At 34.0% G+C, this 110,371-nt stretch overlaps 9 protein-coding genes and 1 pseudogene across 14 annotated transcripts; 4 read left to right on the forward strand and 6 right to left on the reverse strand.

The window, feature by feature from the left end:
• Positions 1 to 1,691: 1,691 nt before the first annotated feature.
• On the reverse strand, positions 1,692 to 14,773 carry CBSX3 (Cystathionine beta-synthase (CBS) family protein). The gene is made up of 6 exons (XM_022040036.2): positions 14,616 to 14,773; positions 4,051 to 4,314; positions 3,861 to 3,942; positions 2,315 to 2,388; positions 2,119 to 2,179; positions 1,692 to 2,033 (listed from the first exon to the last, which is right to left on the reverse strand). The coding sequence occupies exons 2-6, from the start codon at positions 4,306 to 4,308 to the stop codon at positions 1,891 to 1,893; spliced, it is 618 nt and encodes a 205-aa protein (XP_021895728.1). The 5' UTR covers positions 4,309 to 4,314; positions 14,616 to 14,773; the 3' UTR covers positions 1,692 to 1,890.
• A 1,777-nt stretch (positions 14,774 to 16,550) lies between these two features.
• On the reverse strand, positions 16,551 to 32,524 carry LOC110813013 (AT-rich interactive domain-containing protein 6-like). Of its 4 annotated transcripts, none has more exons than XM_088216439.1 (13): positions 32,145 to 32,524; positions 28,833 to 29,766; positions 28,661 to 28,700; positions 27,146 to 27,198; positions 26,917 to 26,962; positions 19,045 to 19,137; positions 18,783 to 18,869; positions 18,621 to 18,672; positions 18,462 to 18,537; positions 18,272 to 18,338; positions 18,139 to 18,189; positions 17,515 to 17,607; positions 16,551 to 16,916 (listed from the first exon to the last, which is right to left on the reverse strand). In XM_088216439.1, exons 2-13 carry the CDS (start codon positions 29,741 to 29,743, stop codon positions 16,815 to 16,817), a joined length of 1,671 nt encoding a protein of 556 aa, XP_088072565.1. In that variant the 5' UTR covers positions 29,744 to 29,766; positions 32,145 to 32,524; the 3' UTR covers positions 16,551 to 16,814. The 4 variants fall into 4 exon arrangements, with proteins under 4 accessions (XP_088072565.1, XP_088072563.1, XP_088072558.1 ...); XM_088216437.1 differs by having other exon boundaries at positions 18,762 to 18,869; positions 28,833 to 29,779; XM_088216432.1 differs by having other exon boundaries at positions 18,762 to 18,869; positions 32,145 to 32,523.
• Positions 32,525 to 42,721: 10,197 nt separating this feature from the next.
• LOC110813022 (S-adenosylmethionine decarboxylase proenzyme-like) lies at positions 42,722 to 44,186 on the forward strand. The gene has a single exon (XM_022040012.2). The coding sequence runs from the start codon at positions 42,877 to 42,879 to the stop codon at positions 43,975 to 43,977; it is 1,101 nt and encodes a 366-aa protein (XP_021895704.1). The 5' UTR covers positions 42,722 to 42,876; the 3' UTR covers positions 43,978 to 44,186.
• Positions 44,187 to 44,835: 649 nt separating this feature from the next.
• LOC110812990 (ribosomal RNA-processing 7 protein) lies at positions 44,836 to 49,164 on the reverse strand. The gene is made up of 8 exons (XM_088216460.1): positions 48,830 to 49,164; positions 47,640 to 47,756; positions 47,413 to 47,550; positions 47,066 to 47,143; positions 46,800 to 46,955; positions 46,142 to 46,239; positions 45,519 to 45,729; positions 44,836 to 45,132 (listed from the first exon to the last, which is right to left on the reverse strand). The coding sequence occupies exons 1-8, from the start codon at positions 48,921 to 48,923 to the stop codon at positions 45,047 to 45,049; spliced, it is 978 nt and encodes a 325-aa protein (XP_088072586.1). The 5' UTR covers positions 48,924 to 49,164; the 3' UTR covers positions 44,836 to 45,046.
• A 12,778-nt stretch (positions 49,165 to 61,942) lies between these two features.
• LOC110813014 (6-phosphogluconate dehydrogenase family protein) lies at positions 61,943 to 64,864 on the forward strand. The gene is made up of 2 exons (XM_022040000.2): positions 61,943 to 62,179; positions 63,092 to 64,864. Exon 2 carries the CDS (start codon positions 63,100 to 63,102, stop codon positions 64,552 to 64,554), a length of 1,455 nt encoding a protein of 484 aa, XP_021895692.2. The 5' UTR covers positions 61,943 to 62,179; positions 63,092 to 63,099; the 3' UTR covers positions 64,555 to 64,864.
• Positions 64,865 to 66,360: 1,496 nt separating this feature from the next.
• On the reverse strand, positions 66,361 to 66,988 carry LOC110812988 (uncharacterized). The gene has a single exon (XM_022039970.2). It carries the CDS (start codon positions 66,894 to 66,896, stop codon positions 66,507 to 66,509), a length of 390 nt encoding a protein of 129 aa, XP_021895662.1. The 5' UTR covers positions 66,897 to 66,988; the 3' UTR covers positions 66,361 to 66,506.
• Positions 66,989 to 71,503: 4,515 nt separating this feature from the next.
• Positions 71,504 to 73,834, reverse strand: LOC110813064 (uncharacterized). 2 transcript variants are annotated; one of them, XR_002539425.2, is made up of 4 exons: positions 73,682 to 73,834; positions 73,383 to 73,482; positions 72,040 to 72,344; positions 71,504 to 71,687 (listed from the first exon to the last, which is right to left on the reverse strand). XR_002539425.2 is itself a non-coding variant. In XM_022040059.2 (3 exons), exons 2-3 carry the CDS (start codon positions 73,430 to 73,432, stop codon positions 72,113 to 72,115), a joined length of 282 nt encoding a protein of 93 aa, XP_021895751.1. In that variant the 5' UTR covers positions 73,433 to 73,482; positions 73,682 to 73,833; the 3' UTR covers positions 71,504 to 72,112. The 2 variants fall into 2 exon arrangements, 1 of the variants encoding a protein (XP_021895751.1); XM_022040059.2 differs by having other exon boundaries at positions 71,504 to 72,344; positions 73,682 to 73,833.
• Positions 73,835 to 74,464: 630 nt separating this feature from the next.
• LOC110813031 (uncharacterized) lies at positions 74,465 to 76,704 on the forward strand. Of its 2 annotated transcripts, XM_022040021.2 has the most exons (4): positions 74,465 to 74,669; positions 75,548 to 75,616; positions 76,084 to 76,292; positions 76,576 to 76,704. In XM_022040021.2, exons 1-3 carry the CDS (start codon positions 74,505 to 74,507, stop codon positions 76,264 to 76,266), a joined length of 417 nt encoding a protein of 138 aa, XP_021895713.1. In that variant the 5' UTR covers positions 74,465 to 74,504; the 3' UTR covers positions 76,267 to 76,292; positions 76,576 to 76,704. The 2 variants fall into 2 exon arrangements, with proteins under 2 accessions (XP_021895713.1, XP_021895712.1); XM_022040020.2 differs by lacking the exon at positions 76,576 to 76,704 and having other exon boundaries at positions 74,466 to 74,669; positions 76,084 to 76,465.
• A 3,658-nt stretch (positions 76,705 to 80,362) lies between these two features.
• LOC110812987 (sugar carrier protein C-like) lies at positions 80,363 to 86,751 on the forward strand (annotated as a pseudogene).
• A 9,761-nt stretch (positions 86,752 to 96,512) lies between these two features.
• Positions 96,513 to 96,824, reverse strand: LOC110812985 (protein GLUTAMINE DUMPER 6-like). The gene has a single exon (XM_022039968.1). It carries the CDS (start codon positions 96,822 to 96,824, stop codon positions 96,513 to 96,515), a length of 312 nt encoding a protein of 103 aa, XP_021895660.1.
• Between the last annotated feature and the right edge of the window lie 13,547 nt (positions 96,825 to 110,371).

Genomic DNA, 110,371 nt, shown 5'->3' on the forward strand with positions numbered 1-110,371 from the left:
ACGAAATAATTACTTAGTTAACTAGTTACTGTAATCAATTAATTACAATTTGTTAGCTTTTTAGCTAAACTAGTGAAATGCACAATTCAAAAAGTGGTCGAATAACTGGATTTGCAATTCGAACATGTTGTAGAATTGTATTTTTTATAGTGTTACCATGCACAAAAACTGCTTGAATCACACTGGATTTGCAATTCGAACATGTTGTAGAATTGTATTTTTTATAGTGTTACCATGCACAAAAACTGCTTGAATCACACTTTACATTTTTAGCTGGTAAGAGTATAAATCTATAAATTATTAGAAAAAAAAACAGTTATAAATAAACAAATTGGTATTATTATTGTTCCAAATATCATTTACATGCCACATAATTTGCTCTTCTGAATACACAGTTTGACGAAATTACTTTTCATCATTTAAGGTACTTATGATCCAAAAAATTAAAAAACAAAGTGCTTGAGTGAAAATTTTAATAAATGGCAGCAAAGTAAAGATTTGGTAGGTTTTTTTTTTTTTTTTTTTGGGTACTAACTGAGTACCAAATCTCTTTTTAAATAATAATGTAGTATCAAATTTCACGTCAAGAATCAAATTTTTTTTTTTTTTGAAATATCAAGAACTAAGAATTAGAAAATAATCAATTGGTTATCTAGCTACTATAGTCATTTAGTTACAATTTGTTAGTTTTTCAGCTAAACTGGAGGGATGCAGGTTACAAAAATGCAGTATGTTGTTAATTTCATCCATGTTTATTTCGAGTTCATCCTTGTTGTTTGGATGGTTCCAGTTCGAAATTGGAGGCGAGAAGCTGATGATTGAGAAAGTGAGTATAGAAGTAACCTTATCCCGAGTAACATCTGTTTGCCGAAACCGAACCGACCATTGATATGCAGCCATACGGTTGCAAGATTCCTTGTCGTGATTGAGCACATAGACAGCCTGCTTGCAAGTCCATTCCTCTCTTTCTTCTACAAATATCAACACAAATAATTGAAAACGAATCACCACAAAAATGACGCATGTACTTCCTCTGATCCATTTCTTTTGTTCTCCCTATTTTCGACGCATTCCAACAAGTAGGGGATCTCCTATCTATAAATTTATTTCAACTTTTCTTGGATTTAATTTTAATTAAAATAATTAAATTCTTATTACTACCCACAGATTATAATTTTATTAAAATTTTAATAAATCACATAGTTTAATTATATATGTTTAATTTGACATAATTTTTATTTAATTTTAGTTGGTCTAATTTTTAATTATGATGAGAACTTTGACTAAATTTATCTTGATAAAATTTTAAAATTAAACAAATAATACCATTTATGATCTGAATAAATCTTTTTAAATATCAAAAACAGTAAACGTAAGAGAACTAAACTATTATTATGTTTCAGAGCTTATTGAGTGTCTGTCGTCCGAGAATCCACTCAATCAAACTTTATAATAGCATCATATTAAATTTTATCGAAACAATTTTTTTTTTTTAAAAAGGTCAAAAATAAAAGTAATTATAACTTTTAAAAAATTGATTCAGTGCCTACTGTTTAAGGGTCCACTTAATCAAAGTATCAAATTTTATCAAATGAAAATTTCGAAAACCGAAAATAAACTGCGTGAGACCGTGGAAAAATTAACAAATAGAATGAATGACAATATTACCTGCAATATCAATTAAAAGACAATTCTTTTAGCCAAAAAAGAAGTTCGGAGACTGCTTATCATTAAGCTGATTGTCTGATTGACACATAGTACACGACCTTATTTCATACAAAACGCAGGAAAACACAACACAAAAAGACAGACACAACAGAGCATATTTACAAGTTTATTCGAAGAGCATGAGACATAACCAGAGAAGGAAACAGCCATTTTCATCATCATCTAGTATCCTCCCTGTATATAAGCATTCAAGCGGTCCAACTCCTCCCTGTGCTCACTCACCACTGCTCGGACAACATCTCCTATGGAAACCATGCCAATCATTCCCTTGTCATCAATTACTGGAATGTGCCTGATGCGGTTATCTGCAGAGCAACCATAGGTTTGAAGATTAGAAAATACTCATATACCATTAGAATACAACTAAGCAAGTGCATTGCCACATCGTACCAGTCATCAATTGCATGGCCCGTAAAACTTTAGTGTCAGGCTTGACTGTGATAAGCTTGTTCTACATAAATACACCATTTATCATCATTAATAATATAGCTATAAACACATTGTCACTACATGTAGCAGGACATGGATTTGGATGAACATTAATAATACGAAAAGTTGTAAAATATGCAGCCACCTAAATAGATACCTCCTCAGTCATAATGTCCCCAACTTTGGTGGACTTGGATGATCTTCCCTGCACTATGATCTTCCTGAGATAATCTGATTTTTTTTTAATAGAAGAAGAAACATTTATAAGACGGAGAAAAAGAATTACAGCAAAAGGAGAATAAGATAACCTACAAAAATAAACATACAAAGAAAAGAACTGTAAGCCCAACATACTCCCCATGAAAAGCTAATCTAATAATATATCATCAAAAAAAAAAGTTGCCAGAAAAGTACACCCATGCTGCTCAAAACATATTTCCCTAATCTTTCCCTTTGCAGTTGCAATATGTGACAATAAACTGACAAGCAAATCTACTGGTGGATTGCAAATTCTGGACAAGATCTGGTAAGTACAGCATGGTTCAGGCTGAGATCAGTTAGGAAAGTTAGATATAGTATGCATTTCCTACATAGACATTTCCTTTTTTTTTTTTGGCAATAGAAAAAAAAATACTATCAAGACTAAGCTGGAGAAATTAAAACAGCACAGAATAGGGTATCCTCCTGGAGTCTTTTCATAAAGAAGCTCCAAAGTGAGAAGTAATTACAAAAAAGAAAACATTGAGAAACCCGAGCTGCCTATATACGTATTTCTGGTGTACCTCCAAACTGGAGTGAATATCATGCACCCCTTGATCTCTTCTCGAAATAAGTTGTTTTGTTAGCTTCTGCGGAATGTGTCTTCACTTGGTACAGGTTCTGATTGCTATATGGTGATTATTGATACCTGAATACACTATGTTCATATTTTGATTTTGAAATTTTGTTTGTTACAGTAGAATCTGAGTAGAATTCTGTGTTGAAGTTTTTTATTCTTTGGATATTAATGAATATGGCCTGAACTAGCAATATGGAGACTAAGTTGTTTTTTTTTTAGGTTTTGAGAAAAACTGTATGGACATAGGTGAGAATTCTAGTATGGCCAACATCTTCCTTCCTCCTCCTCACACCTGACAGTAAGCAGTGCGGTGGCCATGTGATGTTTCATATCAGAAAATTTCTGTTCAGGAAAAGCAAATCTTTTGACGTCATTTTTGCAGGGAATAAAGCTGATTGCATTCGAGTTAGTGAAAATGGGAGGGGGTTTAGGTCGTCTATCAGATTTTGGGAGAATGAAATCACATGGTTGTTAGGTGCCATATAGGAATTTTACTGGATGAAAGGAGGGGAATTCTAGGGTAGAGAGGCATCCAACCAGAAAATGTGAAAGGATTCTCTAAATTAGTTGGATTCTTAAAATTAATACAGGAGGTCTTGAGATACCTAATGTAACTAAAACATATTTACAACTATTTTCTACAGAAGAGAAGATAAGTTCACAATTGGTTGGCAATTTTTATGTCAGTTGAACACTCACTGGAGAGTGAAAGACTACACATTTTAAAAAATGTTACCCCACATTACACAAGATTTGTATGGCCTTATTAATCTGAAATCTGCATATATTTATACAGCCTTATCCTCCTTCCAACTTATTGAATACAACTGTAAAGGTGATCACATGAAAGTTATTTCCCAAATACCTCTTTCCGTAATGATTCCTGCAATCGATTTTTGCTCCCCAGGCTTCAAAACCACCAATGCTCCAACATTATTTTGAGTCATCTGCCGAAAGAGTGAAAAAAATGGTTTAACAATTTTTACAAGCTCATCCATCCAAACTCTCCCTACCATTCAAACAACTAACATTTACTTCAAAACAAAGATACATACCGACTTCACAGCATCATAAACACTATCATCTGTGGTGCACCAAAGCCAGGAACCATCAGCATTTTTACCTTTTCCTTTCAGGATATCAGCAATTGTGGTGCTCTCAAAACCATGCTCTTCCATACGGGCAGATGAAACTGACTCAAGGCGTGAAAATATAAGTGGCCGAATTACTGGATTCGCAATTCGAACATGTTGTAGAATTGCATTTTTTACAGTGCTACCACGTACAAAAATTGCTTGCATCACCCCTTGCATTTTTAGCTGCTAAGAGCATAAAATTTGTAGATTATTATAAGAACACTTACAAATAAACAAATTAGTATTATTATTGTTTCAAACATCAGTTACATGTCACATAATTTGCTCTTCCGGATACACAGTTGATGTAACTACTTTGCACCACAGACGGTATTTGAAATCCAAAAAACTTGAAAACAAAGTGCCTGAGAGAAAATGTTAATAAATGGCAGCAAAGTAAAATATTTGGTAGGTTTTTCTTGGTACTAATTGAATACCAAATCTTTTTATAAAAAAATAATTGAGTACCAAATCTGGTGTCAACCACCAAATTTTTTTTTTTTTGAAATATCAAGAACCAAAATTAGGGAATAATCAATTGGTTAACTAGTTACGGTAGTCAATTAGTTACAATTTGTTAGTTTTTCAGCCTAAGCTAGTGCGATGCACAGTAAAAAAAGACAGTAAGTTGTTATTGTGAGAATCATCAAACGTGGATGATTTTTTTTTTTTTTAAAATAAACATGGATGAAATTTAAAAATCATTTCTCTGCAAAATCTTCTGCAACTCCTCCTCCTTCAATTCCTTCTCTATTTCCTTATTTCTCATCAAATCTGGATCTAAATCATGAACGAAAAGTTGAATGATTTTCAGAAAGCTACACATGAATTTTGTAGTATGCAGCAAGAGGCTCCACTGGAAATCCAACAAAAACTGGAGCATAAATTCAAGAAAATGAGGCTTGCAGTTCATAGGCCCCGGTAATTTCTCTCCTGCTTTTCCAAACATGAGCAGGGAATGCTTTTTCAGCAATAGATTCTTTTCTTTCTCCATTTAGGACAGCTCCACTAGGCATGAGTCTCCACCCATCCACGTTGAGGAACAGTTCCTCTTCCACAGCTTTCACCAAGAGAAGTCATTCTTCATCTTCAGCTTCAGCAACGATTCTCCCTACTGTTCAAAACATCAAGGATTTTATGCTTTCTCCTAAAATTGATGCTGATGTAAGAGTTAAGGTTGCTATAAAGATCTGTAACGATTGACAAATTTTGATGGGGTTTGAGATAGACGATGGATCATTTAAGCTTGACAAGCTGGTTACAAAAGATGCTTACTTGAATGAGATATGGGGTGGTGCATGAAAGGAATTTCCTGACACTTCAGATGTTTCACACTCTAGGAGATCAGAGGCAGGTAGGATCAAGTGACATGCAAAGATGGCAGAAGGCAAGGAAAGTTGGAAAGGAATGAGTCTTCTTTTTCCTGTTTCCAGCTAAAAAGTAGAGTTCAAATAGTTGCTGACGTACTTGTTGGTGATTAAGAGAGAAGAAAGGAAGGAGGGACGATGAAGCTAAAAATGATAATGAAGCTGCTGTGATTGTAGTTAACATTACCTAGCTCAGCCGGATTTTGGACATCTTACAGAATTTTCTTCTATGCAAGCTCAGTCTATCCTAATATCCAAGGACAATGATAAACTTCATGGAAGGAGTACCCTTGGGAACCAAGGATTAGGGAATTTTGATTAGTCAATTCAAAATTTGTTAGCATAACTATATCTGGAATATGAAGCATGAAATAGCAATAGTTTAATTGTGAAATCATCTAAGCAATTTGAATGAATTTTTTTCTTTTTTGAGATAAAGAGTATAAAGTATTCATTAAATTTGAGAGGGTGCCAACTCATATACAAAAAGATTTACATATCAATCAAACAATCGATAAGGTTAATTACTTCCTCCATTAATTCAAAAAATTATCCTTACCCACCAAACCCAAAATTTGTTGTCATCCTGCTTTAACCTTATCAACGTCCCCTTCCACCCTTTAAACACCCTTCTTTTTTTTTTTTTGGGAAATAAAAGAAGATTCGAATTAAAAGGTACCAAGGAGGTACCGCCCAATATACAAAAGGATGTTACATGTCAATTAATACATCAACAACTGCTCCAATATCTTTTAAGAATAGTAACTTGTGACCTAAGAGTAAGGAGACAATTAGTGTAACCATCTATCTCTAATATTTACAAGAGTATTTTAAATATCCTCAAAAGCACGATCGTTCCTCTCCTTCCAAAAAATCTAAAAAATAGAGAAGGGGTTAAGACAAGTAGCTTTGTTGTAAGAAAGTAGACCTTCCCAAGCCAAAAGTTCTTTATGAATAGAGCCCGCCATTACCCAATTAATACCGATCAAGCTGTAGATCATATTCCATAAACCTATAGAGAATGGGCACCATAACAGAATATGGTTGCAGCTTTCAGCGTTGCATTTTTAGAGGAAATACCTGTTGACCAAAGTTCCACCTCTTTTCATCAAATTATCCAAAGTCAGAATTTTCTCCTTAGCCGCTTCCCATGAAAAGAAAGTAATCCTGGGAGCAGCCATCGTTTTCCATATAGCTTTAAATGGAAATGATAATTGTTGATCAGAGTTGTTTCGGTCCCAAAACCCAGCAATCTTATTATAAAAAAAGTTGATGGAAAACTTGTCATTTTTACTCAATTTCCAGATGAGGGTGTATGGAGTATCTCTCAAATGAATACAGACCATCATAGACAGGAAATTCTCAAATTCCTCCAACTTCCAATCATTTAAGTTCCTGCTAATCGCAACATAGCAGTGACCTAAACTGTCAAAAGCCTCATAAACCAGCAATTTTTGCCGTTGTGCTATAGCATTGATGGTGGGGAAAATAGATTTAAGGTTTCTTTCTTCACACCAAGCATCATGCCAAAAAATTAATCTAGGTGCCCCGACCCACCTACCAATGGGTGTTTGCAATCAGCTCATTATAATTGGCAAGTATGCGTTTCCATGCACTACTACCGTTAGGTCTTTTAGGATAGACAAATCTGCCATCATTGTCTTTTTTCATCCATTTAATCTCTACAACTTTCCTCCAAAGACTGTTATCTTCATTTAAATATCTCCAGATCTATTTTCTCTGGAAAGCTTTATTGATGTTAGCAATAGATCATATACTGAGACCACCTAACTTCGTCGACAATTGAACTTCTTCCCATTTAACAAGATGATACACTCTTTTGTTCTCTGTACCACCCCATAAAAAGTTGTTATGTATAGCTTCCAAACGCTTGGCAACTCTGCTAGGGATGGACAGCACCGAAAAGAAGTAGGTTGGAAAGTGTACTTTTTATAAGAGTTAACCTACCACCTTTGGACAGGAAACCCCTCTTCAAGTTTTGCCAATCTCTTATCCACAAGATCAATGACAGAATTCCTCCCTTTGTGATCTTTATACTTGAGGCCCAGGGGGAAACCTAAATATTTTATAGGGAACTTTTTCTCCTGACAGCCCAAAAAAGTGGCAAAATGGTCACCATCCACCTCAGAACCAATACACACCAGTTTAGTCTAGTTCATATTTATTTTGAGCCTGGAAACAGCTTGAAAGCAAAGAATGATGCATCTTAGACGAAGAAGATAATCGAGTTTGGGTTTGCAGAAAATCAATGAATCATCAGCAAAAAAGAGATGAGATATTTCAATTTTTCTGTCCCCACAACCCAAAGTGATGTCTTTTATCATCCTTAGTTCGGTAGCTCTCTTAAGCAGCTTACTAAAAGCTTCCATGACAATGATAAAGAGTAAAGGAGAGAATCACCTTGTCGAAGGCCTCTAGAGAAACAGAAAAAGGAGGAGGGACCACCGTTCACCATAACAACAAAGCTAGGAGTTGAGACACAAGTTCTTATCCATTTCCTCCATTTGACACCAAACCCAAATCATCACAACGGAATAAATCCTTTAAATACAAGTTCTTATTATTTAAACGCCCTTCTATTCCTTTCTCTCCACACCGTCTAAAAAATAGTCAGAGGAGTAAATCCTGATTCTTTTATCCTACCCTTCATACGCTTCCATGCTCAAATCTCTTCTCTGATAGTATTCGTCCAATTGAACCCAATAACCTAAACGTGGTGCACCAAAGATTATTCACGAAAGGACAATGTAGTATATCGGATCACAAGTTTCTTCTGTCATCTTACAAAGATAGTAACTGTTCACCAAAAGTTTTCCTCTTCTTAGCAACTTATCGATCATTAAAATCCACCTGTCCTGCCTCTTCTTAGCAACTTATTGATCATTAAAATCCACCTATGTCCTACTTCCCAAGCAAAGAAAGCATTCTTTCCGCCGGGGGGGGGTTCTGGAAGCTTGTTCTCCATTGCTTCGTTGGAAGCTTGTTCTCTATTGCTTTGTTCTTATTCGCGTACTTATAAAATGAACCTATCAAAAAGGTGCCACTTGGGTTAAGCATCCAAATCGGTTGATCATGACTCCCATTCAATAACCTAGAACATAAAGAGTTCAAAAGACATTCATACTCATTTATTTCTCAATCATTAAAATTCTTCTAGTTAGCCTGCCCCCCCAAAAAAAAATTCTCTAAAGAACTCCTTAACTAAAATATCCTTGTACCTTGTTATCGTAAATATCACCTTATTTTTTAAAAAAAGATAAAAGTATTCATGTACGGTGCTAAGGGAGCACCACCCATGTACAAGATTTACGTATCAATTAGCATATCTACAATGTCACTTAAGTCATCAAAACAATCAAGGTTATGCTCTAAAACAGTAGAGCCAAAATAGTAAAATCAGTTATCCTTGATGTTGATAAAATCTTATTCTAACCCCTCGAAAGCCCGTTTGTTTCTTTTCTTCCAAATAACCCAAAAAATGGTAAGGGGAATGAGTCTATTGATTTATTATTGCTGCCAAGACCCTCCCATGCCATCAACTGAGCGATTACAGTATCAGCCATCAACCAAGATAAGCCCAAAGCCCAAGAATCATGGTCCATAGTTTGTATGAAGTAGAACATTCCAAAAGAAGATGATTGCAAGATTCCAGGGAGTTTTACAAAGGAATGCATCTGTTGACAGTAGTGTAGCCTCTTTTCATCAAGTTATCAAGGGTGAGAATTTTTTCTTTTGCAGCCTCCCAAGCAAAAAATGATATTCTAGGGGGAGCACCTGATTTCCAGATGATCTTCGAGGGAAAAGTCCTTTGTCTATCTGAATTAAGGCCGGCCAAATAATGATATAGAGAAATCGTAAAGATCACCTTGTTGAGCCTTCTTACCACAACTTCTGCCACCAGTTTATAAATGCTACCCACAAGGGTGATGAGTATATTGTATGCCCAAACCACCTTAGGAATGAGGACCTCAAAGGTAGAGGGATTATTGTAGGACATTACAATTCCTAAAATTAACCAGTATGTTAACGGATGTTGTAGGTTTACAAACAATATGAAGTATTATGGCTATAAGAGTTGCAAGCCAGTGAGGAATCAACCTCTTTGAGCTCTTCCCGACAAGGGACACGTTTTTTCAATGGATTTCTGCAAGATTAAGGTCTGGATTGGTCAAGGGTTTCTAACGCCAATGATTGTGTCTATGTCAATCAGGGTGATTTACAACAGGTGGCTATGCTTTTCTGTGAATTTTTTCATATCAGTGGGATTTGTTTGAGTCAGTTGTAGGGTAAGGAACTTTGGGGTGTAAGAATATTTGGCTCTTATGCGACTAAATTAAGTACAAGTAGGATTCAATTTGACTACCTAGAATTTCGCAATAAAACTTAAATATTACATCTAAGAATTCTCAAGCATCAAAACCCTAAAGATTCAATTGCATCACACAACCAAAGGCATTTACAAAATTCTCAAAAAGCCTTTGTTGAATAATTGGCTTTTCTGTCAAAAGTGAGATTATGAAGGTATTTATAACGCTTGCTTAATAATCTTTTCCAAATAGAATTAGATTAAGAATTTTTTAAATATAAATACTGATACTAATACTAACAAGGAATAGTACTTTTTTTAAAATAAGGAAATACTACAATTGAGAAAAGAAAAAAGAATACTAAGTAACTCAGGAAAAAATAACTTACAACCTAAATAGTTAAATACTAAAATAAGAGTAAATTTCTAAGAAAGATAGTTGTTGCAATAACCATCAACTGCAGCATCCTTCTTTAGTTAAACACTTTTTTACAACTAATGATACAATAATTAATAATTCAGTCAATCGAATATTACATAAAACTTCATGACAAAAAAAAAAATAGAATATATTTCTCTAAAAAATAATAAAAATTTAAAGATATGACATAAAATTAAAAATACCATTTTTAGATAAGAAAAAAACCATCTCTTTTTATCTGTAGATAAAAGAGTATATTATTAGATACTTTATTTTTAAAAATGAGGCTATAATAGACCAGGAAAAAATTGGCTTATGAGATTTATAATTGTGATTCATGATCCCTAAACATAATCCTGATTATCAGAGGTCCTATAATCACCTTGTGAATACACACTCTACATTTTTATTTTTTTTAAAAATAATTTTTCTTTTTAAAATATAAAATGTATCATGTATCAATATAGACACCAAGAGGGTGCCACCCATTTACAAATAATAATAACAGTAATAATAATAATAATAATAGTAGTAATAATAATAATAATAATAATAAGAGGTCCCATGATCACAACTCAAAAGGAATTCTCGTTTGACCAACCAAATGCCAAAATAACCATCCCAGTTAGAGTAACTAATCCATAATAGCTCCATTACACTCTTGCTCAACGAACCAAACAACAAATCAATGTAGGAAAGAATTACATGAATTGTGAACCAAATATTAGAATTATGATTTAACTTCACAATTCAAGAATTTTCTGGTAATTCTTACTGTTCTGTCACATTCTAATGCACATTAACATTCTCTAAAAGATATTGCGGAAAACATCCATAACCCAAAAAATTCCCAAGCACAGACCATAAAAATCAGAGAAAACATCCCCAACCACAATTACATAAGAGATGGGATATTTCTCGAGAGAGTGTTGGATTCAGAAGAGGAACCAATCAAGAGAACTTGTATAGTCAAACTCGAAGCTTAAGAAAGTCAAAGCAGATTAGAGCCAGCGAGCCCTACTTGCAGTTAGGCACAATTGTAGCTCATGCTCGACTTCTAGCCATGAAATGACGATGAACTTCTGTATCGACTTCAATGGAGGAGGAGTTTGTAGGTTGGAGATCGGTGGAGATGCAGTTGCAATGGCAAGTGGTGCATTTCCAGCAAAGCTGGTGGTGGGGCTTCTATGAGTCACTGGTCGAGGTCTTTTGATACTGGTAGCACCAACTATGTTTCCTTGGTGACTGCAATCTAAAATGGTAGTAGGTAGACTACACTAGGGATTGTGCTTTTCTGCTTTTTTTTCCCCAAATGGGAGTGGGGCTCTTTGGGTGTTTGGTTTAAGATTTTTTTGAGCTCTAATACCTACTGACATAGGACAATTAGGATTAGTTTGCCTACTTGGGGTTTCCTAGAATCAAATTTAAGAAATCTTAAGCATTACATTTCAGATTTGATTGTATCAAAAAACTAGAAAATTGAGAAAAACTCAAAATATTTTATTGAATAACTGAAACTTATCCTAAAAAGTGAAATTACAAAAATATTTATGATGTTTCCTAACATTTACTAAATAGGATTAAAGAAATATTGATAAATAATGCATTCGCAAGCATAGATTTGCTTGATATCTTTCAACTTTATGAGAGTGCTATGTTAATATTCAAACTAGACATGTAATCTAGAATTCACTTAGGTTTCACTCAAATCCTTAAGAAAATAAGAATTCTCAGAGTCCATCAAAATATAAATTTTTCACTGAAAGATAACACATTAATAATTAAAGGTCTCCTTTACAACTTGTAGGACTTTAATATCTATGGTATTCTCAATACTAATCACAAGATAACAATGATTACTAAAAAAGAAATCCAATAGTAAAGAAATTATATAATTCTCAGTTAAATAGGAAAATATTAGAACATAAAACCAAATTAGAGACATAATTAAAATGATATTGAACTACTGACGCATTTAGAAACATAAATCCAAAATAAATATTAACATTTTAGATAAAAATAATAATATCTACAATTCTTTCTCCGCACCAAAAAGTGTTCTTGTTTCTAAAAGTTGAAAAAATGAAAAAAAAAAAAATTCTGTTTGTAGTAACTCAAAAGTTAAGAAAAATATTAGCTATAAGAAAATAGTCAATAATACTTTTTATTAAAATCTTTCCACTAAATTTTTTGAATATTTTTCATTTCTATCATTTTCTCCCAATTTGGAAGGATGGAAAAATTAGAGTTCTAGGACAAAGGGTCTCACAATCTTTCCATTTCCTTTACTAATTATTATTTTTATCTTAACAAGTAAAAAAGGTTTATGAGCATACTATTGTTTCCTTTTCTTTCACTTCCTTCTTTCAAGATATAGTGTAAGAATTTGGCTACAGGATGGTGGATCATGTTTTAGGTATGCAATAACTAAGGTAGGAAGAACGGTCAAGGCTATATGTTTAGGCAAAGAGGGATGAGTTTTGCTGTCGTCAAATTCTAAGAGTTATTGCAAGCATCAAAGCAAAAGGGAATGTGGCACAAATTCATGGTGGATAAGATGTTCCTAGTGGAAAGGTAAGAAAACAATTGGGATACTTCAACTGATTATAGATGCTAACACTAGGACTACTTAATATCTCTCCTCCTTTTTGTCCAAAAAAAGATAGCTGACTCCTAAATAGACAATATTCTAGAGTTAAAAGAAACATAACTTCTAATTTACTTTGGAAATCTAGGTCCAATCTACTCTGCATCATGCATATTTACAGCCAGTTCTCTTTACGGACTGAGTCGAAATAGTAAGGGCTAAGTTATATTTTATTCAGAATAAGGATTCAGTTCCAAAACTCAAAGACCCCATGTGATTTATCCTTTTAGCAACTGAAACCACTTGAATTTGGTCTAAGAAACAAAATGGCTATTCAAAGAGGGCAGAAGAGTAGAGCAAGAGAGAGGGACTGCTCTCATTAATATCATTTCTGAAAGCATAAAAATTTGAGGTAAATCTTTGTTAAGAAACTATGATTTTGAAGAATAATAACATATATATCCGAGAGGGTATGAAGTTTCCCCCAATTGACGCAATAACCCTTGTAATGCGTGGCCATTTCTTGAAGCAACAATACTTGTAACTTCTATGCTGTGGCAAAACAGCCTCGTTTATCTATCATATTAAGGGAGCACCCATATCACCTTTTTTTCTAAAGCATCCATATCACCCTTATTATTGCTGTTCTAATCCCCCCCCCAATCATTTCCAATATCCAAGAAAGCCCAGTTGCAGAATACCTATTTATCCAACATCCCAAAGCCTTCTCTTCCAACCCATTAATATCCACAATGCATTTTACCATTCTATGGACATCTCCACATATACATTCAATCAAAAATTTTAGAATAGGATCACATTCAACCAAATCATCCTCGTGTAACAGTATGTTCAGCGGATGGTTCCATAGCCGTTGCCATCTTGGCATGGTCATTTGAACCAAATTTACTTTGGAAAAAGAGAAAGCCATAGCATGCACTTACAAAGCATTCACATATCTGGCTTCCTATGAATACAAAGAAGCCAAAGAAGAAGGAATTTAACTAATCAAAATGACAAGAGAAAAACAAGGGCCTCAAAATTCTCATGATCATTATATCATGAGAAAAAAGATCTTCTTTCATTATATCTAATATAAAAAAAAGACGTGCATTCTAAGGATTGGAAGTTGAGATTAGGATCGAGGACATAATCTGCCAACTACAATGTAATAGGTCCCAGTCAAAGCCAAAGGAAATTGGTAAAAAAATTCTCTTCGGATGAGAATAACCACAAGATTTTAGATTCAAAAATTGCCTCCCTCATTGCTGTTCATTAACAGCTTTAAAAACACAAAAATATAACTGTTGGTTCCTACTTTTAAGCAACTAAGATAATGGAAAGAGAACATCAACTTAAAAAATGGGATAATGGCTTAACTGCTTGATGACCGAGTCTACCGCAACTGCTAATTCCCACGTTTTACTGCCGAGATACTTTGGGCGTTTAACACAATGTACTGAACAACCGAAACTAGAAACCAAAATCCGGATACATATATGTTTATTTATATATAGATCACTTCAATTAGCTATCCTCTTAACCAGCCAACCACTACACTCTCGATGAAGATGAATTATAAAACTCATATTAGTTAGTAGAGGATAAATAAAGAACCAATAATCAAGTGACAATAAGGTTTAACAAGCGAATCCAAGGCTAAAACGAAACAACAATCATGAACACAATAACATTTAAGAAATGATGAAAGTTCAAAAAAAAAACAAAAAACAAAGATTATAAATCGATAGGCTCCGATTATATCGGAGGATATATACATACCGATGTTACCGCTACAGCCGCCGCACTGCCCGCCACACGGTTCCTCTCTCTGATTCAGACTCTCAGGCTCTCTAGGGATTTTCGGTCGATTTCTTCGCTAGATATCCTTTTCTCCCCCACTACTCCCCCCACTCTATAGCTCTCACGTGCTCATCACGTGATGCGAATTCAACCAGGCCAAAAAGTCAACATTTTTAATTTTCATCATTAGAATAAATAATAAATAATGATAGAGTTAATGATGAAATTATTAAAAACATTAAAGATAACAATAATAATTATAATAAAAATATTACAAATTTATATGAAAATTAATTACTGATATACGATCCACGTGTCCACAAGCTAGTTTGGGTCTGACCAGACGGGCCGTTGACCTGGCACTAAGACAAGCCTGGCCCGCCATATCCTTTACTTAATTTGTTTCTAAACTAGATTTGTAATTTGTATTATGCATGAGTTAACTAATTAATTATATTAATATTTAATATTTATTTAATTATAGTAAAATTTCATTAAAATATTATTACAATTTTTTAATTTTTTTAAAAAATATTTTAATTACACAAAAAGCAACATATGTCCTTTATACTTTTTGTAATTAAAATTAATAAAGTAAAGAAATTTTCATTATCAATTTCTCAAAAAATCTATAATGATTTTTGTATTAGTAATATCATAATCACAGGAATTAGTTGCCACAATAAATCAAATTTCAGCTGCTGAGAGGATAAAAACATTGAATTTGATAATCCCACAAGGCAATTCCATTAATTGAAGGATAAATTGAAGTTAGAAATCATACACACAAAATTTTTGTGCAGGAGTAGGCAACAAAATCCAGCCATTAAATAGGCTAAATAGTATCTGTACAAATATGCGGCAGCAGTAGCTTCAGTATAATCTTTGGAAGCAGCTAATGGTACCATTAGCATATATTGGTGTCCAGGCAATGTGTCCCCAAGTCGTTAGTCCATTTGATCGAGGGAGATTTTATCCATTTCCAGTCCAAAATATTGTCATTGCTTATCTACGTTTTGCAGGTTATCATATTCAATGAGCGGAGGACCTAGACATCAATAGAAAAAGAGGATATAGACACTTGGAGATATTAATCCAATGGCACACCTCGAGATTGACTGCACATAAAAGAACACCTTAAATATAACAGACCACCCAAGTTGTTCTTGCAATGAGGGAAAAAAAGAAAAAGCCTTGAATGGCTCTTGAAGCTGCAGACGGGATGTCAGATGCAACTAAATCTAAAGCTGCAGTCAAGTTTAATTTGGCATGTCCTGGTGACCATTTGCAAATCCTAGAACTAAACACTTCTTTGCTCTTGCCCCTTTCCCTTTGCATATGCCCATGGTTACTATTTTCTTCATTGCAACACTTGCTTTCAAGGTATTTCAAGGTAGTCTGAGGCCGCACCACCAAGAGCCTCCAACCAATTGGCAACATGGTGTCTGCCTCTCTCTATTTTAGATACTCTACTGGAAAGGCCATGCACCTAAAAAACTCAACTTTCGAAATACTTCAACGGGCAGACATTATTAAAGCGCATCACTTAAAGGTTATGACTTAAGGGAAAACAACTAAAGGTCTAGATGTAGCATAAATACAGAATATGAGTTAAATCAAATAAAAAATAATTCAGAAAAAAAAAATGTAATTAATAATTCTTGCTTAGTACATTAAGAGTAGTTCTAATTACTATAATTTTCAAACTGTCAAATAAATTGAACATAATTATAATACCACATATGAGATTAACAAACTTTTGCTCTAATTTCTTGTTTTGAATTTTAGGAACAAAAATTTACCTACTTGTGAAATCTCAAATAACTTCTTAAATTTTACTTCAAAAGTCACTTTTAACTAAAAGAAACTTTCTTAATTTTTGTCAAAATTCCACTAGTTCACAACAAAGGGGCAAATCGAAATCCGGCGGCCAAATATTTCTTCAGAAAAAATTCCGCCAAACAGACTCTGAGTCAAGGAAATTGCATCAGTTTCTCTAAAATATACATAGAAAGAGATCGGGATTTAAAAGGAAATGAGTAATTAAAGGCTTCAACTAAATGTCAATCATTCCTTGACTATGCTTTTTATCTACAACTCAAATACACATAGGATCAAAATCGAAACTGGACAGACTGTCTCATAATAAAAATACCATTCCCGATTTATGCATTGATACTAGTCAGATTGCTCAAATGGGACGCGAACAAACAACTGCCCGTGGAGAGTAACCACAGCCGATGTCTGATGTGGGTCAATTCTTGAGGGTAAGCTGACAACCTGGAACCAGAGAAAAATTACACCAATATGTTGGAGCTTGATTAAAGATTCGCATCACATCCCATACTGGCAATAGTGAAATAGAAATGAAACCAAAAAGCAAATCAGCATGAGAGGTAAAAGATTTACGATACAGAGAACAGATATTAATGCAATTGCAGCCATTGCCCGGACCAGGGATACCTGGACAACTAAAATGTGGCTGTTCCATATGAAATAATTGGATTATTCATGAACAAATGTTTGAGTTGAGACATAAGAGCTATTCCTTAAAAGAGCTCATTCAGCACAATCCCATTAGTGAGTTTCCCAGTCAACTCTACAAAATAGATCTCATTTAAAAAGTGTGAGGGTTCAAAAATCTCAAATAAAACCCAATGAACTAATCTAACGGTTATCAAATCCAAGACTTTGACTACCACTTTTTTGATAAAAATTTTGATGACATTAAACAAAGGCTTACACCAATCAATCACTTAAATTCAACAACTCCAGTTGTGATAGCCACAACATAACTGCAATGTCTTTAATAATAAGTCCTTACTAGACCGGAGAAAAATTCCAAAAGAAAAAAAATATGAAGGAAGAGAGTATGCACCTTTTTGAAAGGTGTAACACCCCAAAGATTATCAGGATGCTCAGGCTCTCCACTTATAACCAAGCGTCCAGCTGGATCTGATTGAACACGCACCTGTAACCAAAATGACGATTAAAAATCAAATTGAACCAAATTATACAACATCAGGGAGATTAAGCACCAAATAGCTAAACTATAACAAATTTTGTCATAGAACCTTCCACACCCAGTTGAAATCTAAGACACCTAGTAATATATTTTACCACTATCCAATCCCACCAACCCCCAAGGACCAAATACTATTTCAGGTTTCACTCATCACCATCACACATACTGCAAACTGAATAATTACCCAAATCAATCTTTCACTAAGCATCTAAAGGTAGCTCATCCAACTTTGAGCACCGATTAACACTATAGCAATAACTCCACAAAGTCTCAGGGGCAAGTGATAAATCAAACACACTGCCCCTTTCAACAATAAAGAAAAAATTTCAGTAGGGCCATAGGATTTTAAAATAAACTGACAGAAGATTTAATAGGATCCATATTATTTTTCATAAGATTATATTGGTTATTTACAACAATATAGGATCAATTTCCATAGCGATCTCATAGGATTATATTGGGATCCTGCATGCTTACCTCCTCACGCAGAAGTCCTGGAACTAAAGCGTAGACCTCAAAGCAATCTTTCTACAAAAGAAAAGCATATTATGTTCAGTAAACTGCAAATAGCCATATTAAATTTTTTCCCAAATTAGAGAGGAGAACTTACAGTTCTCTGTACATTAATTTTTACCCAATCAGCTGGGGGTCCAACACAAACCACTGTCGTGTCCAATCTAGAAAAGAAGAGGAAAAGCATTCCAGGTCGATGAATTTTTGCCCAGAGTGTCACTTCTCAGCTCAAATTCTACACAAAAAATCTATCTGCAAACCAAATTATATGCAACAGAAATCTTAACTGTGGTTTAGACGTTTTTGTGCGAGCAGCTTTGATGGTGTGTTCCATGTAAGAAGGTCTCTTACGTTTCAGCAAACCTGAGCCAACAGACAAGATCTAAAACTTAGAACTATAATCAGATTTAATATTGAAAAAAATATCTGGACTGTATAAGGCATACCAAGGTTCTTAAGCTGTTTTTCACGCTTATGTAGCAAAAGAGAATTCTTATCCTACAATATTACAGAAGATGGTCTTAATTGAAACAGTTGAGAGAGAAAAACATAGCTACACAATCAGTTGAGGCTTGACTTTACTAGACCTTAATAATAGGATCACTAACTTCACCGTTACCAAGTAGGCGCTGTGAGTGCCAACCCTGCATAGCACGAGCTGCTGCATCTCTCCTTGCTCTACCTGATACTGAAGCCTAGTAGCAACATCAGAAGAAACGTTAACCAAGATCAATAACCAAAAAAAAGCAACAATGTGAAATCTATCATCACGAAAGATGCAACATGCTCGTAATTATGCAACTTTGAAGGAAAAAGAAAAACAAAAAGAGATTAAGCAAAGGATGTCTTCTCATTAGCTTTTATTCTTACCTGGTGATCGACATTCATTGGCTCTGAGTTGGAAGCAATGGGTATATCAAGTTCCCCACCATGCGCCTGATGCCTTTCATAGTCGAGAAGCGCCTGGAGTTCAAATTCGTAAACATGAAATAAAAAATATCAAGAACTTGAGCATACAAAACAATCTGGGATGTATTATGAAATGATGGCTGCAGAAATGCATGACTTGTTAAGCAAACAGAACTCAAGATGAACTTGGCCCAACCAAAGGAAAAGTAGAAAATCAGTCAGAGTGGAGAAAGGCACAGACATGACTTGTTTCAGGCTATAGGGCCAACAAATGAAGCAAGTTATTAGGTATAATTGCCACCTTAACTTAATTCAAATCTTTAATCTCCAGCAAAGTATAATAGTATAAAGTGTTTCTAGAGCAGAAACTCACCTCCTATCTCTACTGACCCACTTAAACGATATAGAAGATAAACAAGCATAAAAATTGGCTTTGGAAGCCAATCACGGGCGAAATAAGCCAATGCACCTTCAATATAGCAGCAGCCATCCATACAGTATTTGGCCGATAAAGGAGGGTTACCATCCTTATATCATAACCCAATTATAGTTTTACTTTAAAAAAGCAACAAACAGCTACTATTATTACTATTATCCAAAAAATTTTGAAATGAAAATCTCTATCACAAGATGATCAAAACTCAATAAACATTTGTAATTCATACCAATCCACCTTTGTTATGAGAATATCTTCAGTGGTGCTAAGTTATTGGTAACCAAAGAAAAGCAACTGCTGTTCAGTCAAATCTAAGGTGGAGGAAGCATTTTAAGGTCCGAGACATAGGTGTCAAGTGAATAGGAGGCAGAGAGCCAATCACGTGTGGGAGCATGAGCATAAAAAGGTGATTTTTGAAATCCAGTGGATCTGTGTATTAGAGAGTAAATTACGTAAGATATATTGTTTTTATGAGCAAAAGTTACACCATAAAGCTTACTAGTTTATTTTAGCAGAAATAAAAACTAACTAACAATTACATTAACCTGAACAACTTTGTAACTGAATTTGTATAGTAATCCAAGTATGAGAGAACATCTCTAACGTCCCCTATATTGTCTCCAGTAAGGAGAGAATGACCTTCAAACAAAATATGCAAAGTCTACAACCAAATATCTCTAATTCTACAAATAGGAGAGCAAATACGTCATAACTCAATCTGTTAAGTTGAAGGTCCTTGTCTTCTGTCTTTTTCAATAAGTGCACAAACGTGGTCATAAATGGAGGTTCTACCCGCCTCCTCACTACTGGGCAACTAGTGGGCCATGGCTTAGTCCACAAATCTCTAAAAAGATGTTCCATGTCTTGCTGCGTTAGAAAATGGGAATCCAGGTTCAAAGCCTCCACGATCTCCTTATTTGGAAGAAACCCAATATTTCCTCGTGGATCAACGTCCACTAACGCCTCGTTGAACACCCTAATTCTTTCTGTCTTCCAATGCTTCCGCTCGTACTCCGAGGGAAACTCCAAGCTCTCTTTCTGCTCGTTGGTGGGAGAACAATCAATGGATTGGTTCCCGGGAGTAGAGGTTTCAACACCTGGGGCAGAAGCCCCGAGGAAGCTATTAGGGAAGGTGATTTTGACACTAAGAGAATTCATAATAGAACAAAGCATATGGCCTTCAACTGTATGAAAGAAGCAATCAAGAGGCAACAGCCGCTGACGCGTTAGCGGGAGAATATGATACAGAGACTTTCATTGCCCTGAACTCCTCACATAAAGCAACAAAGGAAGTTTCAAGTGTTAAAATGGAATTCCCTCAAATTTTTTGTGAACCTTTATCCTTGGCCATTGCTCACTGACCCTACCAAAATAACCAAGATAGAGAAGATCTTAGTCTTTTATCCCATAAATGAAGAAAAAGAGAAGTCTATAGAGTTATGAAAATGTTAATATGCTGCTTTCTTTTGCCAGTTTAGTTATCTCTCTCACTGGATCTATCAGCTGAGTGCCTTATCTCCTTATCCCAAGGAGAATCATCAATTTCTCTTCATATCAAATGACATTAGGAAGGCTGAAAAGTGATAAGTCTTTTAGATTTATAAGATATTTCATTTTCCTTGCATTATCTTGAAAAGTTTAGGTTTGAAATATAAGTAACCCTGTGTGGAATCGCTATCATTACAAGTCAAGACAAGAAGCCTTATCAAGAAGTTGTTCCAGTATTCAATCTTGGTTTGGTAGGGTCATAGGTACAATGGTACAATTCACTCAGTAAGCTTGATACAGTTCTGTATGGTTAAATTCACAATTACATCGTGAAGAATCCATTCCTTTCTGTTGTTGCTAGCACTTTCTCAGACCGAGAGAAAATTTCTCATTATAAAGGGCAAGCAAAGCCTAAATGTTGCTATCCCTATAGGCTAGCAGGCGAAATGAGGAGAGGCTTCAACACTCATACCAACAAAAGCATGCTCCCTTCAAATAAGACACATACTCTAGCTTCTTTAATTTTGATGAAAAAGAAAGAAATGATCTACAAAAGTGTTTTTTTTCTACCATCGTATCTCCCTCCCTTCGTCGAGCCTTTCCTTTAATGGTTGGGGGAAGCATCCCTTATCTGAACTTGGCGGGCATTCTTTCCAGCCTTATTCAAATAGGGGGATGGGTTTGGTTTGAACATAGGCTCAAACATGATTTGAAGGTCCTAGCTATGTCATGTTTTCAGTACAAAACCTAGAAAGGTGCAGGGAACACAAAAAGAGAGTACCTTCTTATGTTGCATTGAAAAAGGACCTAACATAAGAGCAGCTTATCACCAGGTTCTTCCTCTTGCACCCTAGCTGCCCGAGACGCATTAAGGGGGAAATTAGCAAAGCAAGAAAGGTTGAGGGAGGCATATTATTCTCTTTGCAAGAACTTTTGAATCAAAGAAGCATTCGAAATGGACAAAGTGATTTCATTGGTGAAAACAACCCAATACATTGGGGCTTCAAGGAGCCAAAAAACAAAGTCCGTCGACTTGATTTATTTATTTATTTAAATAAAAAGGTATGATGTATGTATTACTTATAATGGGTGAAAAACTCATTTACAAAATAATTTTGCATTTCAGTTAGCATATCAATTAAGTCACTAAAATTCTCAAAGGAATACAATTCTTGTGTCAAAATCAAAATACCAAGAGAATGAAACCATCTCTCTCTAATTCTGTCGATGCTGTCAACAAAATAGATGCCTTTTTTCAATTAAAAAAAAAGAGGAGCAGAATAGACATCCCTTTGTTTGTCTATGTTTATCATCTATTGATTCAGATTTTGATCGTTATGTCCACTCTCTCTTGAAAAGATTGAGGGAGAAAGAGAAGTTAGATCATATTCCTATATCAATTGAAGATCTTCGTCTAATACCGGACTTTGCCTTTCTTTTAGGAATTTCTCATATCCAAGGCAGCTTACCACAAGAGTCCGACCCCATATGACTAGCTGGGAAGACAGTTTGCTTTCGAATGAAATAAAAGTAGTAGTAGAGGCCTCATAGCTACTTTCCTTTTAAAGGAAACCAAAGAACTAATCTTTAGTCAATAAGAGCCTATACTTCAAACCAGCCTCTTCTAGCCAGGACAGCCACGTGCATCCACCTAGAGCGGCCACGCAACTAACCCCTTTCAGCTAGGATAGCCACATGCCTCCATCCACCTCAGCCACATGACCACTATTGCTCACCTCAAGCCGCTGTACACCACCTTGCTCAGCTATGACCAGGGTTAAATGCTGGTGGTGTGAAGTTGCGCAATCTCTTCTTTCAATCAGCCTTCATTGCTGAAATTTCTCTTCCTACACAAACCATTCAGGCAGCATGTAGACTAGATGGAAAGAATTACTTGAAGTGGTGCCAACCTTTTTTTTTTTTTCGAAATAATGAAGTGGTGCCAACTTGTTCAGACTATATTGCGCGGAAAAGGGAAAATCAATCACCTCACAACCACAGGACAAAAACTAAGAAATCCTTGGTTTGAAGCATAGAACAAAGAAGACCCCATAATTACAGCCTGATTATGGAGCTCCATGATACCTGAGATTTGTGACACGTACATGTTCTTGACTGTTGCAAATGGCATTTGGAACTCACTTCATCAAAACTATTTAAACCTATAGATGCTGCCCAAATATATGAGGTTAAAATGAAGAAAAGCTGCAAGACAAGGTAATAGAACATTTACAGAATATTTCAATCAGCTGAAAGCTCTAAGGTAAGAACTTGTCCGCTATAAAGTGTTAAAAACAAAGTATCATGAAGATGCTGCGGTCCTCAAGGAATTAATTGAACATGATTGAGACTGTGATTTTCTATATGGACTCGATCCTCAATTTGACCAGGTAAGAATCCAGTAACTTAATAAACCTAAGGTTCCATTTTTTTCTGAGGTGACAGCTTTACTTTGCAGTAAAGAAAGTAGAAGAGGCCCAATGCTTAATCCCCTTAATACCTGTTACTCTGCTATGACAGATATCAGCAAAAAGAATACCATTAACAAAGCACCCACCTTAGAGACTGAGAAATCTGATCAAGCAAAAACTCCAGAATCGTGACAGCCAGTGGTCTACCTATTACAAGAAAACACGCCAACACAAGAACAATATTGGAAGTTACATGAAAAATCTCCAAGTCAGGACTGGAGCCAAAAGGGAGGACAACAAAGAGAGAATAGGCAGACCCATGTTACCGTACACAACCAGAGGACATAAAACTACAGGTAACAGGAGGATTGAATAATGAAGAAATTGTGAGGGTGAGATCCCTTATCAGCAGTCTAAACAAGTCTTCAGCTACATAGTTTTATTTTGATTCCGGCAATAAAGACGGGTATAGGTTCAGCACAGAAAAGCTAGGATTTTTGTTAAAATTCGGATACCATATTGAGAAATTTATATTTCTTATTTGAACATTACAATCACTCATTTATAGAATTGTCATAACTACATAAAAAGGAACCTAATTATTTTGGGATCCCATGATTTATGGGATATTCCACCATAATAAGGTCCTACTTAAATAGGCCTAATTCTGTATATCACTTTTCTTTACCAACAGCATCTCTTATAAACTTGGTTTACTGGTAACCCAATTTGCCTTCAAGAGGTCTCATGACATAGGCTTATATGTGTCTACTGGATGAACTTACAAAATTATCATTAAGGTGCTTCGTGGGAGACTCTGCGGAGACCTTGATGATAGTATCCTCAATACTTTAGCAAGAAGGCAAATCTTTGACACAACTCTTGTGGCTAATGAGCTGTGGAGGACTTCAAGAAATATAATCAGAAATAAATCTGACTACCCTCAAGAAACGATAGTTGGACAATCTCTATGTAACCTAGATAGAGAAAAATCTTTAAAGTACTCATGTGTCTCAAGTTAAAACAATGCCAAGAAAAACAACTTATCTCAAAGAAGCCTTTAAAAAAAAAAATGACGCCAAACAAGAAAACTTGATCCTCGAAGAATGAAGATCTCCGTACTTATCTCCAGCCAAATCACCCACAACCTAACAAAGAAACCCTATACCAAAGAGCCTCTACTTGGACCTGCCTCCATTTTTTCTACTCGCTGCCCCCTACTTGGACCTGCCTCTAAGGATTGTTGCGTAACAAGCACATAAAGTCTACTGGAATGTCCATCTCAACTTGATAAATTAACTTCAAGCCAAACTACTATGCGAAAAGAGATAGTGACGAGTCTTAATAGCTTATAGTGTATCAGTCATCACACCATGGATAAAGCACAATTTGAGTTGTGATCTTGAAGCAAATCATCAATATTAGACCCATCCAAAACAACAGTTTAAACCATGCCACTTTAAGGCGTCACATCCAACCGAATTAGCCAAACTAACTTTCTGCTCATCAACATTAAGGCTCATAGGTAACTGTCCCAAGGTTAATTTGCAGGCTCTGGGCATGGAAGGTTATAGGTTGAAGGAGAAAATGAGAAGAGCTAATACTACTTACCATCTTTTGGATTGTATAGAAGGAGATGAACAAAGGTTTCTGATGGTTTGATTTACCCAAGAATAAATGGTTACAGACCTTTTGTTTTTTGTTATTGGTCATCCATCCTCTTCATTTAATGGAAGATTTAAGAAACATTACTGACACTTCAATTGATTTTTAAATTTTTTATACATGGGTGAGTACCTCCTTGGTGCCAATATCAATACCTTACACTTTTTATTTCAAAAAAAAAATTCGCAGGCTCAAAGCACATTAAAACATGGGAAACAGTCTTTATGGGATTGTTGTTTCATCTTTCACCTAATTCTAGTAAAGAACTTGTTCTTTAGATTCTTCAGTTATTACTCTTCTAAATCACTTTTCACCTTCTTCCCTTTTAACCCCAATGCTTCTAATTTTGTTACACTGCTTTTCTGGAAGGTGAAAATTCCCCAAGGTTAAGGCCTTTATGTGGACCTTGATGCTTAAGAGGATCAATATTAATTTCTCTCAAAAAAAAAAGAGAGGATCAGTATTAACAACCTGATTCAAAGTGATCTTCGAATAAAGTATTAGGAATAGAAGTAGAAAAATAACACCTTTTTATAAGGTACATTGAAGAAGGAAGAAGAAATTATGTAATTAGTAGATAGTTGCATGTGTGATATTATGTGTGTTGTTTATGAGCCTTATTAGATAGGTGTATGTGCTACATAATGGTGCTATTTTGTAGGTTTATATGCTGTATTTTTATGAAGTATTGTGAGTGTTTGTATGAGAAATTTTTGGAGAAAAAGATCGATAGTTATGCTATCTGGAAAAGAACTTCCAAAAACTGTTTCTCTTCCAAAATCACATCCTTCTTTGGTGCCCTGTGGTTTTCAATATTTGGACCATGGTGTATAGTCTTTTGGGAATTAATTGGGTCATGTCGGGGTCGATTAGGGATGAGTTGTGTGCTTAGGCGGGCTTCTGTGAAAAGAAACGCTATTTACTAATGATTACTCTTTTATCTTTTGGGTTATGCGGAAGGAGAGAAATTTATAGCTTTTGAAGGTAGTGAGAGAGAGATGGGTAATATTAGAGATAGATGGATCCACTTTGCTTTTGGGTCATAACATTAATAAGATGGAAGATTTTGGGATTGTTATTGATCACCTTATTGACTTGTAAATAATTTGTATACAGGTGGTATCCCCTTGATACCATTGTGAATAATACTTTTCTACACTTTTATTTCAAAAAAAAAATGTCAATATGCTATATTAGTGAGCAGTAGGATGTGTAATAGAGGGAATAAAAGATAAGGCTAGGATAAGGAACGTGAGTACCCATGAGTAGTTATCAGAATTCTGGAAAATAACTTCCAGAACAACTGCCTCTCTTCATATTAAAAGACCAAGCTATCTTTGTTGACAAATTATGAAGAAATAATTAATTTACAAGTTTTGAGTACCTATCTTACTCAAGAAATCATTGGGTTTTCTCTTAACAAGCCAATAGTATTAACAGAATCCATAACAAGATCCTAAATAAGGACCGTAAGATAAAGCTACTTCTCCAAATACTTATGGATATTCTGTATGGTTTCAGAGACTATAAGCACCCATCCTTGCACTATGAGGTGGTTTCCATTCTTTTGGAATAAATCGTTTGCACCCTTTGGGGAGTGCTGTGTGTACCCACCAAATCCTGAGATCTTTTTACTGCCAATTTGCGGGTTGTGTGAAGAATAAAAAGCACAGAATTCACGCAAATTAAGTAGGCATCTATCTGAATTAGCATAAAAAGGTCCAAAACATTCTAGAAGCAGGCCTTGAAAATGGATACAACATAATGAACTAAAAATAAAATTCTGAATTGACTCAGTATCATGTGAATATGGGTATTGTAATACTAAATTACCTTCTCATAAAAACCTCGAAATGTCCACGAAACAGTAGTACATGTCCTACATAAAGACAGAACAGCAATGGAAAATGAAAACTGAAAAATATTTTTTTAATAAAAACAAGAGACAAGTCCAAAGACTGAAAGAAATAAATGGAAGGAATAAAGTCAACATGTAGATTTAATATATCATTCTATTTTCAGCATATTGTAGCTACGACCAACAGCATGCACTGTCTCTTACTTTGGCGGTTTAAAAGATTCCCCCACCTGCCTCCACAGCTTGCAGGAAGTAACCTACAATAATCAAAAGCCAGTGTAATATCTGTATTAGCAAAACCAATAAAATTTTTTTTAGCAAATTCATTCACAAAATATGCTGCAGCAATCTCATGTTAGATCATATTGTAAACAATCACAACAATATATCATAGTTATGATCCCACATGATATGCTCATTTTGCTGGTTTGTGGCTAGTTGGAACATGTGCTAGAATTTTCAAGCATCATTGTCAACAGCATGTTAAGAACGGTGCATACACCCAAAATTGAGCAAGGAAGCACGAGAAATGAGCAAAGGAGAAGAAAGAGGAACTGGCTGCAGGAAATCAGAAAACTGGAAGCAAGGAGAGAAAAATGGAGCTGACCGCTCTGGATCACGACCCATAAGGGTCTACATGCATCGTCCACATGTCATTATGCCCAAAATTAATCCGCGCTATGTGGCAAAATTAGAGAAAAAAGAAGCAACACATGTCAAAATAACCGGTGAACCATTTCTTTTCTACACAGTGAACCAGTCCAAGTGTTTCAGATTTTTTCTCTCCAGCCGACGTGCCCTCGCCTGAATAGGCAGCTTTTCTTCATCATTTGCTGGCATTTGACAATGCAAATGAAGATATTCACACCAATTCATGTATATAAATAATGGATTGTATCAAAAACTCAGAGATGTAATCTTCGAAAATAAAATCTCAATTTATTAACTCTCTCTAAACTCTGTCTCACTCTCTCTCCTCTCTCAGGCGTTCTCTCTTTCTATCTGTAGTTCTCTTTCTCTTTCTCTCTCTCATTGGCTACGCTCTCTCTCTCGGCCACATCTCTTTCTCTCTCTAACCATCCCCCTGTCTCTCGCGAACTCTTTCCCCCAACTCCCTCTTTTCTCTCTCTTTCAGAGTCTTCTCTTCTCTCTCTAAATTTCTTTTCTTTCCCTTTTGTTTCTTTACTTCCAAAATCTTTTCCAATCATTGTAGTTTTCTCAAACTTACCCATATTTCTCAATTTTTACCATACCACAAATTAATTTCTTTTGCCAAAATTAAGGTTTCGATGAATTACATGTCAAAACCGGATCCTGACCCAGCATCACATGGTTTTGCACATGATTATTTTCATCAATTTGCTTTAGGCTTTATCTATTTGCATAGGAATTGGATCTCTATTTTGGCTTATGGTCTTTTACTTTATTTATTTGTATGCCTTGTCTCTTTGTTTTTGGTTGAAGGATGCTTTATAATCTCCTCTTTCGTATATTCTCTTTCCCTTTAATAAAGTCTCTTCTTTTCGTTTGAAAACAAATGGACCCACATGATTGTGGAAGAAAAACAAGCAGACAAAAAACAAAGAACAAAAAAAGGTCAGTAAATGTTTCTAACTAGTAAACTCCTCCTGATTTTAAGTATTAACCATCTATCAACCATGGAAAAAAAGAAAACAGTAGAAGCTCAGCTCAGTTAATCAATGAAGACAAAATGCATACCTTGTCATAGCCACCCAATCTAGTTACAGCTCTCCACAACCTTATAACATATAAAGTGGTATAAATTAGTTCTTTTTTAATAGAAAAATAAACGGGTATAAATAAGTAATAAACAAATTTTCAAAGCATTTTCTGTAAAAGATCACAATTTCATATGTACTTGCAAACTTACTTAAGGCAGTTCAAACCCTCTCCATAGAACTTGGGAGGTTTAAATTCCATGCTCCTCTCTCTAAAGAAATTTTCCAACTCCTTCATGAAAGCTGACTGCTCCTCTTCAGTTCCTGATTCACCACCCTCGGAGAAATGATTCTCATCCAACAGAAATGATTGCTTCGAATTCAGATTTCCGATAATGGGCATAGCCAAGTCTATTTTATCCTCCCCGTTCTTCATATCTGCTCCTTTCTCCTGGTCAAATGGTAAATCTGAACATGCAGAACTGTAGCTGACATGTGCAGGACAATTACTCTTTTTAAGTTCACTGTCAGCAGAACCTGCAGTTTTACTTTGAAGCAGTTCAGAATAGCCCTCAAGTTTGATCTCTGTAGCAGGTTCAGCAGCTTCAGGGAGTTCTGTAGATATGTTAGGCCCCTCCTCATAATCATTATCTTTTTTAGAACCAAGAACTTCATTGGCTTCAACATTTATATTTGTTAAGGCTTCAATAGGTGCATCAACTGACCCCGCTTTTAGAGATGTTGATATTTCAGTATCACGTTCAACTGATGCATTGTTTTCCTCTCTTGTAGTTTCAGTATTGGATTTAACTGACCCTTTCTGGTGATCCAGGGCCATTTCAGTATTAGATTTCAAAGACTCTTTCAAATGATCTGAAGAAATCCCAGAAGGAGGATCCTGGTCAGGGATGGATGCCAATTCTATATTCTTCTCATTAGTAGTTATCTTAATGGCAGGTTCAACAGGAAGACTGTTAGGGTATGGGGGAGCTGGATTGGCATCTTGAACAATTATGGGTGGAGGAGAATCATGATCTTCCTTAACTTGTTCAACTTCTCCTTCCATACCACCCAGCGTGCTTTGTCCTGGTTGTTCATTATCATTTTCCTTTGAGTTACTCATCTCTGATGCCAGAAGAGGAAGACCTAAAAATGAATTCTGATATTAACACAAACATGTATGCTTAGTTTGAAATTTGTAGGACAAGCAAAATGAAGAAGAAGGCTAGCATGCATGCTCAAATAAAGGAGGAGAGAGTATCAGAAATGTGGATAAAGCTATTGTTTCACCCACTGAAAAATGAAACGCAATTACTTACAAATTCTCCTAAGTTTAGCACCAAAGTTAATTTCTCCTGTTTTTGAAACTGTTATTATTTCAGTTGAACTGAAGAAAGAAGCAGCATTTGCTATTCGTTGTTTCCTGCAACATACAACTCCTTGAGAAAAACCCTTTGGGCACCATTTCTTTTGGCCTGCTGCTACTTGAGTGTGTCATTTTGGCAATACCAAGTCCAGATATTCCACTTTAAGTCCGCTAAATTTAAAACCCATATAACCATAAAAATTCCTTTTCACACCTTGGGAATTCTTGTTGGCCACACATGCAAGCACAAAATATGTTGATTGAGGTGCAGCATGAGTTGATAACAAAATTTTTTCCATGTCTGCCATTTCTAATTCATTTTATTCTCCAATATTCTTATGTTAACCAAAATGTTATATCCAATTTTCCATATAAAATTAACAAGCAAAGCCACCTGAGCACAAAACAACAACTAAGATCTTTACTACACTTACTGATCACAAAGGAAAAAACTCTAAAAAAAATTAATAAAACGAAAGTAAAGGAGGGTCTGAAAACATCTGCAGATTTGCATCAGTTAGCGGGTTGGTGAGAGAGATAGAATTAGATTTTGGCAAGATCCATGGCTAAAAGGAGGAATACTTAGAGATCAGTTTTTTCAGATTGTTGCTATCACGCAGCACAAGAATACAATGATCAGTAATCATTCAGAGATAAAAGGGGAGAAAGCGAGTGGCGGGTAAATGTGCTGAGAAATCTCAATGATTACGAGATTAATGAATATGAGACTCTTCTAAACACTCTATCTTTCATGTCAATGGACGGTAACAATGACCAACTAGTATCGACTCTCAAGGCCACATGGTCTTTTTCGGTCACATCTTTCTATAATCACCTGGCTAAGCATGGTGACACAGAAACCAGATCTTCTTTCTGACAAATTTGGAAGATTAAAGCCCCTCCGGAAGTTGTTTTCTTCGTGTGGGAGGCCGGAAGGGGATATATGTTGACAATAAACAAACTGATGAGAAGGGGAAAAGTTATGGTGAATGGATATTTTTTTATGTAAAAGAGATACAGAGACTTGTACTCATGTCCTACTTTGGTGTTTGTCCGTGCACAAGTTATGGACTATGGCTTATGGGTTGCTAGGAATCAGTTGGGTGGTGGCTAGATTGGTAAGAAATGAAATTTGAGCTTGGAAGAGTATCAATGGTGGCAGAAACATGCAGATCTCTTCCCCCTTGCTACATTTGGGTTGTGCCGAAAGAGAGAACTACAAAAACTTGAGGGGATAGATAAAGATTTGATTGAATTAAAAATAGATAGTTCCAAATTCTAGGTTTTGGATCATCCTCTTTATTCAATTGAGGATTTTCGGGATCCTATTGATATTAGTGATATGTAAATACTTTGTATGGTGCTTGTGAATTAATGATAAATAGCATACTTTTTATTTTAAAAAAAAAAAAACCATTATCTTGTTTGTTTCATTATAGAAAATAAGGTAAGGTAAAAGATATTTTAAATAAAGAATTTTATTCATTTTGATGGCTTAACACTCTGAAATTGAGGCCTACAACATTTTGGTTTTGAGTAACTTTTGGTAGGTTTTCAAGAAACCTTTAAAGTATCTAATTAAAATCAGCTAAAAACATCCAAAAGGTGCTAAAAGTAAGTTCTCTTATAATTTGACAAATTTATAACTTCAGAAAACTTAACCAGTGTTATTAAACATTGTTGTTGAGATTTTTCAGCTCTGAAGCATATTATAAATGCTATGGGAGAAAGAATTATTCGATAGTGAGCTTGGAGAAGATTTTCCTTTAATAATTAGAAAAGAAATGTTATCAGACATTAAATGAAAGAAGTGATACAAGAGCCAAAAACCTCCTCAAAAAGGAAGAAAAAGAACAGAGAAAAAAAAGATACTGACAAAAAAAATGAAATCACTCAAAACCGACAGAATCCTGGGTCTCAATCAAGTTTCATTTAAAACTTGATGAAAATGATTAGGTAAATTACAAAGGAATCAAACAACTTCTACCATTTCTAATAGGTCATTCATCAAACAGCTGGTGCCGTTACTCCGAAAACGAACTCTAGACCGCTAAAAAAAGAAACAGCATTCATTGTTTGAATTCAATCGCAGAAATCATGTGGAAACTCATTATAATTGATAATGGTCGGTAAAAGAAACAAGCCAACAACAGCTTACCTGTTGTTGCCCGCTAAGACTCGAGAAGCACCGTCATTTATCTCCTTTCTTCATCAAACAAGAGAGTCCTCTCCTTTTCTGGCCTCCATTCTCCTTCCTCCTCCTTCCAGAGCCTTCCCTTTTCTCTCAATCTTCTGTTGACCCAGAAATCAAATTATCATACTTCCCAATTTCTCCAACAGTCAATCACCCTTCACGCATGCCCTCTCGCCTCTTCGCGATCTCAGCTTTCCCGCTACTACTCATCCGACAAAAATCGCGAACTGCTTCCTACTCCACCCTGTTCCTCTTGCAACGACACTGAGACACCCTTTTTCTCCCAAGTCTCTCTTCAATTCTTGATGAAAATCGGATGGGCTTAAATGTCGGTGGACTAGGAGTGACTTCCAATAACGGGCTTAAATAATACTGAGAATTCCTCGATTTTTAAAAATAATTTTATATTTAATATTATAATAAATATAACAACATATTTATTTATCTTTAAAATATAAAAATAATTTTAAACATATTAAAATAAAACAATTGTGATAATACAAGTAATTGAAATCTATTTATTCAATGTGATAATATATAGTAACCATCTGTTTAAATATTTTAAATATAAAAATAGAATATGAGTATAGTTACATTTTTATTTGATTTATTTTTAGTTGTTACAAGCTCTAAAATTATATATTATTACTTTACGTCTACATATTTTCATTCACATAAAAATATTTTATATAAATATAAAACTTATATCTTGGACATAGAATGGGGTAAAATCTAATTTTGATAAAAATAAATAAAAAATATGACAATTTATATTGAAAGAAAATGCATCAAAAATTTAGGGTTTAGGTTTTTGTGTTTAAAGTTTAAGATTTAATATTTTAGGGGCACGAGAGTTTAAGGTTTAAGAGTTTATGATTAGGAGTTTAGTAATTTAAGGTTAGAAGTTTATGATTTAGAGTTTGAGATTTAGAATTTAGAATTTAGAGTTTAAGATTTAGTGTTTGGGATTTATGATTTAGAGTTTAGAGTTTAAGATTTAGGATTTAGTATATAGAATTTTAGAGGTTAATAGTTTAGAGTTTTAGAGTTTAAGGTTAGAGGTTTAAAGTTTAGGGTTTAATGTTTAGATTTCAAAATTTTAGGGTTTAGGTTTCAGGATTAAGATTTAGGATTTTGGATTTAAGATTTAGGATTCATATTTTAAGAGTTGAAGTTTTGGGTTTAAGGATTAGAATTTAGAATTTAAAGTTTAAGAGTTGGGGTACCAATATGAGAATATGTTTTACCTTTATAATTTATATTTGGTAGATAAAATTAAATACTAAAAATACTGCAATAAAAGAAACAAACAATAATAAGATTTTGTTGAAAATCCACAAATATTAAGCAAGTAGAGCTATAAATAAAATGATCTGACGAAATAAGTAAACAAGAAAGGGGTGTTTAGCCATGATTTGTTCTTCTATAGCAAAAAGAAAGAAAAAACTAGGAAAAACATATAATGAGGACACGAAATTAAGGAAAAAAACAAAAAGACTTAAAAGTCTATAAAATCTCAAGAATGATGATAGATCAAAATTGTTTGTAAAACTATGAAAGGTAATCTGGGTTGTTTAAATTAAGAAATGAGGGAACTGTTGCTTCTTTTTTGTAAATTTGAGATCAAGAAACAAATATTCCTAATTAAAGAATGTTGTCGCTATGTTTAAATCAATATTTTATAAAAATCATAAAGATAACAAGAAAACCCAAATAAATCGAAGAGAAATTTGGAAAACGATTGTGAAAACCCATATTAAGAAAATGTGGAGACCCAACTCCTTGAAAATCTTTTATCAAGATTGAAGAAAGTAAAAAAATCACCTACGACTACTATTGGATCTTCTTCTACCTTCTCTCTATCTTCGATCTTCTTTCATTTATCTCTTTTATATCTTCTTCTTACTTCTCTTATTGTTTTTGCTTGTATTTCTGTCTTCTTCTTGGACAAGGCTTATGAGAGAGATTTGATTTTAAAAGAATGAAGAAGGTAGTAGGCAGAAGAGATTTAAATCTAACGGTTGAATTCTTAATTTGTTTTATGGAACTACAAACTTTTCTATCTAGACCCAGGAGAAAAGAGCTACATTTAATTATAGAATTAGAAATCTAAAGATTTAGAAAGAAATTAAATACATAAAAGTTTTAGTCTATCACTTTAGCACGTTTGTTTGTCGTATGTCTGCCATTTTAGCACGTACAAATTCTGTTTGGTACAATGCATAATGGTGATCATCATGGAAGCCGTGAAAACCATGGCTGCGTTAATTGTCATGGATGCAGAAAAAGGAGGTTGGGATCTTACCGCAATAACATCGGACCAGCCAGTAACATATGAGATGTGTATGGTGGGACGTTTCCTAACCTAAGTAATTGTCAAGTATTAACCCATGAAAAACACTCTAGCAGACGTTTGGCAATCATTTGGTGGGGTTAGTATCACGGATCTTGGTACTAACATATTTTTATTTTATTTTTTCTATGAAGTGGATATACAGAGGGTCATGACAGACAACCTTTAGATATTTAACAACCACTTTCTGGTTTGGCATCGATTAAATGATGGTGAGGACACAACCGCAGTCGATATCAACAACGGTCTCTTTTGGGTGCAAGTGCATCAACTGTCGGCTGGGTGTTTCTCGGAATCATTAGCGAAATAGTTTGACAATTTTTTGGGGTCTTTTTAAGATTATGACACAACTCACCTTTAAATGCACATCGAAGGTTACATGAAAATCCGTATTGAGTTAATATCCATCAACCCTTATTTAGAAGGAAAAAACTTAATATGAAATATGGATCAACAACATACGCAATCTTTAAATATGAACATCTTCTGGTCTATTGTTATTTGTATGGATGAATGTGACACTCGAAATTCTTCTGTAAACTCCTCATTCAGGAAACCTAACGCAGGAATGAGATAAATTACTGAGAGCTAATTCCTGTCGAAATCCGCCATCATTTAGTCATTGGCTGAGGGATGATAAGGGTGGCATAATCCCGGGTTTATCGGTAAGAATTGGGGTGTACGCGGAAGTTCAAGAGATGACATCAACAGTTACTCCACAATTAATTTCCCCAAGGATTGTGGACCTGTTAAATTCAAACTCAAACGGGAAAGTGACAGAGAATATGGACCAAGATAAAATTATGGGCCGCAATTTGATTGATGCAAGGTGAAATGACCCGAACCTCCGGTGTACAAGAAATTAATTTAGCCCAGGAAAAAGGTAAGAAGAGGTCACGTCATTAGCCCCCAAGTTATAACACTGTATTACATTTAAGCAGAAATGAGAAGGAACATATGCATCCAATAACACATGAGATATCGGCAAGTCCTGTGGAGTAGGCTCGCCGGATGCCATGAATGCACTTAACTGGAACTGCTGAGGGCTTGGCAATGCTAGTGCAGCACTAACTCTGCAAGTGCGAGTAAGAAAGAACAAGCCAAACATCGTGTTCCTATATGAGACATTGGCGACACAGGGAAAGCTGGACATGATCAAAGTAAAACTGGGTTACCCGAAGGCCTTTGGTATGGATAGACTGGATAAAGAGGGTGGGCTGGTGATATTTTGGTCGAACAACTAACAAATATCAATCATATCTTATTTATTGCATCATGTAAATATGATAGTGGAGTAGGAGTATGGAAGTGTCTGGATATTCATTGATTTTTATGGTCATCTATAACGTCACAGGAGACAAGAAATATGACAATTTTTGTGCACTTTGATGCATGTGAGGCATGGGCCATGGGCTGTTATTGGAGATTTAACAATATCCTCTCAGCAGAAGAAAAAGATAGTGGTGCAGTACCCTCTCAATCTAGTATGTTGGGTTTTCGGGACACATTTGAGAGTTAACTGATTGATTTGCCGTACTTTGGCTATGAATTCACATGATCAAGGGGGTTGGTGGATAGGGTGATCAGAGAGCATTTGGACAGGTGTGTGGTGAACGATCAGTGATTGACTCATTTTCTATATGCAAGACTGAAAAACTAAGTGGCACTAGTATCCGATCATTCCCCTATAATGTTATGCTGTGATAGGAGGGAAGGGAATGTCCATGCAAGATTTTTAGATTAAAAAATGCTTAACTTATCAATCCAGCAATAGAAGAAGTTGTCAATCACGGGTGGAAGTCAGGTAATACTACAAGCTTTATAGACAAGATTGCTAATTGCAAACACCACTTGCAGCATTAGGCAGACACCTGAGTGTAGAATTTCAGCGCCTGTAAGTGGACACTGTATAACAAGATCTGTCAAGTACGAAAAAAGGGAGGTCCAAACATAGGTAAATATCTTCCCTCTTTAAATGATGAATATATTAGAGTGTTGGAATAGGAGGAAGCATGCTGGAGACAAAGAGAAAAGAAGTTTTGACTAACATAAAGTGACCGTAATTATACTTCTTTTCACTATCAAGCAACTCAACAGAAAAGGCAAAATCGAATATCTGCCCTGAAGGATAATAATGGGGAATGGATTCGTGATGCAGATGCAATACAAACGCATATACTAAACTATTTCACTGAACTATTTTCGGTATCTGAGGGAAACTATGAAGCAGTGATAGAGCAGGTAAAAAATAATGTCTCGAAGAAGGTTAATGAAGTTTTGTTACAACCACTAATTAAAGTTAAAATTAAAGAAGTAGCATTCCAAATGCACTCTGATAAGGCACTAGGACCAGATGGTATGAACTCGACTTTTTTTCAAAATTTTTGAAAAATTTTCAGCCGAATATTACAGAGAGCTACATGAACTGGTTTACACAAGGGTCCTTTCCAGAACAGTTGAATGATCCAATGATTGTTCTTATTCAAAAAAGAGAAAGCCCAAAAAGTATTAAAGATCTACGTCCCATCTCGTTATGCAATGTGGCTTATAAAATATTTTCCAAAGTGCTGGTAAATCGTATGAGCAGTTTCTTATCAGACATCATATCATAATATCAATCAGCATTTGTACCGGATAGAAATATGACTAATAATAACTTTCTCACTTTTGAGATAATTCATCACATGCATTTAAGGAGTAAGAGAAGGCGGTCAGATGTGACCCTGAAGGTAGATATGAGTAAAGCATACGATAAAGTCATATGGGAGCATTTAGAAGCTGTGTTGCTTAAGCTCGGATTCAATAGTCGTTGGGTGCAATTGATGATGAAGTGTGTTTTTAATGTGACTTACAGAATTCGAGTGAATGGTTGAGACATTAGCCCGCTTGTTCCGAGCAAAGGGCTATGGTAATGGGATCCCTATCGGTCGTACTTATTTATCTTATGCGCATAGGAACTCTTTGCCATGTTCACACAGGCAAAAAATAGAGGATGAATCCATAGAGCAAAAATTTGTCTCAGAAGTCCAAGTATATCTCATCTGCTATTTGCATGACTCTTTTTTTTTTCTTCACCGCTAATAAGGAGGAGAGTCGAAGGGTAAAATCTATACTGAAGCAATACGAGGATGCTTCTGGTCAAGCAATAAACTTTTAGAAATTACGAGTTTTTATTAGCTCCAACACACTAGAGGACCTTCGTTCCCACCTGAATAGCATCCTACAAGTTCACAACCCAATCAATAATGAAAGATATCTGGGACTCCCATCAGATTGGTCAAAGTAAGAAAAGTGCATTTGCATTCATCAAAGACATGGTTGTGAAGAGGAAGAAGGGCTGGGCGTATAAATTTCTCTCACGAGTAGGGAAAGAAGTGTTACTAAAATTAGTGGTGCAAGAACTCCCTAAATTTTGCATAGGGGTTTTTCAACTTCTGATTAGTTTATGTGAAGAACTTGAAAGAATGATGAATAGTTTTTTCGTGGGTGTCGAAGCAAGATGAATAGAAGAAAATACATTAATTTTCCTGGACTTCACTGTGCAGAAGTAAGATGGAAGAAGGGTTAGGTTTCTGAAAACTCTAAACTTTTAATATAACTCTGTTAGGTAAACAATTCTGGCAGGTTTACAGTGGTCTGCACTTTTTGGTTACGTGATCGCTTACAGCCAAGTAATTTCCGTAAAGGGATGTTACAAGTGCGCAATTGGGAACAAACTTGAGCTTCACATGGCAGAGCCTGTTATCTGCAAAAGAAATGATGTGTGAAGGAATGAGATGGGTTATAAACAATGGAGACTAGGTACAGGTGTGGTGTGACCCATGGTTACTAAGAAAAACTGACTACTATGTTTATGGCCCCCGTATTACTGAATTTAAACATATGCGAGTCTTTGAACTCATGAACGAAGATCGTTTGAGCTAGAATGTTGATATGGTGAAGGGTTTATTTGTTGAGGAGGAGGCTGAGCTTATTCTAAGTATTCCTCTGAGTTTGCAACATAAAGAGGACCGGTGCATCTATGCACACTCAGCAAATGGAAAATACATTGTCAAATCGGCTTATCAGAGCCAACTTGGACTCGGGGGGGGGGGGGGGGAATGCTGCGAGCACAATAAGCTTATGAAAGTGTATCTGGAAAGTAAAAAAATTTATATGGCGATTTATGACAAACACACTCCCTGTTAAGGTGAGACTAAATGGGAAATGGATGCCTATTAGTAAATATTACCCCCAGTGTGGCCAGGAAGAAAACATCATGCATGTATTTATGGAATGCGTTAAAACCAGAAGATGATGGAGATTGTTGGGAATACAACCCCATATGATGCAGTTCACCGATATAAAGGTATAGGGAGAATAGATTGTTAAATCGCATAAGGCACAAATGATTAAGGAGGTGTTTTGTTGCTTGTGGAGATTCTGATATGAAAGGAATGAATGTGTTTGGAATGGAAAACAATTTACAGATCAGATGTCTATATATCTAATGCGCAAACTTCTAATGAAATGGAGGTAAGCACATATCATACAGAATAAAAAAAAAGGATAATCTAACCAGATTTCAGCGCACAAGCCAAGTTGGCAACCTCCGGAAGAAGGGATGTGGAAGTGCAATATTGATACCACAGTGTAAGCAGGTGATGTCGTTGCAGGATTTGGAGTTGTTATACGTGATTGTAATGGTATGATGTTAACTGCATTTTTTGGACATATCATGAGCTGCCGGTTGTTGTTCCAGACAGAACTACTAGGCTATTGTCGGACCTTACTCCATTTAGCATCTACTGTTCAAGGGCCAGGGATGGTGGAGGTCGATTCTCAAATGTTGCAGAAAGCTTTAATATCAACTGAAGAGGACTACTCCGAATTTGGCTATATCATTAATGATTGTCGTGCCCTACTCAAACAGGTGTTGGAAGTGAACATTGTATGGGTTAGGACTTGTAATTGGATGGCACATGAATTAACTAGAGCTGCCCGCTTGTATCCAAGTTGTCATATTTGGGAGGTTTTCCCTCCACATATAAACTGTATTGTTTCTTTTCTCCTGTCAAGATAAATCTAACCCCTTCTCCTGTTCTCGCCTACATATATGGGATATTTTAAGAAGTGAACATCTTTATTAGGAGTGGGGTCTGGAAAAATAGAAAATGTGATTTCACTATATTTTTTACCAGGAACATGACCTATTACAAGAATATTTTTTTTAGTAGGGTGATAATTTTGAAAAGACAGATTGCCTATCTTTTCTTTCATCTCAGGCAAAACGCAATCGAGGGGAGCTAATTCAAACTCCCTTTTTTTACCATGAGCAATAACTTGTTTTAGTTGTATATCATAAGGAATTCTAACAACTGCTTCAAATATAGTATCAGGAAGCACCGCTTGTGGAACCTCAATATCCACAGGCTAATTAGCTAAATGGCAATTGGCACATACAATACGCCTTGTTGCTTCTCGTGGATTTTCATAACCCTGTTGCGTAAAAATGGGATATGCATTTGAAATGGATGCCCAAGTTATTATATATATCATGAGTGATACGAAAATAGATCGAGTAATCTCTTCTTTTATCCAAGAAAAGGTATTTCTAGTTTGCATGGTCCAATGATTGATCCTGAAAATTCATACAATAAAATTAGGTAGGTCGCTAGTATAGTTCTTTATCCACAATTTTGCTATTTATATTTACTGAAAGAATTTTATTAGAATATATAGGAAAATCCCTCCAGTAAATTATTTTGAGTCATTTATTGAATGATAAATCACTACAAGTGATGAAGATACAAGATTTAAATACGTGAAGATCCTATGAATGTATTTCTTTATTAATTAATTAATATTTGAATATTTTCAAAAAAAATAAATAAATAGAAAAGAATAAATAATTTATTTGAAGTTATGCACTTAATTGCAGTTACTAAAATAAATTAAAGATATTATTTTTATGGCTATTTTTATATTAGTGGCCGTTTTTGTCGTTTATTATATTTATCGTATATTCTAATTATGTGATAATAAATTATTAACTTTACCGTCCCTTAACAAATTAAATAACTCAAAGAAAATAATATCTATTAATACAAATCCAATTATATATTTTAAAATTTTAATTAAGACCCAAATCCAAATATTTTTTTCTAATATATTCTTAAACCGAAAGCAAAGTTGACTGGAAATTTATATTTAAAATCTTTTTAATTGATTTTGGTTGGATATTTATTTTGAGCCGTTGGGTTTCGTGGAGAAAAGGAAGAACAAATTTCGTGGGGCCTGTTTGGCACGTCCAGACAAAAATTGTGAAATACGAATAAGATGAGAAGGATGAAGATAAGAAAAAAGGAAGGAAGACAACTAATCTTCCCAAACACGCCTCTAACCTTCAATGTATGTACACGTATTATACACGTGTCAAATTATTCTATTTTTCCTTTTTACTACTAATATTAATAATTTATTTTTAATAGATTTCTCATGTTTGTAAAGTTTTTTTTTTTTTTTAAATATTCTTCACTGTGCTATTAACAAAAATAAAAATTGTTATTATTATTGTTTAAATTAATCATAATCCTAATTGGAAGTGACTTATTCCTACTTGTACGAGAAGCTCATATATATATTTTATAATTTTGTAATTTCATCACACTATTTTTTTATAATTAATAAAATTCATTTTATATAAACCATTCAATATATCGATTCTAATATATAATTAATTTTTTTACTAAATAAAAGAGATAATTCTCTATTTATCAGGAGATTTGATATTAAAAGAAATACGGACCATATATTTCGGGGAGATGAAAAATATTCTGACTATTAGAAAATTCCAGGGAGATTGACCTAGGAAGGGTACGACCGTAAATTCATTCACATTATCTCCCCTATATAAATCCCCTTCCCTTCCTCCTTTCCTTCACGATAGGTATAACGCGCAGCCTCATCTTGAATTTTGAAGCTTTTAAAAGATTTCTCATCTGTTTCTCACAAATTCGCGTTTATTTTACGGCTCCTCCTCCTCCTCCTCCTCCTCCTCCGTGTCGTTTTCGGAATCAGAGACTTGTATAATCCTGTTAGGTTTCGGTAATCGACGATTCTTTATAAGGTAATTTTTTTTTTTGTATTCGCGTACATTCTTCTGATCCGTGCCGAAGCGATTAGCCTATACGATTTAGGGTTTAAATTTTTTGCGAGTGCTTCTCCGTGTTATTCGATTTCTTTGCCTGTGATCGTACCTGCCCATTTGATCTGGTTGTCTTTATTGATATGAGGTATTGTATCTGGCGTTTCGTTTTGGATCGTTACGTTGTTTTCTCTGTCAATTTCTTTTGTTTATTTGTTTATTTATTTTTTGCTTTTATGCGTTATTTCTTTCAGTACCAATTGGTCCTTTGATTTGAACCACGTTTTGTTACGGTTTTTTTATGAGTTCATCGAGCGTGAATCGTGCATTTCTTATTGTGTATTCTTCCGATAAATCTCTTTATTCTTCTTGAATTTCTTTAATCGTATTAAACTTTCTGCCTTTTAATGATAACTTATGGTTTTTGTGATTGCGTTGGATTGAGAAATCCGGTTCTTTGCTTTTCTTGGAGGCTTTAATTGCTACCTGTTCATGTTTTGACAAGAAATTTTGTTTGGTGACATCTTTTTTCAATCTTTTGGAACGTTCGCCTTTGCTTTTCTTGGAGCCTTTAATTGCGATCTAGGGTTCACGTTTGGACAAGGAATTTAGTCTTTTTAACATCTTTTTTCAATATTTTTGAACGTTCGCCTTTGTTTCTCTTGGAAGCAATTGCAGCCTAGTGTTCGTTTCTTTGACAAGGAATTCAGTTGTGTGACATCTTTGTTGATCTTTTGGAATCGTTTGCCTGTGGATCTAATCTCCTTTTTAATGGTTCTATACAGGCATATCTGAATGAGCTAATGGAGTCAAAAGGTGGGAAGAAGAAGTCTAGTAGTAGTAGTAGTAGTAAATCCTTATTCTACGAAGCTCCTCTCGGTTACAGCATTGAAGACGTTCGACCCAACGGTGGAATTAAGAAATTCAGATCTGCTGCATACTCCAACGTGAGTTTTTTGTTTCCTCCACTTCATTTTTGCCCATTTGTTTGGCATAACATGCATAGATCTTGATATTAACCTGTTTTTGTATTTGGTTTTATGCAGTGCGTGAGAAAGCCATCCTGAGATTTCCGAAGTAGTGTGACATTGCCCCCCCAACTTCTTTCGTTTTGCAATCTTCTCTATTCTCTGCTTTTCTCCTACTCCCTTTGATCCCTCATTCCCCTTGATCCCTTGATCCCTCTCTGCTAAATTGTCTGTCTCCTGCAAGGCAAGATGGACTTGCCAGTCTCTGCAATTGGATTTGAAGGCTATGAAAAGAGGCTTGAAATTGGCTTTCTCGAGCCAGGCATCTTTGCTGATCCCGGAGGAATGGGTCTCCGCTCTTTAACTAAAGCTCAGTTGGATGAGATTTTGAAACCAGCTGAATGCACCATTGTTTCTTCGCTGTCAAATGGTCATGTTGACTCATATGTTCTTTCAGAGTCAAGCCTCTTCGTGTACCCATACAAAATTATCATCAAAACTTGCGGGACTACAAAACTGCTTCTTTCCATTCGTCCTCTCCTGAAGTTGGCTGATGGACTATCCCTTTCTGTGAAATATGTGAGGTATACCCGTGGAAGTTTCATATTTCCTGGAGCTCAGCCATTTCCTCACCGCAGCTTCTCAGAGGAAGTTTCTGCACTGGATGGCTACTTTAGCAAACTTGGTTTGGCTAGCACTGCATCCATAATGGGAAGTTCTGATGCAACAAAAAAATGGCATGTTTACTCTGCTTCTGCCGGAGAAGGAAGCCATGGTGACAAGGTCAACACTCTAGAAGTGTGTATGACGGGTTTGGACAGAAAGAAGGCATCCGTTTTCTACAAAACTGGTGAAAGTTCAGCTGCTGGGATGACAGCAAATTCAGGCATCAGGAAAATTCTGCCACAATCTGACATATGTGATTTTGAGTTTGAACCTTGCGGTTACTCCATGAATGCTATTGAAGGGGATGCGATTTCGACCATCCATGTTACTCCTGAAGACGGATTCAGCTATGCAAGTTTTGAGGCTGCTGGTTATGATTTTGAAGAAGTTAATTTACGCGAGCTTCTTGAGAGGGTTTTGGCTTGCTTCAAACCTGCTGAGTTTTCTGTGGCTTTACATACAGGATGTGTGGGTGCGGAGGTTTCCACTTTCCGACTGAACTTGAAGGGTTATAAGTGCGAGGAAATGAACTATAAGGTTACTGGTGAGGAAGGTGGAACGGTAATCTACTACAACTTTGTTGAGGCACGAGAGCCAGTCCTGAAATGCCGTTGGAGAATGAAGGGGGGGAAAGAGGAATTTACGGGGAAAGAGTGTTGGATTCCATGTATTGCGTCTTTGTAAACTTCTGCTTTTGGTTGCTTCTTTTTATTTGAGTTGGTTTAGATAAACTGGTAGTAATTGAATAATGTATCCTGCGAGGGTCGCAGGGTGAGTGTGTCTTCTTGTTGGTTTTGCTACAGTGATGTATTGTTGCCCGTGGAGTCGGGTTTATTCCAGACATTCTTCTCTTTATTAAGTTTTTGTTATGAATAAAACCTCCTATTATGGTATTTTATGATGGAGTTTGAAAAGATTGTGTTGTATGTAGAATATTCAGTTGGTGTTTATTTTTATTTTTTGGGTGTATGGAAATATTATTTAAGTTTTATTGCTTTAAAATTTTTATGTGAGATCTTTCAATGAGTTTGTTTTAGAGCAACCGAACTATCATAAAATGTATAAAAGAAAGAACACGGCGCTATTCACTAAAGACTCGTGGGAAGGACAAAAATGTTGCAGCCAGACCAACTTTTTTACCCGCAAGAAGATATTAAGTAGTTAGCTTTGGGGGGGAAAAATTGCTAGCTCTGGCCACAGAAAAGAATCGTTATGTTTGCCGCATAAAATTATTCTTAAACTATTCTTAGTTGTTTAAAATAAAAATATTTTTAGAGATATATATATTAGTTGTTTATAATAAAATATATAAATATAAATAGAATACAAATTTCAGAGCAACAATTATAAAAAATCACTATATATATAAATATATTCATCTATACATAGTTTCTTGAGTAATGAAGCTTTCCTACGTATTTACATGTTTATATACACATACAAGTCTATCTATATACACAAGCAATTAATCAAATATATATGTGCATGTGTATTAAAACATCTTTAACATATAACTCTTTACCTGCAAATGAACATAACACATAAAAAACTAACAAGATATTTTATGTAACAAATAGAGTCAAAATTTAAATTGCAAAATTATATCTTCACAATACTTCCAAAAATGGTAAATTTTCAATCTGAAAGATACAGTATATCTGATTTGATAAATTCAGCAGGTACAGAAAAAATGGGATTAGCATAATTGACAAAAAGCTCTCAACTCTCCAATTAGGGGGTTCGAGTTATGGATTCAATAGGGTCGAAACTTCCTCGCAGCTCTCAATTGCTGTATCCGCTTTCTATCCTGCTCAAATTTGTCTTGAAGCATCATAATTTCTGCAAAAGAGTAAATATTTATTACTGTTTTGCTCCAGTATCAACTATCTATATTATTTAAACAAAACAGAATTCACAAATCATCCACATATCCTCTACAATTCTCAGAAGACCATGAGGACTAGAAAATCCAATTTTTTCTCTGCAACCACGTAGTTAATGGATGTGGATAGAGATATTGTCCACTTTTGCAAGAAATTACCAATCAGTTAATGCTAACAGAGTCAGTCATCATAAAATTTAAACTGTAGTGATAAATATCCCAAGGCACCATATTACCAAGCCTGTTCACTGATCTCTAAATCCTAAAATAGTTTTTAACCAAGTGGTTTAAAAAGTTTGGCAATTTCTAGGATAAGAAAAAAAGAACAAGTAAAAATTCATACCACTCCGATGGGCTTCCCTTCTTTGGAACCGATAGAAATCTAGCCCAACTTCCTTGCTCTTCTTCTTGGCCATCTTATCCTCCATAGCAGCTTGAGAAACCGAACCAACAGTGATTCCACTTTCGGAATCTGTCGTCTTTTTCCTTCCTTTATGATGTACAACTACTGTCCATCCCCCTTCTGCAGCTTTGGCTTCTCTTTCTTCTCTTTCCTGTTGTAGATATGAAACATAGGAAATGCAAATGAGCATTACTCGCATGTTTTCTATCCAAAAAGGAGAAAATATATTTCTCCAAAGGATATATGCCGAAACAACAATTTGAAGATAACATCATTATGCAACATAAGTTACCAACTTCCCTGGCAAAAACAAATAAGATAAAATTTTAAGTGCTGAAGTGCATGGTTCAGTTGTTCATTAGAAAGAACAAAACTTAGTGGCACAACACAAAACAACAAAAAGTTAACACTTTCCAAAACCAACACATGCAGTACAAGGCTTTGAACAAGATAATAGTTTTTACATGCATGTGTGAATGTTAATTTCAAGAGTTTGAAGAGAGGGAATTTCTATCTGAAGCTAGTCAAGCCTAACTGAGAGATTATGCTGAAAAGAAAAGTACCTGTTCAAGTCGTGCCTCATGAGCAGTTATAAACTCATCGATTCTTTGTTGCAATACTTTCAAACCTGGTCTACATTCGTAGTACTCTGTAACCCATTCTGCAGCTCAACAAGCAACAAATTAGAAAGCTGACTAATAACGCTTAGAATCCTATATAATCTTGGAGGTCTATCCTGAATTTAGATTAAGAAACTTGATGAGGGATATTGATGTCATTCCAAAAACAGAATTAAGCTAACATTTTAGCTAATTTAATTTGTTTTCTTTTTCTTTGCTGGGAAGCATGGTGGTGGTAATGGAGTAGAGGCAGAATACTTCTTTATAGTCAGCTGTATTGGAGGGAAATGGTGGGGAACACTTCACATATACTATGGGACATTGGAGTTAAAAATAATGTTACCAAAGAGAGATTCAAGGCACAAGACAATGGGACAAAGTGAATCTGTTTCCTGTCTCCAAAGAGATGGCAGGATGCAAGTTTGAGGTATCCCTAATAGTTGAAGCGTATTGGTTCCGTATTTCTCAGGAGAATGAAAGTATAGGAAAAATGAAGTTAGCTGATCCTTCAATTCATAAATGTAGTGCAATATAAGTTTCCCACTGTAACGAGGTTAGTTAAACAGGCATTAAAAAATATGACCAGTTCAGTGCTTCATACTTTTCATTCCTTTTGAGCAGTCCTCATCCCCTGAAGATATATGATACACTTCATCCTCATCAGCTTCTTTAGTTTTCCCTGGTAACTTCTCATCCTCCATAGATGCATCAATACCTTTCTTTTCCTTTTTCTTTTTCTTTAATTTCTTAGACTTCCCTACAATCATATAAAAAATCCATTGAAATTGTCTAAAATAAGAGAAAAACTCAAATAATAATCTATTTGTCTGCGAAGCAAATAAAAAGCTATTGCTTCTTCGCACATACGAGTTCTGATCTCAGTTCCATCATCAGCCTCAACAGAATTTTCAATCTCTTTTGACTGGCTATGATTTGATGCTCCATCTATGCAAAAGGAAATATAAAAGAAATGAAAGATGATTCAGTGTAGAAAAGCAATACTAGCATTACCAACACTAAAGAGAAAAGAAATATTGAAGGGCGATAATGCTGATAATTCTAGTTCCAGCCCCCACTGACACCAGGAGTACCCCGAGGCTAAAAGAAATCACACTGGAGACAGTAGACCATTCATATAATACAACTTAAAATGATCTTTGATATGGAAATAAATATAGCACTGATTAGACATTGCTACCACTGAACTAACATACCTTTTTGTTCTTGGAAAACATCTTCAGTATCATTACCAAGCTGATCAAATTTTCCAAGAGTGTGAATTTTTCCCTCTTTCTTTCTCTTCTTCCTTGATTCATGCTCATCCTTTTCTTTGGTATCTTTGATTGAACCACCTGCAACAAATTCAAAAAGCAAAATGTTAGGGAAAATTAGCAGCAAATCTAGAATCATAGAAACACATGTTTATATCCTGAGGTTCCACCTTCGACGTGAACAGCTTCACCAATATTATTAACAGTGTTTCTTTTCTCTCTTATCTTCTTTGTCTTCCCCGTTGATTTTCTCTGTCCAATGTCTTCAACTTTATTTAATTGATCATCTGAAAAAAAAGACAGTCAACGCAAAATTACTTCTTGTGATATATCTCAATACATCAAATGAGTATACAATTACATGTTGTTCAAGTCCAATGTGTAAGTTAGGTAAAAGTACAGCTTCATGGCTAAAAAATCCCAGCTCAAATGTCAAGCTAGATATGTCTCTATGATTCTAGAGTACCAAACCCTGTGCTCAAATTGTTGCCAGCCATGTAGAAAACTTGTGCAGAATTTACTAGCGTTATTACCATTGATCTGTATTTTTCTTTTTCACTCATAGCCATTAAATTCGTCAAAGAATGGATCAAAGAAAGAAATATTATCTACCAGCAATAGCAAAAGAATAAATCTGAGAGTTAAGACCTTACCATCCATCCATCAGTCAGTGCATAGTCTCCCCACCATCAAGTCACTACTCATACCTTTCTTTCTTTCAGAAAAAGAAAAAGGCCACATATTCATACCTTAACCCTAAAACTAGCAAGAAAGCCCTAACCATCCTTATTGTTACTTCTATTTTTATTCTCAAAAGAAGTTCTAAAATCCCACAAACAATTCAACAGCAAGTAACTGAAGAATGCACACAATTTACGAAGTTTAGTAACTGTAAGCCGCTATGGTGCTACAGCAGCCACTGCATTCACAGGATGCAGCATACAGCAGCTTCTACATCCACTAAGAAGACGACTGATTGTTGTTGAAATCAATAATCCCAATACAAATTCTTAAGACTTATGGTTAATACAATTCGTCCCAGATGTCAATTGCAGCTAACTTCAACCAAATTCAAAGTCGATAATTCTATATCTCCTATTAACTGGAATTGATGAAAGTAAGTTTGCGAACGCAGCAAAACAATATGTGAAACTAATATAACTGCAGTAGCAGCGACAAACAAACATAGGGAAGCAAACAAAAAAGGAAGAATCCATCTTTATATATATATATATATATATATATATATGAAGTATCTGAAACGATTTCCAACGAAAAGATTGAAGGCACAAGGTCATCATCAACTGAAAAAAGACTAGAAGCAAAAACCTATAGAAGAAAGGAGAAACGAATCACATACTGCTTTCTAAGAACTTCGCATTTCTCTTCCTGAGTTTCTCAATCTCCTTCGTTTTCCTCATCTTGTCATCCTTCTTTAGTTTTTCGCTTCCCATATTTTCCTCGCTCACTCTCTCTCTGGTACAGATGAGCAAACAACAGGCCTAACCTAGAAGGCCTCCCCAGGGCTGAACTGCCACAAGCGATATACAGTGAAGAAGACTATCCGTCTGTAGGGGTTACGGGCGGCGGTGTGATTGGTTGTCCCTGGTGATGGTTGGCGGCTATTAGAAACTTGAACGAACAATTATAGAAGGAAAGAGAGAAATCAAAAACACCTCGTCGATATGGATCCCCAGTTAAGTTTGTATTCTGTCTTCTCCTTTTTACATCTATTACAAAGCTTTCAAAAAATAAAATAAAATAATAAAGTAAATAAAAATAAATTTCTTTTATTTTTTTTGGAATTAATTTGATGTTATTACTATTAATGCTAAATTTTTTTAAAAAAAATATTAGGTTAATTGTGATTACTTGAAATAAATAAACATAATTATAATAAAATATTTTTTATTTATAAAAGATAATAGTTCCATAAGATAAAAATTAATTTAATTATTATAATTTTATTAATATAATAATTAATTTCACTTTCAATCCTGTTACATCATACAATTAACTCTTAATAAACTTACAAAATATCGAATTATATGCTTTTATTGCTATCGAACTCTATGCCTCAATAATTATATTATTATTTATATAATTACATCTTTTTGTACTGGAACTTATTTTTTATGATTTTATTCTAATTTTGACTTTAAAATACTAAAATTAACTCTAATTTTTAAATTTTCATTTTTTTTATTTTATTTGTAAATTAATAATTTTTTTTTTTTAATTTAACAGATGGAATACCAAGGAAGTATTTTTATTACTAAATTGTTAAATTTATCAAATTATTGACAAAAATAATATATTATACAAGTGGATAAATTAAATAAATAATTTTTTTACTTCTACTAATTATAATAAATTTATCGCATTATATATTTACCAATATAGCATAGTATCATACTATGTCAACTTACCAATTAGTGACTAAGGAAATAGACAAAACTATATAGAAAATAAAGTATTTGAAGTCAATGTTACTAAAATCAATAAGTCTTGTTTTCTTATAATTTTTAAATATTTAGCGAGAAAATACTTTTAATTGATGAAGTTTTAATTTTAGAATATTTATAGAGTGTTGTTATTATATTATATGTTATTTTATTAGTTTTAAAAAGTATAAACATAGTACAACATCTTACTATGCTAAAATTGCTAATTTGTAGATAATAGACATAAAAGAGCAAGTAGAAAGCAAAAATATTTGAAATTATTATTTGTTAAAATTATTAACTCTTATTAGTTTTACATACGATTTTTTATATTCGCTAAAAAAATTTGATTGATATGTTATTGTTTTATTATTTTTTCTTTTTAAATTTCAGGTGTTAATAATGAAATATATTTTTAATCTTTCAATACAAGATGCTCCTTGTTCAAAGCATTTTACCTGTAATGCCCAATTAGTATTAAAATAAATATAATTTTTTATATTTTAAAATTTTAAAATAATATAAAAATAAAGAAAAATAAGTAAATGATGAAATTGAAAATAATTTTAGAAAAAATAGGTGAAATTTGGGTTTTGGAGGTATTTTTAAAAAGAAAAATTAAAAATTAGAGATCAAAACATAATTTAAAAAAAATATGTCACATAAGATGCCCAATCAGCAGCACCAACGAACCAGAACGCGCTGCGTGGGAACGGACGTTGACGCGATGCCACACGGGAGGTCACACGGGCGATTCGCGTGGTCGCGATCGGACGGTCTAGATTCACTCCCGCGCGCACGAACGGCCCAAATGTATTCCCTCCCCAAACACGACTGAACGGTCAGATTTAAACATGATCAACGGTGCAGATTCACTTTCTATTTAAATGCGATCGGACGACCCAGATCAGATCGCGATGAATGGTTCAAAATTACTCCCTATTTAATTGCGATCGGACGGTCCAGATCAAACACGATAGACAGTTCAGATTAAATGGGACGGATATAAATAACTCTCTTCACACTAAACCCTAACCCTAGCTGCCAGACACCCTCGCCAGAGAAGAAGATCCAACCGGCACCACCCGCCGCCGCGCCGGAGCCACTTTCGATCGGCAAAAGAGGTAAAGAAATTTCTCTTTGCTCGGAATTCAATTTTAAACGCTCCCATAGCAAAATCGGAGCAAAAAGACTGGCGGATTGGCCGAAAATTACAGGTAAAGCCCGGCGGAACCACCAAAGAAAATTTTTTAAAAATGCCTTCGATAAGGCCCTTCCTCATTCTCATTCTGCGTAATTCTTTCACCATTTTAACCACTATTTTTTTCTTTACAGGTTAACTGAAGTAAAACACACAACTACAAAAGTGAGCCGGTGGAGTCGTTGTACCGGAGAATCCCGCCGCTGGTGAGTTTTGATTTTTTATTTTTTTCGGCCAACTGATGCCCTTTAACTTGTTTTCTGGTAGGGATTGAAGCAAAACTGGCCGAATCCGGCTGACTTGAGGTAAACCACCAACGCGGGCGGCGGCGCCGTCTCCGGAGTACGGTGGAGCCGCGGTGCCAGAATTTTAAAATTGGCCAAAAAGAGGTCTTGACACCGATTTTGGATTTTTGAGATATTTGTAGGTACTTATAGTGCGTTTAAATCCCCAAAGAAAAATTCAGGGAACCCGGGGATTGTCAATAGACACAGTCAACAAGTTCAGCTTTCGGGCATCAATTTGAGTAAGAATCTTTCACCCTATTCTCTATTATGGAATTGAAGTCAAATTAATAATAATACGGTGTTTTGTACAATTTAGAAAACATCCATAATTAATTACAGGTTACTAATGGAGGTAGAACCAGAAATTATTCACTGTGATTGATTTTACAGTTTAAATATATGATAGTATCTTATTGATCAATTTTATAGTTTTGAATGCATGTATTGTTTGTTTTATGTGATTACGGTTAAATTAAAAAACTAAAGATTAAAGTTAAACGAGGAACTATGAGATTAAGTGAATGGATGAAACGACAGTCTTACTGAATATCTTGCGAGATGATTGACGGATCGGGTGCATAAGAAACCCTACCGTGAACGTTGTCTCATATCAGACGGGGTATCGAGACTTAGTAATTTGGCGTTCATACCGGACGGGATATGAGGATGGCGCGTTTCACCTTCATACTGGATGGGGTATTGAGGTTTTGTAATTTGGCGCTTATACCGAACGGGATATAGGGACGTCATGTTAATTAAAAATATTAAATAAAAGAGTTCACACGTTATGGTAACATCCCTATGAACCCTCATGGATACCAGTAAGCTAATAAAAGAAAAAATTGTTGTTCAAACCAATTGCATATGAAGTCATGATATGTGTTATTTATTGCCTCTATAAGTTATTTTTGTAAATCTCACTACGGTAAGTAGGCGGTAAACGTTTTTGTTTATAATAAATGAATTTGCTTAATTAATAGTTTCATTAGTTTTTTTTTATTTTTTTACCAACCTTCATTTCTTTATCGGTGAGTAGTGTGATATTCTTACTGGGCTAGTGTAGTTCATTTCTTTATTAACAATTTCATATCAAGAAGACCAGGATTCAGAGTCCGATCCACAAGAGAATTGCGAGTAGGATGCCCGATTTATTTATTTTCCTTTTATTTCCTTAATTTTTTGTATTTCCTTCAAATGGTAATTCTTGTAGCACTATTTGGTACTTTAAGTTATTGTGTAAAGAATGTAAACCCTAATTAATTATTTCATTTTCGCACTTAATTTATGATTTATTTCTTTTGAAATTATGGGGTCATTACAGTTGGTATCAGAGCCGCGTTTCTCGGACCCATTCCTTACACAAAATTCTTAGAAAACACCAAAAACAATGAATTATCACTCAACCGTTCCTTGTGAAATGCATGTACAGATAGATGAGAAGAGGAAGACCCCCACTAAACTGAGCAGCCTGGGAGGGTTTGCTTAGAGAGGATATCGACCGATTATTTGAGATTCTGGAGAGACTCGTCGTTGCCCAGTAGGCCCGGGAGGAAAAGAGAGAGCTACCTGACCCCCTTTTGCTGTCACAAGTTGAGCCACCCATGTAGCGAGAGTATCTCAAGCCACCCCAGTACGACCCTACTCCTCTACAGTACCACCCGGCACCACCACAGTATGATCTGGTGCCCCAGTCACAGTACCACCGGCACCACCACAGTATGGCCTGGTGCCTCAACCACATCATTCGGCACCACTACAGTACAATGCGGTGCCTCCACCATATCATCCAGTACCACCGCAAGACCATCTCGTACATCCTTAGCACAGTCTAGTCCCTCTTCCACGGGACTCATCTTCTCTTATGATGGACCCAGACTACATCGAGAGGTATAAAAGACTAAACCCATCTATTTTTGCAGGAAGATCCTCATTTGAAGAGGCCGAGTACTGGTTAGCTGAGATAGAGAAGGTCTTCGCGGCTCTTGGGGTAATTTTTAAATAGAGATTCATCCTTACTACCTACATGCTGGTGGGAGAGGCAGACCGCTGATGGCAACTCAAGCAGGCCACCTTGCTATTTCCAGTCACTTGGGAACAGTTCCTGATAGCTTTTCATGTAGAGTACCTTCCAGAGTATCTCCGACATCTAAAGAAGATGGAGTTTGCACACTTGGTCCAGAGGGACATAACTGTATCAGAATATGCTCATAATTTTTTAGAGTTTGGTTGGTATTCCCCTGAGAGCATGATGGATGAAGGCAGGAAGGCTAGAAGATTCGAGTAGGGTCTCCGTCTTGAGATCAGACAACAGTTGTATGTGCTCGAGCTCAGAACTTATTCGACTGTTCTAGCCAAGGCACAGTTAATTGAGTGGAACCTTCGTACTTCCCTCTAGTAGTAGGGAACCTCATGCCCTCGGCTCCACACCGCAGACCAACACCTATTGCACCTGATCAACAGAATAAGAGACCTAGGTTTCTCCTCAAGTTTCAGCAGTAGGGCGTAGTAAGACCTGTCAGCACTGTGACAAGGATCATGGGGACCGATCCTGCTATCGTCTCAACAACACCTGCCGTATATGTGGTAGCACCCAACATTATGCAAAGGAGTGCCCGAGAAACCAGAACCAAGCCAGACCTCCCATCTAGAGCACAGCTTACAACCTCACTCAGTAGGATGCAGAAGTCGACCCAAACGTGGTACATGGTATGTACACTATTTGTAACCATCCTGCTCATATTTTGATTGATACTGGTGCATTGCATTCATTTGTTTCACATATTTTTGCATTAAATTAAATGTATTACTTGAAAAACTTGATTCTGTATTGTTTGTGTCTACTCTTGGGAATAGGAGACTATTGGAGAAAGTTGTATACAAAGCCTGTGTCACATATATAGCAGATAGAAAATTGAGTGTGAACCTAATAGAAATTAGAACGGGGGGACTTTGATGTAATTTTAGAAATGAAATGGCTAGCAGCATATCATGTCACCGTAGATTATTTTCGCAAGAAAGTTGTATTCAACCCTCTTAATGAAGAGTCATTTACAAGTTAATAAAATTTTTTAATATTTGTTTCCCTCATGGCAAATTCTCTTATTATCAAGTACTTTAACCCGACTGTTTTCTCTAATTAGGCAAACATGAGAAAAAAAATTTGTATTCAAGAGATTTCAGTAGTCCAAGACTTTTCAGATGTGTTCCCGGATGAACTACCTGCACTGCTAGTGGACAGAGAAATCGAATTTACCATAGACCTTCAGTCAGACACCCAGCCTATTTCGGTTGCTCTTTACCACATGAGTCATGTTGAGATGGAAGAACTGAGAAAATAGATCACTCAATTGCAGGATAGTGAATTCATCCGACGTAGTGTGTCTCCTTGGGGTGCCAGAGTCATATTTGCAAATAAGGGAAATGGGATGTTGAGGTTATATATTAACTACAGAGACTTGAATATGGTCACGATCAAGAATAAGTACCCTCTACCTAGGATCGATGATCTTTTTGATCAGTTACAGGGTGCCCAGATCTTCTCTAAGATAGACCTGCGTTCATGTTACCATAAGGTAAAGATCAGGGCAGAAGATATTCCCAAAACAACCTTCCGAACTAGGTACAAACACTATGAGTTCCTGGTCATGCCATTTGGACTAACCAACGCTCCAGCCATCTTTATGGACTTGATGACCAGGATTTTCAGACAATTTTTGGATCAGTTCGTCATTATATTCATTGATGATATCTTGGTTTATTCAAAAAATAGAGAGGAACACGCTTACCATCTGACTCAGGTTTTGCAGGTTCTCAGAGAGAAGAAGTTGTATGCAAAGTTGAGTAAGTATGGGTTCTATCTTGAGCAGACTACCTTCATAGGGCACATCATATCAAAAGATGGAGTGTTGGTGAACCCTAAAAAAGTTGAAGCAGTGCTCGGCTGGAAAAAATTGACATCAGTTAAAGAGATACGTAGCTTTTTAGGGATGACAGGTTATTACCGCAGGTTTGTGAAAGGGTTTTCCAGCCTAGCTACTCCGCTGACTAGCTTCAGAAAGAAAAACGTCAAGTTTAAGTAAAACGAGAACCATGAAAGAAGTTTTTCAGAACTAAAGAAACCGTTGACTGCCGTACCTGTGTTAGACTTGCTGAGCGGATCGGGTGGATATACAGTTTATAGTAATGTCTCCTACCTAGGGTTGGGTTGTGTTTTGATGCATTATGAGAAGTTCATAGTCTATGAGTCCAGGCAGTTGAAGAGTCATGAGAAAAACTACCCCACCCATGACCTAGAACTTGGCGCAATTATCTACGCCTTGAAGACTTAGCGTCATTACTTTTACGGGGAGACCTTCCAGATCTATACCGATAATAAAAGCTTGAAACACATATTCACTCAAAAAGATCTCAACATGCATCAGAGAAGGTGGATAGAACTCCTCAAAGACTATGATTGCAACATTTTATATCACTCGGGTAAGGGTAACGTGGCAGTAGACGTACTCAGTAGGAAAAGTGCAAGTATATTAGCTCACTTGATAGTTTCAGAATGCAGAGTAATAGGGACTGCACAATAGATATGACTTCAACACCTAAAGAGAGTCATATGTTTGGTTCACCTGACCGTTTAACCTGAGTTAATCCAAATAATAAAGGAAGTTTAGTCCGCTGATTTCACCCTACCAGCCCTCAAGAAAGATGTAGAATAGGGAGTTAATTCAGAATTTTGAATCTCTGCCGATGGGTTGCTCAGATTCTAAGACAGAGTATGTGTTCAAGGTGTCAGTGAGTTAAAAATGGACATCATGACAGAGGCCCATAACTCAAAGTTTGTCATGCATCTTAGAAGCACTAAGATATATCAAAATATGCGATCTCGATTTTAGTGGAACGGGAGGAAAAGAGATGTGGCTGACTTTATTTCTAAGTATTTGGTATGTTAGTAGGTCAAGACAGAGCATCAACACTTAGGTGGGCTACTTTAGCTATTACCAATTTCAGAGTGGAAGTGGGAACATATCACCATGGATTTCGTGACATGATTGCCTAAGACACGCTCAAGACATGATGTCATCTGGGTAATTGTTAACCTGGTTACTAAGTCTTCTCACTTCTTGGCCATTAGGATGACCAACTCCTTAGACAAGTTAGTAAGAATGTAAATCCGGGAGATAGTTAGATTACATGGGGTACCAATGACAGTAATGTCCAATAGGGACTCCAAGTTTATTTCTCAGTTATGGTCTAGCTTTTAGCAAGCTATGGGAACAAAATTATCCCTTAGTACCGGATTCCACCATCAGACTAATGGACGGTCAGAAAAGATGATCCGCACACTTGAAGATATGCTCCGAGCTTGTGTCCTTAACTTCGGGGGCCATTGGGATGACTATCTACCTCTGATAGAGTTTGCCTACAACAATAGCTACCAAACAAGTATTGACATGATTCTGTATAAGGCATTGTATGGCCGCCCATGCAAATCGTTGATATGTTGGGAAGATGTGAGTGATAGAAAACTATTCGGCCCAGATCTTGTAAATGAGACTATAGTCAAAATAGTTAAGATAATGAAGAACATTCAGATAGCGTAGAGTAAACAGAAGAGTTATGCAGACATCCGAAAAAGAGATTTGAAATTTGAGAAAGACGATCAAGTATTCCTTAAGGTCACTCATTTCAAGGAAATCCGTAGATTTGGCAAGAGGGGGAAGCTAAATCCTCATTTTATTGGGTCATTTGAAATCTTAGACAGAATTTACACCGCTACCTACAGACTGATACTGCCTCTAGAACTTTTCAGGGTCCATAATGTATTTCATGTGTCCATACTACGCAAGTACAACCCAGACTCCTTTCACGTATTGGCTCACGAGCTTCTTTCACTCTAAGAGGATCTGTCCTATGAGGAAGTACCGGTCGGTATTGTGGACCGAAAGAGCATATTACTCCACAACTAGAAAATTTTATTGGTTAAGGTCCTATGGTAGAATCACACACCGAGAGAAGCCACATGAGAGCTAGAATTAGACTTTAGAACCCAATACCCATAACTGTTTGATTGAGCGAGAGAGAGATAAATTTGAGGGATCAAATTTCTTTTAAGAGGGAGAAAGTTTTAATGCCCAATTAATTTTAAAGTATTTAAAATTAATTTATAAATATAATTTTTTATATTTTTAAATTTTAAATTAATATAAAAATGAAGAAAAATAAGTGAAGGATGAAATTGAAAATAATTTTGGGAAAAAATGGGTAAAATTTTGGATTATGAGGGTATTTTTGAAAGAAAAATTAGAAACTGGAGTTCAAAACGTAATTTAAGAAAGTTGTGCCATGCAGGATGCCCATTCAGCAGTCCCAACGAACCAGAACGTGCCGTATGGCAACAGACACTGGCATGGTGCCACACGGAAGGCCATGCGAGCGATCTACGTGCCCGCGATCGGACGACCCAGATTCACTTCTGTGCGCATGAACGGTCCAGATGCGTTCCCTCCCCAAACGCAATCGGACTGTCAGATTTAAATGTGATTAACGGTCTAGATCCACTTTTTATTTAAACACGATTGGTTGGTTCAGATCAGATTGTGATGAACAGTCTAGATTCACTCCCTATTTAATCACGATCGGATAGTTCAGATCAAATGCGATGGACGGTCCAGATTAAAAAGGGACGGATATACATAACTCTTTTAACACCAAACCCTAACCCTAGCCGCCAGACATCCTCACCAGAAAAGAAAACCCAACTTTTGGAAAGGAGAGCCGCCGCCACCCACCGCCGTGCCGGAGCTACTTCTGACTGCCAAAAGATGTAAAAAAAATTTTATTTTTTTGAAATTTAATTTTAAACACCCTCATGGCTGAATCGGAGTAAAAAGATCGGCGGATTAGCCGAAAACTGAGGACAAAGCCAGGTGGTATCGCCGCAAAAAATTTTAAAAAATGCCACCGATGAGGCCCTTACCGATTCCCGTTCTATATAATTCTTTCACCATTTTAACCAACGTTTTCTTCTTTATAGGTTGATCGAAGTAAAACACCCAACCGCAAATGTGAGCCAGTGGAGCCGTCATACTAGAGAACCCCGCCGTCGGTGAGTTTCGATTTTTCATTTTTTTGGGCCAACCGAGCCTCCTTAACGCGTTGTCTTGCATGGATTGATGCAAAACCTGCCGAATTTGACCAAAAATGATAAAAAATAGCCGACCCGAGGCAAACTATCATCGCGGGCGGCAGCACCGTCGTCGGAATGCAACAGAGCTGCCGTGTCAGAATTTCAGAATTGACCAAAAAGAGGTCTTGGCACTGATTTTGGATTTTTGGGATGTTTATAGGTACTTGTAGCGCGTTTTAATTTCTGAAGAAAAATTTAGGGAACCCAGGGACTGCCAGTAGGTGCAGTCAACAAGTTTAGCTTTTCGGGTGTCAATTTGAGTAAGAATCTCTCACCCTATTATCTGTTATAAAATTAAAGTCAAATTAACAATAATACAATATTTTGTACAATTTAAAAAATATCCATAATTAGTTACAGGTTACTAATGGAGGTATAATTGAAAATTATTCACTGTTAATTTTGTTGATTGATTTTACAGTTTAAATGCATGATAGTATCTGATTGATCGATTTTATAGTTTTAAATGCATGTATTGTTTGTTTTATGTGATTACAGTTAAATTGAAAAACTGAATATTAAAGGTAAACGGAAAACTATGTGATTAAGTGAATGGATGAAGCGATAGCCTTACTGGATATCCTGGAAGATGATGGACGGACTGGGTGCATAAAAAACCCTACCGTGAACGTTGTCTTATAATAAACGGGGTATCGAGGCTTAGTAATTTGGTACTCATATCGGGCCGGGTATGGGGATGACCCGTTTCACCCTCATACCGGACGAGGTATTAAAATTTTGTAATTTGGCACTCATACCGAACGGGGTATGAGGAAAACCCGTTAATTAAAAATGCTAAAGGAAAGGGTTCACGCGCTGTAGGGACATTCTTATGAACCTCCATGGATACTAATAGACTGATAAAAGAGAAAATTATTGTTCCAATCAACTGCATATGAAATAATGATATGTGTTATGTTATTGCCTCTATAAGTTGTTTTGTAAATTTCGTTACGGTAAGTAGTCGGTAAACGATTTTGTTTATGATAAATGAATTTGCTTAATTAAGAGCTTCATTAGTTTTTTTTTATTTTTCTACCAACCTTTATTTTTGTGTCGGTGAGTAGCGTGATATTCTTACTGAGCTAATGTAGCTCATTTCTTTATTAATAATTTTAGATCAAGAGAACTAGGATTCACAGCCCGATCCACAAGATGGTTGTGAGTAGAATGCCAGATTTATTTATTTTTCGTTTATTTTCTTAATTTTTTTGTATTTTTTTCAAATGATAATTCTTATAGTACTATTTGGTACTTTAAGTTATTGTATAAGGAATGTAAAACCTAACTAATTATTTCGCTTACGCACTTAATTTATGATTTATTTCCTTTGAAATTCTAGACCGTTATATTACCATTCTTAAAAGTGGATAAAAATGAAAGATGGTTGTTAAAGTAGACAAAATAGATGATTTAGAATAAATGTCTTAATATCTAAACAAAATTAAGTTCATTTATTTTTTTAGGGAAAGTAAATTTTTTCTAGTCCCTCGATTTGATAGAAATCATAAAAAAAATTATTGGATCTTTTGATTTCCAACAAGTATTTTTTGGTTAGTCATTTATAATATTTTTGTTGTTTTCGTAATAATTATCTTATAATTCCTTATATAAAAACTGCGATAATTTAAAAAGTAAAAAAAAAAAAAATCAAATACTTGTTTAAAAACTAAAAATATCTTTTGTTAATTGTTTAAAATACTAAATAATATGGATGTATGCAAAAATGACTATCAATTTCTTGTGATGAGATAAAACTACTTTGGTCCCAAAAATTATTGATAGATTTAGATGATGTGGTTTGAATTTTAGATTCGAAATCAATCTTTTTAAATATGTCGAGTCTGATTGTAAAAATTATTTTCATGATACACATTCTCTTAAAGAGTTAGTATCATTTTTCTAGTAAAATTAATAATATGTTTTTTCAATTTATTTTTTCTATTAATATAAAAAAAAATACACATTTATAAGATTTATTATTTTTTTTATACAAAAAATTATAATTTTTCGTTACGAAGTCAATCGAGACTTGCATATGAAATGTAATAAATTTATTTGTCACGCTGACTTCATCACCAAGATTTGGTTACAAAATTTAGGAGGAATGGAAATATCTAGAAAAAGGCAAGAGTCATACCCGTTAGTGGTATAAATTTGAAATATATATATATATATATATATTTTTTAGAAAAAAGAAGAATTCCTCCCGTCTTAGAATGTCATCGTAGGAAAGCATTGAACGCTGAAACAAAAAATTGCGCACGACTTAGTAGAAACTCATTTAAACGCGGAGGTCAACCCTTTTGATCCAAGAATCAAACATGTCTTGATTTTTACAATTCAAAGGAAGACAACCCAGTTGCATATATATATATATATATATTATATTATATATTTATTCAAAGGAAAAAATTATAAAAAAAAATTAATGGAAGACTTGAATTAGGAATATTCAATTAAGCTCCTATTAACAATAAATAAATTGATGTTACAGTTGACATGAATTTCTTTTTTCAGACTGTCAATTGAATCGATTAGGCTTGCAATTTACAGATTAGAATATGAATTTTTTTTATATTATATATATATATATATTAATTTTATCAATGTAAATCTTAGGATAAGTATAATTTCCTATCTTCGATTGTCGGAATATTAATATATAAATAAAGATAAAAATTCAATTTTTTTTTTTTTAAATTTTAGACATAATTATGATCAAATAGATGTATGTCTTTATATCTTTATAAATAGAAAAACACTTTATTGTTATAGAATTTAAAGAACAATGTTTTATATTCTACAAATACCAAAAAAAAAAAAAGAATCTAGTATAATTTATTTCAATAATATTTTAATTTAATATTTAATTTAAATTAAATAGATTCGTAATTTTTATGCTAAAAATATAATTTATTTACGGTATATTTTAATGTAAAAAAAATAATTAGTTCTGGTTGCATTTTATGTTATAAAAATTTGAGATATTTCAAGAAAATAATAAGATCATAAAATAAAGTAAATATATTCACTCATCAACTAATATTTTATAAATTATAACTCACTTATAATTAAATTCTAATATCTTTTATTATTTAACATTTATTTTATAAATTATTTATGTCCCAGTTTAATAATTCATCGGACGAGTCAAGCAGCCAAGTATTCTCAAAGAAAATATTATATATTTTTAATTAAAATGTCGAGTTTAATGGAGGTCCCTGATTTCTCCACGTCATCCGTCGTCGGCACATGCATGACGTGGCGAAATCAGGAAGCACGTATGATAGAAGAGAAGGTGGCTGCCACTGTAGAGGATTTCCCACCTAACGCCCCTGTCTTTAGATGCCAATTTTGACCGAACGGTTGGCTTCAGCCTTCCGCCTCCACCGTATACATTGAAGAAGTTTCTCTCTTTGTTTCACATCTCAATTACGTAGGAATCACGAGTTTGGTGCTTGGTATATAATCAATCATCTACTCGCTGCATAAACCAGATCCGTTTATCTTTTCTCCTTGTCTGTGTTTGGTGTTATTTCGAAAAGACTTTCAAGCTTCGCTTCCGATCAAGGCCGAGAGAATTAGAAAATCCGAGGTATGGATTCTTCTTCTCCTTTTCGTTTAACGTTGAGAAATGATCTGGGTCTGTTCTCATTTTCTGATTGGTTGCTTAGAAATTGAAAGGAAAAGATGGAAAAATAGAACATTTTAGTTGGCTGTCGCTTGATTGTGAGTTAGGACTTTTCGATTTTCTTTTCATGTTATGATATCTGGATACTCGTGCAAACTCAAATGTTGTTCCTGGGTTTTAGTTTACAAGCTGATCTGGGTTCCCTTTCTTTTGTGTATAATTGATCCATTTTGTTTTCGTCAGACATCAAAACTGGATCTTGTTTGTGAATTGCCATTGTTAGTTTTTGTTAGGATATTTTTCTAAGCATGATTTGGCTGGTGAATTTGATTGTACTTACTATGAGCATATTCTTTAGTTGTTTCTCTTTCGTATTGAAATATTTGCGAAATCAAGATCCTCTTTTCTAGTGAAAGTGAATCTACGCTCTTTTTTGGTAGGTACATTTTTTCTTGTTCTTAATGATAGCTCTCTTTTCTTTTCTTTTTTTTTTTTGGGTTAACCATCTCTCCGTCTCTCTAACTAAATGGAATTTCAATTTAGTCTCTACTGCAAAAATCATTTTTCGTTTTGATGAGCTGGCTCTTGCTAAATTATTGACTTTGCCTTTTCGCATCTGAGATTGCTGGTTTTATCTTTGCTAAAAAATTGCTTCTTTTTCTCTCTCCCTCCGATCCCTTCATTTCATACTAATCACTTATCATGGATATTGTTCTGAAGAAAATCAACTTATCATCTACATTGCTTCTTTAACTTTTAATTTACTTTCTTTGAAGACATCAGTAATGCCTGGTGGTTGCTATAAGTTGGTACTCTTTTTGCATCTGTTACCAAATTTTGGAATTTATCTCACCAGCAACCTTAAACCTTGAGCAGGTGAAAATATGGCTACACCTACAAGAATAGGCCTTGCTGGTTTGGCTGTTATGGGCCAAAATTTGGCCCTCAATATCGCCCAGAAAGGCTTCTCAATTTCTGTCTATAATCGAACTACCTCCAAAGTTGATGAGACTGTCGAGCGAGCTAAACAAGAAGGAAATCTTCCAGTATATGGTTTCCATGATCCTGAAGCCTTTGTCCAATCAATCCAGAAGCCTCGGGTGATAATCATGCTTGTAAAGGCTGGGGCACCTGTTGACCAGACCATAAAGACCCTCTCTGCCTACATGGAGAAAGGTGATTGTATTATTGATGGTGGCAATGAGTGGTACGAGAACACGGAGAGGAGAGAGAAGGCCATGGCTGAACTGGGTTTACTCTACCTTGGCATGGGAGTTTCAGGTGGTGAAGAGGGTGCGCGACATGGACCATCTCTGATGCCTGGAGGCTCCTTTGAGGCTTATAAGCACATTGAAGACATTCTTCTTAAGGTTGCAGCTCAAGTTGATAGCGGCCCCTGTGTGACTTACATCGGGAAGGGTGGATCTGGAAATTTTGTCAAGATGATTCACAACGGAATTGAATATGGTGACATGCAGCTAATTGCAGAGGCTTACGATGTGCTCAAATCAGTTGGAAAGTTATCTAATGAGGAACTGCAAAGTGTTTTTGCAGAATGGAACAAAGGGGAGCTCTTGAGCTTCTTGATTGAAATAACTGCAGATATTTTTCTGATTAAGGATGATAAGGGAGACGGGGACTTGGTTGACAAGGTTTTGGACAAAACTGGTATGAAGGGTACTGGTAAATGGACTGTTCAGCAAGCTGCTGAATTGTCAGTTGCTGCTCCTACAATTGCGTCTTCTTTGGATGCAAGATTCCTTAGTGGGTTGAAGGAGGAAAGGGTTGAAGCTGCTAAAGTTTTCAAGTCAGGTGGGTTTGGTGATGTTTTGGCCGAGCAAAATGTGGACAAGAAGAAGTTAATTGATGATGTGAGGCAAGCACTTTATGCATCCAAAATATGTAGCTATGCACAGGGGATGAATCTTATCCGTGCAAAGAGTATTGAGAAAGGTTGGGACTTGAAGTTGGGGGAACTGGCAAGGATTTGGAAGGGAGGTTGCATCATCCGTGCTGTGTTTTTGGACAGAATCAAGCAGGCATATGATAGAAACCCTGATCTTGCAAACCTTCTTGTTGATCCTGAGTTTGCTAAGGAAATCATTGAGAGGCAGTCTGCCTGGCGGAGAGTTGTGTGTCTTGCTATTAATGCTGGTGTTAGTACCCCGGGTATGTCTGCTAGTCTTGCATACTTTGACTCTTACAGAAGGGAAAGGTTGCCTGCTAATTTGGTCCAAGCTCAGCGAGACTACTTTGGGGCTCATACATATGAAAGGACTGATATGGAGGGATCTTTCCACACTGAGTGGTTCAAGATAGCCAAACAATCAAAGGTTTAAGTCTACTTCTTTGGCTACTGTGCTTAATCAGGATTTCAATAAGCATAATAATTACTGGTCTGGACTCCATGGTGCCGAGTGCTTGCGCTGCAGCTAGCTGTTGAAACTATTACAAATGCATTTTTTATATCCAGTTACATATTTTAGGTTTTTTCTCCCCAAGCGCAGTTCTTTTGATGTTTATGTTAGATGTGGTGTTTTTTTCCTCTGATGTGTTTAAATTTCGATAAAAAAAAATATGTGGCTCCTTTTCAGATGCAAGAGAGTTACATTTTGTAACAATAAAATTGTATGAAATATTTCCTTTGTACTTTTGGTTTTTTCTTTATTATTTTCCTTTGCTTTTTTGAATATCCTTTTCTTCCGGATTGCATCGAATGATTGCACCAACTAGATAAATTTTCTTGCAGATAGCATAACGATCAGGTCCGAGCACCACAGACACATGCGCATCTGCACTTAGCAAAGGGAAGTGGGTTAGCACAGTCCAGCTGAGTCTTATGCACAGTTGTTCTAATTTTGTTTTCTCTTGAACTCTAAATCCTTGTGTGCAGACCAGAACATTATTTTTCTAGTTATTGTTACTGAGCTAACCTTTTGTGGGTCTTAGATCTTTGTTCCCCCCTAATTTTGCTACTTGATAATGTGGCTATTTGTGTTTTCTAGCAAGGACCAGTTTTCGGAATAGAAAGCATCCCAAAATGATGTAGGCAAATTGTTTATGCTTGAATTTTACTTGATGTTACTTCTTTTTTCTCATTATGAATTTCTTTCAAATGTTGGTGAATCATAAAAAAAACATCAATATAGGAGATTATTAGACGGTTTTTGATACACAAGTCTTCTTTATCTAACGTTCTTATTACTTTTATTACTTTTTATCGTCTCACAGAAATAATGAGCTGAAATCAGTATGTTATTCAAATTGAAGTATAGAAGCTGTTACGTGTCTTTTTTCTTTTTTCTTTTTGCATCATCTCAAGTCTTGCATCCTATTTAAATTTGTTTCTAATACAAGATGATATAGTTGCTATTATTCAATCACCAACCATAGATTTTGTATTGCATGTGCTACAATATTTTTTTGACTTGAAGTTGAGCCCACACTTTCCTTTTGTCTAGCTGTTGCACTTGCACCCCTTCTTTCCCAATCTGAGTTTATGCAATTGGTTACTGTTCTGTCACTTCAGTTTTCTTTGTTGCTTCTCATAGTTGGCATTTGTCTTTCGTAATCAATCTTATTTCCAGCACAACAAAACGTTCACATAATGTACTGTATTTTTCTTTTATTGTTTTTGAGATAGCAGAATGCATGTGGCTTTATACATTCACACCACACATGCTTGCATGCACATGAGATGCATGATTGTAAGTTTATGCTGGAAGGGGAATGTTATGTTCATCCCTTCCAACTCACCACCTTTCAGCTTTATAAAATTATTTATGTAGATTTTGGGATATTGTTTCCATTTCCGTTTCAATTTTCTAACGTATGACTTTTTCATCTTGTATTGGAATTTGTATCCGTTGTTAAAGCTGAATTGAGTATGAATTTTCAAATGAACTATACAAAAATAACTTTGTTTCTAAATGTACCCTTAACTCTAGCTACTGCAGATTATATTGCTGCATCTTCTTTTGTTGAATAAGTGAATGCTAACGATCCTACGGTTGATGCTTATCCGATCAGATGCATATACGTTTTGTTTTGCTTGGGATAGTATTGGAATATGAAAAGCAGGGGTGAAATTCATCTATGAAGAAAAAGAATGCTTGACAATGTGCCTCTACCTTTAAAACACCGTATAATGAAAACAAAGAATGCAATTGATGAGTTTGTACTTGATAAACTTGGCACATTTCGAATTTTAAACTGGGACATACCTTCATAAACTGCTCTACAGGATAACTCCAATACTTGTTCAATCTCTCTCTTTCAACTTGGATAAGCTTCAATTCTGCACTCTATACCTTGTGCTGTTTTCTCCTCTTTTCTTCTCTTGTTTGCTGTTTTTATTATGTGAAGAACATTTGCTAACATAATCACCTTTGCCATGCTTAGAATGAACTCTGCCATGACTTCCTTTATCTTTCTCATGTTTTTGTTGGCGATGACTTGGGCCAGAAGAAGCATCGGAAGCCATTGAATCATCACTATCTTGTCCACCATTGTCATTTTCAGCATCATTGGCATCATCATTATCGTTTTCATAGTTTCCATCTTCGTCCTCGCCACACTCTGCGTCATCTTCTTCCATGGGAGAGGCAATGTAAGTTGTCCAGCCAGATTCACTGCTGCTACAGCCTTCTGTACCCCCTGAAAGATTCTTGGAAGACTCCATTGCTAGAGGTATAATGGGAAAGGTCAAAAAGGCATAAAAGATTAGAATAAAACGCTATATTTGCATCTGAATTGGGTGAGGTGTTGCATAGTGAGTCTTGTTTCTTGACTAGGAAGAGAGAGAGGAGGCTTCTTTCCTGGAAGCCACCATTTGAGAAAGCTGCATATAAAAATCTTTGTTTACTGTTTATATTGAACTTTTGACATCTATAAACATAGTATTCCTATATTACATTAATTACTTATAACACATGGATTATATTAGTTGAAGACAGCTTATGATGAGTTCAAAAGTCATCCAAAAACCGAAGGAAAACTTAAAAAAGAAAAAAGAAAAACACTAAAAGTAGTTTAGACACAAACAAAATTTGGCTGTTTTTTTCCTGGTTATAGAAAAGCTCCACGCACCCACCAGCAAACTTATGGTTTATTTATTTCTCTATTTCTTAATCTGTCCATAAATATATTTTCTCTGCATTATTTCTGAAAGGGAAAAAAAAAAAAGAAAAAAGAAAAGAGCTCCCGGCTTGAAATTAAATCATTTAACTTGTGTCATTGTCATTTTTCTTTCAATACTGAATTGAATTAAATCATTTTACAGAATGAGAGAATATCTCTATACACTGAGAATTCTCTGTCTTGTCAACAGAAATGCAGACTTAACCCATCCTCTTGAATTGGAAGATAAATGAGACCCATGTCCTTAAGCGCTGCATCCCATTTCCTATTTATCAGCCATGCTTTTAATTTCTCTGTCTTGTCATGAGTGTACATCACCTTTATACATATATATATATATACATATATATCTTCTTTACTGAACCGAAAGTGCAGAGAAGCCAACTGGTTTTGGGAGGCTCTGGATCTTAATATGGTTGAACTGAGATTATTACCTAATATATTTGTATTTCTGTTCTGTATTTGTTTGCTTTTGTTTGTCTGATAAGAATGATTGTCTGCACCTTCAAATTAATGGCATCGAGACATGCATCTTCCTGTTAATATCACACACACATACACGCACGACACATATATATATATATATTTATATATGAAACAGATTGTCTCTTTTTTAATTCTCTGCGTGATTAATGAGATTATGTTATTATTGATGTTCGTGCATTATATAATTAATGCAACACATGGAATTCAACTCAAAAGAACTTATTTTCCAAGTTGTCCAACTTTTACTATTAATAATTTCCCTACTTTTTGACCAGGGGTAGTAAAGAAGAGTCTCAAGTTATATAAGTCATATACAGTGCTACATGTCAACCGGCTGTGTGCTAATTATATATTGATTATTTACATGTAATGATTAGTGTGCAATTATTATTGTCTGGATGGATTAATCCTTACAGAGAAATTGTATATGACTCTGTTTTATTTTGTTTTAAGCGAAAAATTTAAGACATTCAGATTATCTTTCTAAAATTTATAATAAATTTTAAAAATAATAAAAATCTAACATTAAAAATTTATTATAATTAAAATATAAACAGTAGATTAATATACTAAATTAGTTTCATATTTAAACCAAATCTAGCATATAATAAGCCTCTCAAGAACAAAATAAAACAGCCAAATTTAGAACCCTAGGAAAGCCTGTATGAAGCAGACAAATTTGCAAGCAAGGCATGACTCAAGAAAGTGTAACAAAGTGAAAAAGACGCAAGGCATCAACAAGAAGAGAATCAATAAAATTGAAAACCAAGTGTAAATTTCTTTTTAGATTTGTTTATCTTCTATGTAAATTAGATAACTCATGGTTGATGGCTCAGAAGACTCTCCCTCTGATTTGTTTTCAATCATGAAAATCACATTGAAAAACTTGCTGGTCTTGAAAATCATTTTTCATCATTTTCCAAAGAATTTCAGGTTTTAACAGTTCAATGAATTTCAGTGGTTGTGAAGCATTGAGTTAGTGCCTCAAACAAGGTTTCGAAGAGAGTAATTTTTGAGGAAAAGGAGAATGTGGTACTAAGAGCAGAAACTAGGGGGAGAAAGTGTACAATTGAAAAAATGACTGTAGGTTAAATTGGGATGTACTTTGTCTTATTTTACTATATAATTTGTAGATAATTTAATTAGCGAATATACTTAAAAAGAACAATATTTTTAGAAACTTTCACCATAATATTTTAATAAATATACTTCCAAGTTATTTAATAATTAGTTTACATTGCAAGGTAGGTGTTTTACTCCTTCATACCCAATATTATTCTTGAATTAATAATTTATATTACACTAGTAAATTTTTCTAGTATCTTATCTCACTTCTAATAAGATTAGTGACAATTATGAAGAAATTTAAAATTTAAATTATTTTTGTAGAGATATTTTGAAGATTGGGCCACCGAGTTCAAGCCGACCTTCATTTGGAGGAAGTTAATATTCTCCTATTAGAAGCTTATTGCCATCCTTCTCTAGTGTGCTTGACTTTGAGTCTCCATCTTTTAAACAAAATCATAACTCTGTATTCTTGCCTGCTGGTTTAGTTCGTAAATAAATATTTCCTATATCTCCCGTTCCAAAGGATTGAAAATTCTTCCATGTGAAAGCGATCCTCATCTACAAAAAAGTATTTATTATCATGATTATTGTGATTACTTGATTCATTAAAAGATATGTAAATAAAAAATTACTCTCATAAGATTAAAAATGAATTAAATAGAGTAGTGCGATTAAATGTAAGAGAAACTTTTTCTAATTGGTGAAACATACCTGTAAATTTATCAGTGAAAAATATTTAAATATGAGTTTATATTGGTAACGCTAAAGAGTGACTCATACTATTCAGAAGATAAGTATTTAATATCCTTATCGTTTTATTTTTATTTTTTGGTACAGTTATTCCTTTTTTTTTTTTTGAGATATTCACATAGATAATGTTTATCCAAATATATTTACTTCATGTTTATCTCATGTGGTTGCACTTTGATTTTTATGCAGGTATTTATTTGCTTTCTTTTTTACTTCTTCAAATTTACCACTATCTATTCTTATTCATTTTCTTTTTATATCTAATAGTAACTTATTTTTTTATTAATATCTATATAAATATGTATTTTCTTAAAATTTTATATGTTAATTTATATTAATTTTTTTAAAAAAATTATTCAAATTTTTACCTATTATAACTAATTAAAATTAGACATGTTATATAACTAATTTGTGTTATAAATATAATTTTGATTGATATATAAAGGATGGATGGATAAATGTAATCAAACAAGAATCTTGACACCTACAAATTATTATTATTATTTTTTTATAAAAAAAATAAAAATAAACATAAATTAATTGATAACACATCCTCCCTGATGAGATTGAATACGTCAAGGCATAGCTCAAAGAAACCACAAACTTGGATTATTTTTCCCTTAAAATAATCTAAATGATTTTTTGGTTTTGGATCACTCAATTTAGTTTTTTTTGAAGTTTCTTAACGTCCATACAAGTTATTGTACTGGTAACACATCCTCTCTGTAGTTCTTTAACCTCGTAAGAAGTGGAGCTGAAATGGAGGTTCCCGTGTTCTTCAAGGTTCAAGACACTGTATTTTCTCTTCACTTGTTTTGATGCTCACGAGTTGTGTCCATTGTGCATAAGGAAGCAAAATAAGATATGAAAAGCTTTTTCCATCTCAATGTTTGTGTTGATTTTTGTTAAAACAAATATCCTCAATTTTTCTTGATGTGGATGCCCTCATATATAATAGGGAAGCAGAGGAAACCATTGTTCATCGATTTAGGGTATGGTTCTTACAATGAGTGATGAATCAGTATACAGGATTCATTTATTTGCACTTATATGGTTCATGTTGGTCCTTTGAGGGATCAATGGATTCATAGAATGAAATGGATCATGTTGGTTTTTTAAGGGATGACATTGGGAGGATTTTGGCAATTGGCATGATGCGTATCCCTTCATCGGCTTCCATAGAGGTAGCAGAGATGCAAGTAGCTGCTCTGGGTTTGGACATCGATCTTATGAGGGTGCTACGACATGTGAGGAGATTCTCCAAGTAATGTACTGCCCAAGTAATTGTAGTATCTTATCTCTTAAATATAGTTTTTTGCTAAACGATTTTTTTATATTTAAACAATTGTGTTGGCTCTTTCTGTTGTAATTGGATCTCTAGATATTGTATTGAGGTGGCTTACATGCTACCAGGGAAGCTTTATGGTTACCAGAATCTTTCTTAAACCTGCAGATAGTCCCACATGATCTGGAGTCCTCAAGCCCTTTCTATGCATCTTTTAATTATACATGTCAACCTTTTTTTTTTAATATATATGTATAGATGTCATTATTCATTGTTTACTTTCTATTAGGACAATATACCAGTTATATGAGGCAGTATGATGACAACTTTGAATTCCAACAGTGTAATATTATCAAACTGTAAGCACTAAACTGGTGGATATTACTTGTTCCAATTTTGAACTAATCTGTATATTTTGATCAAAACAGCTAAATGATAATCTTTATAAGCAGTTCTTAAGTTTTGCACTAAATACCTATTGGCTAAATATACTTAAGGCGAGCTATTCTTTTTATAGGGTAAATGTCATTAATATATTCACATAATACTTCAATGCAATATTATCAAAGACAAATATGAAATTTTATTCTCATAGTATTCTCCGAACTACAGTTTACCACATACCAGTTACTTTAAACAACATTAAGATTTTGACCATGTCAACTATCCTGTGAAATCAATCAGCTGATCTCCTTAGCTTGCTGGCATCTTTCTCAGACAGCCGAATAAGGTCAGGTCACCCACCTGACATTCCATTCAGGGACTTGATTGAGAGTACAATGGAAAAACAACATAAAAAATGTAAAGTATTGAGGCAATTGCGTTGGACTCAAAATGGTCTTTTTACAACTCTTGACCATTTTCAATGAATAATTTGAGTGCATTCCGCAACTATCAGAAAGCATATCCAAGCTTTTTCAACACTCCTTTCTAAGAACTTGAAAAATCAATCGTTTACTATTTTTTATTTAGTGAAACAGAGACCAATCTCAGTAGGAAAATGTTGAACTGAAAGAAAGGAGGTAGAGGAGAAAAATGAGATGCGCCAGTGAGTTTTGAAATAAAGCGCAATAGAAAAGGTTTCATCATCTATAACCTGTCAAATAGAAGGCTGGACTGAATAACTTGCAAACAGTAGCCCATAACATAGCAAGTGAACTTTGGAATCACTAGTCAGATCCTGTCTCCTCAAAGGATGCCTCATTTGCAGCATTTTGAGCTTCTAATAACTTCATCTGCCGTTCTGCATGTTCTCTTTCGCAGGCACTGATGCCCATAATAATATCAAGCATGGTACCAGTTGTGCCAAAAAAGACAAGGGGAGCTAAAGATTTCCGTTTTATTCCCACTGGAATTGCTAACAAAGCTCCTGCAACTGAGAATACCCATGTGCCTAGTGCGCTGCACAAATTCAATGCTCAATCACACTCATCATAGTTGGAAAGAAACAAACTACAAAAAAGAACAAGGAAATTTTGCATTTTCATTGATCCATTGATGTGTAACAAACCGCTGGTCCGGGTTATCCCCTGAATCCAGGAAGAAATAAGATCTACTTGCATATTTTCAAGTGAATTCATGGCTACTAAAAGTACTTTCTATAAATTATCTTGCTCAATTTTAATTAATATTGACAACCTTGTTGACAAAAATATGCATCACTAAGAGCACCTGCAAAAGAAAAACTTGAATAACAAGCATTATTTCTCTATAATAGATTACCATGTCAAATTCCACTATCCACAAATTTACTGGTAACATAAATGACAAAACGAACCATCAGACGCAGGATCTGAAGGATAAATGGTATTAAAGGATTCGCATGAGTGAGAGGCGAGAGTTGATTGACAACTGGTAACCATATTCTTCAAGATGCATTCATACACCCGAAATCTTTCAACTAAGGAGATGCATTCATATGCCAGTATCACATGGACAACATACAACAAAAAGTAACTTCAGCTGTGAAAGAAAATACATTCTGAAGCAAGAAAGAAGCCATAACTATAACAACGAACTTGGAAAATGTAAACTGCTAGGCAGAAGAAGTAGATTTTGCTCTTTATTGAGCATGAATTAAAACCAGATGTCAAGCAAGCACAGAACTACTTCGATAATAGGACCATCAGTGATGCCTTTTGAAGAATCTCTAAACCAGCATAGCACATTTAGCTGCTTCTTTCTTTCCCAACCAAAGCTAGCAAGAGATTCATTGACAATCCCAAGATTTTCCATGTTTAGTAAATGCTAGCTTGAACAATTGGAGTCACAGATTAACAAAAAACACAAATGCATAATCTTACACGAAGTCGATCATATTCAATATGAAGTGATAAAAAGATTCATGCCTCAATAAACCAGTATAGCAACCACCAATAACCATAATTAGAAAATTAACAGAAAGGAAAAAAAAAGGAAGAAGGGGAAACTATAACTGACTTGGAAACTGAACAATCTTCTAGCTGCTTTACATTCTCTTGGCCACTCATAACAGCAAGCCGTTCTTTCTCTGATATGGAAAACGGAAACGCACTTGACCCTGTTTCACGTTGCAGTTAACATACAGACAAAAATAATGAAACGTACCTAGGGTTTTGATCTAATATTCTCAAACTGTCAAACGTGGAAAAGGTAATATTCTTCAAAACCCTAGAAAATCTTTGAAAGGCAAAAGACGGGGACGATGAGAGTGTAAATTCTTTATAAAGCCATTAGCAGAGGTGACACTGAGAGCTTACCTGAACAGGAACGATACCTAGAAGATAAGTTGCGAGAGGATCAAAGATGTCCGGGAACTGATCTGTAAGCTGCTGTCTGCGAAGGCAGCGTAGTAGAGCGTCACGGACACAGTAGACAAACTATGACCCGACTCAGCCGGACCGCCTTAATACTCGGGGCCCAACTCTTGGCCTAAGGCCCCAGACCCAAAGCCCACGGCCCGAGGTCCGATGCCTAGATCCCGAGACACAAGGACCGATGACCAAGGCCTACGGCCCCAACCCGTGATACAAGGCTCGGCCCGAGCCCCAAGCTGGCCCAATGCCCAAGTATGAGGCCCAGTGACAATGTCCCCGAACCGAGGGCAAGACCCAATGCCCGGCCATAGGCCCAAGGAGACCCGATACTCAAATTCATGGCCCCGGCCCGAGGCCCAAGTACGACTCGTTTCTCAAGGCACAAGGCCCGAAGCCCGTAAGGAGGCCCAAGGTCGGGCCCGATGACCAAAGCCCAAGACCCGGGACGATGGCCCAAGGCACGGTCCAAATGCCCAAGTGTCAAGGCCCTGACAGAGGCCGAAGGCCCGGCTCGAGGTCCAAATCGCAATGCCTTCAAGGTCCGTGGACCAAGTCCAAGCCCCAATGCTAGGACTCAAGGCCTAAGGCCTGCGCCCAAGAACCAAGGACCCGAGGCTGGAGGCCCAAGGCTCGGGGGTCGAGGCTCAGGGCTCGAGGCCAGGTCTGGAGTCTCAGGCCTTGGTCATAACTCAAGAGGGCCTTAGACAACACACCATTTTAAACGTTGCAGAGATGAAGATGGAAGAAGTGGAGGGAGACGGAGAAGATGAGAGGAGTGGGAGGGCCGTTATTGTGCATAGGAGATCTGCTCAGCGACGTCGGGGAAGAATCCGGTGCAGCATCAGACCATCATGAAACCCAGCCTTCATCATCACCATCAACGGAAATTTCTGATTCCAATCAATCTGTTGACCTTACCAGACTCTTTCAGGTTCTATACTGACCTTTATATATATAAACTTCCTGTTACCTTTTGCAATTTTATTAGTCAACCGATCGATTTTTATTAGTTTTTTTCCTGGTCAAGATACTTTTTGAAGGGCTAATATTAAGTATTGGGGATCTAAGAGCTGAATTAAGGAGCTCAACGTACAAAATTTAAAGAAATAATCCTTTTGCCTTAGGGTTTTTACCCTTGGTTTGAATGCTGTATTGTGAATTCTAGGAAACATGCTATAGGGTTGAATGATGTGCAGGCTTTATATCTCTGTTTCTTTGAACTATATAGTTCTTTTTTCTTTTATTTATCTTGCTGCTTATTGTAGGGCAATGAATTCATGTGAAGACTTTGGTTATTCTAGGACAATAGATTGCACGAGATGTTAATCTGGTAATAGTCTGAAGTTACAGATGGGTTAATTTTTCCTCTTCTAGAGATAAATCAATCTCAAACGAGGTTAAGAACAGTATTAGCTTTTAATCTATATCAAAAGTAAGGCCAATCTCTAAAGTCAATATCAGATATAAAGACTCAGGCCTCCTAGTTGCCATTCTATAGTAACCGACATATTGCTAGGCTTTTTGGGTGAATGGATTGCTAGTTGGTGCCGCCTTTGTGTTGTTTATTCTTGTTGTAGGATTAGAATATTTCTCAGAACTACTTTTGATTAATTCTGATAAGCAGATTTACTTTATGTTGTAATGTTTAGGTTTGCTGGTTAGTCTGGTTGTATCTATAGTTAGTTTGATCATACTAGTTAGCTTATGAGAAGTTTATTGTTTTCCTATTTTGTTAAATAGGTGTTCATAAGATATTACCCATCTACTATTTGTAGTATAACAAGTATCTATCCAATATTTTTTCCTTAGGAAAATTATGACACCTTGAATGAGGCACTTGCGGGATCTGACCACTCATGGACAGGTTTGACTTTGAAGGTAATTGCTAATCTTTGCTGAGTTATGGATATAGACTGCTTTGCGTCAATTATCCTGGTGTTGTACATTTTAAAGAAATTCTATGCACAACTTGTCTTACAGGTTGGGAGCGCGGGTAAATTTTTTTTGTCCTGCTAATTCTTCGTTATGTATTGACCCCCAACAGCAAACTTAATGTGTTTTAACCTAGAACTGAAAAAGTACAATGCCCTAAAAGAGACAGTGAGTTGGGTGTGGAGCTTGATATGTGTGCTTTTAGCATGTAGTTTTAGTTTGCGTTCGTTTTATTTTTGGAGAGAACCTCTCTGTCTTGCATACAACCCCATTCCTTTCTGTCCGTACTGGGGAATTGTTGCTTACACCCTCAGTCTGTTTATGGACAATTCCCCAAATTTAAAAAAAAAATCTTACTATTGTTCTGCTCTATTTTCTCCTAATATCCTTATTTTTGTCCTCATCATTTCCAGCTATGCACTGCTCTGGAAACAGCAAACAAACTGGTTCAGTCCACCAATGTGAATGCTAGATTACTGTCTGAGAAGGTTGGAGTACTGGAGAAAATTGTCAAGAGCGGAGACTCTGCAGTAGCAGCTGCCAGGACACTTCATGTCTCCCTAAATCAAAAAGTAGGACCATGTAACGCCAGTTAAAACATAGAATGATCTTGTTTCAGCAGGTGCAGTGTCGTTTATACACTTCTCTTGTTGCCTGTTTGGAGTATGACCTGTTTAACAATTTTTTTTTTAATAGAGACCAAAACGATTTCCTGCATTTGATGTAACAGAACAATGCTTTTTCTTACTTACTGAAAGTTTACCAGCGAAGGAGATGGTGGTACTTGAAGCACAAGTTCGAACTTGTTTTGCTTGTTAAAGAATTTTTGAATTGTTCTCGATGTTACTTTGATTAACTGGTTTCAGGTTACTGCTAAAGATAACCATGTCTTTATATAGAAACAGAGAAGTTGATTAGTCAAGGGAAAAATCTGTATGCATACGAAGAACCAACCATTTATTGTCAAACACAACAGGTCTGTGTTTCTTTTTGACCTTACAAACGTGACCTGTGGCTTCTCTCTCTGTCGTATATATATATATATATGTATATATGTTTATATGTATTCCACTAAAAATGAGTAAACTACCGGTGCCTTTTTGATGAAGGAGGATGCATGTGTTTGTGTATGTTTCTGGAACCCATGAGCTGGTAACCATTGTCAATTCATTACCCACGGAACCTGGGAACGGAATGTTACACAATTGCATACTAGTAGAATCACTAGTATGCAACAAAGGCAACAAGAAATGTATCATGTTTACAATTAGGATAAAAAAACTTTAGTTAGAATGATCAATTCAGATAACGTAAATAAATAAATATTTTAGAATGTTGGTTGCCTTTTAAACGCATGAATTCCGATTACGCTTTTGTAATATAATCTTAATCGTATCGTGTCTTGTTCAGCTAATCAATCTAATAAAGTTATTTATAAAATTGTTACACTCAATTTCAGATTGTATCTAGCTTTTGATTTATAAGCCTAAAGTCATCTTTAACTTTACAATCAATTTCAAAAACTTGTTTTCAAACTAAACCCAATTCTCATTTCGAACTCCATTTTAATGCAATATCCCACTAAGCTTAAATCCAATCCCATGAAACACATGTTCCAAAAAGACTTTTAGATCCAGCTCAAGTTGATTTCTGCATTTTCCAAAAGGACGTAGTTTTTGGCACATAACTTGAACTTTGTATTTAGGAAATTTGTTGAATTCCTTTGAACTGCTTGATTTCATATAAAATTTGTGGAGTGCTATTTTCATTTCCACTATTTTAATTCATGGTATAGATTATATATATTTTACTAATTTTTTATTAGAATTTAACATCATAATAATAATAATAATAACAAAAGTGGGTCATTTTAGGATTAAATATTTTGTACAATCATTATAATCCTTTTTAACAATAGTAAAATACTTAAGAACTTTTGATAAAATGACAATGTCTAATTGGGATGTATTTTGTCTTATTTTTTTCCATATTTGTAAAAAATTTAATTAATGCATATAATTAAATAAACAATATTTTCATAAGCTTTCCCTATAGATAGTATTTTAGTAAGTATGCTTCCAAGTATTTAAATAATTTGTGTAGATGTGTTTTACCTTCTTATCCCATATTAATTTTGAACTGATAATTTATGTTAGACTAGTAAATTTATCTAGCGTATGATTCAACTTCTAATAAGATTAATGACAACTATAAAAAAAAAAAAAATTTAAATTTAAATTATTTTTGTAGAAACATTTTAAAAATTGAGCCACCCAAGTTCAAGTCATCCTTCATTTGGAAGAAGTTGATATTCTCCTCATTTTGAGCTTCTTACCATCCTTCCTTAATATGCTTGACATTGAATCTCCACCCATTAAACAAAATCTCTACAACTCACTTGATACTTCTCTCGGCTTCTTTTCTAGTTGTATATCTCCCATAACTAAATACATTCTTCATGTTTCTTCTTTGTTTCTGATAAATTAAAATGAGTCATTATAGTTGGATGAGAAATAAGTAAGTGGTTCTAAAGGAGAGCCATGATCATTTTTGTTCGCGAACACTTTGAACAAGATACTCAACTTTTTGATGAAGAGGAAAGTTTCTTCATGCACTTTTTCTACAATAAGCACAACCCAAAATTGACATAGCAAAGAAACTTAGTGCACTCGAGCATCGTTGCATGAGGTTTCCAAATTTGAAAAATAATTTCTCAAGAGCATACAAATAAAGCTTCTTTGCAAAACAAAGATCACAGAGTTTAGTTCACTATAAAACAACTATGTGTCCTTCTGCACTTGGTTTGGTCCATAAATAAATATTTTCTACATCTCCAATTCCAAAGGATTGAAAATTCTTCTGTACGAAAACGATCCTCATCTTCAAAAAAAGTATTCAAGATTGTTGCAATTATTTAATTTATTGGAGGATATGTAAATAAAAAGTTACTCTCATAAAACTAAAAAAAAATTAAATAGAGTAGTGAGCTTAAACGTAAGAGAAGTTTCTTTCTAACTGACGGAACATGTTTATAAATTTATTAATGAAGGTGATTTAAATAGGAGTTTATATTGGTATCGTTCAAGAGTGGTCCATACTACTCAAAAAGTAAGTATTTAATATCCTTATAATTTCATTTTTATTTTTAGGTGTAATTACTCTTTTATTTTTTTTGGAGTCATTCACATAGATAATGTTTATCTACATACATTTATTTCATGTGTTTGTACTTTGATTTTTGTGGGGGCACTTACTAGCATTGATTTCCTCCATATACGCTTTATTTACTTTCTTTTTTACTTCTTCCATTTATTACTTCCTATTCTTATTTATTTATTTTTTATACCTAATAGTATCTGATTTTTTTAATTAATATAAATATGTATTTTTTTTTAAAAATAAATTATTCAGATTTTTACCTATCATAACCAATTAAAATTAGGCACGTTATATAATTAATTTGTGTTATAAATATAATTTTGATGAACAAAACGTAATCGACCAAGATTTTTGATACCTACAAATTATTTTTTATTTTTTATTTTATAAAAAAAATAAAGACGAACATAGATGGGATTTAATACGCTAAGGCACAGTTCAAAGAAGCCACAAAATTGGGTTACAGTATGCAACAAAGGTTATGAGATGTATCGCAGTTTATAATTCGGAGAATATATTTTAGTAGAATGATTAATTCCGACAAAGTAAATAAATAAATGTATAATCTTAATCATGTATATCTTGTGCAACTAAAACAATCTAATACAAGTTATTTATAAAATTTGATTGAACATTTTCAGACTGTGTCTAACTTTCATTCTGTAAGCCGAGCCATCTTTAATTTTAGAACCAATTTCAGCAGCTCGGTTTTAAACTAAACCCAATTCTCATTTTAATGCTCCAGCCAACTCTAAGCCTAAATCTAAACCCATGAAACACATGTCTGAAAAGACTTTGAGCTCCAGCCCAAGCTAGATTTCTGCACTGGCCGAAACGACGTAGTTTTGGACAAGTTATATAATTAATATGGGTTACAAGCATAATTTTGTTTAATTGAACAAGATTTTTGGTTGTTACAATTTTTTTTTTCTTTTTTTTTTAATAAAAGAAGTAAATATGAAAATCAATTTATTGATAAGATTTATACAAACAAAAAACTCAAAAGAGAAATGAAAATAAATATGCCAATTAATGTCTAAAAAACACCATTGATTTTGAATGACATTATGTTTAATTATGATAAAACAAATAAATGAATAATCTAGGACATGAATCCATGTTAGATCTTGTAAATATAATCTTAGTTATATCATATATTTTCCAACTTACTTAAATATTAAGGTTCGTCCGTTCTACGCCTAAACCCAAAGACTTTTAAGCCTGAGTCTAAAAAGCCCTAAATTAGCTTGTCTCACCTTTAGCCCAAAACGACATAGTTTTGGCACATAAAATTAAATCCTAATCATTAGTTAAGTAGGAATACAAATATATGTATGCATTAACATATGCATCTTCTTGCTCGAAGAGAAAGAGGACTGGTCCGCTTCTAGTTCGAATCAGAGTCCATTAATTATCTCTTTATAATGAAGCAGACTCTCACTTTCAATTCTCACTCACTGCAATTTGATTTCTTCTTGTCTCTCGATTTATTGCTATATCTTTCTGGGTTAAATAATTGTTCTCTATGCGTAATAAATACATATCTCGAGTTAAAAATTTTGTTTCAATATATAATATAGTCGATCACCATGGCCGGTGGTTTTGTTATTTCTGGCGGCAGAGATTCAAAACAATATCCAGGAAAACTCACTGCTTATGTCGTCATTACCTGCATTGTTGTCGCCATGTGTGGCTTGACTTTTGGATACGACATTAGTATATCTGGTAAGCCTACATTCAGATCATCTTCTTCAATTAATTTTTTTTTCTGTAATTTAATTGTGATCATTAAATATTTAATAATGAATTAATTTCAGGTGGGGTGACGTCGATGCCTCAGTTTCTACAAAAAAATTTCCCATCAATTTACAGGTAGGAGGAATTGGATACTTCTGTTGAGAACAGAAACAACTGGCAACAACTATTCTTGGAAGACAAGTGTGCCAACTTGTCCAAATCAGCGGGAAGTTCCAGTCAGGATGCCGACTTATCCCACACACCTCAGACAAATACGTGTGGCCGAAAACTGGAATGCAATCATCCTCAGCTTAAGAGCCAAATCATCCCTCTCTAAAAACCCTTAAAGCTGCATGTACCTCCTGCTTATTCCGCGTTGTTTTGGTTCTCTGTTGTTTCTTGTGTTGTTTTCGTTTTCTATTTGTTAGGAGACAAAGAGTTCTATAAATGTATCCTCCTTTTTACCAAGATGACAATGAATGAATGAATGAATATTATATTTTGCTGAGAATTGTCTAGCTCCCATACACAACACCAAACAATTAGCTTTCTTAACTTGGTATTAGATCGCAAGGCATAATGGCAGGAGAGAACAACAACTCCTTAACCTTCAACCTAACACCTCAAAGAGTTCAAACTCTATCTAGCAGCTCAATGAGCTCTGTGTGTACTCTGAAACTCAATAATGACAACTATTTCCTTTGAAAAAACTTGGTATTGCCAATCATAAGAGGAAACAAACTTGGAGGTTACCTCACCGGCGCCAAATCGAGCCCACCTGAGTACACAAAAAGAACCATAGAAGGAAGTGGTGAAGTCGAAATCATAGTAAATTCAAAATTCGAAGACTGATTTACACAAGATCAGATACTGCTGGGTTGGCTTTACAGCTCCATTGAAACCAACATAGCCTCTAACCTGATGGGGCATTCAACATCAAAACTCCTATGGGAAGGAATCCGTGATCTTTTTACAGTTAAAACACGAGCAAATATAATCCACTACAAAACAGAATTTATTAAAATGTAAAATGGCAACCTGAAGATGGAAGAAACCTCAAATCCATCAAAGAAATTGCTGATAATCTTGCCCTAGCAGGACATCCTGTTACTCTAGAGGATCTCACCTCATAAGTTCTTGCTGGTTTAAATTCCTCTGAATACAATCCACTCGTGTGTCAAATCACAAAGAAAAAAAGCATAAACTGGGTCGAACTACAATCTCAACTGCTCAACTATGAAAGACGGCTGGAACAACTGAACTTGACCACGACCACTCTAAACCTCAGACGTCCCTCAGCGCATTTCTTTAGCATAAAAAATAATAGAACTCATCAGAACTTACCCTCTCAATCAATTAACAGAGGAGGAGGATGCAATAGTTCCTTCAATAGAGGAGGTCGTCACAACAACAGAAGAGGAGCAAGAGCCAGTGGTAACTCCAGGCCAATCTGCCAGGTGTGTGGCAAAATCGGCCATATTGCTGCTTACTACTATTACCGATATGACAATAGCTACATGGGAACCATCCCAGAAAACATTTTAAAGGCATATCAAAGTTCAACCTTTTCAGCAACTCCTGAAGACACCATTAAAGATCCACTTTGGTATGTTGACAGTGGTCCTAACAATCATGTAACAGGAGATGCCAACCTACTGCAATATAAGCAACAGTATGAAGGAAGTGAAAGTCTCATGATTGAAAATGGTGAGAAAATGCCCATCAAACACGTTGGTAAGATAAATATTCACACTCCCAAAAACAGAAAACTAACCTTAAACAAAGTCTTACATGTACCAAAGATCAATAAAAACTTACTGAGTGTTTCTCATTCACTAACAATGTTAAAGTTACCTTTGACTCATCTTCCTGTTTTGTGAAGGACAAAGCTACAGGCAAGGTGCTGCTGCTAGGGAAGCTTAAAGACGACTTATATTGCTTGGACTCATCAGGATTAGCTCCTCATTTCCATCCTTACTGTCAAGCCTTCTTCACTAGTAAACATAATCAAACGTCTGAATCAAGAATCTTGATGTGGCATAGAAGATTATGACACCCATCTTTAAAAACCTTATCTGTCATCCTGAAAACATGTAATGAATCATTTAAACTTAATGAAAACATATTTTGTGATGCATGTTAACTGGACAAGTCTCATCTTCTTCCTTACACTATGTCTTTATCAAATGCAAAGGCCCCCTTTGAAAGTGTTCACACCGATGTCTGGGGACCATCAGCTCTCCCTTCTCTCTCTGGCCATAGGTACTATGTAATTTTCATTAATGATTACAGTCAATTCACTTTGGCTTTATTCACTAAAATAGAAATAAGAAGTTTTTCAAGCCTTTACTCTGTTCAAACGCCAAATAGAAACTTAGTTTGGAAAGAAAATAAAGTGTCTTCAATCAGACATGGTAGGAGAATTTACTGACCTAGCCCAAACTGTCCAAAATAATGAGATTAAGATCAGATACTCATGCCCCTACTCTTTAGCTCAAAACGGACGTGCTGAAAGGAAACATCGGCACATAACCGAAACTAATCTTACTCTTCTTGCCGAGTCGGGTGTACCATTGAAATACTGGCTTGATGCCTTTGAAACAGCAGTATTCCTGATCAATAGAATGCCATACCTACCTTGAATTAGTCCTTACCACTAGAAAAATTTTACCACAAAAGGCCTAACTACAAATAGTTGAAGACCTTTGGGTGTGCCTATTTTCCTTGCCTATAATCGTATCAAAACGGCAAACTCTCATTCCACTCAACAAAATGTGTTTTTCTTGGTTATAGTTCATGGGATACAAATGTCTCAGTCCTACCGGTAAAATATATGTTTCCAGAAACGTTGTCTTCAATGAATTTGAATTCCCTTATCACCATGGTTTCGTAAAAACACATCAACCCGAAACTATTTCTACAATCACACTGCCTTATTGGGTGAACATATCTTCCAATCTTACACCTCTTATCCCAGAAAGTCCAAACAGACAAGTCGTTAAAGAAACTCTAGCACCAGCTTCTTCTCCTGTGGCAAAGTCCTCACCGCAACACTCACCAAGAGATGAAGAAATAGTGTCCTCTCCTAGTCAAAGCATAACACCATCAGAACAAGAAGAAAAGAGAATACAAGCTGAAAATATGTTGACAGAAGCACCAAGACACCAGATGATGACCAGAGCTCAAGCAGGGATCTTTAAACCAATGAACATGCCACAAGACTTCCAACTTCAAAGCAGTGATGGTAAGAGACCTTACAACACCTTATTCCATTCTTGAAGCAATCAAAATTCGTCACTGGAAGTCAGCCATGGAAGAAGAACTATATGCTCTCAGGAATAATAAAAAATGGAAGCTGGTTCCTCATCAACCTGAAATGAATCTGGTTGGCAACAAATGGGTTTATAAAATCAAGACCAATACCAATAGAAGTTTCCAATGGTGCAAAGCCAAATTAGTGGTAAAAGGTTTTCATCAAACACCTGGAATAGACTTCCATCAAACCTTCAGCCCAGTGATTAAGGCATCAACACTTCAAGTGATCCTGGTGTTAGCCGTAACAAACGGTAGGAATATCAAACAACTGTATGTTAACAATGCATTCCTAAATGGAGAATTAAAAGAGATGGTGTTTATGAAGCAACCTGAAGGCTTCGAAGATCCCAAACACCTCAACCAAGTTTGTTAACTCAATAAAGCGCTCTATAGTTTCAAGCAAGCTCCAAGAGCGTGATTTGACAAGCTCAAATCCTAACTAATCGAATGGGGCTTACGAAACTCACAAGCAGAATATCTCTCTTTCTCTTCCTCGCAGGGACAACCCAAATCTTCATCCTAATCTATGTTGATGACATAATAGTTACAGGGAATCAATTAGAAATGATGCAAAATGTCATCAACCAACTTCACAACTCATTTGCACTTAAAGATCTTGGAGACATCTATCTTTTCCTCGACATTGAGGCAACACGTGATGACACTGGTCTCTTTCTCACCCAAACAAAATATATCAAAGAACTCCTCAAAAGAAGCAATATACTATCTGCTAACGCTTGTCCGACACCAGCTGTTCTCGACAACAATTTATCCACTAGAGAAGGGGAAGAACTGAAAGACCCAACTGCCTATCAAAAAATAATAGGGTCCCTTCAATCTTTAACTCACGCAAAGCCAGATATATAATTTATTGTCAACAAACTTAGCCAGTTCATGCAAAATCAACTGATCTTCACATTAAAGCTTTGAAAAGAGTCCTCCGATACCTAAAAGGAACGACTAATATCGGTCTTCATATCAAACCCAGTGACAGACTAAATATTGTTGGGTATTTGGATGCTGACTGGGCCTGCTTAAAGGATGATCGACACTTGACTTCATGCTATTGCTTCTATCTTGGAGAAATCTTGATCTCTTGGAGTTCTAAGAAGCAAAATGTTGTGTCAAGGTTAAGTACGGAATCCGAATATAGAGCCCTAGCTCTTCTTGCCTGTGAAATCATCTGGCTAGAGTCCCTACTCAAAGAGATAAATGTAACCACTCCACAAACTCCGATAGCTTGATATGATAACATGAGTGCCACGGCTCTTGCAAGCAATCTTGTTTTCCATTCACGAACCAAACATATTGAAGTGGACGTTCATTTTGTTCGCGATCAAGTGACAAAAGGTGCTCTAAACTTTAGATACGTGCCCTCATGTGATCAGACTGCTGATTGCTTCACCAAGGCCCTATCACAAACACAGATTAAGTATTTCAGGAAAAAACTTGGACTGGTTCACCAACCGCTTCCCTTGACAAGTTTGAGGGAGAATGTTGAGAACAGGAACAACTGGCAATAATCGTTCTTAGAAGACAAGTGTGCCAACTTGTCCAGATCAGCGGGAAGTTCCAGTCAACATTCCAACTCATCCCATAGACCTCAGACAAATACGCTTGGTCGAAAACTGGAATGCAATCGTCTTCAGCTTGAGAGCCAAATTGTCCATCTCTAAAAATCATTAAAGTTGCATGTACTTCCTGCTTATTCCGTGTTGTTTAGGTTCTCTATTATTTCTTGTGTTGTTTTCGGTTTTATCTGTTAGGAGCCAAAGAGCTTTATAAATGTATCCTCCCTTTTACTAAGATGACAATGAATGAATGAATATTATATTTGGTTGAGAATTGTCCAGCTCCCATACACAACACCAAACAATTAGCTTTTTTAACTACTTCCACCAACCAGTACTGCAAGTTCGACAACACCAATCTCACCGTCTTCACTTCTTCTCTCTATTTGGATGCATTTATTACTTCCTTTTTCACTTCTTAGATTACCAGGAAGTGGGGAAGAAAAATTCCCATGCTCTTCACCAGTTTAGTTTTTCTCGCTGGAGCTGCTATTAACTTCGCATCCCAAAATCTCACTATGCTCATCATCGGTCGTCTTCTCTTGGGCTGCGGTGTTGGTTTCTCCATTCAGTCAGTTCCAGTTTACGTCGCCGAGATGGCTCCATACCAGCACCGGGGTCGTCTCAATATTGTCTTCCAATTGTCAATCACCATCAGCATTTTCGTTGCCAACATCATCAACTACTTCACTGCCAAGATCCCCCATGACTTGGGATGGCGTGTGAGCTTGGGGTGTGCAGCAGTCCCCGCACTCTTCGTTTTCCTCTCTGCTATCTTTCTCCCTAACACCCCCAACTCCATGCTCGAGAAAGGCCAAAAGGAGGAGGCTCGCAAAATGCTTAGACGCATTCGCGGAGTTAGCGAGGACCAAGTTGAGGCTGAGTTCACGGACTTGGTGGCTGCAAGTGAGGCTTCCATGGCCGTGGAACATCCATGGAGGAAATTGAGAGAGAGCCATCGTCCTCAGTTGATCATGGTTATCTTTATACCTCTGTTTCAACAGATTACTGGTATCAACGTCGTCATGTTCTACGCTCTCGTGCTTTACAGAACTTTAGGATTCGGAGGCAGTGCTTCTCTTCTCTCATCTGTCATTACCGGCTTGGTTAATGTGTTTGCAACCAGTGTATCTATCTATGCAACTGATAAGTGGGGAAGAAGATTTCTGTTCCTTTAGGGTGGAGTACAAATGTTTATATGTCAGGTACGTAATTCTAAAGAATACCTTTTAATTATAATTGAATGAATATATAGTTGTTGTAATTAACACAAACTCTGCATGTATACAAATTATGGTGGCAGCGCTTATATGGTGGAAATTTAGGGTGAGCGGGGAGACGAGATAGCTACCGACGTGGTTTGCTATCCTTGTGGTGACATTCATATGTCTATTCGTGGCGGCATTTCTGTGGTCGTGGGAACCTCTGCGTTGATTGGTGCCGAGCGAGATGTCGCCGCTGGGAATCCGATCGGCAACTCAGAGCATTACGATTTTGGTCAACATGTTGTTTACTTTCCTGATCGCTCAACTGTTCCTCAGCTTGCTCTGCAGAATGAAGTTCGGACTCTTCTTCATGTTTGCTTTCTTCATCGCCATCATGACCTACTTCATCTTCTTTTTCTTGCCAGAAACCAAGAACGTCCCCATTGAAAACATGTCCGTCGTCTAGAGCCAACACTGGTTCTGGAAGAGATTCATACCTGCAGATGGCCCTGAAGATAATGGCAAAACTCTGGAATTGGTCTAGTCTATAATCTAATATATAAATGTAGTCTCCACTTAATGATTCTTTTATTTTCTCTTTTTAAACTTTAGTCATTATATATGTATATATGTAGTTAAGGTAGTATATTTGTGTCATAAAACAGAGCAAAAGAGAGAATTAGCTTTCTAAACTTGTAAGCTATTGTTGTGCTGTAATTATTTACTCTGTTTTTTCTTTTTCATTTTTCATTATCATCTCTATTATTCTTAATTTGCTTGAAAATTCAATTCATTGATTCTGTTGATGGAGATTACATCATGAAATTAATACTTTCACGTGGAGTCAACATATTAATTAGAAAATAAGGTCAAACAATATTCGGTCAAATCAAATTTCATTAAAATAGTTTTCTATTAATTTTAGTCGATATAATTTTTATAATTACCTATCATGAAACTGTATGCCATCATTTACATTAATTCGTCTTACTCATTATGAATCTTAACGGAAAATAATTATTTCATTAATCATTTCCAATAATCAAAACCATAGAAGGTAAAAATTCTTCTATTCATTCGAAATTTGATTCCAAACACTCCCATGAACAAATTGAAGCAAAAGGATCGGTGGATGAGACAGAAACTATGGGCAAAGCCTGGCGTCGCCACTGCGGGCAAAATGTGAAATTGCCTTCGATGAGTCCCTTCCCGTTTCCTGTTTCGTGTGATTTTTCTACCATTGTATTTACCGTTTTGTTTTTTACAGGTTGACCAAAGAAAAACACCCAGCCGCAAAGGTGAGCGGTGGAGCCGCCGTACCAAAAAATTCTGTCGCTATTAGGTTTTTATTTTTTGACTTTTTTTGATAAACCCAGTCCCCCTAACGTGTTTTCTAGCAGGGATTGGTATAAAATCGGCCGAAACCGGCCAAAATTGGTAAAAAATGATCAATTCGAGGCAAACCGCTGCCGTGGGTGGTGGTGTCGTCGCTGGAGCACAGCGGTGCGTGCCGAAATTCTAAAATTGGCCGAAAAAATTTTTTAACATCGATTTTGAATTTTTTGGGGTATTTTTAGGTACGTGAAGCGTGTTTTAATATCCGCAAAAAAAATTCAGGAAACCCAAAGACCGCCAGTAGACACAGCAGAAAGTTCGATATTTCGGACACCGATTTGGGTAAAAATCCCCCACTTTATTCTCTGTTATGGAATTGAAATTTAATTATCAATAATACAGTATTTTGCGTAATTTGAAAATCTTCGAGAATTAATTACAGATTACTAATGGAGACAGAACCGGTTATTTATTATTGTTTGTCTTGTATAACTAATTGTTTTGTTTTACAGCTTTAAATACATGATAATATACTGAAATTGATAAAATAATTGAGTTATGTTTCCTTAATGCATGTATTATTTTTCCTGCATTGATTTACGGTTAAATTGTAAAACTAAAAATTAAATGTAAATGAAAAATTGATTGGTTAAGTGAATGAATGAATGGTAGCTTTACTAGATATCATGAGAGATGGTGAACATATCGGGTATATAGAAAATCTTACCGTAAACGTCGCCTCATATCGGACAGGGTATCGAGAAATAATATTTTTGGCGTTCATAGCGGACGGAGTATGGGAACGGCTCGTTTCACCCGCATACCGGACGGGATATTGAGGGATAGTATTTTTGGTATTTATACTGGATGGGATATGGGGAAGACCGGTTAGTTGGTAACGTTGAATAATAGTTCACGCGTAATGAAACATCCCTATGGGCCCTCAGGGATACCAGTAGACAAATAAATAAATAAAATTACTGTTCTTTCTCACTTGAATATAAGATTGAAATGTTATTTAGATTATTGTCTTTATAGGTCGATTTTGAAAATCTCGCAAACGATAAATATATGCAATAAATAGTTTTCTTTATGATAAGTGAATTTATTTAAATTAAGAGCTCAATTGGTTGTTTTTATGATTTTTACCAACCTTCAGTTTCTATATTAGTGAGTAGTACGATATTTTTACTGAGTTAGTGTAGCTTACCCTTTCATTAACTATTTCAGATCAAGATGAATAAGACCCAGATCCCGATCAACAAAATGGTTGTGAATAGTTCATAACCCGGATTTCCTTCAAAAACTAGTGAATGTCGTCCTAGAATGTTCAGTTATTAGTTTTTTGTTTATTTCCTTAATTTTCATAATTTCTTTTAGAATGATCATTCCTGTAGTACTATTGGGCATTCTAAATTATTGTGTAAGAAATGTAAACCTTAAACTCTATTATTTCGCTTCCGCATTCAATTTATGATTTTATTTTCTTTTAAGTTCCAGTCCTTTATAATAATATTCATCAATATTTATAACTACAAAATTATTAAATATATATATAATTTACTTCAATTATTTTTCTTCTACTTAAATTTATGATACTCATTTATTACATAGCATTTAAATAATAATGATAAACACACAACAAGTGTATTTTTTTCTCTGATATGAGATATTTTTTTGTGAAAGAATAACTAAAATATTAAAATATCTACTGAATTACATGAAAATATTTAAAATTCTCCATGAAGTATTTTTGTCCAAAGTTCTCTGTAAATTTTAGAGAACATGACAAAATTCTCCATATTGTTAACTTTTTTTGAAGAAGTTTATTGTTTCTAATAAAAAACTTGATGTTAAGAAATTACGTTAAGGATTTCTAAAATGCGTCTATTATTGCTGATGAAGCACTCGATGGGAAGAAACTTACACCAAATTATTATATTTTTTTCCAATCATAAGTTTTTTTTGTTTGCTTGGAGCTAATAAAACACATGATGAGAAGAACCTTAAACCAAATCATTACATTTTTCCTCTAATCATAAGTTACATTGTATATTTATAGTTAATGAAGTATATGACAGTTTTAGATCAAATCATTATTTTTTTTCCTAATGATAACTTACTTTATATACTTACAACTGATAAAACACATGATGTAAAGAACCTTAAACCAAATCATTACATTTTTTCTCTAATCATAAGTCACTCTGTATACTTATGTAAAGAAAATTAAAGTTTTTTTTTTTTGGATTTAAAGTTACTGATAATGATCTTAGATGATTATGTTAAAACTCCAAAAGGAATTAAAAACGTGTTGACTGATGCTGACTTAATAAAGTATTAATTTCCTCTAATAATAACATATTTTATTAATTCTTTTTACTAAAATCGATAAACTAATTTGCTTAAGTTACAATCCAGACCACATCTCATATACGATAATACTTTTTCTTGGTGACAAGCATAAAAATGAAGGAATTAACATAAATGTGTTCTTGTGGATTTTGGCAAAAGACAATCACCTTTCTTTTATGAGTTAGCATAAATTATTCAAGAGTTTGCATAAACGAACCTTTGTATTGTTCGAAGATTGAAGTTTGCTTTGTTTCGATTTAGGCACAAAGATAAAGGAGGCTGTAAATAATTTAAAGATGGAAGCATGTTTTCGCAAAAGCAATCCTAGCATGTATGGTGCAAAGTACACATCATTATGAAGGAACATATGAGAGGATCAATACTTTAAAGAAGTCGATGACATAGAGATGAGGGAGTTTTTTTGGTTTAAGGTATAGATGATTGCATTTATGAAGAAGAAGAAAGCATGGTATAAATTAAAAAACTCGTTTAGATGGGGCAAAAGGGGGTTAAAATGTTTATTGACATAACATCCACGTAGGCACTGACATGTACGCCATATCAATAAATTTGAAGTAAAAATAACTTGACTTCTTATTAGTAAGGTGATTCGTAACGACAATAGACATTGGTAGATAAAGCTAACAGATAGAAAATATTTTATACCTTTTAGAAATTCAAGAAAAACTTTGAAAATACAATATTTCATTATAAATTTTAACTAGTTCAAAAGACATTTTAATATTTTAACACGAAAAAAAACTAATAAACTTGTATGCATGAACCCCAAATCTAAAAGGACCCAATCAAGCCTGTCTAAAATCTAGCCCAATCAAATTTCTGTATTAGTCGAAATGATGTAGTTTTGGCACATGAAATTAAGTTTGAATTTAGGGTTCACACATGGCTGCAAAATCAATGCCTAAAAGAAGATTTATGAAAGTCTAACGAAAGGCTATTAGAGAAAAAAGGGGAAAAACATGTGGCAAAGAGGAAAATCGGTTTCTCAACATCTTTCATGTAATGTATTCCACCTATAGAAGACTCGAAATCAATTGTCTAGTTGCACAATCATTTTCTGTTAATGGAAGGGAGAATCAAATGAGATTGAAAAAAGAGGGTATTTAACTTTTTGGCAAATGTGAGACATGTGAGAGAAGTGTGAGTTTTTCGAAAATATGTGATTAAGATGGGATGTACTTCGCTAATTGGGAAATGTTATAATCATCTAGAGAAAAAAGTCTATGTGAAACATGGGATGTAGTTTGTCTTTTATTTTTTATTTTTTATCTCATATTTTGTAAATATTATTAATAAACAAAACTTCCATAAATTATCTTAATAAATATGCGTACAAATTATTTAATAATTAGTGCAGATAACGAGGTAGGTGTCTTATGCCTTCCTATCCATTAGTCCTCGAACTAAGAATCTATACGAGAATTAGTGACAATTTCCAAAACACTTGAATTCTAAACTACCTTTGCAAGAGTTTGTTTAATTATCTATATTAGTACGATTTGTCAAACGAAAATTAAGCATTGTCTTTTTCTAAAAGATATATTATTATATTTTTATTGGGCATTTGATAATTAGTAAAGCATTCAATGATTTGAGAATAATTAAATTTTTTAGCACAATTTATTAAAACTTTAGCACTGTCTTTTCTAAAAGTTTTGAAATTATTTTTTCTTTGTTACTTAGACATTTGATAAATAGTGAATAAATTCAGCAATTTTGAGTATTAAAGAAAAAGTAAAACAAGTAAAATTTTCAAATTGATAATAATAATAACAAAAGCAGGCCATAAGATGATTTAATGTTGTACACCATCATCGTGATCGTTTTTGTAATAAAAAAATATTAAAAAAAATTTATGAGAAAATGAGTCGATATGAAGTTCATCTTTTTTTTTTTCTTTTAATTTTTATAGTCCATGGTGTGTAAATTTTTTAGTTAGCTAATATCATTAATAAACAACACTTTCACAATAGATAGCATTCCAATAATGTTGCTTACAAATTATTTAGTAACTAGTGTACATAAAGAGGTAGGTGTTTTGCATCTTCCTACCCTATTTCATTCTCAAACTAAGAAGTAGTAAATTTTTTTATTGTCTGATCATGCTTCAAATGGAATCAATAGCAAATACAAAAATATTTAAGTTAAATTATCTTTGCGGAGGCTTTTTGAAATTTGGGCCACCCATTTTCGAGCCATCATCCTCATGTATTTCTCCGACAATAAAAATAAATTCACATTGCGAAGAGACTTGATGCAGCTAAGAACCCATACAAGACTCTTCATAAGCTCAAAAATAATTTCTCAATGGTTACGAACAAAGCTTCTCCTCAGAATAATAAATATGGAGTTTGATTCACTATAGCAAACTCTGCATCGTTCCTAATCAAATTCAATCGGTAGGTAAATATTTCCTACACCTCCCATTCCAAATGATTGGAAATTCTTCCATACAAAAGTTATCTTCATCCACAAAAGGGTCTTCGTCTTCATGATTGTTGTCGTTAGTTGATTCATTACAGGACATGCAAATTAAATGTTAGTCCTCCATGAGAGAAAAAAAAAGAGTTTAATAGAATAGAGAGGTTAGATGCAAAATTTGCTTTTTTTAACTGGTGAAAGGTTTATAGAATTTTGTTAATGAAGATAATTTAAATAGAAGTTTATATCGGTTACCTTCAAAAATGGTCCATGCCATTTAATAGGAAAGTATTTAATATCATTGTCGTTTTATTGACATTTTTAGGTGTAATTATTTTTTTTCCGTTTCTAGAGGCATTCACATGGATAATATTTATCTACACCAGTTTCCTTTGTGATTATCGAGTGTAATAAGACTTTGCCTATTCTATGGACCTACACATGTATTAATCTTTTATATATATACATTTTATTTGACTTCTGTCTAATATTATTTTTCATATATTCTTTTTTTTTTGTAGTTAGTAGTAAGTAGTTTTCGTTACCATCTGCACAAATATTTATTTGCTTAAAAATCTTATATATTAATTTACATTAATTTGAGAAATAATTATTTAAATTATGTAACATAAACAATTAGAATTAGACAAATTATATAATTAGTTCGGGTTAAAAGCATAATTTTGTTGGATATAATAAGGATAGATGTATGTATGGAATTGGTTGTTAAGAGTTAAAAGAAAATAAATCCAAACACATGAAACCCAAGTCTAAAAAGACCCAAATAAGCCCGACTGAGATCTAGCCCAACCCAATTTGTATATTAGCTAAAACGACATAGTTTTTGCACGTAAACTTATGTATGCATTAACATATGTATCTTTTTGCTCGAAGAGAAAGAGGACTGGTCCTCTTCTAGTTCGAATCGGAGCCCATTAATTATCTCTTTATAATGAAGCAGACTCTCACTTTCAATTCTCACTCACTGTAATTTGATTTTTTCTTGTCTCTCGATTTACTGTTATATCTTTTTGGGTTAAATAATTATTTTTTGTGCATAATAAATACATCTCTCGAGTTAAAAAATTTCTTCAACATATAATATAGTCGATTGCCATGGCTGGTGGTTTTGTTGTTTTTGGCAGTAGAGATTCAAAACAATATCCAGAAAAACTCACTGCCTTTGTCGTCATTACCTGCATTGTTGCCGCCATGGGTGGCTTGACTTTTGGATACTGACATTGGTATATCTGGTAAGCTTACATTCAGATCATCTTCTTAAATTAATTTTTTTCTGTAATTTAATTATGATCACTAAATATTTAGTAATGAATTAATTTCAGGTGGGGTGATGTTGATGCCTCAGTTTCTATAAAAAAATTTTCCATCAGTTTATTATGTTGCTTCAGGGTGGAGTACAGATGTTTGTATGTCAGGTACGTAATTCTAAAGAATACTCTTTAATTATAATTGAATGAATATATAGTTGTTGTAATTAACACACACTCTGCATGTATACAGATTATGGTGGCAGCGCTTATATGGTGGAAATTTGGGTGAGCGATGAGACGAGCCAGCTATCGACGTGGTTCGCTATCCTTGTGGTAATATTCATATGTCTATTCGTGGCAGCATTTGTGTGGTCGTGGGGACCTCTGGGTTGGTTGGTGCTGAGCGAGATGTCGCCGCTGGGAATCCGATCGGCGACTCAGAGCATTACGGTTTCGGTTACTTTCTTGATTGCTTTGCTGTTCCTCAGCTTGCTATGCAGAATGAAGTTCGGACTCTTCTTCATGTTTGCTTTCTTCGTCGCCATCATGACCTGCTTCATCTTCTTCTTCTTGCTAAAAACCAAGAACGTCCCCATTGAAAACATGTTCATTGTCTGGAGCCAACACAGGTTCTGGAAGAGATTCATGCCTGCAGATGGCCCTGAAGATAATGGCAAAACTCTGGAATTAGTCTAGTATAGAATCTAATATATAAATGTAGTCTCCACTTGATGATTCTTTTATTCATTATACATGTATATATGTAGTTAAGGTAGTATATTTGTGTCATAAAACAGAGCAAAAGAGAGAATTAGCTTTCTATGATTCTTGATTTGCTTGAAAATTCAATTCATTGATTCTGTTGATGGAGATTACACATATATACTGAAACTAATTAGTAGTCAGATTATGATTTTCATCTGGGATTCATTTGCAAATTGTTTAAAATTTTCTTTAATTGTTGGAAGGCTTTTTAATTTTGAAACCAATTTCCAACAGCCCATTTTAAAAACTAAACTCAATTTTATTTAATTCTAAAGCTGTTTTAAGCCTAAGAACCCAAAGCCATAAAACCCAAATCCAAAAAGACCCAAATAGTCCCACAAACATAATCCCACATGAACAAACTCTAATTATTTCCACATATTTACAGGGAGACTGCATTCAAGATCTTATATATATATATATATATACACACACACACACACACATATACAAGATATATATATCTCTTAGATGTGTATGCATATGATGTGGAATACACGTATCTCGACAACTGACCTTTCATTGTCTATATGGATGCAACTAATCCTTTTTGCAGCTGCCGACCCCAGGTTGTGGTTTCTACTGTTCATTTTGTCAAACAGATAAATATTAATATATTATCAGGAATATACTGAGACTATAAATTAAAACATATTTTATTTACTTCTGTTTCCGTCTACATAATATGTATACACACACACACACACACACACAAGAAGCAACTAAAAGCCACTATGAGATAATTATAACATGAAATGTACTCTCCCGTCATTCAGAGTGAGAGAAAGTGCTTTACGTTGAAGGGAGCCGTTGAAATTAGACTATGATATATGTATGTATGTGTATATATGTATATATATATATATAAAGTTAAAATGCGTTTGCAGGCTGCCGCATCCACTAAAAGTATGAAATGATGAGATATGTACAAAGTTAGAGTTAACTAAAGATTGAAAAAATGCACATGGTTTAGATGCCTTGTTTTCCAATCATGTTTTCTGGGCGACTAAGGAAATGCTTCTTCACCCACCCGATGAGAATAACAAGCTACACCAATCAAGAAATTGGAAGCCATGATCGGATAATCTGTTACAGGAATTAATTAATTAATTAATTAATTTAATATAATCTATATGAAAGGTTAAATATTTCTTTATGACAATACAAAAGGATTTTATTTGTGAGGTCCAAATCAAAACTAAATAGTGTAATTGAATAGGCACCGCTATTTAAGTCACCCAAAAAATATTAACTCCTTTTTATAAGCAATCAAAGTGCAGTTTCCATTCCCGGGGGTTGAATATATGCTTTCCTTATATACACATATATAAATAATTTCACTAAGTAATTTATGAATACTATTGAAATATCAATTTGTATGTAATTAACCCATGAGTTAGATAGTTATAACTATTTTTTTTTTTATTATAAAGATTATTAACTTAAATTTTATAATACATTCTGTGTATTCTTATTAAAAATTTGTGTTATAATTAATAGGAATGCTGATTGAGCAAAAATTTATAATTTATTAATTCTGAACTTTCATACTCATGCACCAGTGTACGTATTCCCGCAAATCCTAAGAAGTAAAAAGAACAGAAAACCAAAATCAAAGACCACGAAAGCCTTCTTTCATGCTTGCAGCATATACATGTGTGTGTGTGTGTGTCTCAGAAAGTTTAACTTAGAGTTGATCGCAGCGGCAAATTTTTGCACAAGTGACGGCAGGCATAGCTAAATAAGTTGGGTGGTCGTCTCCGGCCATGACAACCAGAATCTTGGGCTCTGCTGATTCCACCATAATGGTGATGGGGCTTTCTGGTTTTTCTTCGTCACCCTGACTAAGTGACCTAGAAGAGGGCTTCCTGTGGGAGCAAACCAAGAGGATCAATGCCATGGCTATTAGAAATAACACCAGACCTATCCCACCAAACAGATATGGTATTGGAGACCTCCATATCTTCATGCTTGCTTCTGTGTTTCCTGCTGCCCCCATCTCTCTATCTCTCTCTGTCCTGTTTGGCTTAAAGTTAATCTGAAAGTGAGATGATGAAGTGAGAGGTCATTAGAAGGTGAATTTATAGTGGGAATTTAAGGATGGGGTAGATAGTGCCGATTAAAGAGATATATTGACATATGTGTATATATTTATACATTTGAAATGACTACAGTGCCCTCTTTTGGAAATTTAAAGGGAAGATTCCTTGTGCTTGCTTTGCTGCAGTGGAGACTGTAGATGTATAGTTTAATAGGTTTATATATATATATATATATATATATATATGTATGCATATGATGTCAAATATAGTTTGTGAAATCATGCACCATGTTTTTCAAATCTTTTTGTAATGATGGTTACCACATCTTTTGTGGGCATTTTCTTCCCCATGACAAATTACTTTTTTCTTAGGGTTTAAAGAATTAGGTGAAGTGATTATTCTTTTCCTTCTTAACTCGGTAGTAGTTACTTTTACTTTTTAATTATATTTTTGAAAATACAATAATTAACTTAAACTACCATATTGAAATTTTGAAATTAAGATCCATGATTACCATTTATTCCTTCATATAATTACCATTTATTAAACAATAGATAAGACTTATTTTTTCAAAAGTCTAAACTCAACCAATTATTTTTATTTTAACATAACTTTTATACATACATTTTAACGCGTTCCTTTCTACGTAAATTCAACTAACTAAAAGCTTAAATCATATATACATTTACCAAATTTTATATAAAGTTAATTTTTAATAAAGATAGTAAAACTAAAATTCGAACTAAGATATCTAGTTTAAAAATGATATATTGAATTGATTATTTTAAAAATTTAAGTCGATATAAAACGAGTAATCAATTATTTATATCCTATTAGAGATCATATAAATTAATAAATAAATGGTGTGAAGAACCAAAAAAAAAAAAAAAAAACCCTAAATTAAATTTAATATTATAATTCTTTTAGGGAGAAGGTAAACATAACGTATAATGTTTACGAATAACATAAGATTTTTTTAAATAAAATAATCTTTATTAAAAATTAGAAGATAATATATACATCACCTACATATCTATGTTCCTTCATGTATATATTTGCTTTCTATGCATGGAGTATAATAGATATCTACAATTGGTAAAAATATCAACAATTGCTAGGTAGATATATATTCTTCTGAATTATTAGCAATTAGTAGCCTTCCCTGATGTCACTAATTCATATATCATTTTCTCCACATAATGGTTGCTTGTCCGCTAGTATAGTATAATATATATATATATATATCATTATAGGCTAAGATTATATATCTTTATATGCTATTTGAACGGAGTTGAATATGTGAAAATGATCAAAACTGGATAAGTTTTACATTAACAAAGAGTACTTTTGCAGGCAAAAATACATATAAATCTGGCTGAAAAGATTACAGACTTCAAATTTTTGTTCACTGCATGATAACTCAATTTTTTTCTCTAAACACGTATACATACATGTATGTAATCGTTGTTATAATATTAGTTTAAGATCTATCTATTTCTACACTGTCGAAAGCATTTTACTAAAAGGAAAGCTTGAAATCAGAAAGCAATCATATTAAACTGCAAAAGCGTGATGAACAAGTGAGTCTGGCTTTATTATGATGAGCGACTTCATTTCATATTGCAGCATCAAGAAATGGCCTAATGGGGTAGCTAGGCTTCTTTTAATAGAGGGCATAATCACTTGATACTACCTAGAGGAATATCATTTGAAACAGAAAATTGAAGTAAATGCATAAGTTTTTGTATGGAAATTATATTCAATACACACGCAATATATATATATATATATGTATATGTATATGTACATGGATTATGGTTTATATATATCTACACACATATTATGGCATTGATGGCAGATTCTTTATGCTCTCAAATATGCTTCAACACTACCAACGGCTCTTGCTGATTAGGTACATACTTCGGCAGCACATGAAACCAACCATCTTTAACATTAGCAATAATTATCGGCTTTTGGCCTACATCTTTCTGAACTATAGATCATAGTTAATAGTAAGAAGTAATAAGACATTTCAATAATTCAATATGTATAAAAGTATTTTAATTATTTAAACGTGTTTTTTGAATATTTTAAAATGATTAGATATATTTAATTTGTTATATTTTGGGTACTACAATATATTTTTTAGTATAAGGGTGTTATTTAACATTATTTCTTAATATTTTTGCTACCTAATGATATTTCAATATATATTATGTATCGTATATATTTCTTAAAAATTCTTATTGTTCAAGTATTTCAGTATATAATAAGTTTACGAATATTATAAAAATCTAAAAATATTTTTGTTTTTTTTTTGGACAACTTAGTCTTTGAACATTCCGATACTTTTTATATTTCAGATACTTTAGTATGCATTGGATATATTTCTTGACATTCTTTATACTCAAACACTCTTAGCATTGTAGATATATTATTAATAAACTTAAGTACATAGTTATTGGACTTTTAGTAATTTTATATATGTAAAATTATTTCAAAGTGTTTCACGTATCTTGACACATTTCTTAGTACTTCTTGCACTCTGTTGTATTTGTGAAAATAACAGTTAGTTATCGATATTTTTGAGTATTTTTTAGTACTCGAGAATATTTCTAAACATTCTAAATAATTGAGCATATTTTTTATTATTTTTATTGTCAATTACATTTATAAAATATAAGTTATTTAGAGGCATTTTTTTACTATTCTTTAGTAAATGACAAAAGAAAGTCCATTATGTACTCGATGAAAATTTTCATAGATATTTATCACGATTTAAATATATTTTTAAATGCTCCAAATATTAGCCCTATTTATTAAACTCTCAAGTAGTTAGAAATTTTTTTTGGACATTTCATTATCAAGCAAGCCTTAACTAATTTTCTCTCCATTTATTTCGTCCCTTATTTTTTATGCATCCAAAAATAAAAACGATAAACTATTTTTTTAATTATTTTTCATGACCTTCATTTCTTCTCTTTTCTCTTCCCTTAAAAATTAAATGGAGTTTAAAAGCTAACAGTAGTTATATATGTTAAAGATAATATGCAAATAAAAGAACTATCTTAATTCAATTTTTTTTTTTTTTAAAAAGTGATAATTCTGATTTATACTATCTTGTCCATTGATATTAGTTTATCTATATCTTAATAAATATATAAGGTATTAGTTTGAGAAGAATACTTTATAATCTCATGTTCTTGTTCAGTAAGTCAAAATGTTACCTGAAGCCCCTCCTCCATCTAAAGCTAGAGAGAATAGGATAATAAGGCATAAGAACCCTCACAATCATTTGATTTTTGGCACAAGGTAGTGAGGAAGACATGTTTCTAAATCGCTCATCCTATAGAGAAGCATTGTCATGGGCTACTATATTAAGAATCATGGATCCTTCATGATCCCATATTGTCAATTGTGATTGACCTTGATAGTGACAATAAATCTTTTGAAAAAAAAAAAAAAACAACCCAAAGTCTATAAATCACACTTAGAATACTAGTTATATAAGTGATGGATGTTGAACTCGATAATAAGTATACACTCCATCTTCTACTCAAGTATCATAAATTGAAGCATCAAATTTATTTATATAAATGTCTTGACTTCTAATACTTTTAACTTACATGGATTAATAATTTATCTGTATAGAACATTAACAACTTATAATGATTATGTTAAATTATATACTCTCGCCAACAATATAAATGATATATATAGTGTGGTTCACTAGAGAGTATATCCAATGTGAAACACTTTTAAGTTTGAAACCAAAGGGCTAAAAAACAATAAAAGAGACAAGAAATGATGTTTGCTTAGTGAATTAGAGAGATAAGGCTAGTTTTTTTATGAACTTTATAGAGAAGAAGATTATTATCATCACCACCTATTATCACGATGAAGATAAAGAAGAAGGAAAATGGAATTTAATGGTTTCGACAAATAAGAGAGAGAAAAACATATATAGAAAGAGTGTTTGTATGTTTTCTTGTCTATGTGCATGTATATGTCCATGAGTGTATGTGTGTGAAGCAAATGCAAATTTTAGTACAAGTGAAAAGTATGTGAAATCTTGGTAGCATAAGTATTTCCTCTTAAAAAAAATATTTTGTTTTGTTCCATTTAAAAATATATATATATTTTAAAAAAACCTAACCCCATTCACATTTAACTTCTCTGGTATGAATATATACATTAAAAAAAAAAGAATTAAACAAAATCAACATATCAACTTTAGTCTACCAACAGACAATTAAACATACTTGGCCCATCAAGAAAAAAACCACTATACATTCTTTAGTATTTTCAGATATATAATATATGTGTGTGTGTGTGTGTGTGTGTGTATGTATATATGTATGTATACGTTTGGAGGTCATATAAATAAATCAAGACATGTAAGTACTGCGCAAATTGTCCTCTCATTTCCACATTTTCAAAATCTATCAACAAAATAATTATGATGTTTAAATTTTATTCTTAGTTCTTTGCATATTCAAGCCCTCGCGCTTATATCCACCCAAATAAATTATTCAATTAGTTTATAACGATTCTCACATGTTATAATTTAATTCTTAATTTTTTATTATAATTTAATCTCTAATATTTTTGTATTTACTTTAAAAGTTTAGGGTTTTTTTAATTTTTTAATTAAAAAAGTTAAAATAATTTAGACGTATTATAAAATATTTTAACAAAAACACAAACAATGATTCTATAATAATTTTATAATTTTTTAATTATAAATTATCGATTACAAATAAAATTATAAATTAGTGATCATAAGAATTTAAAATAAAATAATAAAAAATTAAATCGAAATAAATGAACGGTTAAATAATTATAAATAAATAGATATATCTATATCTCTTTTTAATTAAATAAAAATCTTTTCATATTTTCTATTCCAACATAAAGGAACAAAAATTAAAATGAAAATTAAAAAAGCCAACCAAATCAACTTAATGCCGTCAATTATTTAATTAGCATGTTTCCATATGTACATACACACTCAATAATGCGAGAATTGTCAGTCTTCCACCCAAAGAAAAGAGAGATGGAATTTTACATCTTCCCGTGGACTGCCTAATTTTTTCTCTTTTAATCCTCCTATATATACATATACATATACATATACATATATATACACCCCCCGGTATATTAATTTAAACATAAAATAAAATAAAATAAATTCTTGACTTTCTCCTTGCTATAATTTCTTCTGTTTAATGTTTCTGAAAGAAACACAAATTAAATTTATAGTAATATTATATTTTATTGTTCTAGATCTAAACTTCTAATTTTTTCTAGAATTAAAGTACTGCACCATCTATCTTTGTGCCATAAACGACGTCGTTTCCACGAACCCATTATTATTATTATTTTTTTGAAAATATATATGGATTACACGATCTCATATTGAATATTAGATATATATATTGACCTAAAAGTGAAATATTGTTTTGGTAAACTCATGAAGATATTCAACTTACAATGATGCTCGGTGCTTGATTATTGCTGACACCTGTATAATGTTTTGTGTTAATCTAAATCAACAAAAACAATCATGTTAAAACCAGTTATTAATTAAGGGAAAGTTCGCTAGTTAGCTACTATATATCAGGTTGTGCTCATTATATGTGTGTGTGTATATATGTATATACGCATCAAGGGTTGCAGCTGGCTGGTCTTCAGTTTCATAACTTTCAAATTTTGTGTGACCTGTGATTTCAGGTTCTCTTCTGCTTTCTTGTCCTCTTTTGATCTTCTAGGTTTTTCTGACGCGATCTACTAATTGTTCTCTATATTTGTTTCCTATTTTGATCTTGTAGAGCTTTTTGGCCTTATCAATTGTAATATATACGGCGTATATCTTTTGTTGTGTAGGTATATATATATATATGTATACATATGAGATCAGTCCTTCAGTAGAAAAGAACGACGGAAGCAAATTGTTCGTAAGATATAAATTAGTAGTGTTCCATTTTTGTAAGAATCTCAGCCTGACTGTCACTTGACATGGCATACGGGCTCTCTCTATATATATATATATATATGTAGTGTTCATCTTTTTCAGATCTCCTACCGGCCATGTTCCTGTAGTGTATATATATATATCAACAATATATAGCCCTTCGTGGGTACAAGGGCAAACGAAATCATTCTATTTTCAATCATCATTTACAATAAAATTAATTACAACCAATATATTTTGCTTAATATTAATCAGTAAAATTGTATGTTATATAGAATTCTATTTGAAAGTGAAACAGTTTACAGAAATATTATTTAGAAAAAGAAAATCTAAAGGGGGTTATAACCTTAAACTGTATTGGATATATATATATGGATAAATCATTCATGGCTGCTGAATCGTGTTGGGTAGCATAATGGTGGATGATCCATCAAAGGAATATACGATGGATAAATGTTTTAAAAGGCCATCCATATATTTAGTTGCAAGTATATGGTGGTTTAGGAATATTATAATTATATTATATCTCGTTTAACTATATTATAATTCATGTCTATATATATATATATATATATATATATATATTTATGAGTAAAAAATAATATCTATAGAATTACTATATACATATATATTGAAGCTCTTCAAATCAAAACACTTGATTTTTGTTTTTTTTTTTTTTTTTTTTTTTTAGTATATCATTCAACATTATAGATTCATTTTAAACTTTAATATGCTGTCTGATATTGATGCTCAGTGTCATGATTCATAGGTATGTTGCAATGAAGTGCAAGAACGAGTATATACAGATTTCAGACCTACTAATTTGTCTCTCAACTTATTATATAGTAATATTATATAAGTAGTTAATAATATATATACATATATATATATATGTAAGTATATTGCAGCTCTTTAAATCAGAACACTTTATTTTTGCTTTTTAGTAGCTTCCAATTTAGTTTTTTTTCTTTTTGGTGGCAATTTAAAGTGCAGAATTGCCTGCGTATAAAATTGGGATTATTCCCCATTATAGATTCATTTCAAACTTTAATATGTTAATGAATTTGTCTTCTGTTTCATGGTGTTTCTAGTAAATGGAGAACAATATATATACATATATATATATATTACAATTAGTCAGCAGCATTTAACATGTATTTAATGAATTAAAAAGTTAATTGTATTTATCAAATTTTTAGGCATAAACATAGAGAATCTCTGTAAATAAGTTAGTTTATATTTCGAATTTGGTTGAATCCTATTTGATTGTAATTAAGAATATTTTGCTATCAAAATGTGTTTAATTTTTTTTTTTCCAAAGAACGGTGTATGTTAGTGGAATGGGCTGGACGGCATCCCAATATATGAATCTAGAAAAGAGACGAACATGAAGAATTCAGAAGTCAATTTCCGTCAACTTCAACTACAAACTTATCCACCACACACACACACACACACACACATATATGTATATATATATATATATATATATATATGTGTGTGTGTGTATATATACACAAACAAATATGTGGAATGACATTATAATAATAATTTTTTTTTATTAGTGGAAGCAAAAAGATTTTCATAATTAATTATTTCAAGTGTCTCCCACTAGAAAGAAATTGATATGCCAAAAGCACTAACCTTAATTTAGATCAACTTGTCATGTTGAAAGAAAGTAAACACAATCTCTTTTCACTTAATGCTATGTCCCACATTTTAATTAAATTATCAATTGGTTAATCTTCCTCTTTGTGAATTAGTGGGCACTGCTAAAAAGTAAAACTTTCGAGACGCCACATCTCTTTAACCTAATTCAAAACCATTATAATTTGAAAATATATTTCCTAGTTACTCCCATATCACTTCTGTCAAATATAGTTGGCTAATGATGGTACATATATATGGTAATGCTTTATTAAAGTAGACTACTAATTAATAATGATATTGATTTATTACTTAATCATCATAAAATTAAAGACCCGGAAACTAATTAATCTAATTATTAATTAATTGTTAACAACTAAGACTGGTAAGTCTGGTTAATTATTGTTGTATTTTATTTTTAAGATGTTGTCCATTACTTACCCACTTTCATCTATTTTTTTTCTCATTTTAAATTTTTAATACGTAGTTTTTTTTTTCAATACAAAAGAAAAAAAAAATAAAAGAATCTGATAGACCAAGCATTATCAAAATTATTAAGCTAAAGTGAAAGCTTCAAACTTTTTGGGGGGAGAGTATGCAATATGTGTTCTTAACTATAGGTCCTAGGGTTATGAGCAAAGGCACTAACACAAGAATTGTCTTCTTTATGAAGATGTGAGACCCTATCCTCCTAATTTCTTTAGAGTACACACTTAAGCAATTGTTTAATTGAGTTATGCAAAGGAGTTCCATTAGTTAGGCTAGTAAAATGATGAAAATATTTATATCTTTAAAAGCGTGAGTTGTAGTCCTTCAAGGATCTTCCTAATAGCTTTGGAGGTTCTTTCGAGTTAGGGATGCATTGAATTACGGTTGGTTAAAGTCTAAAATACTATGTTGAAGAAAGTACTTAGCCTTGAGAATTTGCACCTATAACTTATCAAACTCTAGTCATTATTTTAATTTCAATTAAAAAGACTAAAAATATAACAATTATGTTTCGCAGATAGGAAATAAAAGTCAATTACTATCTATATATAGTTGTTTATAACTCCACGACTAAAGGCTTTAGACCGTACATTTTCAGGGTGCATCACGTAGATACTAAGTCGACTAGCTTCTTTATATTGGTAGATTTTACTCTAACTCACGAGATAAATTTTCTTTTAACCAACCCTAGATCCCCATAAAAAGTCTCTAATGAGTTTATCTAATTGGTCTAGGATTAAAGAGGGCAGCGAGACGATGGTGCGTAGTGTATGACACAATCAAGCACATGATGGCTTTAACTAGCATATCTTCCCTACCATTATACAAGTTAATTATTAGTACCTTGCAAGTCCTTTTTGATATTTCTACATTAGGATTTTGGAGATTTAGTCAAATTAATTTTTTTTCTAAAGCTGACATAGAAGGTGCCTAGGAATCCTTTCATGGTTTTAATATGTTCATGAGATGCTTCAAAAAATAAGATAAGATCATCAGCAAACCAGGGGGTGTGAAAACTTAGTCTTTTCCCTCTCTATTTTGATGATTTTTATTATTTGCTCTCAACTTTATCGTGAAAAAGTTAATTTATTCTTTCAATATAAAATAAAAGAAGATATAGAGAAAGAGGATTACTATATTCAATGTCTTGAGAATGGGTGAAGTATTCAATAACTTTCTTATTTACAGCAATTTGCAAGGAAGACCAGATATACCACGTTGTCACATCAATCCATCTAAAAGAAAAACTAACCTCTTTGAAGAAGTTCTCGATGAAATCCCAATTCAACCTATAATATGCCTTTTTAGGGTCACTTTGATCATATATAACCCTTTCAGCCTTTTTATTTATATATCAAATGATTTCATGTGTTATGATGATATTATCCATAATTTTGTGCATGACTGAGATCGCAGAAAACTTTATGACAAAAGTAAAACAACCACAATAGAGATTATTTATTGCACAAAAAAAGATATAAAATTAGGACACTACACAATACCTTAATCATAACATCCACCACCAAGTACTATAAGGTTAAAAGGATACTCATTGGTGATGGTAACTCAACATAAATGATTATTTCGGGAGGCTTCTTACCATATTCATTTGCCCATCAAATGACTCAATAAATCTTACCACTCACTGGTAGCATTTGATATTAGCACAACAAAAGTTGAATGACCTATTCCATGTTTCCCACTATCAAAAATTACTATAAACAAGCCACAATTATGCTCGAATGCCTATTAATAAGAATTGGTTTGGCTTATAAAAACATCATCGACTAATTAATTTTATACTCTTTAAGAGCAATTATCTTTATATATCATTTAATATAAAGTTATCAATCTCCAACGACGTAAAGAGAACTCTAAATTATCAACAAGCTACTCCAAACATGATAAAACAAGAGGCGAACAAAGAATCATTAGAAGGAAAATAAATATAACGGACATCATAGATCCTGGAATTGCCCTTAGTATGCACATACGAAGCAAACAAAAGGAGTTTGGAGGATGGGTCAAAGTCCAATGAAATAATTTTTGCTTATTTATAATAGCTCGTACAATTTTTTTATTTTACTACACCAATCAGTGTATAAGAAGACATATAAAGTTTGTATACTAAAATTTATTTGTACTACGAACTTACCTCGCAACTTCATTTGTTTACGAAAATTAACATCATTTTGGTTATTCATTAAATAATTACTTATACTTTCCTGAACGTTTCGTTTATCATGTGACCAACCCAAGCATTGATCATATGGTAAAAAAAAAAACTTGAATTGAAAATTTTATATTCCAGTTATGAACGGCGTACATGTATATCTAACTGGCATAATATAATTAATAAAAGCTGGAGGCAATTAATTAGTTGGAATAATTAGGATTCATTTCCTTTCTCTCCTTTAACACGCTTCTTTTTAGTTATTAATATTTCAATACTAATTAAAATCACTTATACACACAACATACTAATTAATAATTAACTATAAACCTGTTAATCTTTCATTTCAAAAATGAACTCAACAAATATTTTTACATCTTCCCGCAATCTCCATGACCCTACAATACAAAACAATTGTGGAAAATAAAGAACCCAAAAAGTTTTATCAACAGTGATCGTATCCTCATAGCTCAAACTTGATCACGAAGATCTGCGGAGACTGGTTTTGCCAAGTAAGTAGGATTATCATCGCCGGGCATGATCACAACAATCTTTACATCCATTTTCGTCTCACCCGCCTCTTGCTTCGCTGCAGCAGCTTCACGGTGATGATCAATATTACGATTCCTCGTGTTTTCGGAGGATGATTTTCTGTACGAGCAAGCCAAGATGAACAATGCAGCCGAGATGAGCAATAACATGAATGCCAACCCACCAAACAAGTAAGGCATCGGGGAATTCCATTGCCGGAGTACAGCATCCCCGGTGGCTGAAGTGGAGTTGCTTGCAGCTGGCCTCATAATTTTTCTTGTGGTGTATGATATGATATGATATATGTACTTGGGTGTTTTTTTTTTTTTTTTTGGTTCTGGGGTGAAATGAAAATGAAGGGTTTTGGTATTTATAGCATAGAAATAAAAGGGTAACAGTGAAGGAGAGTGAAAGGATTAGGACAAGTAACAGAAGAAATTTCATTTGAAGGATACCAAATTGCCCTTTACAGTTTTCAAAAGCAAGTGATTCTTTCTTGCCCTCCACTCTCATTCTAATTTTGTAGAATTCATTGGAACCTTCTTTATTTACTTAACAAAAGTTGCTTACATATATATATATATATATACACACACACACACACGTATAGATATGGTTCCATATTCCAGCTACCTGCCCCCTTTTTCTCTTCACAAACCACGGTTTCATATTGTATTAAATTAATCATGTATGCACTCTCCACTAAAATTATCTTAACCAATTAGAAAAGAAAAAAAAGAAGAACATCTAACATTTTAATCAACGTACCAATATTAGATATTTAAAATATCCACAATTGACAAAAAATCGTTCTATTTTTAAATAATTTTAATTTAATTTAATTTTTTATACATACTAAATTAAATATAAAATTTTTAAAAATACATATTTAAAATCGTATGAAGATAAATTTAATTCATACATTAATACAAAGATATTTAAAATTTTGAAATGATTAATATCAATTATGAAATGGCCTTTGTTATTAAAGGGTATTTAGGGAAATTTCTTAATTTACACGTTCATGTTACATGGTTGAAGCAACGAATTGGAGAAAAATGAGTATAATGTGAACAAATGAAAAAAAAGAAACATATATATATATATATATATATATATACTTTGTGTCATTAAAGGGTTTTCGATAGCTGGTCCCACAAAACGTGTTTATATATTCTTTAATATGGTAGAATTAAAAATATAATATTCTTATTATTTCCATTTTCCAAAAGCAGAAATTTTGGTTTGACAAGCAAATTTCTTGCTTCTTTTTTAATATAACGTATATAATATATAGTTCATTGGTTCGCCTATAATGGAATTGGATTTCCACATAAGTTATTGACAATCTTATATAAACTAAGTAAATAATAATTTTGGGGTTAGGGGATTTTGTTTTATGAAAGTATATGCCTACAAGAAAAAAGAGTTAATATTTAAAAAAAAAAAAAAAAAATACTCCGATACGTTTACATTTGTGATAAATTGTGCTATATATTTTTTGTAAATTATATCAATTACCCACTTTAAAATATTACAATATATATATATATATATCAAATCATATTTGTCTTAATACATTCCGTTGAAATTAACAAAACTTTATTTTTAAAATAATTAAATAAAAGTATTGTTATAATAAAAAGGCAGAGAGATAAAAATTTGAGAAAAATGAGTAAATTGTGTAACGTTTCTTTGCTTTAATACTACTTTTACTTTATTATAAAAAATAGTATATTGTTATTTTTAACTAAAATTATTGACAGAGAATTGGTAATATATCGTAATAATTTAAGGTGCATATTTGATATAATTAGAAAATATAAAATATAATTTGATATAAATTTAAAAATACGTTTTTTACTTTTTTTATATCACCCCATTAATATAAAATTAGCTACCCGTAACTAATGCATTTTATGTACTAAGTGAAATAATTAAAGAAGTAATAAGAACAAAGAATTGACTTTAACCCATTTTTTAAAAAAAAAAAAAAAATTAATAATTATATTTAACTAATTTGAAATTGAAAAATCATAATTTTAAATAGATGAAAACCCAAATATTGTTAAATTAGTTTATTAAAATTTTAAAAGAAAATATACTTAATAAGTTATGATATATTTAATATATATTTTTTAAAAATTATGAATTCAATAATTTATTTTATCACCAGAAACACCATATGAACTTAACAAAAAGCCAAGCGAATTTAGAATTGTGAAAAACTTGAAATGTAATCATGCTTTACTTGCAAAGATCATCTTAAGCACTTGATAAATTGCGTTTGTCTCCAATAGCTTGTACGTTAATATATATATACATCTAAAAGATCTATGCTTTTTAAAAAATATTGTTTAAAATAATGAAAGAAAAAACATATAGTCTTATATAAATATTTACATATTAAATTTTTTAAAATATGAACTACTAATGTTGTTTAAATTAATAATTTTATATTAATTGACTAATACTCAAATTATGAATATCAAATAAACCAGTGTACTGAATCTATATACCCTAAACTAGCTAATTAGATAAAACTATACTCACATTTTTTCTTACTAAGGTGGTGCACGACACAGGAAAATATATACATACATATATATATGTATACAGATTTCAAAGTTGTTTTGATTAGTTTTAAAATGTGTGGGATATATATGCATAATATAACAAATATCAAGAGC

The sequence above is a fragment of the Carica papaya genome, chromosome 1 (genome assembly GCF_054855325.1).
Source record: "Carica papaya isolate Zhongbai chromosome 1, ASM5485532v1, whole genome shotgun sequence".
Classification (NCBI taxonomy): domain Eukaryota; kingdom Viridiplantae; phylum Streptophyta; class Magnoliopsida; order Brassicales; family Caricaceae; genus Carica; species Carica papaya.

What these genes read in the sequence shown, in the direction of transcription:
- CBSX3 (XM_022040036.2), bottom strand. Translation starts at nt 4,308, where the DNA reads ATGCAAGGGGTGATGCAAGCAATTTTTGTACGTGGTAGCACTGTAAAA. An exon ending in AGGAATCATTACGGAAAGAG is followed by an intron (nt 2,389 to 3,860) that starts GTATTTGGGAAA and finishes AAAAAAAATCAG; the next exon opens with ATTATCTCAGGAAGATCATA. An exon ending in GGGACATTATGACTGAGGAG is followed by an intron (nt 2,180 to 2,314) that starts GTATCTATTTAG and finishes GTATTTATGTAG; the next exon opens with AACAAGCTTATCACAGTCAA.
- LOC110813013 (XM_088216437.1), bottom strand. Translation starts at nt 29,743, where the DNA reads ATGAGTAACTCAAAGGAAAATGATAATGAACAACCAGGACAAAGCACG. An exon ending in AAAACAGCTTAAGAACCTTG is followed by an intron (nt 18,538 to 18,620) that starts GTATGCCTTATA and finishes CTGTTGGCTCAG; the next exon opens with GTTTGCTGAAACGTAAGAGA. An exon ending in ACAAAAACGTCTAAACCACA is followed by an intron (nt 18,339 to 18,461) that starts GTTAAGATTTCT and finishes CTTCTTTTCTAG; the next exon opens with ATTGGACACGACAGTGGTTT.
- LOC110813022 (XM_022040012.2), top strand. Translation starts at nt 42,877, where the DNA reads ATGGACTTGCCAGTCTCTGCAATTGGATTTGAAGGCTATGAAAAGAGG.
- LOC110812990 (XM_088216460.1), bottom strand. Translation starts at nt 48,923, where the DNA reads ATGGGAAGCGAAAAACTAAAGAAGGATGACAAGATGAGGAAAACGAAG. An exon ending in TGCGAAGTTCTTAGAAAGCA is followed by an intron (nt 47,757 to 48,829) that starts GTATGTGATTCG and finishes CTTTTTTTTCAG; the next exon opens with ATGATCAATTAAATAAAGTT. An exon ending in TGGAACTGAGATCAGAACTC is followed by an intron (nt 46,956 to 47,065) that starts GTATGTGCGAAG and finishes ATATGATTGTAG; the next exon opens with GGAAGTCTAAGAAATTAAAG.
- LOC110813014 (XM_022040000.2), top strand. Translation starts at nt 63,100, where the DNA reads ATGGCTACACCTACAAGAATAGGCCTTGCTGGTTTGGCTGTTATGGGC.
- LOC110812988 (XM_022039970.2), bottom strand. Translation starts at nt 66,896, where the DNA reads ATGGAGTCTTCCAAGAATCTTTCAGGGGGTACAGAAGGCTGTAGCAGC.
- LOC110813064 (XM_022040059.2), bottom strand. Translation starts at nt 73,432, where the DNA reads ATGAGTGGCCAAGAGAATGTAAAGCAGCTAGAAGATTGTTCAGTTTCC. An exon ending in GAAGATTGTTCAGTTTCCAA is followed by an intron (nt 72,345 to 73,382) that starts GTCAGTTATAGT and finishes GAATTTGTGCAG; the next exon opens with CGCACTAGGCACATGGGTAT.
- LOC110813031 (XM_022040021.2), top strand. Translation starts at nt 74,505, where the DNA reads ATGAGAGGAGTGGGAGGGCCGTTATTGTGCATAGGAGATCTGCTCAGC. An exon ending in ACCTTACCAGACTCTTTCAG is followed by an intron (nt 74,670 to 75,547) that starts GTTCTATACTGA and finishes TTTTTTCCTTAG; the next exon opens with GAAAATTATGACACCTTGAA. An exon ending in GGACAGGTTTGACTTTGAAG is followed by an intron (nt 75,617 to 76,083) that starts GTAATTGCTAAT and finishes CATCATTTCCAG; the next exon opens with CTATGCACTGCTCTGGAAAC.
- LOC110812985 (XM_022039968.1), bottom strand. Translation starts at nt 96,824, where the DNA reads ATGGGGGCAGCAGGAAACACAGAAGCAAGCATGAAGATATGGAGGTCT.